This window comes from Cervus canadensis, chromosome 28 (assembly GCF_019320065.1).
Source record: "Cervus canadensis isolate Bull #8, Minnesota chromosome 28, ASM1932006v1, whole genome shotgun sequence".
NCBI lineage: Eukaryota > Metazoa > Chordata > Mammalia > Artiodactyla > Cervidae > Cervus > Cervus canadensis.
This window is the reverse complement of record NC_057413.1, coordinates 20,968,273-21,111,949: the sequence shown is the minus strand read 5'-3', so window position 1 is coordinate 21,111,949 and position 143,677 is coordinate 20,968,273. Positions and strand designations below refer to the sequence as shown.

General features: G+C 39.9%; 16 protein-coding genes and 4 pseudogenes across 16 annotated transcripts in view; 17 read left to right on the top strand and 3 right to left on the bottom strand.

Moving 5' to 3' along the window:
* Positions 1 to 479, top strand: part of LOC122429237 (olfactory receptor 24-like) — a 930-nt gene extending 451 nt beyond the window's left edge. Inside the window, exon 1 of the mRNA XM_043449476.1 lies at positions 1 to 479. This exon is cut by the window's left edge and continues 451 nt beyond it. Coding sequence (XP_043305411.1) covers positions 1 to 479 — 479 coding nt within the window.
* Positions 480 to 13,305: 12,826 nt separating this feature from the next.
* Positions 13,306 to 14,253, top strand: LOC122430049 (annotated as a pseudogene).
* A 10,633-nt stretch (positions 14,254 to 24,886) lies between these two features.
* On the top strand, positions 24,887 to 25,816 carry LOC122430081 (olfactory receptor 1361-like). Its single transcript, XM_043450868.1, has one exon. It carries the CDS (start codon positions 24,887 to 24,889, stop codon positions 25,814 to 25,816), a length of 930 nt encoding a protein of 309 aa, XP_043306803.1.
* Positions 25,817 to 30,612: 4,796 nt separating this feature from the next.
* LOC122429957 (olfactory receptor 12D2-like) lies at positions 30,613 to 31,560 on the top strand. The gene has a single exon (XM_043450678.1). It carries the CDS (start codon positions 30,634 to 30,636, stop codon positions 31,558 to 31,560), a length of 927 nt encoding a protein of 308 aa, XP_043306613.1. The 5' UTR covers positions 30,613 to 30,633.
* Positions 31,561 to 38,317: 6,757 nt separating this feature from the next.
* LOC122430105 lies at positions 38,318 to 39,246 on the top strand (annotated as a pseudogene).
* A 3,746-nt stretch (positions 39,247 to 42,992) lies between these two features.
* On the top strand, positions 42,993 to 43,928 carry LOC122430043 (olfactory receptor 12D2-like). The gene has a single exon (XM_043450800.1). It carries the CDS (start codon positions 43,014 to 43,016, stop codon positions 43,926 to 43,928), a length of 915 nt encoding a protein of 304 aa, XP_043306735.1. The 5' UTR covers positions 42,993 to 43,013.
* Positions 43,929 to 49,765: 5,837 nt separating this feature from the next.
* LOC122429954 (olfactory receptor 12D2-like) lies at positions 49,766 to 50,710 on the top strand. Its single transcript, XM_043450671.1, has one exon. The coding sequence runs from the start codon at positions 49,784 to 49,786 to the stop codon at positions 50,708 to 50,710; it is 927 nt and encodes a 308-aa protein (XP_043306606.1). The 5' UTR covers positions 49,766 to 49,783.
* Positions 50,711 to 52,502: 1,792 nt separating this feature from the next.
* Positions 52,503 to 54,852, top strand: LOC122429236 (annotated as a pseudogene).
* Positions 54,853 to 57,160: 2,308 nt separating this feature from the next.
* On the top strand, positions 57,161 to 58,102 carry LOC122430044 (olfactory receptor 12D2-like). Its single transcript, XM_043450801.1, has one exon. The coding sequence runs from the start codon at positions 57,161 to 57,163 to the stop codon at positions 58,100 to 58,102; it is 942 nt and encodes a 313-aa protein (XP_043306736.1).
* Positions 58,103 to 64,929: 6,827 nt separating this feature from the next.
* LOC122430046 (olfactory receptor 12D2-like) lies at positions 64,930 to 65,853 on the top strand. Its single transcript, XM_043450804.1, has one exon. It carries the CDS (start codon positions 64,939 to 64,941, stop codon positions 65,851 to 65,853), a length of 915 nt encoding a protein of 304 aa, XP_043306739.1. The 5' UTR covers positions 64,930 to 64,938.
* A 5,873-nt stretch (positions 65,854 to 71,726) lies between these two features.
* LOC122430039 (olfactory receptor 12D2-like) lies at positions 71,727 to 72,662 on the top strand. Its single transcript, XM_043450797.1, has one exon. It carries the CDS (start codon positions 71,736 to 71,738, stop codon positions 72,660 to 72,662), a length of 927 nt encoding a protein of 308 aa, XP_043306732.1. The 5' UTR covers positions 71,727 to 71,735.
* Positions 72,663 to 72,794: 132 nt separating this feature from the next.
* On the top strand, positions 72,795 to 76,360 carry LOC122429235 (annotated as a pseudogene).
* A 2,617-nt stretch (positions 76,361 to 78,977) lies between these two features.
* On the top strand, positions 78,978 to 79,931 carry LOC122430045 (olfactory receptor 12D2-like). Its single transcript, XM_043450802.1, has one exon. It carries the CDS (start codon positions 78,978 to 78,980, stop codon positions 79,929 to 79,931), a length of 954 nt encoding a protein of 317 aa, XP_043306737.1.
* Positions 79,932 to 87,287: 7,356 nt separating this feature from the next.
* LOC122430082 (olfactory receptor 1361-like) lies at positions 87,288 to 88,217 on the top strand. Its single transcript, XM_043450869.1, has one exon. The coding sequence runs from the start codon at positions 87,288 to 87,290 to the stop codon at positions 88,215 to 88,217; it is 930 nt and encodes a 309-aa protein (XP_043306804.1).
* Positions 88,218 to 91,792: 3,575 nt separating this feature from the next.
* Positions 91,793 to 92,740, bottom strand: LOC122429121 (olfactory receptor 11A1-like). The gene has a single exon (XM_043449308.1). The coding sequence runs from the start codon at positions 92,738 to 92,740 to the stop codon at positions 91,793 to 91,795; it is 948 nt and encodes a 315-aa protein (XP_043305243.1).
* Positions 92,741 to 99,684: 6,944 nt separating this feature from the next.
* LOC122429784 (olfactory receptor 11A1-like) lies at positions 99,685 to 124,330 on the bottom strand. The gene is made up of 3 exons (XM_043450430.1): positions 124,229 to 124,330; positions 102,618 to 102,731; positions 99,685 to 100,830 (listed from the first exon to the last, which is right to left on the bottom strand). Exon 3 carries the CDS (start codon positions 100,751 to 100,753, stop codon positions 99,797 to 99,799), a length of 957 nt encoding a protein of 318 aa, XP_043306365.1. The 5' UTR covers positions 100,754 to 100,830; positions 102,618 to 102,731; positions 124,229 to 124,330; the 3' UTR covers positions 99,685 to 99,796.
* LOC122429234 (olfactory receptor 6N2-like) lies at positions 111,984 to 112,943 on the top strand. Its single transcript, XM_043449475.1, has one exon. The coding sequence runs from the start codon at positions 111,984 to 111,986 to the stop codon at positions 112,941 to 112,943; it is 960 nt and encodes a 319-aa protein (XP_043305410.1).
* Positions 117,152 to 118,173, top strand: LOC122429785 (olfactory receptor 10C1). The gene has a single exon (XM_043450431.1). The coding sequence runs from the start codon at positions 117,235 to 117,237 to the stop codon at positions 118,171 to 118,173; it is 939 nt and encodes a 312-aa protein (XP_043306366.1). The 5' UTR covers positions 117,152 to 117,234.
* A 3,423-nt stretch (positions 124,331 to 127,753) lies between the features above and the next one.
* On the top strand, positions 127,754 to 137,662 carry LOC122429232 (putative olfactory receptor 2I1). Its single transcript, XM_043449474.1, has 3 exons — positions 127,754 to 127,848; positions 130,365 to 130,503; positions 135,631 to 137,662. The coding sequence occupies exons 1-3, from the start codon at positions 127,754 to 127,756 to the stop codon at positions 136,573 to 136,575; spliced, it is 1,179 nt and encodes a 392-aa protein (XP_043305409.1). The 3' UTR covers positions 136,576 to 137,662.
* A 98-nt stretch (positions 137,663 to 137,760) lies between these two features.
* Positions 137,761 to 140,200, bottom strand: LOC122429726 (ubiquitin D-like). Its single transcript, XM_043450313.1, has 2 exons — positions 140,041 to 140,200; positions 137,761 to 138,790 (listed from the first exon to the last, which is right to left on the bottom strand). Exons 1-2 carry the CDS (start codon positions 140,056 to 140,058, stop codon positions 138,320 to 138,322), a joined length of 489 nt encoding a protein of 162 aa, XP_043306248.1. The 5' UTR covers positions 140,059 to 140,200; the 3' UTR covers positions 137,761 to 138,319.
* Between the last annotated feature and the right edge of the window lie 3,477 nt (positions 140,201 to 143,677).

The following is a 143,677-nucleotide window of genomic DNA, read 5'->3' as shown; positions in this document are numbered from 1 at the left end:
CTGACTCTTTGATCCAAACCTTGATGCTATCCCAGCTCGCATTCTACACTAATCAAGAAATTCCCCACTTTTTCTGTGATTTTGGACCACTCTTTAGACTTTCCTGCTCTGATACGCACCTCAATGAGGACCTGATGATGGTTCTGACAGGACTCTTAGGAATCAGCCCTCTCCTCTGCATCATAAGCTCTTATGCCCATATTTTCCTTGCTGTAGCTGGGGTCCCGTCAGCACAGGGCAAAAAGAAAGCCCTGGCCACATGCAGCTCCCACCTCTCCATGGTCATCCTCTTCTACAGCTCGGTCTTTGCCACCTACCTGAAGTCCCCGTCAGCTTCCCATGCCTCTGGGGAGCTGGGTGCTGCTGTCATGTACACCCTGGTAACTCCCACTCTCAATCCTTTCATTTATAGTTTAAGAAATAAGGATGTGAAGGGATCCCTGAAAAGGATTCTGGGCATAGAGAGTTCATGGCCTTAGGAATAATTCCCAGAAACAAGTATTGGGAAAAAAATGCACAATTCACCACCACACTGACAAAGTGAGTCAGTTAACACCAAGGCTGTCACATGTCACACAGCATGATATGGTATATTGAAAAGAACACTAAATAGAAATTTGGAGACCTTGCTTCTAGGTTCCACTCTGGGTGCAAGCTTGTATATGTATTCCAGCTATAGGTGTACATATATTATATATTAATCTGTTATTATCTCAAAACATTATACCAGTAATATGTCAAAGGGAATATAATATATATTACATTATAACATATAATTAAGTATATTATATAGATATAATATTCTTAAGATTTGATTGGATGAGCTACTCTTTATATTGCCTTATAAAAATAATACTATTGAAATGTGATCATCTATTCCCATCTTTACCAACATTTTAATCACTATTGCCATTTCTATCACCAGTTTAATAATGAAGATCATCACCATCAGTTTTATTGTAGTCAACATCATCTTTCTGTCATCAGAGTCACCTTACAGTTTACCATCTTCAGTTCTCTCTGCATCAGTAACACCAGTATAATCATCATGAGTAAGAGAATAGAAACTGGTCCTATGCACCTTTTCCCCTTTTAATGCCTCATTTTTTCAGACTGTTCTATTAATTTGTTAAAATGACAATCCCAAGCTACCAATCTATACCTCCCCCTCACTTTTCCTCTCTGATAACCATAAATTCATTGTCTAACTCTGTGAGTTTCTTTCTGTTTTGTAAATAAGTTCATTTATATCTTTTTTTAGACTGTATGAGATATTATATGATATTTGTCTTTTGCTGACTAACTTCACTCAGTATGAAAATCCCCAGCTCCATCCATTTTGCTGCAAATGGCATTATTTCATTCTTTTGAATTGCTGGGTAATATTCCACTGAATATATGTTCCACATCACCTTTATCTATTCATCAGTCAATGGACAGATGGGATTGACATGTACACACTGCTATATTTAAAATAGATAACCAACCATGACCTACAGTAAAAAGATAAAAATAAAGCAAAAAGTTAAAATGAATAAGTGAATTGCATTCAGCTTAAATATTTTTAAAATATCCATATACTTAGACATGGCAATCAAACCACGAAGAATACATTAAAGTAAATTCTGGAAATAAACAATGCTTGTATAGTGAAAGAATGGAATACAACTAAAAATTCCCAGTGACAAAAGAATATTTAAGAACATTATGGTTAGCCGTACTATGAAGCCCAGAAGGATAAAGTATTGAATTGGCCACAAAGTTCACTCAGTTTTTTTAGCCAAACCCCTAACAAATCCATCTACCATGAAGCCAAAGAGCCAGGCTATGCCCACCAGCCCTAAGTACTGCCTGGGAGTAAGTGGCAGAGTGGGTAACAATTATTCAGTAGTGATTATATTCCTTGACAACCTATTGTCCCTGGAGAGCCAAAGATAAAGAACTGGATCAAGGAACCAATTATAGAGATGAATGCCTTTTGCAGAAAGTCCTCTAACACTTTTGGCATCAATTTAAACATGTAGAGATTGTCAAAGAAGGATAAAAATACAAACAGTTAGACTCAGAAACATAACTTACATGTTGGCGATTGCTCCACAGCCTGGACGTCCAGGATCTGGGATCTCTTGTCACTGATATTTATCTCTGTTGCTGGACCATTATCTAAAGGTGAAAATGCCCACATGGCTGGTATTGACTCTGAGGTGCTGAAATTGATTAAGAATATTACTGACAAGAGTTCCTGCAAAGAAGGTCTGCATCTTGAGCACAAATTTTGTTGTCAGTCTTGTCCTTCTGAGATCAAGCTCTGAGCCTTTGGAGTGGGAGCACTGACTCCAAGGCCATAGACTATGAGAGAACTAACCCTAGGGAGTATCAAATAGTGAGAACTCACACATAGGAAACCACTGGAATACAAGACCTGGCATCACCCAATCTCCAGTAGCACCTTGTGCGGACGCCTCATCTAAACAACAAACAAAACAAAAATACAAACCCGATCATCAGCAGACAAGATTACCACCTCACTCAGCCTTGCCCATCAGAGGAAAAAGACAAACAAATGAAAACTCAGCAGAAATCTCACCCTATACAACACAAAAGACCCCGAATAGCCAAAGCAGTCTTGAGAAAGAAGAATGGAGCTGGAGAAATCAACCTTCCTGACTTCAGATTATACTACAAAGCTGCAATCGCCAAGACAGTATGGTACTAGCACAGAAACAGAAACAGACCAATGGAACAAGATAGAAAGCATAGAAATAAACCCATGCACCTATGGATACCTTATTTTCGCCAAAGGAGGCAAGAATATACAATGGGGCAAAGACAGCCTCTTCAATAAATGGTGCTGGGAAAATTGGGCAGCTACATGTAAAAGAATGAAATTAAAACACTTCCTAACACCATACACTAAGATAAACTCAGTATGGATTAAAGACCTAAATGTAAGACCAAAAAATATAAAACTCTTACAGGAAAACATAAGCAGAATACTCGATGACTTAAATTAAAGCCAGACTCTCTATGACCCACCTCTTAGACTAATGGAAATAAAAACAAAAGTAAACAAGTGGGACCCGATTAAACTCAAAAGCTTTTGCACAGCAAAGGAAACTATGAGCAAAGTGAAAAAACAACCCTCAGAATGGGAATAATAGCAGATGAAACAAGTGACAAAGGATTAATTTCCAAAAGATACAAGCAACTCATACAACTCAATACCAGGAAAAAAAAAAAAAAAACCCAATCAAAAAGTGGGGAAAAAACCTAAGCAAACATTTCTCCAAAGAAGACATACAGATGGCTAACAACACATGAAAAGTTGCTCAGTATCACTCCTTATTAGGGAAATGCAAATCAAAACTATAATGAGATATCACCTCACACCAGTCAGAATGGCCATTATCAAAAAGTCTACAAACAATAAATGCTGGAGAGGGTGTGGAGAAAAGGGAACACTCTTGCACTGTTGGTGGGAATGTAAATTGATACAGCCACCGTGGAAGAAGGTATGGAGATGCCTTAAAGAACTAGGAATAAAACTACCATCAGTTCAGTTCAGTCTCTCAGCCACTTCTGACTCTTTGCGACCCCATAGACTGCAGCATGCCAGGCCTCCCTGTCCATCACCAACTCCCAGAGCTTGCTCAAACTCATGTCCGTTGAGTCAGTGATGCCATCCAACCATCTCATCCTCTGTCATCCCCTTCTCCTCCTGTCCTCAATCTTTCCCAGCATCAGGGTCTTTTCAAATGAGTCAGTTCTTTGCATCAGGTGGCCTAAGTATTGGAGTTTCAGCTTCAACATCAGTCCTTCCAATGAACACCCAGGACTGATCTCCTTTAGGATGGACTGGGTAGATCTCCTTGCAGTCCAAGGGACTCTCAAGAGTCTTCTCCAACACCACAGTTCAAAAGTATCAATTATTTGGTGCTCAGCCTTCTTTAGAGTCCAACTCTCACATCCATACATGACTACTGGAAAAACCATAGCCTTGACTAGACGGACCTTTGTTGGCAAAGTAATGTCTCTGCTTTTTAATATGCTGTCTAGGTTGGTCATAACTTTCCTCCCAAGGAGTAAGCGTCTTTTAATTTCATGGCTGTGGTCACCATCTGCAGTGATTTTGGAGCCCCCAAAAATAAAGTCAGCCACTGTTTCCACTGAAAAACTACCATAATACCTAGCAACCCCACTCCTAGCCAAATACCCTGAGGAAACCAAATTGAAAAAGACACATGTATCCCATTATTCATTGCAACACTATTTACAATAGCTAGAACATGGAAGCAACATAGATATCCATCAACAGATGAATGGATAAAGAAGTTGTGATGCATATACACAATGGAATATTACTCAGCCACAAAAAGGAATACCTTTGAGTCAGTTCTAATGAGGTGGATGAACCTAGAACCTATTATACAGAGTGAAGTAAGTCAGAAAGAGAGAGATAAATATCATTTTCTAATGCATATACATGGAATCTGGAAAAATGGTTATGAATAATTTATTTACAGGGCAGCAATGGAGAAACAGGCATAGAGAATAGACGTGTGGACAGAGGGAGAGAGGAGGAGAGGGTGAGATATATGGAAAGAGTAACATGGAAACTTACATTAACATATGTAAAATAGATGGCCAATGGGAATTTGCTGTATGGCTAAGAAACTCAATGGCAGCCCACTCCAGAACTCTTGCCTGGAAAATCCCATGGACAGAGGAGCCTGGTGGGCTGCAGTCCATGGGGTCACTAAGAGTCAGACATGACTGAGCGACTTCACTTTCACTTTTCACTTTCACGCATTGGAGAAGGAAATGGCAACCCACTCCAGTGTTCTTGCCTGGAGAATCCCAGGGACTGCGGAACCTGGTGGGCTGCTGTCTATGGGGTCGCACAGAGTCGGCCAAGACTGCAGCGACTTAGCAGCAACAGCGGCAGCAAAAAACTCAAACAGGGGCTCTGTATCACCCTAGAGAGGTGGGATGGGGACGGAGATGGGAGGGAAGTTCAAAAGGGAGGGGATATAGGTATATCTATGGCTGATTCAGGTTGAGGTTTGACAGAAAATAACAAAATTCTGCAGAGCAATTATCCTTCAATAAAAAAATGAAAAAGAATGACTTCTTGGCTTTTTGTAACCTGCTAACCACCTTCTATTTGTTTTATGAATTGAGATCTTGACTTATATTTTTAAACCCTAAAATGCAAATTCGAATAAATATAATATGCTTTGCAAAAAAGAAACATAACTTACACAATGAGCACACAATAATTGCTATTTATTTGTGTTATAGTCATAGTATACACTAGAATAAGAAATTATTAATGTGATGAACATATAATGAACTTCTAAATAGCAAAAATGTGACTTGCAATAGGAAAATGGACAAAGGGTATGTCATTTATAATTGGAATTAAAAAGCCTGGATAGATGTCAGAACACATATAAATATCCTTTGGAGAAGGCATATAGAATACTTTTACCTAAAGGATATAGCAAGAAGTGAAGATACACATTGGAGAGACCAGCTTCATTCTCCTAGGGGGAAATGTGAGCTTGGGAATTCCAAAATTAAAGGAAATAGCTTAGTGTTAATACCAACAGTCAATCCTAAAGGAAATCAGTCCTGAATATTCATTGGAAGGACGGATGCTGAAGCTGAAGCCCCAATACTTTGGCCATCTGATGAAAAGAACTGACTCATTGGAAAAGACCCTGATGCTGAGAAAGATTGAAGGCAGGAGAAGGGACCAACAGAGAATGAGATGGTTGGATGCCATCACCGACTTGATAGACATGAGTCTGAGCAGGCTCTTGGAGTTGGTGATGAACAGGGAAGCCTGGCATGTTGCATCCATGGGGTTGCAAAGATGCAGACACAACCTAGCAACTGAACTGACAGATAACACACTAGTACTCCAAAATTTACTGGCTTAAAACCACTTGTTTCATTAAATTTTATTATTCTGTGGGTCAGAGATTGGGGCAGGAGGAAAACAGCAATAGTTAACTCTGCTAAAGAAAGTCTGGGGCCTCTCAATTAGGTTAACCTGAACAATTGGACATGGAATAGCTGGGAGCTGATTAAGTCTTTCCCTGTGTTTCTCTCTTTATCTGGTTTCTCCTCATAACAGTTGGACATGGAATAGCTAGGAACTGATAAAATCTTTCCCTTTTTTCCTTTCTTTCTCCACTTTCTCCTTGTGACTACCTTGTGCTTCTTCAGAAGGATAATGCAGGGCAAACCTTCAACATGGGGGGGCCAACAAACCAAGGCAAAAGCTGTTAGTCATTGAAAGAAAAAACCCATAACCAGAATTAACATCACTTCTATCATATTCTATTAGTTTAAGAAGTCACAGGCCAAACTCAGAATTCTTCATAGAGAGAGGAAATAAATCCTATCTCTCAACGGAAAGAGTGTCAAAGCATTGTGGCTCATCAGTCCCACCACTAACTACAAATAACTTTCATTGTCCCCATGTAAAAGGACACTTACTCCCTCCCCTAGTTCTAAAATATATCACATTACAACTTCAGCTCAAAGTCCAGGTCTTTTCATCAAATCAAGGTACAAATGGGGCTTCTTGTGTAGATCCTTCAAGTATGATTTCTTGTATTCTGAAGAACTTAGAACTAAAGAGTCAGATTATCTGCCCATCACAAACTCAAAATAATGATACAATAGGTATAGAATGACCAAAACAGAAAACTTTTATTGCAAAAGGGAAAAATGGGAGGCACGTAACAGCAACAGAGCAGTACTGAACTCTAGCTGGGGGCATTTTTCTAAATTTGCCCCCTAAAGCCCAATATGATGAAATTGAAAATGATGATGCCAATGAAATTCTTTTATTTTAGGGCCTTACAATTATTATTAAGATATACTCAATTAGACAAATGCCATATTCACAAAGCTCTTTGATACAGGCTTTTCTCTGAGTTGGGCTGAGGGTCAGGATACTTTGGAACAATATTGTTAAGATTTCTAGGAACATTTTTGTCTGGTTGAAAAGGTGTATAAGTCATGTCCTTAAGATTCTTAGAGGATTTCAAATCTAGCACAGAGAGTCTAGGAGATCTGACCTTAAGTTTTTTTAGAATCTAAACTAGGTTTCCTCTTTATTTTACTGAAGTCCCAACAAAGGATCTTACAGCCACAACCTTGAGATCTCTAACCAAAGGCCACATTTTACTCCCAGCACCTCAGAATTTGATCTCTGCCCTGAGGCCATTTTTACTTTGATAACCTTCTACCATGTAGAGTATCTAGGACTTACATACAGTTAAACTTTTGAGTCTGGACTGTCCTGGCTTCTTTAATTTTCCTCTAAATTCTGCTTGAAAGCTGAATGGTTTGGTTTTTAGCTCATCTAATTCTTTATGTATTTTATAATTGTCAACTAAAAGAAATTGCTCAGAACTTTCACAATTCTTCCCGGTAGTCTCCTCAGCAATATATACGGGCTCAGGGTGATGTCAGCATCATAGCTGAATGGCTCTCTTTGTCGCTCCCCTTCCATCTAAAACCAGTAAAGCATCCATAACTCAACAAAGTTGCGTCTGCCCAACAACCCACAATGCCAGAGCATTCCACACATCTGTGCATATAAGCATTTGGACTGGAACATATAGAAAAGGCACAACCAGGAGCAGAGGAGGGGTGGGGATAGTAATTTCCAACCTCCAGGGACAGCAGCTGAGCCTACGGCCCCAGAAAACATGATAGCTTCAGGGGAGGCAGCATGCGACTCCAGCCTCTGAGCCTCAGCAGTCCCTGTGGCCACAGGGATCCAAGTGGTAGAGACAGTGAGGCATGGGACCCCATTGCTCTAGTTGTGGAGACACTCCAACTCCAGGCAGCTTCCACCCACAGCAGCAATGCCCATGAACCCGACAACCCCGGACAATACAGGGAACCTCCCAACCCTGGCTCCCCAGACACCCCCACCCTTTTCCTGTGGTGGCTGGAGCCTGCAACCCAGGAGACCCTGGGTGCAGTGGAGGTGCCGGCCTTTCCAGTGCCCTAAGTGGTAATGCCAGTGACACTGGCTGGGCAAGACACCAACAACCCCGGAGGCACAAGCAGTGACAACAGGGGTACTGGTAACACCTTGACAGAGGTGCTCGAGGGCAGAAAGTGCCAATTCTCAAAAGTAACCAGAGGTAGCTTGGGTAAGAGAAACCAAAAACTAGTCCAACAGTGCTACCTGCTAGGAACTGAAAGGTTGTTGCTGAACCACAAAAGACTCGGATTCTTGGCCTCTGGAGGAGAAGAATTCAATCAGAGGCCAGTGACGAGGCTTGACCACTCAGAGCTTTTGTGTAATTAAGTTTTACTAAAGTATAAAAGAGATAGAGAAAGCTTCTGACATAGACATCAGAAGAGGGCAGAAAGAGTGCCCCCCTGCTAGTCTTTAGCTGGATGTGATATAGCTACTAGCAAGCTGTTAATTATAGAAAGGAGATGTCTCAAAACTCAGAGTGGCACCAGGCCCCTCACCCACAACTTGCATCTTGAGATAACATTGGCACCAGGTGAGTCATCCCGGGCCATAAAATGACTGACATGAATCTTGAAGAAAGGCAGGTTTCCAAGTAAATATATAGTTTCATTAACTTAGAAAACAGAGAGAACATAGTATGAGTAAAACATACAGATTTGTCAAGTGGATTCTGAGTCTTAGGCGAATGGACTTGAAGAAAGAGTCTGGGGTAAATACATAGTTCATCAACATAGCTTAAGACAAACATTTCCATAAGAAAAATGCATTGGTTAGCTCAAGGTTTGAGACAAGTTAAGTTCAGGTGGAGCCAGGTGTCATCATGGCAACACAGACTTTTAAGAGAAAACTCCTTTTAGATTTGTATAGAGAATGGGGAAAAGATAAATCTAACACTTGTTTGTTTCCTCCTGAGCTTAAAAGAGGGATAAAAAATGTCTGACACTTGCACCCCATTACCTCCATTTGGAGACCCCTGGCCTACCTGCCTGTTACCCTCTTAGAACCAGAGGAAAGACCTCTACTTTCTTACTGGTTGGGTCCTAAGAATCAAGTTAAAGAAGAAAAAGTTTTACCTACAGAAGAAAGTGAAGGTCATTAAGTAGTGTCCAACTCTGCAACCCCATGGTCTATACAGCCCATGAAATTCTCCAGGCCAGAATACTGGAATGGATAACCTTTCCCTTCTCCAGGGGATCTTCCCAGCAGAGGGATCAAACCTAGGTCTCCTACATTGAGGGCAGATTCTTTACCAGCTGCACCAACAGAGAATCCCAAGAATACTGGAGTGGGTAGCTTACCCCTTCTCCAGGGGATCTTTCTGACCAAGGAATCAAACTGGGGTCTCCTCAGAATTTTTATCAACTGAGTTGTCAGGGAAGCCCACCTACAAAGCCCACCGCTTGAAACTTAGAAGTAAACAAGATGTTCTTCAACAGGTGAGCAGATACACTGGAGCATCCATACACGTGCATGCCTCCTCAGTTTCAGTTGTGTCCAACTCTTTGCGACCCAACGGATTATAGCCCATCATGCTCCTCTGTCCATGGAATTTTCCAGGCAAAAATACTGGAACAGGTTGTCATTTCCTCTTCCAGGGGATCTTTCCAACCCAGAGACTGAATCCACATCTCTTGTCTCTCTTGCATTAGCAGGCAGATGCTTTACTAACTGTGCCACCTGGGAAGCCATAGCCATACAATGGACAGGTTAAAAAAAAAAAAAGCACAGCTATCAAGCCCCAAAAAGACATGAAGGCATCTTAAAGGCATATTACTAAGTGAAAGAAGCCAATCTGAAAGGCTGCATTCTGTATGATTCCAAGTACATGGCATTCTGGAAAAGACCAGTGGTTGCCAGGAGTCTGGGGAGGGAGAGATATAGAGATTTTTAGGGCAGGAAAACTATTCTGTGTGATACTGTAACAGTAGATACCTGACATTATACATTAGTCCAAACCCATAGAATGAACAACATAAAGAATGTAAACGGTGAGCTAGAGAAGCAAATGGCAACCGATTCCAGTATACTTGTCTGGGTAACTCTATGGACAAAGGAGCCTGGAAGGCTACAGTCCATGGGGTCACAAGAGTTGGACATGACTTCACAAATAAACCACGACCACCACATGGGCTTAATAAGTAATGATGTGCCAGTGTTAGTTCATTGATTGTAACAAAGGTATTACTCTGGTACAAATGCTGGTAGTGAGGAGGCTGTGTGGGAATCGAGAAGGGGTTATGTAGAAACTTTGTACTTTCTGCTCAATTCTTCTGTGAACCTAAAAGTGCTCTGAAAGTCTGTTAATTTAAAACAACAACAATAAAATCTATGTAACTAAGAAGCAAATTTAAAATGAATTAGAATCTTAAGTAATTGCTGTCTGATACAAAACGAAAATATACAAATCAGTTACTACCTACAACAATAATGATTTTATAGAAAAGTTAGTAAGATTTAAAATACAACCATAATAGAAATGAATTCACTTTTTAAAAATAAACAAAACTTGCCAAAAAAAAATGTTTAATTCTATCCAAAGAGTTAAATTAAAACTGAATAAAAGTAGCAATATATCACATTTAAATATGAGATAATTAAACTGTAAACAGGTCATTTGCACAAAAAAGTAAAAGCAAAATGAATCCAATATGCTTTAAAGAAAATTCCAGAATGAGTTCAAAGGGAATAATGAGGTAGACCACACAATTAATGAATAATGTTGTCACCTAGACCACTCACTTTAGAGTCTGAGCAGGTCAGGCTTATCAAAGGCATGCAGTCACAGGGAAAGTGGCTAATTTGGTTGGGTCACAGAACTTCAACTGGGCCCATCAGGGCCACAACCAATTCATTTACCATTAAGCCAGATAGACAGGCTATGCCCACCAGCCCCAAGTACCATCTGGGAGTGGCAGAGTGGCTAACAATTACTAGTAGTGATTATATCCTTTGACAACCACCCAGAAGCATCCAGTTATCCAGGGAGAGTCAAAGATAAAGAACTGGATCAAGGAACCAGTCATAGAGATAAATGCCTCCTGCAGGAAGCCCTCTAGCAAATTTGGCATCACTTTAAAGATGTAGGGAAAAAGAAAAAAGATTTGGAGATTGTCAAGGAAGAACAAATACAAATACATGGACTCAGAACAAAAATTTACACAATGAGTATACAATAATTCTTATTGATTTGTATTCTATTCATAACATATCCTACAACAAGAAATTATTAATGTGATGAATATGTAATAAGTTTCAGCAAAGCAAGAAAAATAAACTGCAGTAGAAAGATGGGTAAAGTACATGGCATTCATAACTGTAATTAGAAAACTTTGATAGATGTTAGATCACTTCTTGAATGAATCAGATAAAATATTTTTACCTAAAGGATATAGGAAGAAGTGAAGATACACATTGGAGAGACCAGCCTCATTCTCCCAGAGAGAAATGTGAGCTCAGGGAGCCCAAAATTAAAGAAAATGTTTTAATGTTAATACTAACAGTGAAGAATGAGATTTAGAAGAAACAAAAACAATACTACTTCTCCACATTCCTCTTTTTTTTTTTTTGTTTTTTTAGAACCACAATAATAAATGAGTAAAATATTTAAAAGATATTTAAATACAGATATCTTTCTGTATGGATCAATGGAATATCACTGGCCCTCATTCTTTAACTGTCCTTGCTCAATTTCCTTCCATTTCATACAGAGTTTTTGAAGGAAAGTGCCCAAGATAAGAAAGTGCATCCATACCTCTGGTCCCAGGAAATGAAAGGTAATTTAAGAAAACACAAGGTCATTGTGAATTGTCTCAAATTGTTTGTGTTTCTAAAACTAAGAAAGAAACACAGTAAGCAAAGAAAATAGGAACAACAACAAAAATGGAACTCAAGATAGGAATTCCCTAGGGAGAATTCTCTTACATTGCAAGTAAAGAAAGATAATGTGTTAATTCTTAAAATAATCATCACAAACCCAGGGGACACCTTCTCTCAGGGTTTATATATCTAAAGCTCTGTGGATCATAAAAGACAGGCAGAATTTCAGAAAGAAGAGGTTTCAGAAGATGAAGAGCTTATTCTATAATTCCAATATAAGCTATCACATCAAATATTTTTCTACTCTTTATTTATCAATAATTTTTCTACTATTTACTTTTCAGGAGTGTCAACCTGATAAGCCTTCTTAGCTGTGAATTTGAATACTCAACCAGGTAGGAGAATGCACCAGGAGACAGGGTAGGGAGTTGCCCATATTCTCTGTCTTCTTGCCTGTATTAAATTTACAAGCCAAGGATTTAGACCTGCTTCCTATCTTATGATGAACCTTGTGTTTGTGGATTACGAAGGCTCTTTACTGCCTACAATTTTATTGCCATATTGCTATAAATTCTCCAAAGTAAATATGTAATCTCTAAATATTCACAATGCACTGAAATAGATCATTTAATACAGAAGGTCCCGTTGCTTTTTTTTAATGTTAGGAAAAGGTTTTTTCTCCAAATGAATTTTTTATACAATTTTGTTTTGTGAGTAGAGAACCAAAAATTATATTGGGCATATTATTTTTATCTTAAGCAAGAGTGACAGTTTAACAATATACAAAATGTACATGGCTATTAAGAAAAGTTAATCTGAATTCCTTGAAGCAAGCCTTTCACAAAGATATAATAAAAGTTAGATAATGTCTCAAATTTTTCTGGAGCTATGAAGCCTAGAATCCCACAGGACCCCTAGAAACATCCCCTAATTCACTTTTTTATTCTAGTCACATAAGATCTTTTGTCTCTCTTCTCAGGGATTTTCCAAACTTCAAGTGATTTCCTTTTTGTTGGGAGCACTCCAAAGTGTGCATCTCTATTCAGATTTCCTTATAACTCTTATTATTGTGTCATTGTCTATTTTTTATACGTAAAAACCCTTCAGATGGTTTCCTACTAGGTCAAGAGATAGCAGTGATGGAATGTTTAAAAATTCACCCTCTCTTAAAGCTGACTTAGGATGATAAAAGGGAAGTTGTATTAGAATGTAGAAGTTCACAGGCTGGCAACATGCTCTGAATCTCTGGGTGAAAGAAAAATAATAATGATAAATCTGATAAAGAAAAAAAGTGGTTGAGTAACAGTCCAAAACCAACATGTAACTTAATATTTAAGAAGTTAATGGTCCAAATATCATACAACTTCTGGTGCTGCGACTATTTAAAATAGCAATGCTCTCCCTCAAGATATTATTGTCTAGGTAGGAAAATCCTCAGCAGGAGGACTCTGGTTCTCAAAGGAGATAACATTTTGTATATTGCTGTCTTTTAAGTGATGCTGAATCAAACATCAGTTACTGAATTTCTCCTCTTGGGAGTGACAGACATCCAAGTACTGTAGCCTGTTCTCTTTGTGATTTTCCTTGCAATTTACTTTTTCAGTTTGGCTGGGAATGGAGCCATCCTGATGGTTGTCATTTCTGATCCAAGACTCCATTCTCCTATGTATTTTTTTCTGGGAAACCTGTCATGTCTAGATATCTGCTACTCTACAGTGACACTGCCAAAGATGCTGGAGAACCTCCTCTCTACACACAAAGCAATTTCTTTCTTGGGATGCATGAGCCAACTTCATTTCTTCCACTTTCTGGGTAGTACAGAGGCCATGCTGGTGCCCGTAATGGCCTTTGACCGCTTTGTGGCTATCTGCAAACCACTTCGTTACACTCTTATCATGAATCATCAGGTCTGTATCCAGATGGCTGTAACTGTCTGGATCTTTGGTTTTTTCCATGCCCTGCTGCACTCAGTAATGACGTCTCGCTTAAACTTCTGTGGTTCCATCCATATCCATCACTTCTTCTGTGATGTTAAGCCATTGCTCAAGCTGGCCTGTGGGGACACTGAGCTCAACCAGTGGCTGCTCAATAATGTCACAGGGACCTTTGCCATGGGCTCATTCTTTCTAATACTTCTGTCCTATTTCTACATTATTATTTATCTTTTCTTTAAGACCCATTCTTGTAACATGCTTCATAAAGCACTGTCCACTTGTGCCTCTCACTTCATAGTAGTTATTCTTTTATTTGGTCCTATTATTTTCATTTACATTCGTCCTGCCTCAGGTAGCTCCATGAACCAGGACTGGATTGTTGCCATTATGTACAGTGTGGTCACTCCTGTACTAAATCCACTGATATATACTTTAAGGAACAAGGAAGTGAAGGGGGCCTTGAGGAGGGTAATCAGAAGGAGGCTCTGACTTGAAGAAGTCTAGAGAACTCTTCTGAGGCATAAATAAACAGGCAATGAGACAGCTGAGATGTAAAATAATACTGCTTCTCAAATTGTTTATTATATACATATATATGACAGACGGGATGGCTGCTGCTGCTGCTGCTAAGTCGCTTCAGTCGTGTCCGACTCTGTACGACCCCATAGACGGCAGCCCACCAGGCTCCCCCGTCCCTGGGATTCTCCAGGCAAGAACACTGGAGTGGGTTGCCATTTCCTTCTCCAATGCGTGAAAGTGAAAAGTGAAAGTGAAGTCGCTCAGTCGTGTCCAACTCTTAGCGACCCCATGGACTGCAGCCTACCAGGCTCCTCCGTCCATGGAATTTTCTAGGCAAGAGTACTGGAGTGGGTTGCCATTACCTTCTCCAGACGGGATTGTAAAGGAAAAATAACTGGGAGTGTCTTGTCTAGTGTTCAACAATGCATTCTTAGGTAATACAAATCAAGTGTGAACAAATGAAATACCAACCATGGAAGTCTAATGCTGAATTGCTTTTGAGTTACAAATGATAAAGTTGACTTGTTATATATTGTAATAAGCTCTTCCCTGAATTTAGTTATAAGAATATGTCTCTATTGCCCATGTAGTGTGTAGACAGTTTGTAAGCCTATGTATATGATCCCTCCAGGTTAGCATATTTTAATGTGAGAAGTAAAATTATAATGCTTTCAGATGTTGAGGATTTTAATTTAGGACCATAATTACTCAATTATAAATGTAAATATTAACTCACAATTTAACATATGATTTAAGGGGACTTTTTAAGAGGTACATTATGATTTCTTATCTAAGCAGGGAGGCAAAATGATAATTAAAGAAAATGACACTGTAATCATGAAACAGAAAATAACCAATGGTCCATCTAAAGAGTTTTGGAACCACTGTTTTCAGAGATTTTTAAAAGTCAATGGCAAAACTCAAATTTCAGATTACTATGAAATGTTATTAAAAGTTGAGGCGAGTTGAAAAGACATCTCAAGAATATCTTCTATCTTACTTGTGGTTTTTTTCCTGGGTTTCTGGTCATGGAAAATGTTGACTTACAGAAGTTTTTCTTTTTTTGTTTCATTTTCCTATTCTACCCTCATTTCAACAAACTGTAAAACTATGTAAGATGATATAATATAGGAGAGATATTAAGAATAAACAAATTTTTGTTTTCTTTCCATTCTCTGTTCTCAGCCTTACACTTAGTGGCTTTAACTGGTAATATTCTCATTATCATTGCAACTCCCATGAATGACAGTCTCTATTCAACTATGTATTTCTTCTGTAAACATCTCTCTTTCTTAGACCTGTTATTTCTGTCATTGTACCAAGGCTCATTTGCAATTCATTCATGCATACTGGCAATATTTCCCTCTGGGAATGCATATTGCAGTATTTTGCTTTCACTCTCTGTGGTTTTGTGGAGATGGCCATGCTCAGAGTGGTGTCAGGATCGCTATGTGGCCGCCTGCTTTCCATAGTGCTCTGAAATCATCATGAATGTCAACACTTGTATTCATGAAATCTTAGCCTCTGGATCAGTGGAGTCCTCTCTGGAGTCATGCATACATCTGCTACTTTCCCCAACCCCTTCTATGGTGCCAACGTCATTTACCATCTCTTTTGTTATGTCCTCCAGCTCCTGAAATTCACTTGTTCTGAGGAGTATATCAGTGAGCTTGAGGTTACTGGCTTCCTGTCCTTGGTGACATTTCTTTGTTTTGTCCCCGTTCGATTCTCCCACACACACACATATGTGTTGAGGATCCCATCTGCTGAGGGCACAGCCACGGCCTTTTCCATTTGTCCCCCAACCTAGCTGTCATCATATTGCTTATCTCTACCGGTGTCTTGGAGTTTCTAAAGCCACATTCTGATGCTCCAGCAGCATTAGACTCTTTGCTTACTGTTTTCTATACTGTTTTGTCTCCAACACTTAATCCAATGATCTAAAGCCTGAGAAACAAAACCATGAAGCCAGCTCTAACAAAGTTTGCAAAAGAAGAAAAGCCTACCTCTTTTGATGAGTCACATTTATTCATTCCTCACTGAGAAACAAATCAAAATATATTGGGAAAGCATGAGTCAATCAAGAAATTAAAGTTCAAGTATAACTCATTATAAGGAAAGTTATATGACTGGACTATCTCTGAGCAATAAAAACATTTACATAGAGTTATCTAAAAATTATTCTTGTAAATACAGTAGATTTAAATCTCACTGCACAATGCCAAGTATTGTAAAAATGTAAATTTCTTTAACTCAAAAGACTCCAAGTTAATTTTCCTTTCTAACACATTTCTTTTTCTTTTTTTTCCTTTCTTGGTTTTCCTGTTTAATTTTTTTGTTTTCTCTTTGACTCATATTTTATCTTAGGTTATTATTGTCTCTTGTGCTTTCTTTGCTTGGTACATATCTATCTTTTCCTTCACTTTTAATTTTTCCAGGTCCCTTTGCTTTAATCAAGACTCAATAGATAATGTATAGACAGACCTTGGTTTTGTTTCGGTTCAAGGGTCCCTCTTCAATAATAACGCAATTCCTTTAAAATTTCTGTACCACATTTTGTCTGCTTTTTATTCCACTGTTTTTTGTGCTTCTAATGCTTTTGAACTGTGGTGTTGGAGAAGACTCTTGAGAGTCCCTTGAACTGCAAGGAGATCCAACCAGTCTGTCCTAAAGGAGATCAGTCCTGAATGTTCAGTGGAAGGACTGATGTTGAAGCTGAAACTCCAGTACTTTGGCCACCTGATGCGAAGAACTGACTCATTTGAAAAGACCCTGATACTGGGAATGATTGAAGGTGGGAGGAGAAGGGGACGACAGAGTATGAAATGGTTTGATGGCATCACCGACTCAATGGACATGAGTTTGAGTAAACTCCGGGAGTTGCTGATGGACAGAGAGGCCTGGTGTGCTGCAGTCCATGGGTTTGTAAAGAGTTGGACACAACTGAGCAACTAAACTGAACTGAACTGAACTGAATCTCTTGCTTTCTTATTGTTGTCTTTGTCATATGTCTTTCATTTTTGTCATATTTTACCTTTGCTGTATGTTCTTTCTCTTTAATGACAGTGATTGTAAGGGCATCTGTACATTGCTTTCTGGCTCATTTCTATCAATGTAAAGAAAAACCCATTTTTTTTCTCAGTTACAATCAAGTTTGGAATGTTATATCCTAGGTAAGCACGTAAGAGAACCACTTGGACCTCAATGTTTTCTGTCTGTTTAGGAGTCCAACTAATGTTCTATTACTCTTACAGGATTTCAGTTGGTAATACACATGGTCACCATAGAAAAGTCTTATTATGTCATCTGGGTTGCATCCTTGTCTTTCATGTGAGCGAGAAGTTTAAAAAATACAACAATTGGTGACTTATAAAATATATATAGGAATAAATACAAACACAGTTAAATTAATATGTTTTTAAAAGGCACATTTGAAAAATAAGCAAAAAGTATCATGTAAATATAATATACAGTGACTAAAATGTAAAACTTAATGCATGGTATAAGCAGCAGATAAAATGCAAGAAAAAGCAGAATGAATTAGCTGACAGATTCAAGAATTTCCCATAAAAATGAGAATAAAAAAACATGAAAAAGAACTTAGGAGTCATAAAGATAGGAAAAATATTTAATATTTGTGTAATAATAGTTTCAGAAAGATCTACTTTCCATGCAGTGGAGGAAATATGTAACAGGCAGTATTCAGAGAAATAACTTTAAAGGGTTTTATCCCAGAACTCATAGAAATAAATGTAGACCCTCAGGTTTGAGAAGCACTACAAAAATTGGCCAGTATAAGTAAAATGAATACAAATGCAGTTATATCATTCTGAAACTATAAAATAATGAAACTAGAAATTTAAAAAACCTTAAAACAGAAAAACTGATTTAAAAATACCAGTTATATCCTAGAAGTTTCATTATTTTACCTTTTTTATTTAGTTCCATAATCCATTGGGAAACAATTTTTGAGATGGCATAAGGTAGAAGTCATTCTTCATTTTATTCATTGATATCCAATTAACTACAATAATTAATTGAAAAAAAATTTTCCCCCTAAAGAATTGCACTTGGTACTTTTGTAATAAGTTTAATAACTGTATACGTATGGGAGTCTCATATGTATAGAAAGCAGAGACATTTCTTTCCCAATAAACGTCCTTCTAGTCAAAGCCATGGTTTTTCCAGTAGTCATGTATGGATGTGAGACTTGGACTATAAAGGAAACTGAGCACTGAAGAATTGATGCTTTTGAACTGTGGTGTTGGAGAAGACTCTTGAGAGTCCCTTGGACTGCAAGGAGATCCAACCAGTCCATCCTAAAGGAAATCAGTGCTGAATATTCATTGGAAGGACTGATGACTGACACTGAAACTGCAATACTTTGGCCACCTGATGCAAAGAACCGACTCCTTAGAAAAGATCCTGATGCTGGGAAAGATTGAAGGCAGGAGGAGAAGGGGCCGACAGAGGATGAGAGGTTGGATGGCATCACTGATTTAATGGACATGAGTTTGAGCAAGCTCTGGGAGTTGGTGATGGACAGGGAGGTCTGGTGTGCTGCAGTCCATGGGGTTGCAAAGAGTCGGACACAACAGAGTGACTGAACTGAACTGATGGGAGTCTCTCATCTGTTCAATTGTTTTATGTGTTTATGCTTATTCTATCAAGCTCTATTAATTACTGTAGCTATACAGTAGTTTCTTATAATCAGTTATCTAAGTTTTCTAACTCTGCTCCTTCAGATCTTACAGTCTACTCTGAGTCTTTTGCTTACCCATATATTTTAGAAACAGGTTTTTAATTAAAAGAAAAACAACCTTCCAAGATGTTGACTGAAGTACCTTGAATCCATAGATTAAACGGAACAATCTTCTTTACAAGGCTGCATCTTCTAATTTATAAACAGGGTAATTTATGAACAGTGCAATTTTCTGAATTTCTTTAGGTTTTTAAAAATTCTGTCAGAAATAATGTATAATTTTGAATGCAGTGATTTCAGACATCTTTAATTTGATTTACCTCTATGTATTTGATGTTATTTTAAGTTGTAGTTTAAAAATTTAACTGTCTAATTTTTGTGACCAGTATATAGAAATCCAGTAGGTTTTGTACATTAACCTTATATTCGTTGATCTTCTCTATATACATATACTTTCTAATAGATCTTTATAGATTCTTTTCAATTTCTATTATACATTATTATCTGAGAATAAAGAGTTTTACTTCTTAGCTGCTGCTGCTGCTGCTTAGTTGCTTCAGTCGCGACCCCATAGACGGCAGCCCACCAGGCTCCACTGTCCCTGGGATTCTCCAGGCAAGAACACTGGAGTGGGTTGCCATTTCCTTCTCCAATGCATGAAAGTGAAAAGTGAAAGTGAAGCTGCTCAGTTGTGTCCAACTCTTCGCAACCCCATGGACTACAGCCCACCAGGCTCCTCTGCCCATGGGATTTTCCAGGCAAGAGTACTGGAGTGGGTTGCCACTGCCTTCTCCGATTTTTTAGCTACTAAAATTTAAAACTTTCATTTATTTTCCTTGCTATTGGGCTGGCTAGGGTCAGATTGGGATCAAATTATGGTTCAGTTAATCCTAGCAATGTAATCATGTTTAGTAAATGGCTTATTTTTCCTGAAATATTTATTTTCTCTGTAACACATAGATGTGATACCTACCTTGAGAAATGCGATAATGTTTGTGATGTGTTGCACAGATCTTTGCAAATTGTCCCATAAATAGTAGATACTAGTGGAAAAAATACAGTCAAATTCTTAATACTCTAATATTATAATGGTGGTGATTAAGTCACTTTAATATAAGTGATGAAAGATAAAAGTATTTCAAATTACTATAGAAGAGTGATGTCGCCAAACAGCCACATAGATTGTTCCCAACTTCACTTACTCTCACAAGAACAACTAATAAATATTCATGGATAAGACATCACTGAGAAAATTACGGATCACAGAGATGAGGCCAAAGCAACGCCCTGCATCACAGAGACCAAGACAAACTGCCTTAGAGGGTAAGAGGAACGGCTACGTGCTGATGGCACTGACCCTCACCCAGGTCAGTGGAGCATCAAGCTGAGAGCCGAGGTTGGAAGAATCTTGAGAAAGAAGAGCAAAGCTGGACATATCACTCTTATTTCAAACAATATTACAAAACTATAGTAGTCAAAGCAATCTGGTAGTGGCATAAAAATAGATGCATAGATCAGTGAAACAGAATAGAGAGCCAAGAAGTAAGGGATTAAGTTCTAGACAATTAGATGTGGAAAATTTTCTCCTGGAAAACAGCGTGATTAGCAAAAAACTAACGCAGCTCCAGCAGTTGACCTTAAAGATAAAAACCATGTGCTAAGGACAGAGGGAGCTTTAGCCTATGATGACCCACCACATCCTCACCAGACTGCCTACCTCTGGACTTCATTTACATGAGAGAAAAATGAACTTCTACTTGTTTATAACTCCATATTGACAGTCTTTTTTGGCTAAATGTGATTCCTTTATGAATTCAGGAAATGATGTAGCAGATACCATGTTATTAAAATGGTAAATATTAGGCTAGAAACAAGGAAAAGTTAAGAGGTTGGGACAAAAGTTCTCATTTGGATAGAAATAAGTTTGAGGTGCTTGTCAGATATCCAAGGGTTGATGACATATGAACAACCTGAATATTTCAATCTTTTGATCTGTGTTTATACAAAAAAAGGGGGAAAGGACTATTCAAAATGTATGTGTATATATATATGCATATATATATAACTATTAAGTGTTATGCAATGCTATAGTCACATGGTCACCTCTTCAAAATAATCTGACTTAAGGAAGCAGAACAGTAACTGGAGAGACATTGTGAGTTTTAGATAATTTTCTGATTTTACTTTAAAGTTATTCTTAATAGCAGACCTCTGTTAATTATTGATTTTATTCCTCAACACCATTTATAGCCAACTTTTTCTATGGAAAATTCCTCAAGATTTTCAGTTAATGAGTAACTATGGGGAGAGTCTCCAAGGACAAGAAAAAGTCCTAATGCTAGCCAACACTTTCCAATCCCAAGAGACATGAATATTATTAATACTCAGCTCCTGAGCTACATCTTTGTTACCTATGAAAGTCATCTCCACCAATGTAGGCAAAGGATTCTGTGTTCTCTGGACTGTCCCACTTGCTTAATAAGAACACTGGATAGAATACATGTATCAAAGGCCATCACTCATGGGCTGAAGATTAGGAAAGCAAGTAGGTAAGTGTGGAAGGTAGCATTTGACAAATAGAGTTAACAGGCTCAGACTTCAGAGTGGAACATAGTGGATGGAAGTTTTGTGCTTGAGGGCTACACTGTATCTGTTTCTAAATCCATAAGTAAATCAGTCAAGCTGTAAGGAATATCTTTGATGGTAAAACTTCTAACAGACATTCAAAAGGACATATCTAATTTGAAATTAAATTTATGAGTCAAGAGTTTAAAAAAGAAGATGAAATGGAACATATAACTTAAAAGTTGCCTAGTTATTGCAGAAATAGTCTCACAAACTTAGAGAACAAACTTAAGGTTGCCAGAGGGGAGGGACAGTTAGAGAGTTTGGGATGGACATGTACACACTGCTACATTTAAAATGGATAATCAACAAGGACCACATGCTTTATAGCATGTGCTACAACATTGAACTCTGCTCAATGTTGTTATGTGGCAGCCTAGATAGGAGGGGAGTTTGGGGGAGAATGGATATATTTATATGTATGACCCTCTTCGGTAAAGCTTTTGCTCTTAACATTCCGTTGAAATCACTCTCATCAACGTCAAATTTCAATTTTCAGTCCTTAATTTACTTGACCTCTCAGCAAGACTTATCACAGTTAACTCCCCTTTTCTTACTTCAAATTCTCTTTTTTGCTGTCTTTCAAGACATCCTCACAGTCTCCTAGGTATGCAGTGATCTCACTGATGACTCCTTAGTCTCCTTAGCTAGCTCCTCCTCTTTCTTATTATTCATTTTTGGATCTCTTCTTTAGTTTCAGACTTCAAATACCTATAAACAGATAACTTTTTAACTTTTAATTTTGTTTTGGGGTATAGCCAATTAACAGTGTTGTGATAGTTTCAGGAGAACAGCTTGACTGAAGAGGGTTTTTAAAAAACATGGAAGGTAAAATAACAAATTTGGAGAGTAGTGGACAATGCGTGATGGAGACAAGTAGCTTTTTGAAGGATCTGTCATAAAGCACCGAGAAATGGAGGAATAGCTGAAGAAGGAGGGGAAACAGTAGGATATTAGGGTATTGTCCATCTGAGGCTGAGATCTTAGACAGTTAAGACCTCACAATTTTAGATAGTTAGGATCTCGTATATGTTCGATGCTGAAATATGATTCTGTTAGTTTTCAACCACACCTGATCTGAGATCCAAAATCAGTAATTATTTTTCAGGTGAATTATCAGGAGGTGGATATAATAGCAGAAAGGTTATTCAAGCAAAAGTATCAGGAAGATTCAACCTGGGAAAGGATGTAAAAATGTGAGAGTTATGGTTGGAGGGAACATGTGCTCAACTTCTTGGCTGTTGGCTTAAAGAACTTTTTTTAAAAAATATGATTCTACTCTCAGTGTATTTATAATATAATTGATACAAGATATGTCATAAACATTAGAAAACATCTTAAGATAATAGTCAATTAAGGACTAGATTATCCTGTGTATATATCAGTGTGCAAAAGCATAAATGAGAATATTCATGGAGTTATGACATGATCAGCTCAAGGAGAAAGGAGACTAAATAGTGATAAAAAGTAGAAAATCATGTTTATTGGTAAGTGGGTACAAAGACAGGAGTTGTCGATAACCAGGCACAGATAGATATAAGTGATGCATTTTGTGTGCATGCTCAGTCGCTCAGTCTTGTCCTACTCTTTGTGACCCCATAGACTGTAGCCTGCCAGGCTCCTCCATCCATGGAATTTTCCAGGCAAGAATACCAGAGCAGGTTGTCATTTCCTTCTCCAGGGGATCTTCCCAACCCAGGGATGGAACCAGCATCTCTTATGTCTCCTGCATTGACAGGTGGGTTCTTTACCATTAGCACCACCTGGGAAGTGATGCATTAGAAAATAGATATCAGAGATATTTGAGCAAGGGAGAGTTGGGCCAAAACCAGAAAGCTGTACATTTTCTGGAATCAATAAAGCTGCTTAAGCTGCTGATGAAGAAACTGGGAGTGAGCTGAAGAAAGAAAGTCCAAAGACAATAACTGTGAAAAAGTTGAGAAAAAGACAAAAATGAGGATCATTTTGTAGTTAAAAAAATGTGTTATAACACTAATATGGATTTTAGGGATGAAATAAAAAGATGAATCAGTGATTCCAGTCTTACTAGGAGAATATTTGGAGGAAAAAACTTCTATTCATAAAATGTTGAGATGGAAGAGGACATTTCAGCACTTGGAGAGGACATCATATAACCATCTCCAGTCCTTACTATCAATTAGTTAATTTATTTATTCATCTTGTGACAAATACTTCTTATGCGTGCCGACAATGAGGACACAAGGGAGAAGAAAGCCAGGTACAATATTTGCCCTAATGCACTTTATGGTTCCGTGAGGGAGTCCAACACTAAATATCTTAAATAAATATTTTAACAAAATAAATATCAATAACATTGTCCATATGACACCTGTAGTAAATATATGAAGGTGCTATGTGTGGTAGCATATGAAAAGTAGGTTTGACTTAATCAAAGAGGCAAGGGAAAGCTTTCCTAAGAAAGTCACTAATTGATCAAGACTATGAAAGGATGAGCAGGAGTTGACTCAGGATGAAGCAAAGGAACACAGTGCCCAAGAGGAAATGCAAGACAGCCAGAGTGACAAGGGAACAGAATGAGTGGACTGTAGCGTAAGATGAAGCTGCTGAGACATCACGAGGTCAAGATAGATTGAGCTTTGTTAGATATGGTGGGGATTTTTGTTCCTTCACAAGCCCAATGGTTCTCCAGACACCTCTTTTTAAGCAAGTAACAGACATGATCAGAGTTTCTTTTTTGAAAAGGTCACTCTGGTGGCAGTGTGGAGAATATATTGAATGAGACAAGAGTGGGACTATTAAAGCAGTTCAGAGGTCAGCAGGACTCTTGTCATTAACAATAGCTTAAATTAGAGTAGTCACTGGATAATTGGGTGGGAGCATTCACCAAGCTCCTATGATGTGCCAAGCACTAAGCTAAGAACTGAGATGCAGTCCTTGCCTTAATAGACTCATGGTCTTGTAATAAAAACTGATTCATAAACAAGTACTTATGCCATCCGATAATACAAAGACTAAGAGAACTTTGTTACCCTTAAAGAACTCTAAGAAGCTCCTGGTGTTCCCTTCATTCCCTCATTTTTGACCCCTCCTCTTTTAGATTGTCCTTCAGAAAGTCCAAATCCTGTCCCTCCCTTTGCTTATTAAATTTCTTTTCTTCATTCCTCATATTTGTGGTATAAGGAAACCAACTGAAAAGAGAACCTTTGAGGTTAGCTACAATACACTTCAGTAGCTAACAGTGAGTGAACCCTCTTTTTAAGGTGATTCTTTTCTAGTAACCCATCAAAACCTGAAATGAACTGCAGCAAGAACCCTGACTTTGTCCTCTCAGGGCTCTCCGGTGACCCAGACAAACCACAGCTCCTCTTTGGTCTCCTCCTGGCCCTCTACTTGCTGAGTGTCTCAGGAAACGCGCTACTGCTGCTGGCTATCGGAGCTGACCTCCACCTCCACACCCCCATGTACTTCTTCCTCAGCCAGCTCTCCCTGGTCGACCTCTGCTTCACTACCACCACAGCCCCCAAAATGCTGGAGACTTTGTGGACCAGCAATGGATCTATCTCCTTCTCTGAGTGTCTGGCCCAGTTATATTTCTTTGCAGTTTTTGCTAATATGGACAACCTGCTTTTGACTGCCATGGCTATCGACCGCTATGCTGCCATCTGCCATCCTCTGCACTATCCGCTCCTGATGACTCCTTGCAGATGTGGGCTGCTGGTGGGTGGGTCATGGGGGGTGGCCCATTCTATCTCTCTTGTCCATGCCCTGTTGCTATCCCAGCTCTCATTCTACACTAATCAAGAAATTCCCAACTTTTTCTGTGATTTCGGACCTCTCTTAAGGTTTTCCTGCTCTGATACCCACCTCAATGAGGACCTGGTGATGGTTCTGACAGGACTCTTAGGAATCAGCCCTCTTCTCTGCATCATAAGCGCCTATGTTCATATTTTCCTTGCTGTAGCTCGGGTCTCATCAGCACAGGGCAAAAAGAAAGCCCTGGCCACATGCGGCTCCCACCTCTCCATGGTCATCCTCTTCTACAGCTCGGTCTTTGCCACCTACCTGAAGTCCCCGTCAGCTTCCCATGCCTCTGGGGAGCTGGGTGCTGCTGTCATGTATGCCCTGGTAACCCCCACTCTCAATCCTTTCATTTATAGTCTAAGAAATAAGGATGTGAAGAGATCCCTGAAAAGGATTCTGGGCATAGAGAATTCATGGCATTAGGAATAATTCCAAGAAACAAGTGTTTTGGCGGAAAAAAAAATTATAATCTTCACCACCACACTGACAAAGTGAGTCAGTTAACACCAAAGCTTTCACATGTCACACAGTATGATACAGTATATTGGATATAACACTACATAGAAATTTGGAGAACTAGCTTCTAGGTCCCACTCTAGGTGCAAGCTTGTATATGTATTCCAGCTATAGGTATATATATTATTTATTATCTATATTATTATCTCAAAACATTATATCAGTGATATGTCAAAGGGAGTATAATATACATTACATTATAATATATAATTAAGTATATTATATATATAATATTCTTAAGAGTTGATTGGATGAGCTGCTCTTTAAATTACCTTGTAAAGATAATGCTATTGAGACATGATCATCTATTCCCATCATTAAAAACATTTTGATCACTATTGCCATTTCTATCACCAGTTTAATAATGAAGATCATCACCATCAGCTTTAGTCAATATCATCTTTTTGTCATCAGAGTCACCTTACAAATTACCATCTTCAGTTCTCTCCCCATCAGTAACACCAGTATCATCATCATAAGTAAGAGAATAGAAACTGGTCCTATGCACCTTTTCCCCTTTTAATGCCTTATTTTTCAGAATGTTCTATTAATTTGTGTTTTTGTGCTACCTTGATAATTGTGGGAAATATCATCATGGCATGGTGGACAAAAATGTCTTCATAAATTTGAAAGCATAATAAATATTTGCCCTGGGAATACAAGATTACATAATTTATACAGCACAATATATATGGGCTCCCTAGGTGGCACAGTAGTAAAGAATCTGCCTGTACAATATACACACAATGCCTAAATTTTTTTTTTTTAATTTTCCAGGAAAAAAAAAAAGGAATGGTAGATAGTAGGTACAATATTAGCAAAACATTGATGTCAAAGCTGGATAATAGGTACATAAGTGTCTATTATACTACCAACTCTACTTCTCTGAATATTTGACATTTTCTACAATAAAAAGTTAAAATGACAATCCCAAGCTCCCCATCTATTCCTACCCCTTACTTTCCCCCTCTGATAACCATAAATTCATTCTCTAACTCTGTGAGTTTCTTTCTGTTTTGTAGATAAGTTCATTTGTATCTTTTTTTTAGGCTGTATGAAATATTATATGATATTTGTCTTTGCTGACTTACTTCACTCAGTATGACAATCCCCAGATCCATCCATTTTGCTGCAAATGGCATTATTTCATTCTTTAGAGTGGCTGAGTAATATTCCATTGAATGTATGTTCCGCATCACCTTTATCCATTCATCAGTCAATGGACAGATGGGATTGACATGTACACACTGCTATATTTAAAATAGATAACCAACAAAGACCTACAGTAAAAAGATAAAAATAAAGCAAAAAGTTAAAATGAATAAGTGAAGTGAATTCAGCTTTAAAAAATTTTAACATATCTGTATACTTAGACATTGCAATCAAACCATGAAGAATACATTAAAGTAAATTCTGGAAATAAACAATGCTTGTGAAAGAATGGAATACAACTAATGGAATACAACAATGAAAGAATGAAATACAACTAAAAATTCCCCATGATAAAAGAATATTTAAGGACATCATGTTTAGCCATATTACAAAACCCAAAAGAATAAAACATTGAATTGACCACAAAGTTCATTCAGTTTTTTTCCACCAAACCAGTATGTATTTGTTGATCTTGGAAAAGAATTGTCCTAACAGTTTTCACTGGAAAATCTGATTATAAACTTAATGATCCAGCTTCTGTTATTTATACATTTGCATAGAATGCAATTCTGATGTCATAAAACAATGCTATAAATAAACAGTGTTTCTAGGTTTCTTTTAGTGATACTATTTGTGTTTGTTTTTCTATATAAAATATTCATGACCTATTTGATAGAGAAATAATAGAATTTAAAATAAAAAAATTTAATCTAACACTTAAAAATTGCCATACTTGCCTCACTTTTAGAGGAACCATAGAAAGATTAGAGAGGAACAAGAGAATAGACAAAGATATGCTTTTCCAAATATTCTTGGAAGACTTCTCAGTGGAGAAATCTGCACTCCCAAAAGAAAATGTCAACACCCTTCTTCATTAAGTCAAGTGAGTCAGTTTCCTTATGACAGCTGCCTCCTCAGTGCTTAATGAGCCAACTTGCTCTGAAGAGGGTAGATTAGAGGATTGAAGATGGCGGTGACCATCAAATAGACCAGGGTAATAACTTGAATGGGGACTGAGCAGCGGAGACTGTAATGTAAAAGACCATGAGAATTTCACAGCATGTGAACTTTATAGCTAGTTAGGAGGACCATGTGGGTGAGCCTTTCTCTTGCTGACCACAGCAAGAACTGCCAATATAACCACTACAATCCAGGCATAAGATATCAGAGTCAGTCCAAAAGGAATAGTGAGATAACCACACAATGAATGAATGAATGTTGTTACCTGGACCACTCATTCTAGGATCTGGGCAGGCAAGTCTTAACAAAGGCGTGAAGTCACAGTAAAATTGGCTAATGTGGTTGGGCCACTGAACCTCTGCTGGGCCATCAGGGCCACAACCAATCCATCTATCATGAAGCCAAAGAGCCAGGCTATGCCCACCAGCCCCAAGTACTGTCTGGGAGTGAGTGGCAGTGAGGGTAACAATTATTCAGTAGTGATTATATTCCTTGACCACCAATCAGGAGCATCCAGTTGTCCCTAGAGAGCCAAAGATAAAGAACTGGGTCAAGGAACTAGTCATAGAGATGAATGCCTTCTGCAGGAAGTCCTCCAGCACTTTTGGCATCACTTTAAACATATAGAAGGAAGGATGGAAATACAAATACATAGACTCAGAAACATCACTTACACAATGAGCACAGAGTAATTGCTATTTACTTGTATTTTATTCATAGCATATACTAGAACAAGAAATTATTAATGTGATGAATATACAATGAACTTCTGCATAGCAAAAAAAAAAAAGTTATATGCAATAGAAATATGAACAAAGGACATGGCATTTACAATTGGAATTAAAGCTTGGATGGATGTCCGAACACATATATATATCCTTTGGATAAGCAGATAGAGTATTTTTACCTAAAGGGTATAGCAAGAAGTAAAGATACACAATGAGAGACCAGCTTCCTTCTCCTAGAGCTCTCTCATGTGAGCTTGGGAATTCCAAAATTAAAAGAAATAATTTAGTGTTAATACCAACAGTGAAAAGTCAGATTGAGAAGAAACAAAGCCCTACTACTTCTCCCTATTCCTCTATTTTCCACAGAGCCACAGTAATAAATGAGGGGAATATTTAAAGATAATCATCTTTCTGTATGGATTAAAGAAATATGACTGACCCTCATGCCTTAAATGTCATAGCCCAATTTCCTTCCATTTTATGGTTTTTCCAAGGAAGTTCCCAAGATGAGAAAGTTGTATCCATACCTCTGTCCCAGGAAATGAAAGATAATTTAAGAAAATTTGAGGCCACTGAGAATTATACTGCCTGTGGTTCTGAAATTAAGAAATAAACAGCAAAGAAAAGAGGAAAAATGAAAAGAATGGAACTCACGATAGGAATTCCCCAAGGAGAATTGTCTTATATTGCAGGTATAGAAAGGTATCTTGTTTACTCTTACAATCCTCCTCTCAAACCCAGGGGACACCCTCTCTCAGAGTTTATATATCTAAAGAACCATGGATCATAAACAAAAGGAAGAATTTCAGACAGAAGAAGTTTTGGAATATGAAGAGTTTATAATCCCAATATAAACTATCACTTCAAACATTTTTCTAGTCTTTATTTTTCATAGTTTTCTACTGTTTATTTTTCAGAAGTGTAAACTTGGTCAACTTTCTTAACTATAAATTTGAACACTGAATCAGGTAGGAGAATGAAACAGGCTCAAAGTTGCCCAAATTCTCTGATTTCTTGTTAGTGCTAAATTTACATACCAAGGACTTAGAGTTGGTTTCCTATTTAATGATGGACATTGTATTTATGGATTATGAAGGCTCCCTACTGCCTACATTTTAGTGCCATACCTCTAGATATTCATCAAAATAAATGAGTAAACTCTAAAGATGCAGTGAAATAAATTATTTAGTACAGAAAGTCTGATTGCTGTTTTCTTTAAACGTTGGGAAAAGGTTTTTCCCCCCAAATGAATTTTTGATACAATTTTGTTTTGAGGGTAGAGAACCGAAAATAACATTTGGCATATCATGTGTATCTTAAGCAGGGGTGATAAAGTTTAACAATATACAAAATACACATGGTTATTAAGGAAAGCTACTCCGAATTCCTCAGTGCCAGCCTTCAGTAAAGATATAATAAAGGTTAGATAATTACTCAAAATATTCTCTAGCTATAAATGTGAATGTCCCATGGGATCCCTAGAAGTGTTTCCTAGTTAATTCACTTTTTTATTGAGGTCACATCAAATCTTTTTCTTCTCCACTCACGGGTTTCCCAAACTTTGTGTATGTGCTCAGTTGTGTCCAACTCTTTGCAACCCCATAGACTGTAGCCCTTTAGACTCCCCTGTTCACAGAATTTTCCAGGCAAGAATACTGGAGAGAGTTGCCATTTCCTCCTACAGGGGATCTTCCTGACCCAGGAGTTGAATCCATGTCTCTTGCATTTAGGTTGCTTCTTTACCACTGAGCCACCAGGTAAGCCCCAAAACAACAATGCTCTCCCTCAAAATAGTATTGTCTAGATGGGAAATCCTCAGCTGCAGGACACTGGTTCCCATGAGAGAAATCATTTCATATCTTATTTTGTCTTTTCTTTCCAGTGATGCTGAATCAAACATCAGTCAGTGAATTTCTCCTCCTAGGAGTGACAGACATCCAAGTACTGAAGCCTGTTCTCTTTGTGATTTTCCTTGCAATTTACATTGTCAATGTGGCTGTGAATGGAGTCATCCTGATGGTTGTCATCTCTGATTCAAGACTCCATTCTCCTATGTATTTTTTCCTGGGAAACCTGTCATGTCTAGATATCTGCTTCTCCACGGTGACTCTGCCAAAGATGCTAGAGAACTTCCTGTCTACCCACAAAACAATTTCTTTCTTGGGATGCATAAGTCAGCTTCATTTCTTCCACTTCCTGGGCAGCACAGAGGCCATGTTGTTGGCCGTGATGGCCTTTGACCGCTTTGTGGCTATCTGCAAACCACTTCATTACACTGTTATCATGAATCATCAGGTCTGTACCCAGGTGGCTATCACTGTCTGGATCATTGGTTTTTTCCATTCCCTGCTGCACTCAGTAATGACCTCTCGCATAAACTTCTGTGGTTCCAACCGTATCCATCACTTCTTCTGTGACGTTAAGCCATTGCTGGAGTTGGCCTGTGGGAACACTGACCTCAATGAATGGCTACTTCATTCTGTGACAGGGACCATTGCCATGGGCCCATTCTCTCTAACCCTTCTCTCTTATTTCTATATTATTATCTATCTTTTCTTCAAGACCCATTCTTGCAGCATGCTTCATAAAGCACTGTCCACGTGTGCCTCCCACTTCATGGTAGTTGTTCTTTTCTATGCTCCTGTTATTTTCATTTACATTCGTCCTGCCTCAGGTAGCTCTGTGGACCAGGAACGGATTATCGCCATTATGTACAGCGTGGTCACTCCTGCACTAAATCCACTGATCTATACTTTGAGGAACAAGGAAGTAGAGGGGGCTTTGAGGAGGGTGATCAGAAGGGGACTCTGACCCTAAGAAATCTAGAGAATTCTTCCAAGGCATCAGTAAAAAGACTATGAGAAAGTTGAGATGTGAGATTATACTGCTTTTCTAGTTGTTTACTGTTTGTGAAACAGAAGGCATTATATAAAAAAAAATAAATAAATGGGAAAATCCAGTCTAATTGTGTTAACAGTGTGTGATTAGGTAATATAAGGGGAACTTGAACAAATGGGACATTATCCACAAGATTTTTTTTTTTTTGGCTGTGCTGAGTCTTCATTGCTGTGGCAGCCTTTCCTCTGGTTTCAGTGAGTGGGGGCTTCTCTCTAGTCATGGTGCTCAGGTGTCTCAGTACAGTGGCTTCTCCTGTTGTGGCAAGTGGGCTTAATTGCTCCATGGAATATGGGATCTTCCTGGATCAGGGATCAGACCAGTGTCTCCTGCATTGGCAGGCAGATTCTTTACCACTGATCCACTAGGGAAGCCTCCTTGGAATTTTAATGTTGAATTTGTGTGGGGGATATAAGTTGATAAAACTATTTGTTTACATATTCTTGTGTGTTCTTGAATAAAATCAGATACAGAAATTTGCCTCAAATATGCATATATTGTATAGTTGGATAATACTAAGGCTTGTTAATCTGCATGTTTCCTATAAATTAACATATTACAATATGAACAATCAAGTTATTATGCTGTTTTATTTTAAGAATTTGAGTGTAGGGCTATGGTTACTCAACTGGAAAAATAAATGTTAACTCATATATAAGTTAAGGGAAATTTTTAAGCAGTATATCATGATTTCTTTTTCTCCAAGCAAGGAAGCAAGTAAGTAATTAAAACAAATAATGCTTTGAGTACTAATTAACAGAGATAAATTGTGAACTTTGGCTCCAAAGATGCTTTATAATTCAAATGGACAACCTGTCAAAGATTACCATAAAATATTGCTATAAATGGAGGCAGCATGAAAAAAAATCTCAGGAATATCTTTCTTGCTCATTGATACGTTATTTTCCCTTCAATTTCTGGTCATAGAAAATTGAGTTTCAAAGTTCTTTCTTATTATTTATTTTGTTTTTGATTTCCATACTTATTTTCACAGATTGTAATGTGATATAATATGATATAATGCCAGTGGAATATGGAGAATTCATCAAGTTTGTTTTTCTTACCTATCACCAAATTTATATTAAGTGAAAGCTATCAAATAGTAATTCAGTTCAGTTCAGTCGCTCAGTCGTATCCAACTCTTTGCGACCCCATGGACTGCAGCACACCAGGCTTCCCTGTCCATCACCAACTACCGAAGCTTGCTCAAACTCATGTACATGGCTTCAGTGATGCCATCCAACTATCTCACCCTCTGTCGTCCCATTCTCCTGCCTTCAATCTTTCCCAGCATCAGGATCTTTTCCAATGAGTCAGTTCTTTGCATCAGGTGGCCAAAGTATCAGACTTTCAGCTTTAGCATCATTCCTTCCAATGAATATTCAGGACTGATCTCCTTTAGGATGGACTGGTTGGATCTCCTTGCATTCCAAGGGACTCTCAAGAGTCTTCTCCAACACCACAGTTCAAAAGCATCAGTTCTTCGGCACTCAGCTTTCTTTGCTGAAGTATTTTTGGAGCTAATAGACAAGAATCACTATGTTCCTCACTTTCTATGTTCCATGAAGTATCACTGGATTTGAAACCATAGTGGATACCAGCATTTCCAACTATTTAGAGATATAGGTTTCCCTGGTGTCCAGTGGTTAGCATTCTGCATTTTCACTGCCAAGGGCCTAGGTTCAACCCTGGTTGGGGAACTAAGATCCCACAAGCCAGACAGTGCAACCAATAAATAAATAAATAAGACTACTAAATAAATAATAGAGATATAGACTGAAAAGTTATAAAAGGATATTTTGAGTTCATGAACAGATTATTCAAATTGTTTACATCCACTTTTGTAAAGCAAAGAATTTGGTTCTAACCTAGCTCATGTAGTTCTTTCATTTTCCTACTTTACTTTCTTTGGTCTCTTAATTCCAGTTTTGTTTATAAAAGAATCTGTGGGGAGAAGGTATTTTATATCCTGAACTATCTCAGACTAGAATTTCTATTGATCAGAATTTTTTATGTAATCCAACATACATAGATATTGTCACCCTACTTATTCAACTTATATGCAGAGAACATCATGCGAAATGCTGGGCTGGATGAAACACAAGCTGGAATCAAGGTTTCCGGGAGAAATATCAATAACCTCAGATGCGTATATGACACCACCCTTATAGCAGAAAGTGAAGAAGAACTAAAGAGCCTCTTGATGAAAGTGAAAGCGGAGAGTGAGAAACTTGGCTTAAAACTCAACATTCAGAAAACTAAGATCGTGGCATCCAGTCCTGTCGCTTCATGGCAAATAGATGGGGAAACAATGGAAATAGTAAAAGATTTTATTTTGAGGGCCTCCAAAATCACTGCAGATGGTGACTGCAGCCATGAAATTAAAAGACACTTGCTTCTTGGAAGAAAAGCTATTACCAACCTAAGCAGCATATTAAAAATCAGAGACATTACTTTGCCAACAAAGGTCCATCTAGTCAAAGCTATGGTTTTTCCAGTAGTCATGTATGGATGTGAGAGTTGGACTATAAAGAAAGCTGAGAGCCGAAGAATTGATGCTTTTGAACTGTTGTGTTGGAGAAGACCCTTGAGAGTCCCTGTGACTGCAGGGAGATCAAACCTGTCAATCCTAAAGGAAATCAGTCCTGAATATTCATTGGAAGGACTGATGCTGAAGCTGAAACTGCAATACTTTGGCCACCTGATGTGAAGAACTGACTCATTGGAAAAGATCCTGATGCTGGGAAAGATTGAAGGCAGAAGGAGAAGGGGACGACAGAGGATGAAATGGTTGGATGGCATCATCGACTGGATAGACATGAGTTTGAGTAAGCTTTGGGAGTTGGTGATGGACAGGGAAGCCTGGTGTGCTGCAGTGCATGGGGTTGCAAACAGTTGGACATGATGGAGCAACTGAACTGACTGACTGAACATATATGGAGGCTGTAAATTATAGAAGAGCACACGGTCACCTATTGCTGCATGACACACTAAAGCACAGATGGTTAAACACTTATTTAATTAAATTGCATTATTCAGAATGTGATATAGTGATTCAGAAATTGGTAAGAGTACAGCAGAGAAGCACTGACTCTGTTTAATGTTTCAAGTCTCAACTGAGATGACTTTATCAACAGATGTATGAAACAATTTGTTAAATTTCAGTATATTTGTATGACAAAAGTTCTCAGAAAAATAAAAACAAAAGGACACATATAACATGTTATGGCTGTATGTTAGTCTTTTCAAACTATTCTTATAAAAGGAGATAGGGCAGTGACTAGACAAAATTGTGAGTTTTAAGTCATCTTTCTAATTCCACGTCCAAATCAAGGTTAGACTTCTGTTTAATTGTTGATTTCATTCCCTATTTATAGGAAATGTTCTCAACTGAAAATTCCTCCAGGTTTTTTTCTAATGAGTAACTTTGGGAACTGTCTCTAAGACCAAAATGATTTCTTCTGCTGCCAAAATCTTTCCAATCCCCAAAGAGATAAATATTGATAATGCTCAGCATCTGTACTACAGTATCTTTACGTGGTCTCATCAATGTATGCCAAGGCCCTGGATTCTTTGTTCTTTCCCATCTACTCACCAATATCATTGGATAGAATGAATAATTCTAAGGTCACCATTTATAGAGATTAGGGAAGCCAGAGACTGGAGATGAAGATGTCATTTGGCAAATGGAGTAATGGGATCAGCCTTCCAAGTGGACCATAGAGAGTTCAAGTTCTGCACCTGATGGACTGCATAACGTTTAGTGTGTCTGTTTCCAATGCAGTACATAAATCTAGCCATCTGTAAGAAAATATATTAAATCATTATATTGCTAGTGTAGAACTGTCTAGTTGGAGGTTAAATATGTAAGTCTAGAGTTAGGAAAATAAGTTGAAATTAAAGGTATAATTGGAGAGTTATATGTTTATATATAGGAAGCCTAGAACTAGAAGACAGAGAAGAGGAGAGGGCCAGAAGTGCATAATAAGGAGGAAGAGCGGTAATCAGCCAAGGAGACTGGAAAGGAGTCTACCTGGTGGGTCTCCTGAATGCATATTTTTTTAATTATAGTATAATTGCTTTACAATGTTATGTTTTAATTAGAATATAATTGCTTTGCAATGGACTTCCCTGGTGGCTCAGAGGGTCAAGCATCTGCCTGTAATGCAGGAGACCCACTTTGATCCCTGTGTGAGGGAGATCCCCTGGAGAGGGAAATGGCAACCCACTCCAATATTCTTGCTTGGAGAATCCCATGGAGGGAGGAGCCTGGTAGGCTACAGTCCACTGGGTCATAAAGAGTCGGACACGACTGAGCGACTTCACTTTCACTTTCTTTCACAATGTTGTGTTAGTTTCTGCTGTATAGACATGTGAATAAACTATATGTATGCACATGTCTCCTCAAAGTTTGTTTCAGATGCTGATGGCATCGATGCCAATGGCATGGATTTTAGTTACTAGAGAGTAGAAACAGTGAAGCATGTTAAGCTGCTGATGAAACGTGAAACTAACTGGAAGTGAGTTGATTAGAGATAGCTCAAAAAGGATAACAATTTAAAAGGTGAGAAAGGTCTGAAATGAAGGACATTTTATAGGAAATGAAATTTCTAGCCGTTGGTCTAAACTTGATGGATGAAGGAATTAGATGGATCAATGTTCCCACCCATGTTGCTAGGACAATATTTTGTTAGTCAGAAGTTTTTTTCTTAAAATGGAAGAGGACTTTTGGGGGAAGACAATGTATCGTCCTCTCCTGCCTTCACTTTTCATTAACCAATTTATTCATTTTCTGACAAATACCGTATTTAGCATTCCAAGTACTCGAGATACACAAGAGAGGAAAACCTTGTTAAGGAGACCAACACTAACTAAATAACTTAAATATTTAGACAAAATAAATGTGATTACATCCTCCATATTACAACTTCAGCAATTGACCAAAAGCCTAGAAAGGAAGGGTTGTCTTTGTCAAAGAGGCCATGGAAGGCTTTCCTAAGAAAGTTACCAATAGAGCAAAGGTTAGAAAGATGAGCAAGAGCTGACTCAGAGCAATGAGAAGGAACATGGTCCATACAAGGCAATGCAGTGCAGACAGTGTTGCTGGGAGCAGATGTTAATGGACTGTGGTGCAAGATGAAGCTGGTGACATGAAGCTCAAAACCAAATGAGCTTTGTCAGACATGGTGGGGTTTTTCATATATAAGTGATATCATATGGTATTTATCTCTTTCAGATTTACTTCATTTTTATTGCTGTTTAGTCACTCAGTCATGCCTGACTCTTTGCAACCCCATGAACTGCAGCGTGCCAAGCTGTCCTTCACTATCTCCCAGAGTCCACTCATACTTATGTCCACTGAGTCAGTGAGTCCATCCAACCATTTCATCCTTACTTCACCTAGTATGATAATATATATGTTTATATAACACATCTTCTTTATCCATTCATCTGTCCATGGACCTTTAGGTTGTGTCTATGTTTTGGGTATTGTAAATAGCGCTGCTGCTATGAACATACGGGTGTATATATCTTTTTGAATCATAGTTTTGTCTGAGTATATGCCACGGAGTAGAAATGCTAAATCAAACATGATACAGAAACTCTTAGTTTTTTGAGAAACCTTCATATGGTTTTCCATAGTGGTTATACCAGCTTACGTTCCCATCTACAAATCCCTCAGAATTTGTTATTTGTAGACTTTTTAATGATGGCCATTCTGACCAGTGTGCGGTGATACCTCATTATAGCTTTGATTTGCATTCCTCTAATAATTATAGTGGTTTCAGGTGTATAGCATAGTAATTCAGTATTTTTACAGATTATGCCTCCTTAAAAGTTATTACACGATAATGGCTGTAATTCTTTGTGCTACATAATATATCCTTGTTGCTTATTTATTTTATTTTCTTCATTTTCTTTTTTAAACTTTTTTATTATATCAGACTATAGCCAATTAACAATGTTGTAATAGTTTTAGGTGAACAGTAAATAGACTCAGTCATACATACACTTGTGTCCATTCTCCCCCAAACTCTCATCCCATCCAGGCTGCCACATATTATTGAGCAGAATTCCATGGGTAGAGACCAATTTTTAAACAAAGAAGTGACATGATGAGATTTTTTTTTTTTTTAAAGTGGTCTCCATACGCTGACCACAGTATGGAGAATGTATTGGATAGGGCAAGATCCATGTTACAATAGTTACGAGATAACATTTCTCCAGCCAATCATAAACCTTGAACTAGAATAGTCACTGAGAGGGTTGGTGGGAGTATTTATTGAGCCCCTTCTATGTGCCAGGCACTGAGCTAAGTGCTGAAATGTCACCTCTGCCTTGAAAGACTCATAGTCTTGAGAAGAAAACAGATTCACAAGCAAGTAGTTAAATACCAATCACACAAAATTTTATTAAAACTCGTTTATGCTTTCATAACTCCAGGAAGTCTCTGTTGTTTCTTTCATTCTCTTACCTTGATGTCTCCTTAATTTGACCATCTTTTGTGAGGTACAACCCTTGTCCTCCCCATTGTTATTTTAGTTGTTTATCCATTCCTCACATTGGTGGTATAAGTAAAACCCATTGCCAGGAGAAAGGATCCAAGGCTCTAGCTAACTGTAGTGAATCCTCTTCATGCTGATTCTTTTCTTGTAACCCATCAAGACCTGAAATGAACTGCACCAAGAACCCTGACTTTGTCCTCTCAGGGCTCTCCAGTGACCCAGACAAACCGCAGCTCCTCTTTGGTCTCTTCCTGGCCCTCTACTTGCTGAGTCTCTCAGGAAACGCGCTACTGCTGCTGGCTATCGGAGCTGACCTCCACCTCCACACCCCCATGTACTTCTTCCTCAGCCAGCTCTCCCTGGTCGACCTCTGCTCCACTATCACCACAGCCCCCAGAATGCTGGAGCCTCTGTGGACCAGCAATGGATCGATCTCCTTCTCTGAGTGTCTGGCCCAGTTATATTTCTTTGCAATTTTTGCTGATATGGACAACCTGCTTTTGACTGCCATGGCTATCGACTGCTATGCTGCCATCTGCCATCCTCTGCCCTATTCACTCCTGATGACTCCTTGCAGATGTGGGCTGCTGGTGGGTGGGTCATGGGGCGTGGCCCATTCTGAGTCTTTGACCCAAACCTTGATGCTAACCCAACTATCATTCTATACTAATCTCAAAATTCTCCATTTTGGGGTGATTTCAGCCCACTCTTTAGACTTTCCTGCTCTGATACCCACCTCAATGAGGAGCTGGTGATGGTTCTGACAGGACTCTTAGGAATCAGCCCTCTCTTCTGCATCATAAGCTCGTATGCCCATATTTTCCTTGCTGTAGCTCAGGTCCCATCAGCACAGGGCAAAAAGAAAGCCCTGGCCACATGCAGCTCCCACCTCTCCATGGTCATCCTCTTCTACAGCTCAGTCTTTGCCACCTACCTGAAGTCCCCGTCAGCTTCTCATGCCTCTGGGGAGCTGGGTGCTGCTGTCATATACACCATGGTAATTCCTACTCTCAATTCTTTCATTTATTGTCTAAGAAATAAGGACATGAAGAGTTCCCTGAAAAGGGTTCTGGGCATAGAGAGTTCATGGCATTAGGAATAATTCCAAGAAACAAGTGATTTGGGAAAAAAATTACACTCTTCAGCACCACACTGATAAAGTGAGTCAATTAACACCAAGGCCATTGCACAGTATGATATGCTATAGTGTAAAGAACACTAAATAGAAATTAGAACTAGTTTATAGAACCCACTTAAACTGCTAGCTCTAGGTTTATATATTATCTATATTATTATATCAAAATATATCAGTAATATGTCAAAGTGAAATTGTTAGTCACTCAGTTGTGTCTGACTGTGACCCCATGGACTGTAGCCCATCAGGCTCCTCTTGTCCATGGAATTCTCCAGGCAAGAATAATGGAATGAGTTGCCATTCCCTTCTCCAGAGAATCTTTCTGACCCAAGGATCAAATCTGGGTTTCCTGCATTTGCAGGCAGATTCTTTGCAGTCTGAGCCACTAGGGAAGCACATTTCAGGTTGTGGTGGTTTAGTTGCTAAGTCATGTGGGACTGTTGCAACTCCATGGACTGTAGCCCTCCAGGCTCCTCTGTCTATGGTATTCTCCAGGCAAGAATACTGGAATTGGTTGCCATTTCCTTCTCTTATATATATTTTTATATATATATTGGAATACCATATATATTATAATATATATAATTAAGTATATTAGCCAAAAATAGTTTACTTAAGAGTGGATTGGATGAGCTGTTCTTTAAAGTTGACTTATAACACTAATAGTATTGAAACTTAGTCATCTGTTCTCATCATTACCACCATTTTGACCATCATTTCCATGGCTATCACTGGTTTAATAATGAAGATCCTCACCATCAGCTTTACTATAGTCTGTATCATCTTTTTGTCATTAGCATCACCTTACAAATTACAATCTTCAGTTCTTTCCCCATCAATACTGCCAGTGCCATCACCATGAATAAGAGAGTGGAAACTGGTTCTATGCATTTTTTTCATTTTAAATGCCTCATTTTTCAGAATCTTGTATTTCTTTGTGTTTCCGTGCTATGTCGATAATTGTGGGAAGTATCATAATGGCATGGTGGATACATTTTATAAAAATGTCTTCATAAATTTGAGAATATAATAAATATTTACATTTGGAATACATGATTACATAGTTTATATAACATAATAGATACACAATGTCTAACACTTTCTTTAAATTATTCCAGAAAAAAAGAAATGCTAGATATTTGGCACAATATTGGCAAAATGTTGATGTCAAAGCAGGATGATAGCTACAGGAGAGTTTTTACACCACTGTGTATTTTTCTGAATGTTTAAAATTTTCTACATTAAACATTAAAATGAAAAAGTAAAGTGCATTCAGCTTTAAATATTTTTTAAAATATCAATGTCTTTAGACACAGCAATCAATCCATAAAGAATGTATCAAGGTAAATTCTGAATATAAATATACTTTTATAGGAAAATAATTGAATATAACTAAAAATTCCCAATGATAAATGTTTATTTATTTGGAATACTCCATACCAGAATACTGGAGTGGGTAGCCTTTCCCTTCTCCAGGGTATCTCTCCAATCCAGGGACCAAACCCAGGTCTCTTGCATTGCAGGAGGATTCTTTACCAGCTGAGGACACTGATTTAAGAAAGCATTACCATATCAAACAACAATGCAAAAACCGCAATTACTTTTGCACCAAAGATACAGCAGGGCGTCCCCAAAGGCCAGCAGGTAAAGAACCTGCCTGCAATGCAGGAAATGCAGGTCTGAGCCCTAGGTCGGGAAGACCCCTGGAGGAGGGCATGACAACCCACTCCAGTATTCTTGCTGGGAAAATTCCATGGACAGAGGAGACTGCTGGGTCCAATGGGGCCTGAAGGGTCAGATGTGACTTGAGCAACTGAACACAAAGGAAATAGCAAGAAGTGAAGATACTTTGGAGATACCAGCCTCATTCTCAGAGAGAAATATGAACTTTGGGGATCCCAAAATTAAAGAAAATATTTTAATATTATTACTGTGAAGAGTCAGATTTAGAAAAAAACAAAAGCAATACTACTTCTCCCTCTTCCTTTTTTTTTTGTTTTTCATAGACACAGTAATAAATTAGTAGAATATTTAAAAGATAATCGTCTTTCTGTATGGATCCATGGGATATGACTAGCCCTCAAACTTTAAATATCATTGCCCAATTTCCTAGCAATTTATACAGTTTTTCCAGGGAAGTCCCCAAGACCAGAAAGTATATCCCTCTGTCCCAGGAAATGAAAGGTAATTTAAGAATTCCTGAGGCTCTTGAAACTGTACTGTCTGTGGTTCTGAAACTGAGAAAGAAACTTAATAAGGAAAGAAAATAAGACCAATGAAAAAAATGGAACTCAAGATGGGAATTCTCCAAGGAGAATTTCCTTATATTAGAGGTATAGAAAGGTAACTTGTTTATTCTTTCATTAATCCTCCCAAACCCCAGGGACACTCACAGGGTTTGTATATCTAAAGATCTGTGGATCATAAAAGACAGGCAAAATTTTAGAAAAAAGAGGTTTCAGAAGATGAAGATCTTACACTGTAATTCCAATATAAACTATCACATCAAATATTTTTTCAATATTTTTTCTACTATTTACTTTTTAGGAATGTCAACCTGAGAAACCTTCTTAGCTGTGAATTTGAACAGTCAATCAGGTAGGAGAATAAACCAGGAGACAGGCTGGAGAGTTACCAATATTCTCCGTCTTCCTACCTATATTAAATTTACATGCCAAGGATTTAAAGTTGAATTCCTATCTTATGATGGATATTGTGTTTGGGGATTTTGAAGACTTTTTACTAGCTACATTTTTATTGCCATATTTCTAGGTATTTTTCAAAATAAATATATAGTTGATAAATATTCAGGATGCAGTGAAATAAATATTTAGTACAGAAAGTCTGATTACTATTTTCTTTAAACGTTAGGAAAAAGTTTTTTACCCTAAGTGAATTTTTGATACAATTTTCTTTTGCGAATAGAGAACCAAAAACAATGCTTGGCATGTGTGTATCACAAGCAGGAATGAAAAGGTTTAACCATATACAATATATATATGGCTATTGAGGAAAGTTACTCTTAATTCCATAAAGCCAGCCTTCAACAAACATGTATTAACATTAAATAATTTCTCAAAATTCTCACTACATTTAAGGTGATAATCTCATGGGATTTCTAGAAATGTTCCCTACTAAATTCACTTTTTTATTCTAGTCACATCATGTCTTTGTCTTCTCCTTTCATGGGTTTCCCAAATATTGAATGATTCCTTTTAATAGCTAGCACGCTACTGTTTGCATCTCCTTTCAGAGTTCTTTATAGCTGTTATTATTCTCTCACTGTCAATTTTTCTTAGGCTAAAAACCCTTCAAATGACTTTGTACTAAATCAAGAGACAGTAGTATGATGGAGGGCTTAATAATTTACCCTCTGTTAGATTGTAGGATGATAAAAGACAAGTCTTTATCAGAAAAGATGGTAGGCTGACAATTTGCTCTGAATCCTGGGGGAAAGAATAAAAAGAATTTTCTTTTGAAAAGATTTGAAAAGATATATCAAATAAAAAGCAAAAGTGTTTGAATAACAGTTCATAAATGGCATGTAATGTTAATATTTAATCATTTAGTGGTCCAAATATTGTACAATCTGTGATGCTGAGACTATTAAAAACACCACTGCTCTCCCTCAAAATATTATTCTCTAGATAGGAAAATCCTCAACTACGGGACACTGGTTCCCATCACAGATAGCATTCCATGTGTTATTTTGACTTTTCTTTCAAGTGATGCTGAATCAAACCTCAGTCACTGAATTTCTCCTCCTGGAAGTGACAGACATCCAAATACTGCAACCTGTTTTCTTTGTGGTTTTCCTTGCCATTTACATTGTCACCTTGGCTGGGAATGCAGCCATCCTGATGGTTGTCATCTCTGATCCAAGACTCCATTCTCCTATGTATTTTTTCCTGGGAAACCTGTCATGTCTAGATATCTGCTACTCCACGGTGACTCTGCCAAAGATGCTGGAGAACTTCCTCTCTACACACAAAGCAATTTCTTTCTTGGGATGCATAAGTCAGCTTCATTTCTTCCACTTCCTGGGCAGCACAGAGTCCATGTTGCTGGCTGTGATGGGCTTTGATCGCTTTGTGGCTATCTGCAAACCACTTCATTATACTCTTATAATGAATCATCAGGTCTGTTTGCAGATGGCTGTCACTGTCTGGATCTTTGGTTTTTTCCATGCCCTGCTGCACTCAGTAATGACCTCTCGCTTAAACTTCTGTGGTTCCAACCATATTAATCACTTCTTCTGTGATGTTAAGCCATTGCTGGAGTTGGCCTGTGGGAACACTGAGCTCAACCAGTGGCTGCTCAATACTGTCACAGGCACCATTGCCATGGGCTCATTCTTTCTAACATTCCTGTCCTATTTCTATATTATTATCTATCTTTTCTTCAAGACCCGTTCTTGCAACATGCTTCATAAAGCACTGTCTACTTGTGTCTCCCACTTCATGGTAGTTGTTCTTTTCTTCGTCCCTGTTGTTTTTGTTTACATTCATCCTGCCTCAAGTAGCTCCATGGACCAGGATCAGATCATTGCCATTATGTACAGTGTGATCACTCCCATACTAAATCCACTGATCTATACTTTGAGGAACAAGGAAGTAAAGGGGGCCTTGAGGAGGATGATGTGAAGGAGGCTCTGACTTGAAGATATCTGAAGAACTCTTCTGAGGCATAAATGAACAGGTAATGAGAGACTGGAGATAGTGGGTTTATACTGCCTCTCAAATTGTTTACTCTTTGTAAAACACAGTACTTGTGTGCTAAGCTGCCTCAGTCGTGTCTGACTCTCTGCGACCCTTGGACTGTAGCTTATCCGGCTTCTTTGTCCATGGGATTCTCCAGGCAAGAATACTGGAGTCAGTTGCCACTTCCTCCTCCAGGAATCGAAGCCATGTCGTTTATGTCTCCTGCATTGGCAGGCGGGTTCTTTACCACTAGTCCCACCTGAGAAGCCTATAAAATGGAGGGAATAGTATAAAGAAAAACTAAGTGAGAAAGCCCAGTAAGTTGTGTTAAACAGTGCATTCCTAGGTAATACAAGGGAAATTTGAATAAATGTACACTATTCCTGGAATCTTAAGTTGAATTTGTTTGGGAGATATTTGTTGATACAACTGATCCGTCGTGTTTGTGCTCTTAAATAAAATCAGGTACAGAAATTTGCCTCAGTTACTCATACATTGTACAACTGGAAAGTACTTAAGTCAGTTTATCTGTGTGCTTCTGGCAACATATTATAATGTTATATATATATAGCATTACATATATATTATATACAACATTATAATATATATATATAACATAATGTGAGCAATAAAGTTATTATGCTGTTATATTTTCAGGATTTGAATTTAGGATCATGGGCTCAAATGGAAAAGTAAATGTTAACTCACACATGAGTGAAAGGATATTTTTAATCAGTATGTCATGATTTCTTTTTCTCTAAGCAGGGAAGTAAGTAATTAAAACAAATATTGCTGTTAGTTCTAGTTAACAGAGGTAAAGTAACCAATGGTTCATCTAAAGAGTTTTGTGACCTCTGACTGCAAAGATGTTTTATAAGTCAACTGACAACCTGTCAAAGATTACTGTAAAATATTGTTAAAAGTATAGTCAGTTTGAAAAAAATCTCAGGAATACATTCCTAGCTCTTAGAATGCTGTTTTCCCCTCGATTTTTGGTCAAGAATATTGAGTTTCAAAACTTTCCCTATCATTTGTTTTGTTTTTTGATTTCTATACTTATTTTCACAGATTGTAATGTGATATAATATGATGTAATTCCAGTGAAATATAAAGAATTCATCAACAATTTGTCTTGCTTTCCTTACCTGTCACCAAGCTATACTGAGTGAAAGGTATTAAATAGTAATTGCTGAAGTATGTTTGGAGGCTAATAGACAAGAATTACTATATTCCTCACTTTTTAAGTTCCTAGATATGCCACTGAATCTGAAACCATGGTGAGTGCCAGTACTTACAACTATTTAGAGATACAGAATTCCATCCTGTCCAGTGTTTAGGACTCCATATTTTTCCTGCCAAAGACACGGGTTCAATTCCTGGTTGGGGAACTAAGATCCCACAGAACAGGTAATACAGTCAATAAGTTAAAAAATAAGAATAATAAATAAATAAAATAGAGATATAGACAGATAAGACTATAAAAGGATATTTTGAGGTCATGGACGGACTACTCAAATTTTTTACATTCACTTTTGTAAATCCAAGAAATTTGGTTCTAACCTTACTCACATGGTTCTTCCATCTTCCAACTCTACCTTGTTTGGTCTCTTGATTCCAATTTTGTTTATAAAAGAATGTGTGTGGGAGAAGGCATCTTACATCCTGCACTATCTCAGACAGAATTTCTATTGAACAGAATTTTTGACATAATCCAAGCTTCATAGAGGCTGTAGACTGTAGAGGAGAACATGGTTACCTATTGCTTTATGACACGTTGTCACCCTAAACACAGATGGTTAAATACCTATTTAATTAAACTGCATTATTCAGTGATTCAGAAATTGGGGAAAGTACAACAGAAAAGCACTGACTCTATTTAATGTTTCAGGTCTCAACTGAGATGACTTTACCAACAGATGAATGAAATGATTTGTTAAACTTCAATGTATTTGTATGACAAATGTTCTCAGAACAATAAAAATAAAAGACACATATAATGTGCTATGCCTGTATGTCAATCTCTTCGAGCTATTCTTATATAAGGAGACAGGGTGGTGACTAGACATAAATTGTGAGTTTTAAGTAATCTTTCTGATTTTGTGCCCAAATCAGTGTTAGACTTCTCTTTATTGATTTTATTCCTCAGCCCTATCTATAAGAAATTTTCTCAAGAAAAAATTCCTCCAGGTTTTTCTCTACTGAGTGACTCTGGGAACTGATCTCTAAGGCCAAAATGATTTCTTCCTCAAAATCATTCTTGTCACAAGAGAGATAAAGATTGATAATGCTCAGCTTCTAAACTATATTATATTTACCTGGTCTCATCAGTGTATTCCAAGGCCCTGGTTTCTTTGTTCTTTCCCATCTACTCACCAATATCATTGGATAGAATGGATAGTTCTAAGGTCATTGTTTGTAGAGATTGGGGGAGCCAGAGGCAAGTGCTGAAGATGTCGTTTGGCAAATGGAGTAATGGGATCAGCTTTCAAAGTGGACTACAGAGAGTCCAAGTTCTGCACTCGGTGGACCGCGTAAGGTCGGCAGTCTATTTGATTTGTGGGTCTGTTTCCAATGCAGTATGTAAATCAAGCCAGCTGAAAGAAAATATCTTAATGACTAAGACAGCTACTGTAGAACTGTCTAAATGGAAGTCAAATATATAAGACAGAGTTAGGAAAATAAGTTGAAATTAAAAGTAGAGGAGATGCACAAAAGTGGATAATAGGAGGAAGAGCAGTAACCACCAAAGAGACTATAAAGCAGTGAACATGGCGGCTCTCCTGATGCAGCTTTTTTAATTGGAGTATAATTGCTTTACCATGCTGTGATAGTTTCTACTGTACAACAACATGACTCAGCTCTCTGTATACACTTCTCTTTGCAAAATTTGTTTCAGATGCCGATGGCATGGATGCTGACGGCATGGACATTAGTAATAGAGGGTAGGGATAGTGAACCTGATAAGCTGCTGATGAAATTAATAATTAAGAAATTATGAATGTGATGAATATAGTATGAACTTCAGCAAAGCAACAAAAATGAAACACAATTGAAAGGTGGACCAAGTACATTGCATTTGTCATGGTAACTAGAAAGCTTGGATAGATGTTGGATTCCATATAAATATTCCTTGGATGAAGCAGATAGAATACTACTACTAAGGCAGAGAGCAAGAAGTGAACACACATTGGAGATATCAGCCTCATTCTCCTAGGGAGAAGTATGAGGTCTGGGACACCAAAATAAAAGAAAATATTTGAGTGTTAATACCAACAGTAGGAGAGTCCTGGTGGTCCAGTGGTTAAGAATCTGCCTGCCAATGCAGGGGACACAGGTTTCATACTGGTCCGGGAAGATTTTATATGCTGCTGAGCAGCTAATCCCATGCGCCACAACTCTTGATCCCAAACTCTAGAGCCTGCGAACCACAACTACTGAAGCCCCCACCCTCTAAAGTCCATGCTCTGCAATCCGAGAAACCACCACAATGAGAAGCCCGTGCATCACAACTAGGGAGTAGCCTGGGCTCACCACAGCTAGAGAAAGGCCATGCACAGCAGTGAAGACTCGGTGCAGCCAAAAATAAACAAATATAATTTTTAAAAAACCACCAACAGTGAAGTGTCAGACTCAGAAGGAACAAAAGGAATACTACTTCTCCTCATTCCTCTCTTTTATATTCCATAGAACCACAGTAACAAATGAGTAGAATACCTAAACGATAATCATCTTTCTGTACAGAGCAATAGGATGTGACTGGCGCTCATTCCTTAACTGTCACTGCCCAATTTCCCTCCATTTTATATAGCATTCTCCCAGAGCAGTCCCCAGGATGAGAAAGTGTATCCATACCTCTGTCCCAGGAAGTGAAAGATAATTTTAGAGAGTGCAATACTATGTGAAGTAAGTCAGAGAAGGAGAAATATCATATGGCATCCTTTGTATGTGGATTCTGAAAGGAAATGATACAAATGAACTTACTTGTGGGACAGAAAAAGACTCACAAACTTAGAAAATGAACTTACAGGTGCCAGGGGAAGGGATAGTTAGGGACTTTGGCATGGTTGTGTACACACTGCTATATTTAAAATGGATAACCAACAAGAACCTATTGTATAGCACATGGAACTCTCTCAGTGTTATGTGCTGGCCAGGATGCAAGGGGAATTTGGAAGGGAAGAATGGATACATTTACATGCATGACCTGAGCCCCTTCTCTCTTCATGTGAAACTACCACAACATTGTTAATTGGCTATACTCCAACTAAAAATAGAAAGTTTAAAGTTTGGGGAAAAAAAAGAAAAAGTAGGCCATTGAGACCTGTACTGTCTGTGACTCTTAAACTAAGAAAGAAGTACAGTAAGGAAAGAAAATTGGAACGACAGGAAAAAACAAAAATGGAACTCAAGATAGGAGTTCCCCAAGGAGAATTCTCTCATACTGCAGGTATAGAAATATCCTCCCAAACCCCAGGGACATTCTCTCTCAGGGTTTGTCGGAAGACCTGCGGAACATAAAAGACAGGCAGAATTTCAGAAAGAAAAGCTTTTGGAAAATGAAGAATATATACTTAATCCCAATATAAGCTGTCACTTCAAATATATTTTTTATCTTTATTTTTCATAATGTTTTTCTATTATTTACTTTACAGGGGTGTCAACCTGGTAAACTTTCTTAGTGGTGAACTTGAACACTCAAACAGGTATGAGAATGAACCAGGAGACAAGCTGAGGAGTTGCACTTATTGTCTATCTTCTTGCTAGTATTAAAGTTGAATGCCCAGGATTTAGGCTAGTTTCCTATCTTATGATGGACTCCCCATTGTGTTTGTGGATTATAAAGGCTCATTACTTCATATATTTTTATTGCCATGCTCTAAGTGTTCTCCAGAGTAAATATGTGGTCTTTAAATATTCAGGATGCAGAGAAATAAATCATTTGGTACATAAAGTCTGATTACTATTGTCTTTAGATGTTACGAAACAGTTCTCTTCCCCAAGGATTTTTGAAACAATTTTGAGGTTAGAGAACCAAACATGATGTTTGGCATATCTGTGTCTCTTAAGCAGGAGTGATAAAGTTTAATAATGAAAAAAACATACATGGTTATCAAGGACAGCTACTCTGAATACCTGGAAGCCAGCCTTCAATAAAGGTGAAATAAAGGTTAGATAATTACTCCAAATTTTTTCTAGCTATAAGGGTGAGAATCCCATGGGATTGCTAGAAATGTTCCCTACTGAATTCACTTTTTAATTCTAGTCACATCAAATTTTTTTCTTCTCCTTTCAAGGATTTCCCAAGCTTAAAATGTTTCCTTTTTATAGAAAGCATTCCATGGTTTCCATCTCTATTTCGACTTCCTTAGAGCTCTTACTGTTCTCTCGTTATTGATTTCTCTTAAGTAAATCAAATGAGTTCTTACTTTGTTAAGAAAAAGCAGTGTAGTGGAGTATTTCAAAATCTACTCTCTGTTTGATCATAGGATGATAAAACACAAGTGTTATTAGAGAAGACGGTAGGTTGGCAACATGCTCTGAATCCCTGGAAGAAAGAAAAATATTGATAAAACTAATTTTTTAAAAGTGTTTGAGTAACGGTCCACAAACACCATGTAACTTTAATATTTAATAATCTAGTGGCCCAAATATTGTACAACCTGCGATGCTGGGACTATTTCAATAGCAATGCTGTCTCTCAAAATATTATTGCCTGGGTGAGAAAATTCTCAGCAGGAGGAATCCAGTTCCCATCAGAGATAGCATTCCATACCTTACTTGGTCTTTTCTTTCAAGTGATGCTGAATCGAACATCAGTCACTGAATCTCTCCTCCTGCCAGTGACAGACATCCAAGTACTGCAGCCTGTTCTCTTTGTGGTTTTCCTTGCAATTTACATTGTCAATGTGGCTGGGAATGCAGCCATCCTGATGGTTGTCATCTCTGATCCAAGACTCCATTCTCCTATGTATTTTTTCCTGGGAAACCTGTCATGTCTAGATATCTGCTTCTCCACAGTGACTCTGCCAAAGATGCTGGAGAACTTCCTCTCTACACACAAAGCAATTTCTTTCTTGGGATGCATAAGCCAGCTTCATTTCTTCCACTTCATGGGCAGCACTGAGTCCATGTTGTTGACCGTGATGGGCTTTGACCGCTTTGTGGCTATCTGCAAACCACTTCATTATACTCTTATAATGAATCATCAGGTCTGTATCCAGATGGCTGTCACTGTCTGGATCTTTGGTTTTTCCCATGCCCTGCTGCACTCAGTAATGACCTCTCGCTTAAACTTCTGTGGTTCCAACCATATCCATCACTTCTTCTGTGATGTTAAGCCATTGCTGGAGTTGGCCTGTGGGAACATTGAGCTCAATGAGTGGCTGCTCAATACTGTCACAGGCACCATTGCCATGAGTTCATGCTTTCTAACATTCCTGTCCTATTTCTATATTATTATCTATCTTTGCTTCAAGACCCATTCTTGCAGCATGCTTCATAAAGCACTGTCTACTTGTGCCTCACACTTCTTGGTAGTTGTTCTTTTCTACGTCCCTGGTGTTTTTGTTTACATTCATCCTGCCTCAAGTAGCTCCATGGACCAGGATCAGATCAATGCTATTATGTACAATGTGGTCACCCCTGTGCTAAATCCACTGATCTATACTTTGAGGAACAAGGAAGTAAAGGGGGCCTTGAAGAGGATGATTTCAAGGAGTCAATGACTTGAAGAAGTCTAGAGAACTCTTCTCAGGCATAAATCAACAGGCAATGAGAAACTGGAGATATGGAATTATACTGCTTGTCAGAGTGTTTACTATCTGTGAAACAAAAGGAACTGTATAAAAGAATAATAAATGGAGAAGTCCAGTAAGTCACGTTAAACAATGCATTCCTACATAATATAAGGAAAACTTGAATAAATGGGACACTGTCCATTGAATTTTATTGTTGAATTTGTTTTGGAGATATCAGTTGATAAAAATGATTTGTTATCTATTTTTTGTGTTCTTGAATAAAATCAGATACAGAAATTTGCCTCAATTACCCATACATTGCATAGTTGAATAGTACTTCAGTATGTTTACCTATGTGTTCCCTGCAAGTTAACATATCATAATGTGAATAATGAAATTATACTGTTTCAGGGACTTCTCTGGTGGCCCAGTGGTTAAGACCCCAAGCTTCCAGTGCGGAAGATACAGGTTCAGTCCCTAGTCAAAAAACTAAGATCCCACATGTTGCATGGCACTGCCACAAAATAAAATAATTTTTTAAAATTATTACACTTTAAATTAGGAGAAATGTCTGTTTAGTTCTTTGGCCCATTTTTTGATTGGGTCATTTATTTTTCTGGAATTGAGCTTCAGGAGTTGCTTGTATATTTTTGAGATTAATCCTTTGTCTGTTTCTTCATTTGCTATTATTTTCTCCCAATGTGACGGCTGTCTTTTCACCTTACTTATAGTTTCCTTTGTAGTGCAAAAGCTTTTAAGTTTCATTAGATCCCATTTGTTTAGTTTTGCTTTTATTTCCAATATTCTGGGAGGTGGGTCATAGAGGATCTTGCTGTGATTTATTAAACTGTTTTCTTAAACTGCTACACTTGAAGGATTTTAATTTAGGGTCATGGACTCCACAAGAAAGTCCATGAGTTAAAGGACATTTTTAAACAGTATGTCATGATTTCTTTTTCTCTAAGCAGAGAGGCAAGTAATTAAAATAAGCAGTAGTCTGAGCTCTAATTAATACAGATAGTGTAACTAATGGTTTATCTAAAGAGTTTTGTGAACTCTGACTCCATAGATATTTAATAAGTCAGTTGAATAACCTGTCAAAGATTACTGTAAAATATTGTTCAAATTGGGGTCAGCTTGGAAAAAATCTCAGGAATATCTCTCTAGTTCATGATTATGTTATTTTCCCTTCAATTTCTGGTCATGGAAAATTGAGTTTCAAAATTCTTCCTTTTTATTTAGTTTTATGATTTCTATACTTATGTTCACAGACTGTAACATAATATATTATGATGTAATACCAATGAAGTATGCTGCTGCTGCTGCTGCTGCTGCTTAGTCACTTCAGTCGTGTCCGACTCTGTGTGACCCCAGAGACAGTAGCCTACCAGGCTCTTCCATCCCTAGGATTCTCCAGGCAAGAACACTTGAGTGGGTTGCCATTTCCTTCTCCAGATCATGAAAGTCAAAAGGGAAAGTGAAGCCACTCAGTCGTGTCCAACACTTAGTGACCCCAAGGACTGCAGCCCACCAGGCTCCCCCATCCATGGGATTTGCCGCCTCTGATGAAATATGAAGAATTCATAAAAAGTTTTTGTCTTGTTTTTCTATCTGTCACCAAACTTATACCAAGTGAAAACTATTAAATAGTAATTCCAGAAGTATTTTTGGAGCTAATTGACAAGAATTATTGTGTTCCTCACTTTCTAAGTTCCTAGAAATGCCACTGGGCCTGAAACCATGGTGGGGGACAGCACTTAAAACTATTCAGAGATACAGAATGCTGCGGCAGTTCAGTGGTGAGGAGTCTGCCCTTTCACTCTCGAGGGTCCGGGTTCAATCCCTGGTTGGGAAACTAAGATACCACAAGCCAGGCAGCACAGCAATAAATAAATACACTAAATAGAGATACAGAAATATAAGACTGTAAAAGAATATTTTGAGCTGATAGACAAACTATTCAAATTGTTTACATTCACTTTTGTAAATCCAAAGAATTTGGTTCTGACCTTACTCACATGTTTCTTCTGTCTTCCAACTCTACCTTCTTTGGCCTCATAATTTCAGTTTTATTTATAAAAGAATATATGTGGGAGAAGATATCTTATACTCTGAACTGTCTCAGAATTTCTGTGGAACAAAATTGTTGACATAATCCAACCTACACAGAGGCTGTAAACTATAGAGGAACACATGATTACCTATAGCTGCATGATACGCTGTCACCCTGAACACAGAAGGTTAAACACTTATTTAATTAAGCTGCGTTATTTTGTGATCCCGAAATTGGGAAGAGTACAGCAGGGAAGCACTGACTCTGTTTAATGATGTTACAGGTCTCAACTGAGATGACTTGATTTAGAGATGTATGAAAATAATTTGATCAACTGTGATATATTTTCATGACAGAAATTCTCAGAACAATAAAAATAAAAGGATGTTTCAAGAGAACAGCATCGAAACATGTATATTATCTATGGTAAAACAGATCACCAGCCCAGGTTGGATGCATGAGACAAGTGCTCAGGCCTGGTGCACTGGGAAGACCCAGAGGGATCGGTAGAGAGGGAGGTGGGAGGAGGGATCGGGATGGGGAATACATGTAAATTCATGGCTGATTTATGTCAATGTATGACAAAATCCACTACAATATTGTAAAGTAATTAGCTTCCAACTAATAAAAATAAATGAAAAAAAAAGGACATATATAACAGTTTATGCCTGTATGTCAGTCTCTTCCAACTATTCTTACTTAAGGAGACAGGGCAGTAATGAGGCAGAAATTGTGACGTTTTAAGTAATCTTTCTAATTTTATTTCCAAATCAATATTCGGTATCTGCTTAATTGTTGATTTTATTCCTCAACCCTATCTATAGGAAATTTTCTCAAGAAAAAATTTCTCAAGGTTTTTCTCTAATGAGTAACTGTGGGAACAACTGAGATCTAGTTTCTTAGCAAGTTTGATAACTTTTATCTTTTTTAAATTGAAGTATAGTTTATTAACAATATTATCCTACTATCAAGTGTACAGCATAGTCATTCATTATTTTTACAGATCATGCACCATTAAGAGTTATTACAGGATAATGGCTATAATTCTCTGTGCTACACAATGTATCCTTGTTGCTTATCTCTTTTCTTTTTTAATGGATAAGCAACAAGGATACATTGTGTAGCACAGAGAATTATATTTTATATTACCATACCTCTTTCTATTTATTTATTTATTTTCTTTAGGCTTCGCTCACAGCTCAGTTGGTAAAGAATGAGCCTGCAATGCAGGAGACCCGGGTTCTATCCCTGGGTTGGGAAGATCTGCTGGAGAAGGGAAAGGCTACCCACTCCAGTATGCTGGCCTGGAGAATTCCATGGACTGTATAGTATATGGGGTCGCAAAGAGTTGGACACAACTGAGCAAATTTCACTTTTATTTTTTTTAAGTTTTATATTTATTGGAGTATAGCCAATTAACAATATTACATAGGTTTCAGGTAGATAGCAAAAGGACTCAACCACACATATATCTGTATTCATTCTCCCCCAAACTCTCCTCCCATTCAGGCTACCACATAATACTGACCAGAGATCCATGTGGTAGACATCAATCTCTCTCTCTCTCTGGCCCAATTATATTTCTTTGCAGTTTTTGCTAATATGGACAACCCACTATTGACTATCATGGCTATCAACAGCTACACTGCCATCTGCCATCCTTTGCACTATCCACTCCTGATGACTCCTTGCAGATGTGGGCTGCTGGTGGGTGGGTCATGGGGGGTGGCCCACTCTGACTCTCTGATCCAAACCTTGATGCTAAGCTATCATTCAATACTAATCTAGAGATGCCTCACTTTTTTTTGTTTTAAACCTCTCTTAAGACTTTCCTACTCTGATGCCCGCCTCAATGAGGACCTGATGATGGTTCTGACAGGACTCAGGAATCAGCCCTCTCTTCTGCATCATAAGCTCTTATGCCAATATATTCCTTGCTATAGCTTGAGTTCCATCAGCACAGGGGAAAAAGAAAGCCCTGGCCACATGCAGCTCCCACCTCTTCTACAGCTCAGTCTTTGACACCTACCTGAAGTCCCTGTCAACTTTTCATGCCACTGGGGAGTGGAAGAAATGAAGCTGGCTTATGCATCTGAAGAAAGAAATTGCTTTGTGAGTAGACAGGGAATCTTCCAGCAATTTTGGCAACCCTTTAAAGATGTAGAGAGTGTCAAGGAAGGACAGAAATACAAACATGTGGAATCAGAACAATAACGTAAACAATGAGCCCCCAATAATTATTTATTTATATTATATTCATGGCATACTATAACAAGCAATTATTGGGATGAATATATAATGAACTTCATTGCAACAAAAATGAATGGTGATAGATGGAGAAAGTATATGGTGTTTACAACAATAATTAGAATGCTTGGATCCATGTCAGATTGCATGTAGGTATTCCTTGGATGAAGCAGAAAGAATATTGTTACCTAAAGGGTACAGCAATAAGTGAAGATACACATTGGAGAGACCAGCCTCATTCTCCTAGAGATAAATGTGAGCTTTTGGGATCCCAAAATTAAAGAAAATATTTAAATGTTACTACCAACGGTGAAGAGTCAGATTTAGAAGGCACAGAAGCAATACTACTTCTCCTTCTTCCTCTTTTGTGTTTTCCATAGAATCACAGTAATGAATGAGTATAATAATTTAATGATAATCAATTTTCTGTATGGATCAATGGGATATGACTGGCCCTCATTCCTTAACTGTCATTGCCCAATTTCCTAGCATTTTATACAAAGGTTTTCCAGGGAAGTCCCCAAGATGAGAAAGTATATCCCTCTGTCCCAGGAAATGAAAGGTAATTTAAGAATTCCTGAGGCACTTGAAACTGTACTGTCTGTGGTTCTGAAACTGAGAAGGAAACATAATACGGAAAGAAAATAGGACTAATGAAAAAAATGGAACTCAAGATAGGAATTCTCCAAGGAGAATTTTCTTATGTTGCAGGTATAGAAAGGTAACTTGTTTATTCTTTCAATAATCCTCCCAAACCCCAGGGACACTCTCTCACAGGGTTTGTATATCTAAAGATCTGTGGATCATAAAAGACAGGCAAATTTTTAGAAAAAAAGAGGTTTCAGAAGATGAACATCTTATATTTTAATTCCAGTATAAACTATCACGTCAAATACTCTTCTACTCTATTTTTTCAAAATTTTTCTGCTATTTACTTTTCAGGAATGTCAACCTGAGAAGCCTTCTAAGCTGTGAATTTGAACAATCAGGTAGGAGAATAAACCAGGAGACAGGCTGGAGAGTGACCCATATTCTCCGTCTTCCTACCTGTATTAAATTTACATGCCAAGGATTTAGAGTTGAATTCCTATCTTATGATGGATATTGTGTTTGTGGATTTTGAGAACTTTTTATTAGCTATATTTTTATTGCCATATTTCTAGGTACTTTTCAAAATACCTATATAACTATATATATAACAAATATATAGTTGATATTCAGGATGCAGTGAAATAAATATTTAGTACAGAAAGTCTGATTACTATTTTCTTTAAACGTTAGGAAAAAGTTTTTTACCCTAAGTGAATTTTTGATACAATTTTGTTTTGTGAATAGAGAACCAAAAACAATGCTTGGCATGTGTGTATCACAAGCAGGAATGAAAAGGTTTAACCATATACAATATATATATGGCTATTGAGGAAAGTTGCTCTTAATTCCATAAAGCCAGCCTTCAACAAACGTGTATTAACATTAAATGATTTCTCAAAATTCTCACTACATTTAAGGTGATAATCTCATGGGATTTCTAGAAATGTTCCCTACTAAATTCACTTTTTTATTCTAGTCACATCATATCTTTGCCTTCTCCTTTCATGGGTTTCCCAAATATTGAATGATTCCTTTTAACAGCAAGCACTCTAATGTTTGCATCTTCATTCAGAGTTCTTTACAGCTCTTATTATTCCCTCACTGTCAATTTTTTCTTAGGCTAAAAACCCTTCAAATGACTTCGTACTAAATCAAGAGACAGTAGTATGATGGAGGGCTTAAAAATTTACCCTCTGTTAGATTGTAGGATGATAAAAGTCAAGTCTTTATCAGAAAAGATGGTAGGCTGACAATTTGCTCTGAATCCTGGGGGAAAAAATAAGATGTTCTTTTGAAAAGATGTATATATATATAGATATATAGATATATATATTTGAAAAGATATCAAATAAAAAGCAAAAGTGTTTGAATAACAGTCCATAAATGGCATGTAATGTTAATATTTAATAATCTAGTAGTCCAAATATTGTACAATCTGTGATGCTGAGACTATTTAAAACACCAATGCTCTCCCTCAAAATATTATTATCTAGATAGGAAAATCCTCAGCTGCAGGACACTGGTTCCCATCAGAGATCACATTTCATATGTTATTTTGTCTTTTCTTTCAAGTGATGCTGAATCAAACCTCAGTCACTGAATTTCTCCTCCTGGGAGTGACAGACATCCAAGTACTGCAACCTGTTCTCTTTGTGGTTTTCCTTGCCATTTACATTGTCAGCTTGGCTGGAAATGGAGCCATCCTGATGGTTGTCATCTCTGATCCAAGACTCCATTCTCCTATGTATTTTTTCCTGGGAAACCTGTCATGTCTAGATATCTGCTACTCCACGGTGACTCTGCCAAAGATGCTGGAGAACTTCCTCTCTACACACAAAGCAATTTCTTTCTTGGGATGCATTAGCCAGCTTCATTTCTTCCACTTCCTGGGTAGCACAGAGTCCATGTTGCTGGCCCTGATGGGCTTTGACCGCTTTGTGGCTATCTGCAAACCACTTCGGTACCCTCTTATCATGAGTCATCACGTCTGTTTGCAGATGGCTGTCACTGTCTGGATCATTGGTTTTTTCCATGCCCTGCTGCACTCAGTAATGACCTCTCGCTTAAACTTCTGTGGTTCCAACCATATTAATCACTTCTTCTGTGATGTTAAGCCATTGCTGGAGTTGGCCTGTGGGAACATTGAGCTCAATGAGTGGCTGCTCAATACTGTCAGAGGCACCATTGCCATGAGTTCATGCTTTCTAACATTCCTGTCCTATTTCTATATTATTATCTATCTTTTCTTCAAGACCCCTTCTTGCAGCATGCTTCATAAAGCACTGTCTACTTGTGTCTCCCACTTCTTAGTAGTTATCCTTTTCTACATCCCTGGAGTTTTTGTTTACATTCATCCTGCCACAAGTAGCTCCATGGACCAGGATCAGATCATTGCCATTATGTACAGTGTGATCACTCCCATACTAAATCCACTGATCTATACTTTGAGGAACAAGGAAGTAAAGGGGGCCTTGAGGGGGATGATGTGAAGGAGGCTGACTTGAAGATATCTGAAGAACTCTTCTGAGGCATAAATGAACAGGTAATGAGAGACTGGAGATAGTGGGTTTATACTGCCTCTCAAATTATTTACTCTTTGTAAAACAGAGTACTTGTGTGCTAAGCTGCCTCAGTCGTGTCTGACTCTCTGCGACCCTTGGACTGTAGCTTATCAGACTCCTTTGTCCATGGGATTCTCCAGGCAAGAATACTGGAGTCGGGTGAAACTTTCTCCTCCAGGGATTGAATCCATGTCTTTTATGTCTCCTGCATTGGCAGGCGGGTTCTTTACCACTAGTCCCACCTGAGAACCCTATAAAATGGAGGGAATCGTATAAAGAAAAAATAAGTGAGAAAGCCCAGTAATTTGTGTTAAACAGTACATTCCTAGGTAATATAAGGGAAATTTGAACAAATGTACACTATTCATGGAATCTTATGTTGAATTTGTTTGGGAGACATTTGTTGATACAACTGATCCGTCGTGTTTGTGCTCTTAAATAAAATCAGGTACAGAAATTTGCCTCAGTTACTCATACATTGTACAACTGGAAAGTACTTAAGTCAGTTTATCTGTGTGCTTCTGGCAACATATTATAATGTTATATATATATGGCATTATATATATATTATATATAACATTATTATATATATATGGCATTATATATACATTATATATAACACTATAATATATATATAACATAATGTGAGCAATAAAGTTATTATGCTGTTATATTTTCAGGATTTGAATTTAGGATCATGGGCTCAAATGGAAAAGTAAATGTTAACTCACACATGAGTGAAAGGATATTTTTAATCAGTATGTCATGATTTCTTTTTCTCTAAGCAGGGAAGTAAGTAATTAAAACAAATATTGCTGTTAGTTCTAGTTAACAGAGGTAAAGTAACCAATGGTTTATCTAAAGAGTTTTGTGACCTCTGACTGCAAAGATGTTTTATAGGTCAACTGACAACCTGTCAAAGATTACTGTAAAATATTGTTAAAAGTATAGTCAGTTTGAAAAAAATCTCAGGAATACATTCCTAGCTCTTAGCATGCTGTTTTCCCCTCGATTTTTGGTCAAGAATATTGAGTTTCAAAACTTTCCCTATCATTTGTTTTGTTTTTTGATTTCTATACTTATTTTCACAGATTGTAATGTGATATAATATGATGTAATTCCAGTGAAATATAAAGAATTCATCAACAATTTGTCTTGCTTTTCTTACCTGTCACCAAGTATACTGAGTGAAAGGTATTAAATAGTAATTGCTGATGTATGTTTGAAGGCTAATAGACAAGAATTACTATGTCCCTCACTTTCTAAGTTCCTAGATATGCCACTGAATCTGAAACCATGGTGAGTGCCAGTACTTATAACTATTTAGAGATACAGAATTCCATGGTGTCCAGTGTTTAGGAGTCCATATTTTTCCTGCCAAAGACACGGGTTCAATTCCTGGTTGGGGAGCTAAGATCCCACAAAACAGGTAACACAGTCAATAAGTTAAAAAATAAGAATAACAAATAAATAAAATAGAGATATAGACAGATAAGACTATAAAAGGATATTTTGAGGTCATGGACGGACTACTCAAATTTTTTACATTCACTTATGTAAATCCAAGAAATTTGGTTCTAACCTTACTCACATGGTTCTTCCATCTTCCAACTCTACCTTGTTTGGTCTCTTGATTCCAATTTTGTTTATAAAAGAATGTGTGTGGGAGAAGGCATCTTACATCCTGCACTATCTCAGACAGAATTTCTATTGAACAGAATTTTTGACATAATCCAAGCTTCATAGAGGCTGTAGACTGTAGAGGAGCACATGGTTACCTATTGCTTTCTGACATGTTGTCACCCTAAACACAGATGGTTAAACACCTATTTAATTAAACTGCATTATTCAGTGATTCAGAAATTGGGGAAAGTACAACAGAAAAGCACTGACTCTATTTAATGTTTCAGGTCTCAACTGAGATGATTTTATCAACAGATGAATGCAATGACTTGTTAAACTTCAATGTATTCGTATGACAAATGTTCTCAGAACAATCAAAAAAAAAAAAAAAGACACATATAATGTGTTATGACTGTATGGCAGTCTCTTCAAGCTATTCTTATACAAGGAGACAGGGCGGTGACTAGACAGACATTGTGAGTTTTAAGTAATCTTTCTGATTTTATGTCAAAATCAGTGTTAGACTTCTGTTTACTGATTTTATTCCTCAGCCCTATCTATAAGAAATTTTCTCAAGAAAAAATTCCTCCAGGTTTTTGTCTCATGAGTAACTCTGGGAACTGATCTCTAAGGCCAAAATGATTTCTTCCTCAAAATCATTCTTGTCACAAGAGAGATAAAGATTGATAATGCTCAGCTTCTAAACTATATTATATTTACCTGGTCTCATCAGTGTATTCCAAGGCCTTGGTTTCTTTGTTCTTTCCCATCTACTCACCAATATCATTGGATAGAATGGATAGTTCTAAGGTCATTGTTTGTAGAGATTGGGGGAGCCAGAGGCAAGTGCTGAAGACGTCATTTGGCAAATGGAGTAATGGGATCAGCTTTCAAAGTGGACTACAGAGAGTCCAAGTTCTGCACTCGGTGGACCGCGTAAGGTCGGCAGTCTATTTGATTTGTGGGTCTGTTTCCAATGCAGTATGTAAATCAAGCCAGCTGAAAGAAAATATCTTAATGATTAAGACAGCTACTGTAGAACTGTCTAAATGGAAGTCAAATATATAAGCCAGAGTTAGGAAAATAAGTTGAAATTAAAAGTGTAACTTGAGAGTTATCTGTTTATAGATATATAAAGCACAGAACTAGAAGACAGAGAAGAGGAGATGCACAAAAGTGTATAATAGGAGGAAGAACAGTAACCACCAAGGAGACTGTGAAGCAGTGAACATGTTGGCTCTCCTGATGCAGTTTTTTTAATTGGAGTATAATTGCTTTACCATGCTGTGTTAGTTTCTACTATACAACATGACTCAGCTCTCTGTATATACTTCTGTTTGCAAAATTTGTTTCAGATGCCGATGGCATGGATGCTGATGGCATGGGCATTAGTAATAGGGGCTAGGGACAGTGAGCCTGGTAAGCTGCTGATGAAATTAATAATTAGGAAATTATGAATGTGATGAATATAGTATGAACTTTGGCAAAGCAACAAAAATGAAACACAATTGAAAGGTGGACCAAGTACATTGCATTTGTAATGGTAATTAGAAAGCTTGGATAGATGTCGGATTGCATATAGATATTCCTTGGATGAAGCAGATAGAAAGCTACTACTAGAGAAAGCAAGAAGTGAAGACACACTTTGGAGATATCAGCCTCGTTCTCCTAGAGAGAAGTATGAGGTCTCGGATCCCAAAATAAAAGAAAATATTTGAGTTAAAACCAACTGTAGGAGAGTCCTGGTGGTCCAGTGGTTAAGAATCTGCCTGCCAATGCAGGGGACACAGGTTTCATTACTGGTCCGGGAAGAGCTTACATGCTGCTGATCAGCTAATCCCATGCGCCACAACTCTTGATCCCAAACTCTAGAGCCTGCGATCCACAACTACTGAAGCCCCCACCCTCTAGAGTCCATGCTCTGCAACCTGAGAAGCCACCACAATGAGAAGCCCGTGCACCCCAACTGGAGAGTAGCCTGGGCTCACCACAGCGGGAGAAAGGCCATGCACAGCAGTGAAGACTCGGTGCTGCCAAAAATAAACAAATATAATTTTTTAAAAAAAACCACCAACAGTGAAGTGTCAGACTCAGAAAGAACAAAAGGAATATGCTTCTCCTCATTCCTCTCTTTTGTATTCCATAGAACCACAGTAATAAATGAGTAGAATACCTAAACGATAATCAGCTTTCTGTACAGAGCAATAGGATGTGAGTGGCGCTCATTCCTTAACTGTCATTGCCCAATTTCCCTCCATTTTATATAGAATTCTCCCAGAGCAGTCCCCAAGATGAGAAAGTGTATCCATACCTCTGTCCCAGGAAGTGAAAGATAATTTTAGAGAGTGCAATACTATGTGAAGTAAGTCAGAGAAGGAGAAATATCATGTGACATCCTTTATATGTGGATTCTCAAAGAAAATGATACAAATGAACCTATTTGTGGGACAGAAAAAGACTCACAAACTTAGAAAATGAACTTACAGGTGCCAGGGGAAGGGATAGTTAGGGACTTTGGCATGGTTGTGTACACACTGCTATATTTAAAATGGATAACCAACAAGAACCTATTATATAGCACATGGAACTCTCTCAGTGTTATGTGCTGGCCAGGATACGAGGGGAATTTGGAAGGGAAGAATGGATACATTTACATGTATGACCTGAGTCCCTTCACTCTTCATGTGAAACTACCACAACATTGTTAATTGGCTATGCTCCATTTAAAAATAGAAAATTTAAAGTTTGCGGGAAAAAAGGAAAATGTAGGCCATTGAGACCTATACTGTCTGTGATTCTTAAACTAAGAAAGAAGTACAGTAAGGAAAGAAAATAGGAATGATGGGAAAAAAAAATGCAGTTTTTTAAGAAATCTCCACATTGTTTTCCATAGTGACTGTACTAGTTTGCATTCCCACCAACACTGTAAGAAGGTTCCCTTTTCTCCACAGACAAAGGATTAATCTCAAAAATATACAAGCAACTCCTGAAGCTCAATTCCAGAAAAATAAATGACCCAATCAAAAAATGGGCCAAAGAACTAAACAGACATTTCTCCAAAGAAGACATACAGATGTCTAACAAACACATGAAAAGGTGCTCAACATCACTCATTATTAGAGAAATGCAAATCAAAACCACAATGAGGTACCATTACACACCAGTCAGGATGGCTGCTATCCAAAAGTCTACAAGCAATAAATGCTGGAGAGGGTGTGGAGAAAAGGGAACCCTCTTACACTGTTGGTGGGAATGCAAACTAGTACAGCCACTATGGAAAACAGTGTGGAGATTTCTTAAAAAACTGCATTTTTGTTTTATACAGAGTGAAGTAAGCCAGAAAGATAAAGAACATTACAGCATACTAAAGCATATATATGGAATTTAGAAAGATGGTAATGATAACCCTATATGCAAAACAGAAAAAGAGACACAGAAGTACAGAACAGACTTTTGAACTCTGTGGGAGAAGGTGAGGGTGGGATGTTTCGAAAGAACAGCATGTATATTATCTATGGTGAAACAGATCACCAGCCCAGGTGGGATGCATGAGACAAGTGCTCAGGCCTGGTGCACTGGGAAGACCCAGAGGAGTCGGGTGGAGAGGGAGGTGGGAGGGGGAATCGGGATGGGGAATACATGTAACTCTATGGCTGATTCATGTCAATGTATGACAAAACCCACTGAAATGTTGTGAAGTAATTAGCCTCCAATAAAAAAAATTTTAAAAAAAAATGCAACTCAAGATAGGAGCTCCCCAAGGAGAATTCTCTCATACTGCAGGTATAGAAAGATCCTCCCAAACCCCAGGGACATTCTCTCTCAGGGTTTGTCTGAAGATCTGTGGAACATAAAAGACAGGCAGAATTTCAGAAAGAAGAGGTTTTGGAAGATAAAGAGCTTATATACTTAGTCCCAATATAAGAAGTCACTTCAAATACATTTTTACTCTTTATTTTTCTTAATGTTTTTCTATTACTTACTTTACAGGAGTGTCAACCTGGTAAACTTTCTTAGCGGTGAATTTAAACACTCAAACAGGTAGGAGAATGAACCAGGAGACAAGCTGAGGAGTTGCACTTATTGTCTATCTTCTTGCGAGTATTAAAGTTGAATGCCCAGGATTTAGGGCTAGTTTCCTATCTTATGATGGACTCCCCATTGCGTTTGTGGATTATGAAGGATCATTACTGCCTACATTGTTATTGCCTTTTTCTAAGTGTTCTCTAGACTAAATATGTGATCCTTAAATATTCAGGATGCAGTGAATTAAGCCATTTGGTACATAAAGTCTGATTACTATTATCTTCAGATGTTACGAAATGGTTCTCTTCCCCAAGGATTTTTGCAACAATTTTGTCTTGAGGGTAGAGAACCAAAAATGATGTTTGGCATGTCATGTGTCTCTTAAGCAGGAGTGATAAAGTTTAATAATATGCAAAACATACATGGTTATCAAGGAAAGCTACTCTGAATACCTGGAAGCCAGCCTTCAATAAAGGTGATATAAAGGTTAGATAATTACTCCAAATTTTCTCTAGCTATAAGGGTGAGAATCCCATGGAATTGCTAGAAATTTTCCCTACTGAATTCACTTTTTAATTCTAGTCACATCAAATCTTTTTCTTCTCCTTTCAAGGAGTTCCCAAGCTTAAAATGTTTCCTTTTTATAGAAAGCATTCCATGGTTTGCATCTCTATTTTGATTTCCTTAGAGCTCTTACTGTTCTCTCATTGTTGATTTTTCTTAAGTAAATCAAATGAGTTCTTACTTTGTTAAGAAAAAGCAGTGTAGTGGAGTATTTCAAAATCTACTCTCTGTTAGATCTTAAGATGATAAAACACAAATGTTATTAGAGAAGATGGTAGGCTGGCAACATGCTCTGAATCCCTGGAAGAAAGAAAAGTATTGATAAATCTAATTTTTTAAAAGTGTTTGAGTAACAGTCCACAAACACCAAGTAACTTTAATATTTAATAATCTAGTGGCCCAAATATTGTACAATCTGCGATGCTGGGACTATTTCAATAGCAATGCTCTCTCAAAATATTATTGTCTGGGCGAGAAAATTCTCAGCAGGAGGAATCCAGTTCCCATCAGAGATAGCATTCCATACCTTACTTGGTCTTTTCTTTCAAGTGATGCTGAATCGAACATCAGTCACCGAATTTCTCCTCCTGCCAGTGACAGACATCCAAGTACTGCAGCCTGTTCTCTTTGTAGTTTTCCTTGCCGTTTACATTATCAATGTGTCTGGAAATGCAGCGATCCTGATGGTTGTCATCTCTGATCCAAGACTCCATTCTGCTATGTATTTTTTCCTGGGAAACCTGTCATGTCTAGATATCTGCTTCTCCACAGTGACTCTGCCAAAGATGCTGGAGAACTTCCTGTCTACACGCAAAGCAATTTCTTTCTTGGGATGCATAAGCCAGCTTCATTTCTTCCACTTCATGGGCAGCACAGAGTCCATGTTACTGACCGTGATGGGCTTTGACCGCTTTGTGGCTATCTGCAAACCACTTCATTATACTCTTATAATGAATCATCAGGTCTGTTTGCAGATGGCTGTCACTGTCTGGATCATTGGTTTTTCCCATGCCCTGCTGCACTCAGTGATGACCTCTCGCTTAAACTTCTGTGGTTCCAACCATATTAATCACTTCTTCTGTGATGTTAAGCCATTGCTGGAGTTGGCCTGTGGGAACACTGAGCTCAACCAGTGGCTGCTCAATACTGTCACAGGCACCATTGCCATGGGCTCATTCTTTCTAACATTCCTGTCCTATTTCTATATTATTATCTATCTTTTCTTCAAGACCCGTTCTTTCAGCATGCTTCATAAAGCACTGTCTACTTGTGTCTCCCACTTCATGGTAGTTGTTCTTTTCTTCGTCCCTGTTGTTTTTGTTTACATTCATCCTGCCTCAAGTAGCTCCATGGACCAGGATCAGATCATTGCCATTATGTACAGTGTGGTCACTCCCATACTAAATCCACTGATCTATACTTTAAGGAACAAGGAAGTAAAGGGGGCCTTGAGGAGGAGGATGTGAAGGAGGCTGACTTGAAGATATCTGAAGAACTCTTCTGAGGCATAAATGAACAGGTAATGAGAGACTGGAGATAGTGGGTTTATACTGCCTCTCAAATTGTTTACTCTTTGTAAAACACAGTACTTGTGTGCTAAGTTGCTTCAGTCGTGTCTGACTCTCTGCGACCCTTGGACTGTAGTTTATCCGGCTTCTTTGTCCATGGGATTCTCCAGGCAAGAATACTGGAGTCAGTTACCACTTCCTCCTCCAGGGATTGAATCCATGTCTTTTATGTCTCCTGCATTGGCAGGCGGGTTCTTTACCACTAGTCCCACCTGAGAAGCCTATAAAATGGAGGGAATAGTATAAAGAAAAAATAAGTAAGAAAGCCCAGTAAGTTGTGTTAAACAGTGCATTCCTAGGTAATACAAGGGAAATTTGAACAAATGTACGCTATTCATGGAATCTTAAGTTGAATTTGTTTGGGAGATATTTGTTGATACAACTGATCCGTCGTGTTTGTGCTCTTAAATAAAATCAGGTACAGAAATTTGCCTCAGTTACTCATACATTGTACAACTGGAAAGTACTTAAGTCAGTTTATCTGTGTGCTTCTGGCAACATATTATAATGTTATATATAAACATTATAATATATATATATAACATAATGTGAGCAATAAAGTTATTATGCTGTTGTATTTTCAGGATTTGAATTTAGGATCATGGGCTCAAATTGAAAAGTAAATGTTAACTCACACATGAGTGAAAGGATATTTTTAATCAGTATGTCATGATTTCTTTTTCTCTAAGCAGGGAAGCAAGTAATTAAAACAAATATTGCTGTTAGTTCTAATTAACAGAGGTAAAGTAACCAATGGTTTATCTAAAGAGTTTTGTGACCTCTGACTGCAAAGATGTTTTATAGGTCAACTGACAACCTGTCAAAGATTACTGTAAAATATTGTTAAAAGTATAGTCAGTTTGAAAAAAATCTCAGGAATACATTCTTAGCTCTTAGCATGCTGTTTTCCCCTCGATTTTTGGTCAAGAATATTGAGTTTCAAAACTTTCCCTATCATTTGTTTTGTTTTTTGATTTCTATACTTATTTTCACAGATTGTAATGTGATATAATATGATGTAATTCCACTGAAATATAAAGAATTCATCAACAATTTGTCTTGCTTTCCTTACCTGTCACCAAGCTATACTGAGTGAAAGGTATTAAATAGTAACTGCTGAAGTACGTTTGGAGGCTAATAGACAAGAATTACTATGTTCCTCACTTTTTAAGTTCCTAGATATGCCACTGAATCTGAAACCATGGTGAGTGCCAGTACTTACAACTATTTAGAGATACAGAATTCCATGGTGTCCAGTGTTTAGGACTCCAGATATTCCCTGCCAAAGACACGGGTTCAATTCCTGGTTGGGGAGCTAAGATCCCACAGAACAGGTAACATAGTCAATAAGTTAAAAAATAAGAATAATAAATAAATAAAATAGAGATATAGACAGATAAGACTATAAAAGGATATTTTGAGGTCATGGACGGACTACTCAAATTTTTTACATTCACTTATGTAAATCCAAGAAATTTGGTTCTAACCTTACTCACATGGTTCTTCCATCTTCCAACTCTACCTTGTTTGGTCTCTTGATTCCAATTTTGTTTATAAAAGAATGTGTGTGGGAGAAGGCATCTTACATCCTGCACTATCTCAGACAGAATTTCTATTGAACAGAATTTTTGACATAATCCAAGCTTCATAGAGGCTGTAGACTGTAGAGGAGCACATGGTTACCTATTGCTTTCTGACATGTTGTCACCCTAAACACAGATGGTTAAACACCTATTTAATTAAACTGCATTATTCAGTGATTCAGAAATTGGGGAAAGTACAACAGAAAAGCACTGACTCTATTTAATGTTTCAGGTCTCAACTGAGATGACTTTATCAACAGATGAATGAAATGATTTGTTAAACTTCAATGTATTTGTATGACAAATGTTCTCAGAACAATAAAAATAAAAGACACATATAATGTGCTATGCCTGTATGTCAATCTCTTCGAGCTATTCTTATATAAGGAGACAGGGTGGTGACTAGACATAAATTGTGAGTTTTAAGTAATCTTTCTGATTTTGTGCCCAAATCAGTGTTAGACTTCTCTTTATTGATTTTATTCCTCAGCCCTATCTATAAGAAATTTTCTCAAGAAAAAATTCCTCCAGGTTTTTGTCTAATGAGTAACTCTGGGAACTGATCTCTGAGGCCAAAATGATTTCTTCCTCAAAATCCTTCTTGTCACAAGAGAGATAAAGATTGATAATGCTCAGCTTCTAAACTATATTATATTTACCTGGTCTCATCAGTGTATTCCAAGGCCTTGGTTTCTTTGTTCTTTCCCATCTACTCACCAATATCATTGGATAGAATGGATAGTTCTAAGGTCATTGTTTGTAGAGATTGGGGTAGCCAGAGGCAAGTGTTGAAGATGTCGTTTGGCAAATGGAGTAAAGGGATCAGCTTTCAAAGTGAACTACAGAGAGTCCAAGTTCTGCACTCGGTGGACCGCGTAAGGTCGGCAGTCTATTTGATTTGTGGGTCTGTTTCCAATGCAGTATGTAAATCAAGCCAGCTGAAAGAAAATATCTTAATGATTAAGACAGCTACTGTAGAACTGTCTAAATGGAAGTCAAATAAATAAGCCAGAGTTAGGAAAATAAGTTGAAATTAAAAGTGTAACTTGAGAGTTATCTGTTTATAGATATATAAAGCACAGAACTAGAAGACAGAGAAGAGGAGATGCACAAAAGTGTATAATAGGAGGAAGAACAGTAACCACCAAGGAGACTGTAAAGCAGTGAACATGTTGGCTCTCCTGATGCAGTTTTTTTAATTGGAGTATAATTGCTTTACCATGCTGTGTTAGTTTCTACTATACAACATGACTCAGCTCTCTGTATATACTTCTGTTTGCAAAATTTGTTTCAGATGCTGATGGCATGGATGCTGATGGCATGGGCATTAGTAATAGGGGCTAGGGACAGTGAGCCTGGTAAGCTGCTGATGAAATTAATAATTAGGAAATTATGAATGTGATGAATATAGTATGAACTTTGGCAAAGCAACAAAAATGAAACACAATTGAAAGGTGGACCAAGTACATTGCATTTGTAATGGTAATTAGAAAGCTTGGATAGATGTTGGATTGCATATAGATATTCCTTGGATGAAGCAGATAGAAAGCTACTACTAGAGAAAGCAAGAAGTGAAGACACACTTTGGAGATATCAGCCTCGTTCTCCTAGAGAGAAGTATGAGGTCTCGGATCCCAAAAAACAGAAAATATTTGAGTTAAAACCAACTGTAGGAGAGTCCTGGTGGTCCAGTGGTTAAGAATCTGCCTGCCAATGCAGGGGACACAGGTTTCATTACTGGTCCGGGAAGATCTTACATGCTGCTGAGCAGCTAATCCCATGAGCCACAACTCTTGATCCCAAACTCTAGAGCCTGCAAACCAAAGCCACTGAAGCCCCCACCCTCTAGAGTCCATGCTCTGCAACCTGAGAAGCCACCACAATGAGAAGCCCGTGCACCACAACCAGGGAGTAGCCTGGGCTCACCACAGCGGGAGAAAGGCCATGCACAGCAGTGAAGACTCAGTGCTGCCAAAAATAAACAAATAAAATTTTTTAAAAAACCACCAACAGTGAAGTGTCAGACTCAGAAGGAACAAAAGGAATATGCTTCTCCTCATTCGTCTCTTTTGTATTCCATAGAACCACAGTAACAAATGAGTAGAATACCTAAACGATAATCATCTTTCTGTACAGAGCAATAGGATGTGACTGGCGCTCATTCCTTAACTGTCACTGCCCAATTTCCCTCCATTTTATATAGCATTCTCCCAGAGCAGTCCCCAGGATGAGAAAGTGTATCCATACCTCTGTCCCAGGAAGTGAAAGATAATTTTAGAGAGTGCAATACTATGTGAAGTAAGTCAGAGAAGGAGAAATATCATATGACATCCTTTGTATGTGGATTCTGAAAGGAAATGATACAAATGAGCTTACTTGTGGGACAGAAAAAGACTCACAAACTTAGAAAATGAACTTACAGGTGCCAGGGGAAGGGATAGTTAGGGACTTTGGTATGGTCGTGTACACACTGCTATATTTAAAATGGATAACCAACAAGAACCTACTGTATAGCACATGGAACTCTCTCAGTGTTATGTGCTGGCCAGGAGGCAAGGGGAATTTGGAAGGGAAGAATGGATACATTTACATGCATGACCTGAGCCCCTTCTCTCTTCATGTGAAACTACCACAACATTGTTAATTGGCTATACTCCAATTAAAAATAGAAAGTTTAAAGTTTGGGGAAAAAAAAGAAAAAGTAGGCCATTGAGACCTGTACTGTCTGTGACTCTTAAACTAAGAAAGAAGTACAGTAAGGAAAGAAAATTGGAACGATGGGAAAAAACAAAAATGGAACTCAAGATAGGAGCTCCCCAAGGAGAATTCTCTCATACTGCAGGTATAGAAAGATCCTCCCAAACCCCAGGGACATTCTCTCTCAGGGTTTGTCTGAAGACCTGCGGAACATAAAAGACAGGCAGAATTTCAGAAAGAAAAGCTTTTGGAAAATGAAGAGTATATACTTAATCCCAATATAAGCTGTCACTTCAAATATATTTTTTATCTTTATTTTTCATAATGTTTTTCTATTATTTACTTTACAGGGATGTCAACCTGGTAAACTTTCTTGGTGGTGAACTTGAACACTCAAACAGGTATGAGAATGAACCAGGAGACAAGCTGAGGAGTTGCACTTATTGTCTATCTTCTTGCTAGTATTAAAGTTGAATGCCCAGGATTTAGGCTAGTTTCCTATCTTATGATGGACTCCCCATTGCATTTGTGGATTATAAAGGCTCATTACTTCATATATTTTTATTGCCATGCTCTAAGTGTTCTCCAGAGTAAATATGTGGTCTTTAAATATTCAGGATGCAGAGAAATAAATCATTTGGTACATAAAGTGTGATTACTATTATCTTTAGATGTTACGAAATGGTTCTCTTCCCCAAGGATTTTTGAAACAATTTTGTCTTGAGGGTAGAGAACCAAACATGATGTTTGGCATATCATGTGTCTCTTAAGCAGGAGTGATAAAGTTTAATAATATGCAAAACATACATGGTTATCAAGGAAAGCTACTCTGAATACCTGGAAGCCAGCCTTCAATAAAGGTGATATAAAGGTTAGATAATTACTCCAAATTTTCTCTAGCTATAAGGGTGAGAATCCCATGGGATTGCTAGAAATTTTCCCTACTGAATTCACTTTTTAATTCTAGTCACATCAAATCTTTTTCTTCTCCTTTCAAGGATTTCCCAAGCTTAAAATGTTTCCTTTTTATAGAAGGCATTCCATGGTTTGCATCTCTATTTTGATTTCCTTAGAGCTCTTACTGTTCTCTCATTGTTGATTTTTCTTAAGTAAATCAAATGAGTTCTTACTTTGTTAAGAAAAAGCAGTGTAGTGGAGTATTTCAAAATCTACTCTCTGTTAGATCTTAAGATGATAAAACACAAAGGTTATTAGAGAAGACGGTAGGTTGGCAACATGCTCTGAATCCCTGGAAGAAAGAAAAATATTGATAAATCTAATTTTTTCAAAGTGTTTGAGTAACGGTCCACAAACACCAAGTAACTTTAATATTTAATAATCTAGTGGCCCAAATATTGTACAATCTGCGATGCTGGGACTATTTAAATAGCAATGCTCTCTCAAAATATTATTGTCTGGGCGAGAAAATTCTCAGCAGGAGGAATCCAGTTCCCATCAGAGATAGCATTCCATACTTTACTTGGTCTTTTCTTTCAAGTGATGCTGAATCGAACATCAGTCACTGAATTTCTCCTCCTGCCAGTGACAGACATCCAAGTACTGCAGCCTGTTCTGTTTGTGGTTTTCCTTGCCATTTACATTATCAATGTGTCTGGAAATGCAGCGATCCTGATGGTTGTCATCTCTGATCCAAGACTCCATTCTACTATGTATTTTTTCCTGGGAAACCTGTCATGTCTAGATATCTGCTTCTCCACAGTGACTCTGCCAAAGATGCTGGAGAACTTCCTGTCTACACGCAAAGCAATTTCTTTCTTGGGATGCATAAGCCAGCTTCATTTCTTCCACTTCCTGGGCAGCACAGAGTCCATGTTGCTGACCGTGATGGGCTTTGACCGCTTTGTGGCTATCTGCAAACCACTTCATTATACTCTTATAATGAATCATCAGGTCTGTTTGCAGATGGCTGTCACTGTCTGGATCATTGGTTTTTTCCATGCCCTGCTGCACTCAGTAATGACCTCTCGCTTAAACTTCTGTGGTTCCAACCATATTAATCACTTCTTCTGTGATGTTAAGCCATTGCTGGAGTTGGCCTGTGGGAACATTGAGCTCAATGAGTGGCTGCTCAATACTGTCACAGGCACCATTGCCATGAGTTCATGCTTTCTAACATTCCTGTCCTATTTCTATATTATTATCTATCTTTTCTTCAAGACCCATTCTTGCAGCATGCTTCATAAAGCACTGTCTACTTGTGCCTCACACTTCTTGGTAGTTGTTCTTTTCTACATCCCTGGTGTTTTTGTTTACATTCATCCTGCCTCAAGTAGCTCCATGGACCAGGATCAGATCAATGCCATTATGTACAGTGTGGTCACCCCTGTGCTAAATCCACTGATCTATACTTTGAGAAACAAGGAAGTAAAGGGGGCCTTGAAGAGGATGATTTCAAGGAGTCAATGACTTGAAGAAGTCTAGAGAACTCTTCTCAGGCATAAATCAACAGGCAATGAGAAACTGGAGATATGGAATTATACTGCTTGTCAGAGTGTTTACTATCTGTGAAACAAAAGGAACTGTATAAAAGAATAATAAATGGAGAAGTCCAGTAAGTCACGTTAAACAATGCATTCCTACATAATATAAGGAAAACTTGAATAAATGGGACACTGTCCATTGAATTTTATTGTTGAATTTGTTTTGGAGATATCAGTTGATAAAAATGATTTGTTATCTATTTTTTGTGTTCTTGAATAAAATCAGATACAGAAATTTGCCTCAATTACCCGTACATTGCATAGTTGGATAGTACTTCAGTATGTTTACCTAATGTGTTCCCTGCAAGTTAGCATATCATAATGTGAATAATAAAATTATACTGTTTCAGGGATTTCTCTGGTGGCCCAGTGGTTAAGACCCCAAGCTTCCAGTGCAGAAGATACAGGTTCAGTCCCTAGTCAAGAAACTAAGATCCCACATGTTGCATGGCACAGCCACAAAATAAAATAATTTTTAAAAATTATTACACTTTAAATTAAACTGTTTTCTTAAACTGCTACACTTGAAGGATTTTAATTTAGGGTCATGGACTCCACAAGAAAGTCCATGAGTTAAAGGACATTTTTAAACAGTATGTCATGATTTCTTTTTCTCTAAGCAGAGAGGCAAGTAATTAAAATAAACAGTAGTCTGAGTTCTAATTAATACAGATAGTGTAACTAATGGTTTATCTAAAGAGTTTTGTGAACGCTGACTCCAAAGATATTTAATAATTCAATTGAATAACCTGTCATAGATTACTGTAAAATATTGTTCGAAGTGGAGTCAGCTTGAAAAAAATCTCAGGAATATCTTTCTAGTTCATTATGTTATTTTCCCCTCAGTTTCTGGTCATGGAAAATTGAGTTTCAAAATTCTTCCTTTTTATTTACTTTTTGATTTCTATACTTCTTTTCACAGACTGTAACATGATATACTATGATGTAATACCAATGAAATATGCTGCTGCTGCTAAGTCGCTTCAGTCGTGTCCGACTCTGTGCGACCGCAGACAGCAGCCCACCAGGCTCCGCCGTCCCTGGGATTCTCCAGGCAAGAACACTTGAGTGGGTTGCCATGTCCTTCTCCAATGCATGAAAGTGAAAAGGGAAAGTGAAGCCGCTCAGTCGTGTCCAACACTTAGCGACCCCAAGGACTGCAACCTACCAGGCTCCTCCATCCATGTGATTTTCCAGGCAAGAGTTCTGGAGTGGGGTGCATTTGCCTCCTCCGATGAAATATGAAGAATTCATAAAAAGTTTTTGTCTTGTTTTTCTTATCTGTCACCAAACTTACACCAAGTGAAAACTATTAAATAGTAATTCCAGAAGTATTTTTGGAGCTAATTGACAAGAATTACTATGTTCCTCACTTTCTAAGTTCCTAGAAATGCCACTGGGCCTGAAACCATGGTGGGGGACAGCACTTAAAACTATTTAGAGATACAGAATGCTGCGGCAGTTCAGTGGTGAAGAGTCTGCCCTTTCACTCTCGAGGGTCCGGGTTCAATCCCTGGTTGGGAAACTAAGATACCACAAGCCAGGCAGCACAGCCAATAAATAAATACACTAAATAGAGATACAGACAAATAAGACTGTAAAAGAATATTTTGAGCTGATAGACAGACTGTTCAAATTGTTTACATTCACTTTTGTAAATCCAAAGAATTTGGTTCTGACCTTACTCACATGTTTCTTCTGTCTTCCAACTCTACCTTCTTTGGCCTCTTAATTTCAGTTTTGTTTATAAAAGAATGTATGTGGGGAGAAGATGTCTTACACTCTGAACTGTCTCAGAATCTGTGGAACAAAATTGTTGACATAATCCAACCTACACGGAGGCTGTAAACTATTGAGGAACACGTGATTACCTATAGCTGCATGGTACGCTGTCACCCTGAACACAGAAGGTTAAACACTTATTTAATTAAACTGCATTATTTTGTGATCCAGAAATTGGGAAGAGTACAGCAGGGAAGCACTGACTCTGTTTAATGATGTTACAGGTCTCAGCTGAGATGACTTGATTTAGAGATGTATGAAAATAATTTGATCAACTGTGATATATTTTCATGATAGAAATTCTCAAAACAATAAAAATAAAAGGACATATACAACAGTTTATGCCTGTATGTCAGTCTCTTCCAACTATTCTTACTTAAGGAGACAGGGCAGTAACAAGGCAGAAATTGTGACGTTTTAAGTAACCTTTCTAATTTTATTTCCAAATCAATATTTAGCTTCTGTTTAATTGTTGATTTTATTCCTCAACCCTATCTATAGGAAATTTTCTCAAGAAAAAATTTCTCCAGGTTTTTCTCTAATGAGTAACTGTGGGAACAATTGAGATCTAGTTTCTTAGCAAGTTTGATAACTTTTATCTTTTTTAAAATGAATTATAGTTTATTTACAATATTATCCTACTATCAAGTGTACAGCATAGTCATTCATTATTTTTACAGATCACGCTCCATAAAAGTTATTACAGGATAATGGCTATAATTCTCTGTGCTACACAATTGTGTACCACAGAGAATTATATTATTATATTACCATACCTCTATTTATTTCTATTTATTTATTTATTTTCTTTAGGCTTTGCTCATAGCTCAGTTGGTAAAGAATGAACCTGCAATGCAGGAGACCTGGGTTCTATCCCTGGGTTGGGAAGATCTGCTGGAGAAGGGATAGGCTACCCACTCCAGTATTCTCAGGTTTCACTTGTGGTTCAGCTGGTAAACAATCTGCCTACAATGCAGGAGACCAGGGTTCAATCTCTGGGTTGGGAAGATGTCCTGGAGAAGGGAAAGGCTACCCACTCCCGTATGCTGGCCTGGAGAATTCCATAGACTGTATAGTACATGGGGTCGCAAAGAGTTGGACATAACTGAGTAGCTTTCACTTTTATTATTTTTTTAAGTTTTATTTTTATTGGAGAATAGCCAATTAATAATGTTATGTAGGTTTCAGGTAGACAGCAAAGGGACTCAGCCACACATATATCTGTATTCATTCTCCCCCAAACTCTCCTCCCATTCAGGCTACCACATAACACTGAGCAGAGACCCAGGTGGTAGACATCAGTCTCTCTCTCTGTCTGGCCCAATTATATTTCTTTGCAGTTTTTGCTAACATGGACAACCTGCTTTTGACTGCCATGGCTATCAACAGCTACACTGCCATCTGCCATCCTCTGCACTATCCATTGCTAATGACTCCTTGCAGATGTGGACTGCTGGTGGGTGAGTCATGGGGAGTGGCCCACTCTGACTCTGATCCCAACCTTGATGCTAACCTATCATTCAATACTAATCCAGAGATGCCTCACTTTTTTGTGTGATTTTAAACCTCTCTTAAGACTTTCCTGCTCTGATGCCCGCCTCAATGAGGACCTGATGATAGTTCTGACAGGACTCAGGAATCAGCCCTCTCTTCTGTGTCATAGCTCCTATGCCCATATAATTCCTTGCTGTAGCTTGAGTTCCATCAGCACAGGGCAAAAAGAAAGCCCTGGCCACATGCAGCTCCCACCTCTCCATGGTCATCCTCTTCTACAGCTCAGTCTTTGACACCTACCTGAAGTCCCTGTCAACTTTTCATGCCACTGGGGAGTGGAAGAAATGAAGCTGGCTTATGCATCTGAAAAAAGAAATTGTTTTGTGAGTGGAGAGGGAGTCTTCCAGCAATTTTGGCTCCCTTTAAAGATGTAGAGATTGTCAAGGAAGGACAGAAATACAAACGTGGAATCAGAACAATAAGCAATGAGCACACAATAATTATTTATTTATATTATATTCATGGCATACTGTAACAAGCAATTGTTGTGATGAATATATAATGAATTGCATTGCAACAAAAATGAACTGTGATAGATGGACAAAGTACATGGCATTTGCAACAATAATTAGAATGCTTGGATCCATGTCAGATTGCATGTAGGTATTCCTTGGATGAAGCAGAAAGAATATTGTTACCTAAAGGGTACAGCAATAAGTGAAGATACACATTGGAGAGACCAGCCTCATTCTCCTAGAGATAAATGTGAGCTTTTGGGACCCCAAAATTAAATAAAATATTTAAATGTTACTACCAACGGTGAATAGTCAGATTTAGAAGGCACAAAAGCAATACTATTTCTTCGTATTCCTCTTTTGTGTTTTCCATAGAATCACAGTAATGAATGAGTATAATATTTTAACGATAATCAATTTTCTGTATGGATCAACGGGATATGACTGACTGGCCCTCATTCCTTAACTGTCATTGCCCAATTTCCTTCCATTTTTCCATGGAAGTCCTCAACATGAAGAAGTGTATCCAAATCTCTGTCCCAGGAAATGAAATGTAATTTAAGAATTCCTGAGGCCCTTGAGAACTGTACTATCTGTGGTTATGAAACTAAGAAAGAAACAGAGTAAGGAAGGAAAATAAAACAAAGAAAAAATGGAACTCAAGGTAGAAATTCCCCAAGGAGAATTATCTTATATTGCAGGTATAGAAAGGTATCTTGTTTATTCTTTCAATAATCCTCCCAAACCCCAGGGACACTCTCTCTCAGGCTCTGTATATCTAAAGATCTGTAGATCATAAAAGACAGGCAGAATTTCAGAAACAAGAGGTTTCAGAAGATGAAGAGCTTATGCTATAATTCCAATATAAACTATCACATCAAATATTTTTCTACTCTTTATTTTTCAAAAAATTTTCTATTTACTTTTCACAAGTGTCAATCTGAGAAGCCTTCTTAGCTGTGAATTTGAACACTCAATCAGGTAGGAGAATGAACCAGGAGACAGGCTGGGGAGTTGCCAATATCCTCCGTCTTCTTGCCTGTATTAAATTTACAAGTAAAGGATTTAGATCCGTTTCCTATCTTACCATGAACCTTGTCTTTGTGGATTATGAAGACTCTTTATTGCCTATATTTTTATTGCCATGTCTCTAGATAGTCTCCAAAGTAAATGTGTAATCGATAAATATTCAAGATGCAGTGAAATAAATATTTGGTACAGAAAACCTCATTGTTATTTTCTTTAAATGTTAGGGAAAGATTTTTCCCCCAAGTGAATTTTTTTATATAATTTTGTTTTGCAAGTAGAGAACCAAAAATATTTGACATATGTGTATCTTGATCAGGAGTGATAAAGTTTAACAGTGTACAAAATATACATGGCTATCATGGAAGGCTACTCTAAATTCCTGAAGCCATCATTACAAAAAAGGTCTGCAGCGTCCAGCACAGCGGGTAAGAAAGACCTGAAATGCGTGTGTGTTTGCGGGGGGTGGGGGGGTGCGGCGTAATGAAAAGACAGACACGTATAACTTGGCAAGCAGGGAGTCAGGGGGCCCTCCTGCTCTCCATAGCAGGAAGAGAAAATGGCTCCTTTCAGCCCGCACTTTTATTGGCAGAAGTCACATGAGATCATTAGGAAATAGCTATACCGGGGAGTTTGATCAGCGCACCATACAGAGGGAGTAAAATGAAGGCTCTGCTGTTAATCAGGAACATCTTGTTTTGTTTCCGTGATGAGGGACGCAGGGGCAGCCAGTGGAGCAGAGCAGAGAGCACGTCCAGCTCCACACATGTCCGCTGGGCATGCTTACTAGGACAATCTCCCGGGAAGCGGTTTGCCGCACCCTCCTGTCACGGGGCAGGCTCTGGTCTCTGCTCTGCCAGGCTGCAACAAGAATGTTATAAAGGTTAGATAATTTCTCAAAATTTTCTCTAGCTACAAAAGTGATAATCCCATGGGATCTCTGGAAATGTTCCCTAATTTATTCACTTTTTTATTCTAGTCAAATCAAATCTTTTTCCTTTCATAGATTTCCCAAACTTTGAATGAGTCCTTTTTATAGGAAGTGCTCCAATGTCTGCACTTCTATTCAGATTTCCTTATAGTCCTTATTATTCTCTCATTGTCTATTTTTCTTAAGTAGAAACTTCAGATGGTTTCTTCCTAGGTCAAGAGACAGCACTGTGGTGGAGTGCTTAAAAATTTACCTGCTTTTAGAGTTAATTTAGGATGATAAAAGGCAAGTTTTATCAGAGAAGATGATAGTCTGGCTAAATCCTGGAAGAAAGAAAAATATTAATGATAAATCTAATTTTAAAAATATTTGAGTAACAGTCCATAACCAACATGTGACCTTATTTAAATGGCAATGTTCCTCAAAATATTATTGTCTAGATGGGAAAATCCTCAGCTGTGGGACTCTGTTTCCCTCAGAGATCGCATTCCATATGTTATTTTGTCTTTTCTTTCAAGTGATGCTGAATCAAACCTCAGTCACTGAATTTCTCCTCCTGGGAGTGACAGACAACCAAGTACTGCTGCCTATTCTCTTTGTGATTTTCCTTGCAACTTACATTGTCAATGTGTCTGGGAATGCAGCCATCCTGATGGTTGTCATCTCTGATCCAAGACTCCATTCTCCTATGTATTTTTTCCTGGGAAACCTGTCATGTCTAGATATCTGCTACTCCACGGTGACTCTGCCAAAGATGCTGGAGAACTTCCTTTCTACACACAAAGCAATTTCTTTCTCAGGATGCATAAGCCAGCTTCATTTCTTCCACTTCCTGGGTAGCACAGAGTCCATGTTGCTGGCCCTGATGGGCTTTGACCGCTTTGTGGCTATCTGCAAACCACTTCGGTACCCTCTTATCATGAGTCATCAGGTCTGTATCCAGATGGCTGTCACTGTCTGGATCATTGGTTTTTTCCATGCTCTGCTGCACTCAGTGATGACCTCTCGCTTAAACTTCTGTGGTTCCAACCATATCCATCACTTCTTCTGTGATGTTAAGCCATTGCTGGAGTTGGCCTGTGGGAACACTGAGCTCAATGAGTGGCTGCTCAATGCTGTCACAGGGACCTTTGCCATTGGCCCATTTTTTCTAACACTTCTATCCTATTCCTACATTATTACCTATCTTTTCTTCAAGACCCATTCTTGCCTTATGCTCCATAAAGCACTGTCTACTTGTGTCTCCCACTTCATGGTAGTTGTTCTTTTCTATGCTCCCGCAGTTTTCACTTACATTCGTCCTGCCACAGGTAGCTCTGTGGAGCAGGAACGGATTATCGCCATTATGTACAGCGTGGTCACTCCTGTACTAAATCCACTGATCTATACTTTGAGGAACAAGGAAGTGAAGGGGGCCTTGAGGAGAGTGATCAGTAGAAAACTCTGACCTGAAAAGTCTAGAGAATTCTTCTGAGGCATAAATATAAAGGGGCAATGAGAAAATTGACATGTGAAGTTATATTGGTTTTCTAATTGCTTACCATTTGTAAAAACAGAAGAAAGTATATAAAGGAAATGTAAATGGGTAAGTCCAGTATATTTTGTTAAATAATGCATTCCTAGATAATAAAATGGAAACTTAAACAAACGGAGATGGAATCTTAATGCTGAATCTGTTTGGGGGATATCAATTGATGAAACTGATTTGTTATGTATTCTTTTGTGTTCTTGAATAAAATTAGATACAGAAATTTGTGTTAGTTACCCATGCACTCTGTAGTTGAATAGTATTTAGGTCTGTTTACCTGTGTATTCCCTGTAAGTTTATATATCATAATGTGAACAATAAAATTCTTATGCTGTAATATTTTAAGGTATTGAATTAATGGCCCTGATTACTCAACCAGAAAAATAAATTGTAACTCACATATGAGCCAAAGGATATTTTTAAGTGATAAATCATGTATGTCATGATTTGTTTTTCTCCAATCTGGAAGCAAGTAAGTAATTAAAGCAAAAACTATTTTGAGTATTAATTAACAGAGATAAAATAGCCAATGGTTTATCTAAAGAATTTTGTGAACTCTGACTCCAAATATGTTTTATAAGTCAATTGAACCACCTGTCAAACATAACTGTAAAATATTGTTATAAGTGGAGGCAACTTAAAAAAAATCTCAGGGATACCTTTCTTGCCCATTGGTATATTTTCCCCTCAATTTTTGGTCTCTTGAAAATTGAGTTTCAAGACTTTTCCTTTTAATATAGTTTCTTTTTTATTTCTCTATTTACTTTCACAGATTACAGTGTGATATAATATGATGTAATATTAGTGAAATATGAAGAACTCATCAAAAATTTCTTATTTTCCTTACCTGTCATCAAGCTTATACTAAGTGAAAACTATTAAATAGTAATTGCTGAAGTATTTTTGGAGTTAATAGACAAGAATTACTATGTTCCTCACTTTCTAAGTTCTTAGACGTGTCACTGGACCTGAAACCATGGGGAGTGCCAGCACTTACAACTATTAGAGATACAGGATTCCCTGGTGTCCCTGGAGTGGTTAGGACTATGCAGTTCCACTGCCAAGGGGGTTCAATCTCTGGTTAGGGAACTAAGATTCCACAGGCTAGGCAGCACAACCACAGATAAAAAAATAATAATAATAAATAAGTAAAATAGAGATATATACATGTAAGAATATAGGAGGATATTTTGAGGTTATGTATGGATCGTTCACATTGTTTACATTCACTTTTGTAGGTCCAAAGAATTTGGTTCTAATCTTACTCACATGGTTCTCCAACTCTACCTTCTTCGGTCCAGTTTTGTTCTAGTGACAAAACAGTGACAATTCCAGTTTTGTTTATAAAAAAACGTGTATGGGGAGAAGGCATCTTAACCCTGAACTATCTCAGACCAGAATTTCTATGGATCAGAATTTTTTACATAATTTAACCTTCATAGAGACTAAACTATAGAGGAGCACATTGTTACCTACTGCTGCATGACACACTGTTACCCAAAACACAGAAATTTAAACACATTTAATTAACCTGGATTATTCTGTGGTTCAGAAATTGGGAAGAGTACAGGGAGGCACTAACTCTGTTTAATATATTTCGGGTCTCAACTGAGATGACTTTATCAATAGATGTATGAAAATAATTTTATAAACTTCAATATATTTTATGACAAAAGTTCATAGCACTAAAAATAAAAGGACACATATGAAATATTGTAGCTGTGTATAAGTCTTTTCAAGTTATTCTTACATAAGAAGACAGAGCAGTGAATAGTAGAAGTTTTGTGTTTTAAGTAGTTTTTCTAAGTTATTTCCAAATTAATGTTAGGCTTCTGTTTAATTGTTTGTTTGTTTGTTTTTAATACGAAAAGAAGGGAGTTTAGAGGTTTTTTTTTCCATTTATTTTTATTAGTAGGAGGCTAATTACTTTACAATATTGTAGTGGGTTTTGCCATACATTGACATGAATCAGCCATGGATTTACATGTGTTCCCCATCCCGATCCCCCCTCCCGCCTCCCTCCCCATTCCATCCCTCTGGGTCTTCCCAGTGCACCAGCCCTGAGCACTTGTCTCATGCATCCAACCTGGGCTGGTGATCTGTTTCACCCTTGATAGTATACTTGTTTCAGTGCTATTCTCTCAGAACATCCCACCCTCACCTTCTCCCACTGTTTAACTGTTAATTTTCATCCTCAACCCTATCTATAGGAAACTTTCTTAACAGAAAATTCCTCTAGGTTTTTCACTAATGAGTAACTTTGGGAACTGAGTCTCTAAGGCCAGAAAGATTTCTTTTGCAGTCAAACTCTTTCTGGTCCCAAGAGAAATGAAGATTGATAATGCTCAGCTCCTAAATGCATTATCTTTAGCTGGTACATCTGAGTATTCCAAGGCCCTAAAATTCTTTGTTCTTTCCCATCCACCCATCAATAACACTGGATAGAATGAATATTCCTAAGGTCATCATTTACGGAGTAAAGATTAGAGAAACCAGAGGCAAGGGTTGAAGATGTCATGTGGCAAATGGAGTAACAGAATCAGCTTTCAAAGTGGACCATAAAGTCTTCAAGTTCTGCACCTGCTGGGCTCCATAACATAGAAAGTCTCTTTTGATTTGTGTATCTGTTTCCAAGGCAGTATATAAATCAAACCAGCTGAAAGAAAATACCTTAAATGGTAAAACTGCTATTGTAAAAATGGCTAGTTGGAAATTAAATATATATGTCTAGAGTTAGAAAAATAAGTTAAAATTAAAGGTATAATTTGAGAGCTGTGTGTTTATACATATATGAAGCATAGAAGACAGAAAAGAGAAGAGGTATAAAAGTGAATAATAAGAAGGAAGAGCAGCAAGCAGCCAAGGAGACTGAAATCAAGTCTGCACTGGAAAGTGAGAGCTTGGTGGGTATTCTGAAAGCAAGATTTTTTGTTTTTGTTTTTGTTTTTAAGTGTTTGGTAAGAAAAGAAGGATCAAGTCTGTTAAGTGTTACTGACAGGTCAAGTAATTTAAAGACTGAGAATTGAACTTTGACATTGACAAGAGTGAATTCAGTGGAATGGTAAGAGCAAAAGTTTGATTGAAGTCAGTTCAAGAGAAGATTAAAGGCAAACAGTTTGAAAAGTAATTGGCAATGAGTAGTGGAGACACTGAGTTTTTTGAAGACTTTGCTCTAAAATCAGAAAAGTGGGCCATCATTGGGAGAAGGCTATGGGAACTCACCAGTTTAGGGTATGCTCTATCTGAGGCCAAAATTTTAAAAATGGATTTAAAAAACCCTCATTACTTTGAGATGTTAAAACAGGACTTAGGTAATTTCAGTATTGAGCCACACTTGTCTTGAGACCTAAGGTAAACCATATATTCTCTAGAGTTTTAAATATATATACATATATATGATAGTATAATTCTCTCATTTATACTATAACTGAGAGATGTATATAATATAAACCTAGAAGTGGATATAATAACAATGAGACTATTCAGTAACAGTCAAGAAGGCACAACCTGAGAGATTTGAAATGTGAGAAGTACGGCCCTGTCTGAGCTGAAGAAGTAATATTCTAACGCGATAAGTGGAGAAGGAAATGGCAACCCACTCCAGTGTTCTTGCCTGGAAAATCCCATGGACAGAGGAGCCTGGCGGGCTAGAGTCCATGGGGTCCCAAAGAGTGGGACACGACTGAGTGACTGAACTGAAAGAGATAAAGGAGTACAGGAAGACTTAATCTTGTAAAAAGTGGGAAATCTTTCAGTTCTCAGTTAAAAAGGATAGAGAAAATGAAAGCAAAAAAGAGCAATTCAGATGATAAAAGAATGTATTTTGCTATATTTGAATTACACAGCACATTAGTGACATCCGCATCATCTGATATTGGAGAATGATAGAAAAGCAAATTCTCATGTTCCACCTCAGACCTCTTAAATCAGAACCTCTGGGTGGATCCCAGGAATCTGGGACTTCACTGACTCAGCAAATGATCCTAAGGTTTCAGAGTCTCTGTTCTCATGTATTTTAAAATGCTTGGCTTGAAGAAGGAAAGCGTTATGTCTCTTTATCCCGAGTCAGTTAATATTAGAACATTTAAAGTTTGTCAGAAACAAGGGAGAAATGAGACTATCAGTGGAAAAGAAAATGTAACTGTGCCTATCACAAGATTCCTTATAAGACTTTTATTATAGATGCCACAGACTGCAAAAATGTTGAAGGTCATCTACCTTACACAACTCATTATTAGCAGACACTAATAAAAATAAAACTTTTATTCAGGTGTAATTGATTATTTCCAAGAAGCAGAGTATAGCTCATCTCTTCACGGTAGTTGACACAAAGGGCATTTTCTCCTCTACTAACACATGAAAAATACATAGATGTCTTCATGTTTTGAAAGCAACTACTGAACAATAATCTTTGGAAACAACCACATACTCATGTCCCAGGTAGTGCTTAAAATATTTTAAAGAACCGTCATCCCTACTGGGCTTCCCAGGGGGCACTAGTAGTAAAGAACCTACCTGAAAATGCAGAAGATATAATGTATCTTCAATCCCTAGGTCAGGAAGACCTCCTGGAGGAGGGCATGGCAACCCACTCCGGTAATTCTTGCCTAGAGAATCCCATGGACAGAGGAGCTTGGCAGGCTACAATCAATAGGATTGCAAAGAGTCAGATATGACTGAGCAACCTAGCATGCATGCACGCATGCATGGTCTCTACTCCCAGAAATTTATACTACAATTGAGAAAAGGAGAATGAATGCTGCTGAGTAATGGAAAATCCTATCTTATTGATAGGAGGATCAGATGCAGAAGTTCTTGATAAAGAGGCACCAGTGGATATGTGATGCAACAGGAAACAAAATATTAGAAAAACGTAAACCAGGGAGAATCAGGCCCAAAGAAGAAAGCCCTAAAATTTATGGCAGATGCTGACAGCTTGGATCTTAGCAACTAGATGTAGAGATAGTGAAGCCTGTTAACTGCTGATGAAACTAACTGGGAATGAGTTGACTAGAGAAAACTAAAAAAGGATAACAATTTAAAAGGTGAGAAAGAGTCTGAAATGAAGGACATTTCATAGGAAATAAAACTTATCATATTTGGTCTCAATTTGATGAAGCAATTAGATGAATCAATGTTTCCAACCCATGTTACTAGGACAGCTTTTGTAGGAAAGAAATTTTATTCTTGAAATGGAAAAATACTTTTGGGGGGAGACAACCCATCATCCTCTCCTACCTTCACTGACATTTATTTCATTTTCTAACATATACTGTACTTTGTATTCCAAGCACTGGAGAGGAAAATCTGATTCAATCTCAGCCATAATGATCCTATTGCTTTGTTAGGGAGACCAACGTTAACTAAATAACTTAAATAGTTAAATAAATATGACTACCCCGTCCATATTACAATTGCAGTAAACTACCAAGGTGCCGTGAGAACACAGAAAAGGAAGCATTGTCTTAGACAAAGAGGCAATGGAGGACTTTCCTAAGAAAGTTAGAGGTTAGAAGGATGAGCAAGAACTGACTTAAAGCAGAGAATGAACGTGGTGTTTGTAAGGTGATGCAGTGCAGCCAGTGTTGCTGGGGAACAGACGATGAGTGGACAGTGAGACACCTCAAGGTCAAAACCAAATGAGTTTTTTAAGACGTGGCAGGGTATTTTTTATTACAGCAATGGTTCTCTGGAGGCTCATTTTTTAAAATTTAATTGAAGTATGGTTGATTTACAATGTTGTTTTAATTTCTGATGTACAGCATAGTGACTCAGTTATACATATTTTGTTTTTCATCTTCTTTTCCATTATGGTTTGTCAGAGAATATTGAATATGTTCCATGTGCCATATAGTAGGATCTTGGTGTTTATCCATCCTATACATAATACTTTGCTTTGCTAATCCTAAATGCCCAATACTTACCTCCTCCACTGTTTCCTCCTCTTCCCTCTCCCCCTTGGCAACCACAAGTCTGCTCTTTTTGTCCGTGCAGTTGGGGGATTTTAGTTCCCTGACCAGGGATTGATCCGCAGCCATGGCAGGCAGTGAGAGCAGCGCGTCCTAACTACCGGCCTGCCAGGGAACTCCCACAAGACTGTTCTCTAGTTCTGTGAGTCTGTTTCTGTTTCATAGATATGTTCATTTGTGCCATTTTTTAGATTCCACACATAACTGATATCATATGGTATTTGTCTTTCCCTTTCTGATTTACTTCACTTAGTATGATCATCTCTAGGTCAGTCTATGTTGCTGCAAATAGTATTATTTCATTTTTTTAATGACTGAGTAATATTCCATTGTGTTCCATGTATACAACATCTTCTTTATCCATTCATCTGTCAATAGGTATTTAGGTTTTTCCATGTCTTTGTTATTGTAGTGTTTCTATGAACATAGGGGTACATGTGACTTTTTTAATCATAGTTTTGTCTGGGTATTCCCCAAAGTGAAACTGCTAGGTCATATGGCAACTCTACTTTTAGTTTTTGGAGGAACCTCTATACTGTTTTCCACAATGGATGCAACAATTTACATTCCCACCAACAGTGTAAGAGGGTTGCTTTTGCTCCATGCTCTCCCCAGCATTTTTTATTTTGTAGACTTTTTAATGGTGGGCATTCTTACTCATGTAAGGTGGTAGCTCATTGTTGTTTTGATTTGCATTTCTCTAATAATTAGCAATGATGAGCATCTTTTCATGCACCTACTGGCCATTTGTATGTAGAGACCCATTTTTTAAACAATGAAGTGACATGATGAGATTTTCTTTTTTGAAAAGACACACTGACCATAGTATGGCGAATGTATTGGATGGGGGCATGATCCTTGTGAAAATAGTTAGGAGGATACTGACTGTGTAGGTGGGTAGGTATTTATTGAGCTCCTTCTATGCGCCGGGCACTAAGCTAAGTACTGAAATGCAGCCTCTGCCTTGAAAGACTCATGGTCTTGTGAAGAAAACAGATTCACAAGCAAGTAGTTAAACCATCAATTATACGAAGTATCATTAAGAAAACTCTTTACACTTTGATACCTCCAGAAAATCTCTGTTGTTTCTCTCATTCTCTTACCTTGATGTTTCCTTAATTTGACCATCTTTTGTGAGGTACAACCCTTGTCTTTCCCATCGTTACTTTGTTTATCCATTCTTCCCATTGGTGGTATAAGTAAAACCCATTGCCAAGAGAAAGGATCCAAGGTTTTATCCATCTGTAGCTAACTGAGTGAATCCTCTTCATGCTGATTGTTTTCTTGTAGCCCATCAAGACCTGAAATGAACTGCAGCAAGAACCCTGACTTTGTCCTCTCAGGGCTCTCCAGTGACCCAGACAAACCGCAGCTCCTCTTTGGGCTCCTCCTGGCCCTCTACTTGCTGAGTGTCTCAGGAAACGCGCTACTGCTGCTGGCTATCGGAGCTGACCTCCACCTCCACACCCCCATGTACTTCTTCCTCAGCCAGCTCTCCCTGGTCGACCTCTGCTGCACTACCACCACAGCCCCCAAAATGCTGGAGACTTTGTGGACCAGTAATGGATCTATCTCCTTCTCTGTGTGTCTGGCCCAGTTATATTTCTTCGCAGTTTTTGCTAATATGGACAACCTGCTTTTGACGGCCATGGCTATTGACCGCTACGCTGCCATCTGCCATCCTCTGCACTATCCACTCCTGATGACTCCTTGCAGATGTGGGCTGCTGGTGGGTGGGTCATGGGGAGTGGCCCACTCTGACTCTTTGATCCAAACCTTGATGCTAACCCGACTGTCATTCTATACTAATCTAGAGATTCCTCACTTTTTTTGTGATTTCAAACCTCTCTTAAAGTTTTCCTGCTCTGATACCCACCTCAATGAGGACCTGATGATGGTTCTGACAGGACTGCTAGGAATCAGCCCTCTCCTCTGCATCATAAGCTCCTATGCTCATATTTTCCTTGCTGTAGCTCAGATCCCATCAGCACAGGGGAAAAAGAAAGCCCTGGCCACATGCAGCTCCCACCTCTCCATGGTCATCCTCTTCTACAGCTCAGTCTTTGCCACCTACCTGAAATCCCCGTCAGCTTCTCATGCCTCTGGGGAGCTGGGTGCTGCTCTCATGTATGCCCTGGTAACCCCCACTCTCAATCCTTTCATTTATAGTTTAAGAAATAAGGAAGTGAAGAGATCCCTGAAAAGGATTCTGAGTATAAAGAGTTCTTGGGATTAAGGATAATCTCCATAAAAAAGCATTTGGAAAAAAATCTCTTCCCACTTCACCACCACATTTACCAAGTACATCAGTTAATATCAAGATTCTCCCAGAGCATTACATAGACAACTGGAAATAAAACTGATATAGAAACCAGGACAACTAGATTCTAGGTCTCTCCTTGCCTTCCATATTTAGGGATCAGTTATAAATTTCACCCAGGGAATTCCCAAGGTGTGAATCAATACATGGGCAATCCCACTCACCAAGAAAGCAAAAATCAGGGTTTGAAACATGGGGTACCTCAAGCAACTGAAAGTTGTAGGATAAGGCACAAGAGAAGAGGGATCTTTGCAGAAGATATCCAAAAATAGTTTGGGGGAAACAGATGTTGTGGTTGTGGCTGACTTCAAGATATGAATGGAAAGACCATTTGAGACTTATCAGAAAGAAGCTGCTATAGGATTGAAATAAAACACACTAGAAGTGGAGCAGGGTTTGGAAAACAGCAGTATCAAGAAAGTGGGCTGTTCTGCACAACTTATTAGTACTCTTATTATCAAACTAACACTCTTTTTTTTTTTTAAACTAACACTCTTAAAGTCCAAGTCTTAAGAGTAAAACCACATCCTTGGGTAAGGCCTACACTAGACCTACACAAACATAGGCTAAATCCAAAACCCTGACCATGCCCCCCAGGAGGAGAGAAGTTGGAGGCTGAGTCATATCACACAAGAGAGTGACACCCTGGGTTTTCCACAAATCCATACTCCCAGAGCATAAAACCAAGCCTACTTGATTCAAGATGATCATCAAGGTCAAGATGACCTTCCTTGACTTGAAATGTCTGCTAAAACAAAAACCAATCTTCTTCTGAAGAAGATAAGAGAATCCAGAGTTTCCTCAACAACCTATATTCAGTAAAAAAAAAAAATTATTAGTCATACAAATAGTTGGTAAAATCTGATCAATATTCAAGAGAAAAGAAAGTGAATAAAAACTAAACTTGATTTGTCCCAGATATAAGAATCCACAGACTAAGGTTTTACAACAGTTACAAATGCATTCAAAACATTAAAAGAAAATACAATATGTTCACATAATTAAATCACTTGGTCATTAATTAGCAACTTTTATCGATGAGAGTAAAGATATTAGGTGAAAATTTTGATTGAAAACTGAATAATACACAGACCAGACAGATGCCACCTGAACCCTCTGGTCAATAATATAAATAGCATCACTAAAAATGGGACAACCAATTGTTGTGCACATGGTATATGGTACAGTAGAAATGATACAGTAGATATGGTACAGTAGAAATCACAGGAGCTCTGTGATATTCTGCTAAAAAGCTAACTCAGATCCAATCAAACTTCTATCTTAATATTAGTTTTGTAGTTTAAGTGCCTGATAATTACCCTTTTTATTGTAATGTGAGCATTTGACATTAAGCTTCTGATTGCCAGGTATTTATTTCAAACACATTTATCTCAAATAAACGTATAGTCAACTACACATCTAGATAAAGAGCTGGGCCACCCAACCCATAAAGTTCCTCTTTTAGAAAACCCTGGATTACCTCCCTTAACTGACCACTTGAGTGACTCTGCTTTTCCTGCCCATGCTTTAATTCCTGCTCTTGTGTTTTATATTCACCTATAAAGAATAAACCTATGAAACCCTAGGCACCCCCCACCTTTGACCCTAGTAACAGCAAAGCCTCTGTCTCTCTTTCTCTCTCTCCCCCTAAATTCTCTTTGTGTGGCCCCAAGTGTGCCGTGTAACCTCCAGGACCTATGAATAACAAACCTTATTTTTTCAGGGCTTTCCTGGCAGCTCAAATAGTAAAGAATCTGCCTACAATGTGGGAGACCTGGTTTTGTTCCCTGAGTTGGGAAGATCCCCTGGAGAAGGGAACAGCTACCTACTCCAGTATTCTGGCTTGGAGAATTCCATGGACAGAGGAGCCTGGCAGTCTACAGTGAGCCTGGCAGTCTACAGAACTTTGGAAAAACAAACCTTGTATTTTCAAAGTTCTATCATGATTGTTGCTGAGGTGCATCCTGCAATCATAATAAGAACCACAAGGGTCAGCCCAGCCACATCATTGGCCTTGGTCAGAGAAATGTCTGTGGGGTCTGCCCAGGTGAGTGCCTGAGGCATTCTTAGCAGATGGCATCACAACACAATAGGCTGAGACCAACACAAAACAATTTTATATAAAATACAAGATATAGGGGTAGACACCAGACAAAACCATAAGTCAGCAGAAAGTCTAATGTAGAATATAAACTGTTCTACAGATAAAGAGATTTCTCCAACAAGTCAAAGGCATAGGAAAAAAAAAGGAGGGAAGAAGGACTGCTATGAAATAAGGGACTAAGAAATACAAGATACATTGTGTGAACTTTGTTTGCATCTTAACTTTAAGAATTTACTTAAAGATAATTAGAGAAATTTTAACACGGTCTGTGTATTAGATGCCACTGGAGTAGTATTTTTAAATATTGTAGCATCAGGTTTGGCACTTTTTTTCCCTTAAATGCCTTTATCAGTCAGTGAGCATACCAAACACAGTAGACTCTTGAACAACACCAAGGTTAGGGGCAATGAACCACCAAGAAGGTGAAAATCCACGATAACTTTGAGTTGGCCCTCCATACACATGGTTCTTCTGTACATATGAAGTTCCCTATCCACGGATTCAACCAGCCACAAATTCTGTACTGTTGTAGTTTTTACTACTGCAAATGTCTGCCTTTAAGTGGACCTGTGCAGTTCAAACCCATATTATTCAAGGGTCAAATGTACTTGCACACAGAATACAATTTATACAACACACACAATACTTATACATCTGAAATTTGCTCTAAAATTTTCCAGAAAAAAAAAAAAGAAGTTTTAGGCAGTAGAAATAGGATTGCCAAATGTTGATATTGATGCTAGATGATGGCTATATGGGGTTCATTATAATGTTCTATCTACTTTTGTGTATATTTGAAATTGTCTACAATAAAATAGCTAAACAATTAAAATGCATTCAGCTTTAAATTTATTTTAATATGCTTTTCCTTAAACTTGGCAATTCAACTCCTAAGAATTTATTGTAGGAAAATCTAAATGTGAGCTATATTTGTATGGTGAACTAAGAGCTTTCACAATAGAAGATTACTTAAATCATGTTTAGCTATGCTAAAAATCTCACAAGAATAAATAAGTACATATTGGTCAAAATAAAAAGAGGTTCAAGACATAGTCATCAATGAAAACTAGATTACAAACTTCCATGATTCAACTTGTTTTATATATATAATACAGGTAGCCAAGATCTCTAGATTTGTTTTGTGTTCCTATTTTTGTATAGCTATTTACTATAGGAAATATTGACAGCCTATTTAATAAAGAAATAATAAAATATTAAATTAAAATGTTTTAAGTACGCACTTTAAAATTATTGTTCTACAATACCCATTTTTAGTGTAAGTATGATAACTATTAAACTTATCACAGAGGGAAATGTCAAAACGTGACAGTTATTCCTATCCAACCAATCCTGGAAGACATCCCAACATCTTTACCACCATCCTCCTTCAATCATTTGTTTCAGTTTGCTTAACATACAGAAGCCTCCACAGTGCCTGCTGAACTTCCTTATTCCTCAGGGTATAAATCACAGGATTGAACAGAGGAGTGACCACAGTGTAGAGCAGGGCAAAGACCTTGGTGAGGAGCTGGGAGTGGACAGCAGACGGTGCAATGTACAAAACCATGAGAGAGCCATAGAATGTGGACACTACAGCTAGGTGGGAGGAACACGTGGAGAAAGCCTTTCTTCTGCTGGCCCCAGCAGGAACTCTCAACACAGCCACCGCGATCCGGCCATAAGATGTCAGAATCAGTCCAAAGGGAACAGTGAGGCAGACCACAGAGAGAATGAATGTTGTCATCTGGGCTACACTGGGATCTGAGCAGGCCAGGTTCATCAAAGGCATGAAGTCACAGTAAAAGTGATCAATGTGGTTGGGGCCACAGAATCTCAGTTGGGCCATGAGGGCTACAACCAATCCATCTACCATGAAGCCAGAGAGCCACGCTATGACCACCAGCCCCAAACACCATCTGGGTCCCATCAGGAGAGGGTAGCGGAGGGGGTAGCAGATGGCCAGGTAGCGATCATATGCCATGACAGCCAGTAGGAAGCATTCAGCAGTGGCTAAAGAACCAAAGATAAAGAACTGGAGCAAGCAACCAGACACAGAGATGGCTGCCTCCTGCAAGAAGCCCTCCAACATTTTGGGCACCACTGAGGAAGTATAGAGGATCTCCAGGAAGGACAGATTAGCCAGGAAGAAATACATGGGTGTGTGGAGCCTCTGCAAGCTAACCACCGCCACAATGATTAGCATGTTCCCTAGGATGATGGAAGCGTAGATGACAGTGAACACAATAAAGAGAAGGAGATGCAGCTCAGCTCTGACACAGAAACCAAGAAGGACAAATTCAGTAATAGTTTGGTTTCCTACGAAGACGATTTCCATGAAGGTCATCCAAGTTTCTGCAGTGATTAAGTGACAGATTCTAGTGCATCTTTGCATCCTCTACACCAAGCCTAAGATAAGTAGAGCTAAAATGAAAAAGATAAAGGTGAGTCTCCAAAACAAGAATCTTTAACACACATCCTCATCTGTCCCCTTTTTAGTTGCTTACTGCCTTTCCAACTCCTGTCCTCCCCTGCATTCTTTAACTGTGCACATATGCAAGACTCAAGAAAATTGATCCAAACACACAATTTCCAGTCTTCAGAGACCTTAATCTATTAGTTCAATCTAATATTTTTGTGATATAATACATTCTACCTTCCCAATCACTATAACCAGTCATAGAGTGTTCTGCATGAGCAATAGTATAATGCCATTCAAATGCCTGCTTTGTGTCCTATCACAGCTTACAATTAGCGTGATCAAAAAAAAAAAAAAAAAACCTCTTTTATTTTCCCTGATCACAACCAGCTTCATTGTGAGTCGTTTGGAAATTCTGCCTGATACCCAAGTTTGCTATATTGTAGTCCTCTTAAAGCTTAACATTCAGAAAACTGAGATCATGGCATCTGGTCCCATCACCTCATGGGAAATAGATGGGGAGACAGTGGAAACAGTGTCAGACTTCATTTTTTTGGGCTCCAAAATCACTGCAGATGGTGATTGCAGCCATGAAATTAAAAGACGCTTACTCCTTGGAAGGAAAGTTATGACCAACCTAGACAGCATATTAAAAAGCAGAGACATTACTTTGCCAACAAAGGTCCGTCTAGTCAAGGCATGGTTTTTCCAGCGGTCATGTATGGATGTGAGAGTGGGACTGTGAAGAAAGCTGAGCACCGAAAAATTGATGCTTTTGAACTGTGGTGTTGGAGAAGACTCTTGAGCGTCCCTTGGACTGCAAAGAGATCCAACCAGTCCATCCTAAAGGAGATGAGTCCTGGGTGTTCATTGGAAGAACTGATGCTGAAGCTGAAACTCCAGTACTTTGGCCACCTCATGCGAAGAGTTGACTCATTGGAAAAGAGCCTGATGCTGGGAGGGATTGGGGGCAGGAGGAGGAGGGGACGACAGAGGATGAGATGGTTGGATGGCATCACCGACTCGATGGGCATGAGTTTGGGTGAACTCCGGGAGTTGGAGATGGACAGGGAGGCCTGGCGTGCTGCAGTTCATGGGGTCGCAAAGAGTCGGACACAACTGAGTGACTGAACTGAACTGAACTGAACTGAACTGAATCATCATTATCTTAACACTGTTTCTTCATTCCTCTGGCACCTTATCAATCGTTGCTTGGGAAATTCTTATATATTCCCTCTTCCCTATCCCACCATTAGTGTCACAACCTCTTTAAGACTTTCTTAGCACAATTTTGGCCTCACAGTCTCTAAGATTTTATACTACAAACATGACAAATAATAAGGTTGAGGAATGTATGGGTGCCATGTAGAGAGAAAGGTGCCAATAGAGAGAAACTCAACCAAGACTAGGAGATGAGGGAGTATGAGAATCAAGGTCAGAGAGGTTCCCTGAGGAAGTAATTGTAGGTAAAGTCTTGAAGAACAAGAGTCGGCCAGGCAAAGGGTAGGAGAGTGAATACAGCATTCTAGGCAGGAGAGACATAATGAAAGCAAAGGTACGTAACTGAATGAAGAGCTGAAAATGCAGCTGAGTACCTGCAAGGAAGACCTCATATGCTATCCAAAGGGCTGTATGTGTGTGTTTATTAAAAATGAGAATACATCAAATGATTGAAAGCAGAGGGGAAAAGTATAGGGGAAATGTAGCTGTTCCTCTGTGTGTGTGTGTGTTATCAGAGAATCAGCTAGCAGAGTTTGTGAAAATATAGTTGTCATCTCTACAACAAGACTGTTCTTGGGAGTGTTTTAAAAATTTGCTCAGGTACTTCCATAGAGGTCCAGTGGTTAAGACTGTGCACTTCCATCACAGGGGCATGGGTTTGATCCCTGGTCGGGGAACTAAGATCCTGCCTGCTATGCAGCCAAAAATTATTAATGAAATAATTTTTTTTAATTCACTCACATGAAAACTATTTTCAAGTCATAGCATAATCCTGGCTTTTCAGATTACCACATTTTCACTCTATTTTTCAAGGGGTTGGGGAAGTGGGGAGAAAGAAGGAGGAAAAGAGAAGATAAAAGGATGTGAGGATTATAGACAAATGGAAAAGTTTCAGTGGAAGACGTTGCAACACTAGGATTCCAGAGGAAGACTGTGGGATTTCTTCAAATGACTTTGAAAAACAGACTTTTTGACTCTCTAGGTTAAATGAAATGTATTACTGATCAGAGGAAAAAACTCCATAAATACCAATTCTTTACCTTTTTTAAAAAAGAATCTGTGAACTAAGCTGTGAACAATTATACAAAAATAGGAAACTCACCTGCAAGCACTTCCAAAAGAAAAAAATTGTGAAAAGCAGAATATGTGCTAAGATCTTCCAAAAGTTCAGATTATTGAAGTTTCCCAACTTCAGCTCCTTCCTTCTTGAGCTCAATCTGAAATAATGTCGGACATTGATTAGAAATATCACACCTGTCACCCTCCACTCCCCAGCGCCATTCTCTCTTCCACTCTCCATCTCCTTTTCTAGCTCCCTGATTCCTTTGACTTTTCATTGTAGGTCCTTCCCTTTATCACAAAAGAGGGCTGACAATTGCCTAGAGGGGAAGGGCCCCTGAGAACCAATTATAGATTGACTGGAGAGCAACCTTAAATGAAAAAGAAATATCAGCCTCATGAGATACTTGTCTTCCTCCAGAGGAGCTTCCTGAACTGTTGGCTTGACCAAAAGTAGAGCAGAAACCAAGGGTTATATGGAAATCCACCTTTCCATCTCCATGGGGGCTAATGCTCTCCACTAAGCTCTCAACCCCCTTCCACCCCACACCCAGCTTTCAGACCTTTCACCATCCCAGAAAAGTATTTCAATTGAGACAGCCCTTGAGGAGTATTTTATGTGGATTATCAAGGCCTTGCCAATGCTGGGCCTGATTCAAGGGGAGGGAAGCTGGCATATTATTACAAAGTGCCATCTACATGATTATATGACCTTTTGGTGTCCTCTGTGCCCAAATGCCTGCCTGACAGCTCATCTTCCACTATTCCCTTCTGTGAATTCTCCACAGATACCAGGCTGATCTACTGACTTCTCATCCTCAGCAGTGTGTTCAGTCACTTCATCTATCTGAGTCAAACCTTTACTTCATTCCCAACAGGGGAATGCCCCAACAGGGAAAAGCCCCCTTCTCTGAACTCCTGTAAGGTCCACTGTCTACAGCTTAGCAGTAAATGCCACCTACATTTTTTTAAAAATTCTATAGCTTAAATCATAACTATAATACACCCTAACTGGAACAATTCAAATAAAATAGTAACCTCTAAAAAAATGAAGATCTCTCTTTCTTCCCCCCAAACACTGCACACAACTGATGAAACCATTGTGTAAATGTTGGTGTCTGTCTTTACATACCTTTCCCTTTAGTTGTGAAAACATATGCAAGCATAATGTGGGTGCTCAGTTGCTTGGTCATGTCTGACCCTTTGTGACCCCATGGCCTATAGCCCACCTGCTTCCTCTGCCCATGAAATTTTCCAGGCAAGAATACTAGATCAGGTTGCCATTTCCTACTCTAGGGGATCTTCCCAACCCAGGGCTTGAACCGGCGTCTGTCATGTCTCCTGCACTGACAGGTGGATTCTTCACCATAGCACCATGTGGTTAGCCGTAATATCCAATGATTATTTCCAATGGTGTTAAAGAATTCCATGATATTTGTTAAACAGAAAAAATAAAGTATAAAATAGTATGCTTAGTATGTTCCCATCTATGTAAAAAGCATAAAATAAACCACTCACATCTGTTTGTATGGACATAGTCAAGAAACTGAGACAGGCCTACTACCTGGGACCTTTTGCTATAGTACTGCAAAGCTTGCACCTGGACACACCTCTCCTCCAGCTACAAAATGCAAAGAAACTATATAAGACTAAAAATAACTGTGGGCATGGGCAAATTCTGGACCAAAAGATACAAAAGACAAAAGACCCAACTGTCATTTCTGAAGAACTAAGAGCAAAAACTGGGTGTTGGGAGCAAGAGCAGGGTACTGAGGATGCCCCCCTGCATTCAACAATACAAAACAGTAGGCAAACCGTCTAAGCCACCCCTTTGGCCCCATCCCTCTTCCCACCCCCAGCCTCACCTCATGTAAGGAAGGAGCTCGCCATTCCTCTGGAGCAAACAATCGAATCTGTTACTTGTTTTCTCCTTCATGCAGCGAGTGAAGGAGCCCCAATAAAGTCTTGGCCTGAATTCTTGTCTGGCTTCTAGTCAATTTCTATTGATTGGGGAAATCCAAGAACCCTGGTGGTGGGTGCCAAAACTACTCTCTCTATCTGTACCTGGATTCTAGGTAATGATATCAGTGGTTTCGGGTGATAGATGTAAATTTCATTGTGTACATTTTTAAAAATTTACTGTGTAAAATCTTTATCATGTTTAAATTTTTATGTTTACCAGTTATCATGTAAACTGCTCTTTAAATTTATTTATTTATTTATTTATTTTACAAGCATGATCTTTTATTTTTTCCATTTATTTTTATTAGTTGGAGGCTAATTGCTTTACAATATTGTAGTGGTTTTTGCCATACATTGACACAAATCAGCCATGGGTGTACATGTGTTCCCCATCCTGAGCCCCTCTTCCACCTCCCTCCCCATCCCATCGCTCAGCGTCATCCCAGTGCATCAGCCCCGAGCACCCTGTCTCATACATCGAACCTGGACTGGCAATCTGTTTCACATATGATAATATACATGTTTTAATGCTATTCTCTCAAATCATCCCACCCTCACCTTCTCCCACAGAGTCCAAAAGACTGTTCTATACATCTGTGCCTCTTTTGCTGTCTCACCTATAGGGTTATCATTACCATCTTTCTAAATTCCATATATATGCGTTAGTATACTGTATTGGTGTTTTTCTTTCTGGCTTACTTCACTCTGTATAATAGGCTCCAGTTTCATCCACCTCATTAGAACTGATGCAAATGTATTCTTTTTAATGGCTGAGTAATAAAAAAAAGAAAAAAAAATTTTTAAATATTAGTTTTGTAGCGCTAAGTGTCTGACAATTACCCTTTTTATTGTAATGCAAGTGCCTAACATTAAGTTTTTGATTGACGGGCATTTATTTCAAACACATTTACCTCAAATAAACATATAGTCAACTACACATCTTGGATGACCTCCATTAACTGACCACTTGAGTGGCCCTGCTTTTCCCTCCCACACTTTAATTTCTCCTCTTGTGTTTTATTTTCATTGATAAAGAGTGGACCCATGACACCCTAGACACCCCACCCTCAATCCCGATAATGGCAGAGTCCCAGATCCATGCTCTCTCTCTCCCTAAATTTTCTTTGTGTGGTCCCAGGTGTTCATATAACCTCCAGGACCTATAAGTAATAAACCTGTTTTTTCAAATTTCCATAATGATTGTTGCTGAGATGCACCCTGCAATCATAATAAGAACCACAAGGGTCGACCCAGCCACAGCATTAGCCTTGGTCAGAGAAATGTCTGTAGGGAGAGCCCAGGTGAGTGCCTCAGGCATTCTTAGCTGATGGCATCACGACACCATCAATAGGCTGAGACCGACACAAAACAAGTTCATATAAAATACAAGATATAGGGGTAGACATCAAACTAAACCATAAGTCAGCAGAAAGTCTAATGTAAAATATAAACCATTCTACAGAGAGCTTAATTTCCCCAATAAGTCAAAAGTATGAAAAAAAGAAAAGAGAGAAGGACTGCTGTGAAATAAGGGACTAAGAAACATAATAACACACATTGTGTGAACCTTGTTTACGTCCTAATTTTAAGAATTATTTAAAGATAATTGGGGAAATTTGAACATAGCCTGGGTATTCGATGCCATTGGGGAAGTACTTTTAAACATCATAACATCAGGGTTGGCATGTTTCTTTCTATAAATGCCTTCATCAGTCAGCAAGCATACTGAATACACTTGATCCTTGAACAACACCAAGGTCAGGGTGACAACCCACTGAGAAATTGAAAATCCACCTATAACTTTGAGTTGGCTCTCTGTACACGTTTCCCCTGTACATATGAGGTTCCCTATCTGCAGATTCAACCAGCCATAAATCCCATACTTCTGTATTTACTACTAAAAAAAATGTCTGCCTTTAAGTGAAACTGTGCAGTTCAAATCCATGTTGTTTAAGGATCAAATGTATTTGCACATGGAATACATAGCTACACTACTCACATAACACAATACTTAAACATCTGAAATTTGCTCTAAAATGTTCCAGGGAAAAAAAAGGAGCTATAGGCAGTAGAAATAGGATTGGCAAATGTTGATATTGATGCTAGATGATGGCTGTAAGGGATTCATTATAATGTTCTATCTATTTTTGTGTATATTTGAAATTTTCTACAATAAAATAGTTAAAATAAACAAATGCATTCAGCTTTAATTTTTTAATATGCTTTCCCTTTACCCTGACAATTCAACTCCTAAGAATTTATTGTAGGAAAATATGTGAACTAAATGTGAACTATATTTGTATGGTGAAAAAATAAAAAACAACTACGAGCTTTCACAAACAGAGATCACCTAAATCATGTTTAGCTATGCTGAAAATCTCTGAGGAAAAAATACATACGTATTGGTTAAAATAAAAAGAGGTTCAAGACTTAGTCACCAATGAAAAACCACATTACAAACTTCCATGATTCAACTTATCTCTAGGTTTGTTTTGTATTGCTGTTTTCATATATTTATTTCCTATAAGAAACATTCATAGCCCATTTAGTAAAGAAATTATCAAATATTAAAGCAAAAAGTTTAAAGCACTTTAAAATTATTGCTCTACAATATTCATTTTCAGTATGAGTACAGTAACTATAAAACTTTTCACAGAAATGTCAAAACAGGACAAAGTTATTTCTACCCAACCAATCCCAAAGTCCAATTAACATCTTTACCACCATCCTCCTTCAATCATTTGTTTCAGTTTGCTTAACATACAGAAGCCTCCATAGTGCCTGTTGAACTTCCTTATTCCTTAGGGTATAAATCACAGGATTGAAGAAAGGGGTGACCACAGTGTAGAGCAGGGCAAAGACCTTGGTGAGGAGCTGGGAGTGGACAGCAGAGGGTGCGATGTACAAGACCATGAGAGTACCATAGTATGTGGACACTACAGCTAGGTGGGAGGAACACGTGGAGAAAGCCTTTCTTCTGCTGGCCCCAGCAGGAACTCTCAGCACAGCCACCACGATCCGGCCATAAGATGTCAGAATCAGTCCAAAGGGAACAGTGAGGCAGACCACAGAGAGAATGAATGTTGTCACCTGGGCTACACTGGGATCTGAGCAGGCCAGGTTCATCAAAGGCATGAAGTCACAGTAAAAGTGATCAATGTGGTTGGGGCCACAGAATCTCAGTTGAGCCATGAGGGCTATAATCACTACACCTACCATGAAGCCAGAGAGCCATGCTATGACCACCAGCCCCAAACACTGTCTGGATCCCATCAGGAGAGGGTAATGGAGGGGGTAGCAGATGGCCAGGTAGCGATCATATGCCATGACAGCCAGTAGGAAGCATTCAGCAGTGGCTAAAGAACCAAAGATAAAGAACTGGAGCAAGCAACCAGCCACAGAGATAGCTGCCTCCTGCAAGAAGCCCTCCAACATTCTGGGCACCACTGAGGAAGTATAGAGGATCTCCAGGAAGGACAAATTAGCCAGGAAGAAATACATGGGTGTGTGGAGCCTCTGCGAGCTAACCACCGCCACAATGATTAGCATGTTCCCTAGGATGATGGAAGCGTAGATGACACTGAACACAGTAAAGAGAAGGAGATGCAGCTCAGCTCTGACACAGAAACCAAGAAGGACAAATTCAGTAATAGTTTGGTTTCCTATGGAGATGATTTCCATGAAGATCATCCAAGTTTCTGCAGTGATTAAGGGAGAAATTCTAGTACATCTTCATATCTTCTACACTGAGCCCAAGATAAGTAGAGCTAAAATGAAAAAGATAAAGGTGAGTCTCCAAAACAAAAATCATTTAGACACATCCTCATCTGTCCCCTTTTTAGTTGCTTTTCCAACTCCTGTCCTCTGCTGTATTCCTTAATTGTGCACATATTCAAGATTCAACAAGTTTGATCAATGATTCAAATTCACAATTTCCAGTCTTCAGAGACTTTAACCTATTAGTTCAATCTAACATTTTTATTAGAGAAGGAAATGTCAAGCCACTCCAGTATTCTTGTCTGGAGAATCCCATGGACAGAGGAACCTGGCAGCTACAGTCCATGGGGTCACAAGAGTCGAAAACAACTTAGTGACTAAACCACCACCAATATTTTTATGATTTAATAAATTCTACCTTCTCCATCTCTGTAACCAGTCATAGAGCCTTCCTCATGAGCAACAGTGTAATGCCCTTCAAATGCCTGCTTTGTGTTCTATCAGAGCTTACAATCAGCTTATTATAGAAAAAAAAAACTGTTTTATCTTCCCTGATGACAATTAGCTTCACTGTGAGTGGTTTGGAAATTCTGCCTGATATCCAAGCTTGCTATATAAGATAAAGATGACTATCTTTATCTTAACACTGTCTCTTCGTTCCTCAAGCACCTAATCAATTGTTACTTGGAAAATTCCTATGTATTCTCTCTCCATTCGTCTCACAACCTCTTTATCTTAGCACAATTATAACCTTATAGTCTCTCAATTGCCCTCTACCTTAAAAATAATGTTCTTTAAATTCTAATTTCATACAAGATTTTATAATACAAATGTGATAAATAATATTATTGAGGAAAGTATAGGTGCTGTGTGAGTAGAGAGAAAGCCAACTCAGATTAGGAGCTGAGAGAGTGTGAGAATCAAGGTCAGAGAGGCTCCCTGAGGAAGTAATTGTAGGTAAAAAGTCTTGAAGAACAAGAATCGGCCAGGCAAAGGATAGGACAGTGAGCATAGCATTCTAGGCAGGAGAGACATAATAGAAAGCAAAGATGTATAATTGAGTGAAGAGCTGGAAATGCACCTGAGTACCTGCAAGGAAGATCTTATATGCTATCCAAAGGGATGTGTGTGTTTTTATTAAAAAATGAGAATACATCAAATGATTGGAAGCAGAGGGGAATGGTACAGCAAAAATGCAGATATTTGTTCATGCATGTGTGTGTGTGTCACAGAGTCTGCTAGCAGCAGGTATGAAAAATATGGTTGTCAACTCCACAATAAGACTGTTCTTGGGAGTGTTTTAAAAGTTCAGTCAGGATCTTCCCTGGTGGTCCAGTGATTAAGACTCTAAGTTTCCACTGCTTGGAGGACAGTAGACACTGGGAACACAGGTTGAATCCCTGGTCGGAGAACTGAGATCCCACATGCTGTGTGGGGAAAATAATAATAATAAAATTAAGTTTAAAAAAAATTCACTCACATGAAAACTATTTTCAGGTCATAGCATAATCCTGGCTTTTCAGATCACCACATTCCCACTCTATTTTTCAAGGGATTGGGGAAGTGGGGAGAAAGAAGAAGGAAAAGAGATAGAAGGATGTGAGGATTATAGACAAATGGGAAAGTTTTAGTGGAAGACGTTGCAACACTAGGATTCCAGAGGAAGACTGTGGGATTTCTTCAAATGACTTTGAAAAACAGACTTTTTGACTCTCTGGGTTAAACAAACTGTGTTACTGATCAGAGGAAAAAACTCCATAAATACCAATTCTTCACCTTTTTATAAAAAAGTCTGTGAACTAAGCTGTGAACAATTATACAAAAATAGGAAACTCACCTGCAATAGCCCTTCTAAAGGTAAAAATTGTGAAAAGCAGAATATGTGCTAAGATCTTCCGAAGAGTTCAGATTATTGAAGTTTCCCAATTTCATCTCCTCCCTTGAACTCAACCTGAAATAATGTAGGACGTTGATTAGAAATGTCATACTTTTCACCCTCCACTCCCCAGATTCATTCTCTCTTCCACTCTCCATCTCCTTTTCTAGTTCCCCGATTCCTTTGGCTTTTCATTGTAGGTCCTTCCCTCTATCACAAAAGAGGGCTGACAATTGCCAAGAGGGGAGGGGCCCCTGAGAACCAATTACAGATTGACTGGAGAACAGCCTTAAATGAAAAGAAAATATCAGCCCCCTGAGATACTTGTCTTTCTCCAGAGGAGGTTCCTGAACTGTTGGCTTGACCAAAAGTAGAGCAGAAACCAGGGGTTATATGGGAACCCACCTTTCCATCTCCACGGGGGCTAATGCACTCCACTAAGCATCCCATCCCCCATTCCCAGGCTCTTTCCCTAGAACGCATCACAAAACTCTCCTAAGTTCTCTACAGCATCCCTAAACCACCATGCCCAAGAGTGGTCCTCCCAGAAGACTGCTCTCAACCCTTCCACCCCACACCCAGCTTTCAGACCTTTCACCATTCCAGAAAAGTATTTCAATTGAGACAAGCCCTTGAGGAGTATTTTATGTGGATTATCAAAGCCTTGCCAATACTGGGCCTGATTTAAGGGGAAGGAAGCTGGCATATTTTTACAAAGTAACATCTACATGATTAAGTGGCCTTTCAGTGTCCTCCATGCCCAAATGCCTACCTGACAGCTCCTCTCCCATTGTTCCCTTCTGTGAATTCTCCACAGATACCAGGCCGATCTATTGACTTCTCATCCCCAGCAGTATGTTCAGTCACTTCATTGTCATCTATCTGAGTCAAACCCTTACTTCATTCCTATTTTTTTTCCTAACAGACCAACAGAGAAAGCCCCTTTCTCTGAACTACTGTAAGGTCCACTATCTACAGCCAACAGTAAATGCCACTACTTTTTTTTAATTCAATAGCTTAAATCATAGATATAATGCACCCTAACTATAACAATTCAAATAAAATAGCAATCTCTAAAGAAAATGAATATTCTCTCTTTCTTCCCCCAGAACACTCCACCTACCTTGATGAAACCATTGTTTAAATATTGGCATCTGTCTTTACATACTTTTCCATTTACTTATAAAAACATTTGCAAATATAATGCCTCTGCAGGCAGATTCTTTACCATTGCATCACCTGGGAAGCCCTAATATCCTATGATTATTTCCAGTGGTGCCAAAGAGCTCTACAATATTTGTTAAACAGAAAAGAATAAAGTACAAAATAGTATGCTTAGTGTGTTCCATTCCTGCTTGTATAAAAAAGTAAAATAAACCACTCACATCTGTTTCTGTGGACAAAATCAAGAAATTGAGACAACGCTGAGACCTGGGATCCTTTGCGGCAATACTGCAAAGCTTACACCTGGACACACCTCTCTTCCAGCTACAAAATACAAAGAAATTATACGAGACTAAAAATAACTGTGTGCATACGCAGTTGGGGCAAATTCTAGACCAAAAGGTACAAAAGTTCCAACTGCCATTTCTGAAGAGCTGGAAGCAAAAACTAGGTATCGGGAGCAAAAACAGGGTACTGCACATGCCCTCCTGCTCTCAACACCACAAAAGGGTGGGCAAACCACCTAAGCCACACCTCCAACCCAAGCTCTGGACACACTTCTTGTTGTTCAGTCACTATATAGTGTCCAACTCTTTGTGGCCCCATGCACTGTAGCACACCAGGCTCCTCTGTCCTACACTATCTTCTAAAGTTTTCTCAAATTCATGTCCATTGAGTTCATCCATTAGTTAATTAGCATCAACTAACTAAGATGATTAGATGAGATCTAACCATCTCATCCTCTGCTGCTCCCTCTCCTTTTGCCTTCAATCTTTCCCAGCATCAGGATATTTTCCAATGAGCAGGCTCTTCGCATCAGGTGGCCAAAGCACTGGAGCTTCAGCTTCAGCAACAGTCTTTCCAAAGAATAATCAGGGCTAATTTCCTTTAGGATTGACTGGTTTGATCTCCTGGCAGTACAAGGGACTCTCAAGAGTTTCTCCAGCAACACTATTTGAAACCATCAATTCTTTGGTGCTTAGCCTTCCTTATGGACCAACTTTTACATCCGTACATGACTATTGGTAAAACACTCCTACCCTCACCCATGCAAGGAATGAGCTCGCCCCTCCCCTGGAACAAGCAAGGGAATGTGTTACTTGCTTTCTCTTCCTCCTGCAGCTGATGCAGGAGCCCCAATGAAGCCATGCCTGAATTTCTTGTCTGGTCTGTAGTCAGTTTCTATTGACTGTGGAAGGCCAAGAACCTGGTTGGCATCAAAATTACTAATTCTTGCTATTGGGGATTTGGGGTGATTGACATGATTTTCATTTCATACATTTTTTTGTTTTTTCCCATATAAAAACTTTACCATGTTTAAATATTTTATGTGTTTGCCAATTACCATACAAATTGCTCTTTAAATTTATTTTCTATTTATCACATTCAACAACCAAGATCAAAACCCTGGCCTGTTCACTGCTCTCTCTGCTGTATGCTTACTTCCTAGGACACAATAGGAAAAGAAAAAACACACAAGGGAAACGAGGAGGAGGACAAGGCATCAGACAAGCTTCGGGGGATTTTCCAATATCAAAATTTTTTTACCCTAATGCAGCAGTGAATTGAAAATGTTATAGAATGAAAAAACAGCATATTCATTGTAGTGATTATTCAAGCTTGATGGGACTTTTCCTGTCCTGTCACAAACTGTACTTGGGAGAAATTTCCTCAAGCCCTCATTAATGAATTCAGGCAAGTTGCTGTTACCTTTCCCCTCCTTAACTCTCTTTACTCCCACAGAGGAAGGTCTTCCCTAAAGCCTGAAAAGAAATGTTTGTGTTCAACAAAACCATAAAAAGTGGGCATTGGGGTCTTCCCTGGTGATCCAATGACTAAGACTCCACGCTCCCAGTGCAGAGGGTCCGGGTTCTATTCCTGGTCAGGGAACAAGACCCCACATGCTGCAACTAAGACCCAGTGAAGCCAAATAAATAAACATATTGTTGCTGTTAGTTGGTCACTCAGTCGTGTCCAACTCTTTGAGGTCCCATAGACTGTGGCTCACCAGGCTCCTCTGTCCATGAGATTTCCCAGTCAAGAATACTGGAGTGGGTTGCCATTCCTTCTCCAGGGGATCTTCCTGACCCAGTGCTCAAAACTGCATCTCCTGCATTGCAGGAAGATTCTTTACCGTTGAGCCACCAGGGAAGCCCAAATAAATAAACAAACATTAAAAAAATTATAACCTTAAAAAAAAAGAGGTGGGCATTGGACACACTCCCAATTACTAACAGTCATTGCTGACTGTACAGGACTCTGTGTGGGGAGTGATCGTCTTCAGTGACTCTAGATCGAACAATATGACATCAAGAAATCCTGGAACCAATAGCCTCAGAGTTGACACTCCAGAGAACAGAAGAGGAAACCTGGTCCCCATCAGCCTGCTCCATACACAGAGAGGCAGATGTGGTCCTTCTACAGGGAATTGTCTGCACTGGCAGGGCTTTCTGACTCTAAGGGAACAGTGTGGCCGCTGGGCTCCTGACACCAGTCATCTCTGTGAGTCACCCTGGGGTGCATGGGTCTCAGCGAGTATAGTTCCCCTGAGGAAAGGAGACACACACCAACAACACTTCCCTTCACAGGGCAATCACCTCAGAGCATGGAGGCTCAAAAACTGGAAAATACACTGAAGGTGTTTCTGAAGATTCCATGGTTTTCCAGAGAACCTGACCCTCTAAGGAAGACATGCTTCTGAAAAGGGAGATGGGAGAAGAGGACACAGGGGACTCCTCTCCAACACCACCTCCCTCAGTTGAACTTTGTTACTGATTTTCCTAAGACAAAAGCTGCATCCTACCTCTTTGTCCCGCAAACCAACTGATGCATCTTTCTGGTCTTCTTTCCCATCATTGGTGAGTGCTATCTCCTCCTGCCCTGATGCCTAAGGTAGTGAGGGTCAGTGTCTTTATTCATGTAAAAAGAATTAGGAATGGAAAGTTAGAGTGTAATTAATGATAGTGAGCCAGATCTGCTCTGTTAGTCAGAGTTCGGTTGCATTATCCCTATTTTAAAGTCTTCCACAGTGGCTGACAGAATCTGCCTGCAATGCAGAAGCCGCAGGAGACTGGAGTTCGATCCCTGGGTGGGGAAGATCCCCTGGAGGAGGGCATGGTGACCCACTCCAGTATTCTTGCCTGGAGAATCCCATGGACAGAGGAGCCTGGAGGGCTACAGTCCATAGGGTCACAAAGAGTCAGACACGACTGAAGTGACTTAGCATGGGTCTCTATTTTAAAAAGAAAGAAAGGGGGTAGGGGAAGGAAGGAAGGAAAATCTAAATTCAAAAAGACCATGATAGGACACTCCAAAAGTAACCTGGAGCCTCATTGAACAGCAGAATGGAATAGAGTATTTCTCCCCCTCTTTAGAATTAGAGAATAAATGTCCAGAGTGATGGATGAGAGAAAAGTATTATCAGCTGCTGAAGTAGGGAGAGCGATGGAGAAGGTGCAGCACCTAGAGTTGTTCATTTCTGAATCATACTCGGCTTCTCGGAGACAACTGAACACCAACTCGCTGTTTGACCTCTACCTGATATTTTTAAAGACTGGCCATTTTCATGTATATCCCTCTGACTCAACTTTGTCCATAACATCACAAAGAGCAGTGACGCAGTCAATGGCTCTCGCTCAATGATATCTGAAAATTTATTTTCAATAAAATTATATATTTGCCTGTTTTTGAAATTAAATAATAAATGAAGGTAAGAAAAGGAACATATTTATAATGGTTTTCAAGAGTTTTCAATGACATTTTGAAAATGGTTTTCAAGACATTTTCCAAGAGTCTTTATAGTTAGGATTAGAGATGATTTGTCCAAAGTTTCAGAGGAACATTTGACTCAGAAAATTAAATGAATTCTTTAAGATGACCCAATGAGAAATGATAAATGCCATTTCTTAATTCCTGGCCCAAATTCTAGGCATAAATATTGTGATACCAGCAACTACAAGCACAGCCTCTTGGTGGTGGGAGGAAGGGGATCACTACTTATTTGACCACAAAATTTATGGGAGCATAGAGTCTGTTTTACTCCCCCATACCTTCTCACTCATTCCCATCCTGGAAAATAAAATATGGTAAGGAATATCAGATTTATACAGGGAAAAACAATAGTATTGTGAACACCGGTTCCAGGGTACAAAGATAAAATTTAAATATGCTGCCGTCAGTTCTGTTGTTCAGAATCCAGCATGGATGAAAAGAGATGAGATTGTTCCAAGCCCCTTCCTCTCTGGGCTGCAGAGCATTTATTGTAGGTGAAGTTTATTGCATCAGAATTTCCAGGTCCAGTTGCCATTCTTCTGAACTGTATAGCTCTCTGAACAGTAAGAATTCAGCACTGTTTCACTAGTCCCTGGACTAGAACATTTGGTTGAGACTTCATAAATGAATCAAAAAGAATGGTTGCTGGGAGGATGGGGAGGATGCCAAGCATGAGCAAAGGCACTGTGGCAGGAAGGAATCTAGGGTTTGGGGCAAAATAAGGAAAGCTGCCCAAAATGGCCCCCAACCTCTAGATTCTCCAAATGTTAAATGTGCATCAGTGATTGCTGATAAATGTATATAGTATACTAAGAAGACTCAATGTATGGATTGCAAATGTACAGCAGTTGTATTTTTATGGTTACTGCCATACACTGTTTACCCCCTCCCTTTCCACTGGGTCACCAACTGCCTAATGACCCTGAGTCAGATTCCCTAATTTGTCGGTCATCTTTATTTTTCAAAGTGTTCTCTGGCTATTAAGACATTTACTTTTCCTTTGCTTCTATTAGGGTAAAATTTTTCACACAAATCCCTGTTAGTTTTTGTTCCAATCACATTTTCATATCAATGTTCCATTTTAATAACCCCAGCCAGCCAGTCCTAGATTTGCTCTATTAGCTCTATTAGGAGAAAAAGGGAGAGAACCTTGCCTCCTCACATGAACCCCACTCTCCCCCCATACCTACTTTATCTGGTTGGGCAGATAAGGAAGAGGAACAATATGCTGGTAAGTTTGCATCCTCTTCTTAGTGGGAACTTTGGCTCAAGCCAAAGTTAGTTAATTTAAACAGAAGTCGAGCAGCTCCCTTAAGCCTTGGCCATCCACTCAGTTTCATCTTGCCAGTTGACTCCCAACTGAGAGCCTCATATGAAATTCCTGATGCCTCAAACTCTTTGCCTGATGATCCAGTATGGCCCCAAATGCATCAGCTCTCTATAGCCCTGACTCTGGAGCCTGTACCTACACATGGATTCATCTTCATTCCACTAAGAAATCAATAATTCAAGGAAGCAAGATCTGTTTCTTCTCTACCTGGAGGTCTCACCACATCACCTCTCCCAAAGTTCCTCCCCTAGCCCCATCAGTATCTGCTGGTGGGTGAACATCCAGTGAAGAAATCAGAAGTCAGTGTGCTATCTCTGCAGGTCTCCCTTTTCCTTTGAGGAAAGAAAGAAGTTGACTTAGGGAAGAAGATTTTTGGAAGGTCAGAGATGGAGACAGCCTGTCCCTGCAGGCAAGCCCTGCCTTCCTCACAAAAATGACCCACCCCTTCCTCCCAGCCCTCACCTTAAGCAAAGCCTTAGGGAACTCCTCAGTGTTCAGTTCTTGCCTCCATGCATTTGCAAACACCCTACTCTTTGATACCTAAAAACTCCTTTGTATTCATAAAGACTGATGTTGAATTTGACCTCCTCTGTGAAACCTTTCTCTGCTTCTAAAAAGTCAGATCCTTCAACTGCGATGGTTTCCTTAAGGTTCTTTGACTAGCCCATGTTTTTAACACTTACCAAAATGCTTCATGATACATCTGTCTATATCTAGATTTCTACTATTAGGCATGAGCTTCTTGAAGTCAGAAGCTCAATGTTATTCATAGATAAGTAAAAAACTTGGGACTGGAGAGAGTGGAGAGGAAGAGTTCTTTCTTCTGACATAAATCTCTCAGCAGCTCTTACTGGCAGAAAACAGACTCAGAAAGTTTGTATTTAGAAAGAGTTCTGGGGAAATAGGAAAAATCCCACCAGCAAACTTAAAACCACACTTTCTTAGACAGGCGGTATATGAACACATTTTGCAGGATCTGCAAAAGAATGCCAAGCAAAGGAATTGGAACCAGATATAATGTATCATAGGAATCACTGTGCCATAGGCAAAAGAATGATGGAATGAACTGTGTCCAGGAAAATCCATCTGGCAGGGAATTCTGGACACTTTGGAAGAGAAAGAAGCTGGGTAACAACTAGCAAGCAGCTTTGATGCTGTATTTATTCATTCCTCCACTTGACAGTTTTTACTGCTCGGTCTTCCATGCTGTATCCTAGGTTTTGAGAATAAAACTGTGAATAATGTAGAGCTCCCAACCTCAAGGAGCTGAAGTTTAATAGTAGAAAAATAGACATAAACAGATATATCACAAAGCACTTTAGTAAGTATTAACATGGGGGCAGAGAAAGAGAGAAGGGAACAAGGGAGTCATTGAACATGAATCCATATTTGCAGTAAGGGAAACCTGACAGGTGGTAGCGTCATGAACAAAGGAGATGGTACCAAGCCTGAATCAGGATGGCAGTAGAAGAATGGAAAGTAAAGGATGAACAGTTCAGAAATTTCTTTTTATGGTTTCAAGTGTGCATTTGTCTTTGCATGTGTGTGTGTATATATGTGTGTATAAATACATAAGTCAAAATAAAATATTTCAAAAGTTAACATCCCAATATAAATAATGTTTCTCACATTGAATGGAAAATATTTAGATGATTCTTAATTTCTTTTTACTACTTGTCAACTTTTTCTAGTTTTTCTCAACTAACTCAATGCATTTCTTTCTTAATATTAATTTACTTAGTTGGCTATGCCAGGACTTGGTTGCAGCCCAAAGAATCTTTATCAACTAACTTATTTCTGACATCAAAATAAAATAAATATTTTAATAGCAAAATAAAATATCTCTCATGATATTAAAAGTGTATTTATTATAAAGTGTTTGATGACACAAAAATTTACGTTTAAGAAGTCACTGGTAATCTGATATCTTGGGCATGTATACCAGATCATATTGAATATTAGATTTTGCATCATACCTTTACATTGTGTCAAAACAATTTCTCATGTATTTTATTTATTTCATGTATTTTAATGTATAGCATAATTAATCTTACTTCTAATGATGAATATATTTGATATTTCCATTTTTAGAGTACTTCAAATGAAGAAACCTGCAAGATTTGGAAAATACGTAAAACTCACGTCTCAATAACGTCAGGGCTATCATCTTCATCCATCCCAATGAACTTCAACTATGCAAACCTGACTATCCTCTGAGCCTTGCTTTTGTGATCAGTTTGGATTTAAGCACATATCTATAACAGTTGCTTCCTTTAAGAATCTTAACCCATTCCCAAATTCCCATCTGGGAATCCAAGCCTACATTTTCTCTTCACGTTAAACTATATTCCACTCCTTACCCTCCACTGAGCAAGAAGATCTCTCCTACTCTGCCTTTGATTCTCAGAATCAAAGAGTCTCCATGAAAGGCCTCTGTCCAGTCTTGTCCTAGAATCTGTACAAAGGATAGCACACTCACTACTCCCCACCTTCTGAGATCTGATGGCAAAAGACAGAGCTACTGTCCAGAGCAGGCAGATAGAAGATCAGTAAAATCCCATATCTTCTGCAAGCTTGAAGTTTAAAGATTCTTGGGATCAAAGAGCTCAAGGATACACACTAACCAACCCTCAGAAACATTAAGCTAAATAATATGAAATTCCTGGTCTGAGGTCCAAAAAAGTTGATATCTACACTAATATGCAATTCAACCTATGCTTGGGGACAGCGTGGCTCCATGTTCACCCTACTTAGAGCCACCGAAGCTGAATCCTCCCCTCTAATCATTCTAAAGAGAATCCCTGGGAACTGTTGCATTTTAGGACTTATTTCAATGAGGAGAAAGAGAGAGCGTCTTGAATATTTAGTAACCCTACTTTTCAAGAAGTAGAGTACTCTCTGCTTTGGAGAAGCTCTGAGGCAGTCAAAGAGTGAATTAAAAGGAATACTGGGAGTGTGTGGAGTCCAGATGGTGGGATAAAGCTGGAGAGGAAACCATGTAACTGAAGACATCTCAAGATCTTCATATGTCTTCTCCATGCCCAGTTGACCCACCAGGCTGAATGGAGAGAGCCAACCGCACCTTGGTCACTCAGTTTGTCTTCGTGAGGTTTTCCAACTCTCCACATCTGCAGCTGCTCTTCTTCTCCCTCTTCCTCCTGGTCTACCTCTTATCCCTGGTGGGCAATGGGCTCATTGTGCTCATTGTGGCCCTGGATGGGCGCCTCCACACCCCCATGTACTTCTTTATCTGCAACCTCTCCTTGGTAGAGCTCTGGTACACCACAGTTACCGTGCCCAAAATGCTGGCCAATTTTCTCAGTTCCCAAGGGGTCATCTCAGTTCCCAGCTGCATCACCCAATACTACTTCTTCTTCTCTTTGGCTGCCACAGAACTCTTCTTTCTCACCACCATGGCCTATGACCGCTATGCGGCCATCTGCCGACCACTCCACTACCCGCTGCTGCTCAGCCCTCAAACATGTGGTACCCTGGCTGGCGTCTGCTGGTGTGTGGGATTCCTCTGCCCCATGTTCCCCTCATTCCTCCTTACACAGATCTCCTTCTGCACCCCCAACCAGATCAACCACTTCTTCTGTGATGCTGACCAGATTTTCCGCCTTTCTTGCACAGACACATATGCCATCCAAGCTGTGGGCTATGCTTTTAGCACTGTCATTATCCTAGGGGCCCTGGTCTTTACCATGGCTTCCTATGCCCACATCCTGGCCACAATTCTAGCCATGGCCTCAGCTGCTGCTCAGCGTAAGGCCTTTTCCACATGCACAGCTCATCTTTCCGTGGTCACCATCTACTTTGGCACTCTCATATTCATGTATGTCCGCCCCGCAGTTAAGTATGAGTCAAGTATCAACAAGATTGTGGCTATTTTCTACTCAGTCATCACTCCCCTTCTCAATCCTCTCATCTATACACTCCGTAACAAGGATGTCAAGGAAGCTCTGAAAGTCTTGGTGTCCCGGATGAAAAAGGTCTACCACTCAAGCAGGGAGACAAAGTGATGGAGCCACAGGAGAAGCAGAGAAAGCAAAGCTGGTGGGATATCCAGCAGAAAATAACTCCTAGTCATTGCGTTTTACCAGTGCAAGGTAACTTTTTTAATCATTAACTTAGCTTTTTATTTTTTTTAATTTTTGGTTGCACTGTTTTCATTGCTTTGTGCAGCCTTTCTCTAGTTGCAACAATTAGGGGTTACTCTTGCCACTGCACTGGCTTCTCATGGCAGTGGCTTCTCTTGCTCTGGAGCACAAGCTCTAGGCACAGGAGCTTCAGTGGTTGCAATGTGTGAGCTCAGTAGTTGTGGCACACCCACTTTAGTTGCCCCAAGCATGAGGAATCTTCCCAGACCAGGGACTGAACAAGTGTCCCTGCATTGGTAGGCAGATTCCCATCCACCGTATGACCAGGGAAGTCTAATCATTAAGTCTATATATTTGCTCTGGGGAGTTATCCATGGCACATTTTAAGTGAAACAGTTGCACCTCCTTCCACCCAGCGTGCGCATTTGCTGCCTGTTCCTTCCATTGCTCAGCTTCTCCAGAAGAGTGAATATTCTTGTGTTCATATAAGTGCTGGGAAATTGCACAGGGTGTATAGTCTGTGCATCTGGGTTGGACATTCAGCTCCCTCACTTGCTATCGGGCAGGTAACCAAAGGACATCAAATCCTTTTTAGTTCTCTCAGAGAGTAGTTCTAATCTTCAGTTGACTTAATAACATGCAAAGCAGTGAACGTGCAAAGCCAAAGAATTGATGCTTTTGAACTGTGGTGTTGGAGAAGACTCTTGAGAGTCCCTTGGACAGCAAGGAGATCCAACCAGTCAATCCTAAAAGAAATCAGTCCTGAATATTCACTGGAAGGCCTGATGCTGAAGCTGAAACTCCAATACTTTGGCCACCTGATGGGAAGAACCAACTCATTGGAAAAGATCCTGATGCTGGGAAAGACTGAAGGCAAGAGGAGAAGGGGCCAACAGAGGATGAGCTGGTTGGACGGCATCCCCAACACGATGGACATGAGTTTGAGTAGGTTCCGGGAGTTGGTGATGAACAGGGAAGCCTGGTGTGCTGCAGTCCATGGGGTCTCAAAGAGTCGGACATGGGTGAGCAACTAAACTGAAAGCAGTGAACAAGTGCTGGTTTATTAGATTACGTTGGTATGTGGTTTTCTTTCCTTGCAGTGCTATTATGAGCTGGACTGTGTGTGACCACATCCTCCGACCCAGAAAAATTCGTATGTTGAAGCCCTAATGATCCATGCCTCAGAATGAGGCTGTATCTGGAGACAGCATCTTTAAAGAGATGATTAAGGATAAATGAGGTACCTGGGATGGGGCCTAATCCAATGACTACTAGTATCCTTTTAAGAAGAGGCAACTAGGACACAGATACACAGAGGGAAAACCAGTGTCTTAATACATAGGAGAAAACAGACTTCTATAAGCAATGGGAGTAGACTCAGTAGAAATTAACCTTGCCAACACTTGGATCTCCAGACTCCAGAACTGTGAGTTAATGAATCTCTTTATTTAATCCATCCCATCTGTGATACTTTGTTATAGCAGCCCAAATAAACTTTGCCTGTTCTTTTCTTTTTATTGAAGTTTAATTGATTTACAATGTTATGTTAGTTTCAGGTACACAGTAAAATTATTCATATATATATACCTTCTTTTTCAGATTCTTTTCCCTTAAAGGTTATTACAAAATACTGAGTACAGTTCCTTGTGCTATACAATAGATTCTTTGTAGGTTATCTGTTTTACATACAATAGTGTGTATATGTTAATAGCAAACTCCTAATTTTCCCTCCCCTCCTTTCCCCTTTGGTAACCATAAATCTGTTTTCTATGTCTGTGGGTGTATTTCTGTTTTGTATAGAGGTTCATTTGTATCATTTTTTAAATTCCACATATAAGCAATATTATATAATATTTGTCTTTGTCTGGCTTACTTTACTTAGTATGATAATCTCTAGGTCCCTCCATGTTGCTGCAAATGGCATTATTTCATCCCTTTTTTGGCTGAGTAATATTCCTTTCTGTGTGTGTGTGTGTGTGTGTGTGTGTGTAATACATCTCCCATATCCATTCACCTGTTGATGGACACTTAGGTTTCCTCCATTTTTTGACAATTGTAAATAACGCTGCTACAATCACGGGTGCATGTATTTTTTTAGTGTTTTGATTCAGTTTGGTTTGGTTTGGTTTGGATATATACCCAGGAGTGGAACTGCTGGGTCATAGTTCTATTTGTAGTTTTTTCAGAAACCTCTGTACTGTTTTCCATAGCGGCTGAACCAGTTACATTCTCACCAACAGTGTACAAGGGTTCTCTTTCTCCATATCCTCACCAACATTTGCTGTTTGTGTTCTTTTTGATTATAGCCATTCCAATAAATGTGAGGTGATATGTCATTGTGTTTCAGGTTTGCATTTCCCTGATAATTAGCAATATTAAGCATCTTTTCATGTGCCTGATGGCCATCTGTATTTCTTCTTTGGAAAAAATGTCTGTTCATCTGCCCATTTTTTTAATTGGGTTAGTTTTTTTATGTTATGGGAGAGCTAAGAAAAACAATAGCCCTGGACATTTTCTCTGATATGCTCCTGACAAGTCACCCTACAATTTCTGCAACCTAAGAAACAGACTTTAAAATAACACATTAATTGGTTTTGTGAAGAGTTCTTCCCTTTGGAAAGTCAAATATGCTTGGAGACTCAGGTCCTCAGAGACATGAAAGAGACACCAAATTGAACAGTACCTTCCTCGGGAGGGATCCACTGTGTAGGGAAAGGAGAAAATAAGCAAGTCATCAAAGACCATCTGCCTTTATCACTGGCTGTTTCTTCAAATAAAAAGACAGAATTCTGATAACATCTCCTGAAAAACACTGAAAGAGCCACTAAGGTGGAATGAACCAAGGACTTTCAAACTGCGAAAGGAAACCAGTGTGTGAGCTTGTATTTTTAATTGATGTTCTTGAATACGGTTTTATTTTTGCAAAGAATTTAGATTTATGCTTCTATTATATATCTGGGTGCATTTATATTTCTAGGTTAAATGTATTTTCACATTCATTGTTATTTGTAATGATATTTGTGTGTATATACAGTACATGATTTATTTGTGACCTTAGCTGATTCTAGCATCTGAGGCTATTGGGCTATTTTTCTGTGCTTGTGTTTAGAAATGTAATATGTTAGTGTGTGGATCTGTGAAGTTTACATATGTGGTTTGGATTTTTACATACATATTAAGATAAATAGAGATGAAGTTTGAGGGCTGTAAAATGCAGAAATAAGCAACCAGGAAGGATTTTGTCGCCTCCTTCCTGCGTATCTTTAAAAACTAGAGCAATTCTCACTCCTTTGGACAATTAACAGTTTAACTGCCTATAGGAGAGAGAATCTTTCTAATTTCTTCTCTCCCCTTTGAAAACCATGAAACTTATCTAATGGCAAACTGATGGGGAAAAAGAGAGAGAGAGAGAGGTTGAGTGGATCTGGTAACTGAAGAAAGAGCTGAAAGCGGGGGGAAACTATGTGAAAATCGTGTGAGAGGGGAGACAAATTGAGGGAATGGAAAAAGGAAACATGTGAAAGAAGGAAAGTAAAAGACAGACAGAAGGACTCAAAAAGGAAAAAACACAGAGGAAAATTCCGACTAAATCGGAATTTTTCATGCCCTCCCTGAACATGGAACACATCTGACTTTGAGGAGGGAAATATTTGCTAGGAGGGAAAATTCTGTCCCCAGCACTGTGGGAAGGATGGGCAAGGGAGAAAAGAGCAAAAAGGAGGCTAGGACGATCCAGCCTTCATCCCTGGAGTAACTGAAAACAGAGTTCAGTGTGTTGTTATGAAAGGTGGGCACCACCAGGGAGAAGTCCGGTGAGGGAGTTAGGCACAGGGAGCACTATTCACCCAGGGTTCCAAGAGCCAGCAAGAGTCTAATAAGGACTCAAGACTGTGCTGCCTAAAAGGCCATGAAATTGTAAAAGACGGGAAGTTCCAATGCTTAGCTCAGATACAAGAGGTCATCTTTTTTAAAATTTCAAATTTTGAAACAAGGTTTATTTATTTTTAATTGTTGGCCACACCCTGTGCCACCTGAGATCTTAGTTCCCCTACCAGGCGTGGAACCCGCATCCCCTGCACTGGAAGAGGAGTCTTAGCCACCTGACGGACAGAGAAGTCCCAACAAAACGCCATCTTTGCCCACCTCACGACTCCATAATTGCAACTTTCCCTCGCCATTTCTTTCGTCCTTCATCAGAAGGGATTTGAGCAGGATGCCTACAAACACCTCCGTGGTGACTGAATTCATTCTTGTCGGCTTCTCCCGCCTGGCCAACCTCCAGGGCTTCCTCTTCTCCTTCTTTCTCACCGTCTACCTGCTCACCGTGGCCGGCAACCTCCTCATCGTGGTGCTGGTCTCCGCTGACGCTGCCCTCCGGACCCCCATGTACTTCTTCCTTCGAAACCTCTCAACCCTGGAGATCGGCTACACGTCTGTCACGGTCCCCCTGCTGCTTCACCACCTCCTCACCGGTCAGCGCCGCATCCCTCGCTCTGGTTGTGCTCTCCAAATGTTCTTCTTTCTCCTTTTCGGTGCCACAGAGTGTTGCCTCCTGGCAGCCATGGCCTATGACCGCTACGCCGCCATATGCCAACCCCTTCGCTACCCACTGCTACTGAGCCAACGGACGTGCCTGTGTCTAGCTGGGTCAGCGTGGGCCTGCGGGGCACTGGTGGGCCTGGGCCACACCTCCTTTATCTTCTCCTTGCCCTTCTGCGGCCCCAATGCCATCCCACACTTCCTCTGTGAGATCCAGGCTGTCCTGCAGCTGGTATGCGGGAACACCTCTCTCAACGAACTACAGATTATCCTGGCCGCTGCTCTCCTCATCCTCTGTCCCTTTGGCCTCATCCTGGGTTCCTACGGGCGTATCCTGGCTACTATCTTCCGGATCCCCTCTGCTGCTGGCCGCCTCAAAGCCTTCTCCACCTGCTCTTCCCACCTGGTGGTGGTGTGCCTTTTCTATGGCACCGCCATCTTTATCTACATCCGGCGGAAGGCCAGCTATGATCCTGCCAGTGACCCTCTTGTCTCCCTCTTCTATGCTGTAGTCACCCCCATCCTCAATCCCATCATCTACAGCCTCCGGAACGCTGATGTCAAGGCTGCCCTAAAGAGAACCATCCAGAAAATGGGGCCGGCAAAAATTTGACAAAGCGTCGTTGATGATGACCCCCATTCCCAGTCAGCCCCAAATCACCAAAGATCAAAGGGCGAGGAGGTGTGGTTCTTGGGAGAGGGCAGCTTGTCAAGATGAAAATGTTATCTTAGAGAACTACTGGACTCAAAACCCCTCCTCCGACTTCAGCAACCCATGCACGCACACGCATTCAAACACTATTCTGCCTTCTCCTAAGAAACAGGAAAAATTTAGGATGGAGGATTAACTTTATAAGCCGAGCAAGTTGACAGTTGGGAAAACGTTGCAAATTGTCGTCCTCATCAATGAAGGTAATAAAATTTCCAACCAGAGTAATGATCCTTGAAGTTATTTGACATTTGTAAATTCTGAAGTAAGGCATTTATTCTCTGGGTGGTCCTGCTGGTTAGTACTTAGCACACATAATTATACCTAAGTAAATCCATCACCAGGTAGAAAAAAAGCCCTTAAGAAGTGAGAGCAATGAAAAAAGTTTCAATAAAGATAATATTCTTATGAGAATCAGACTTCCCTGGTGGCTCAGCTGATAAAGAATCCATCTGCAATGCAGAAGACCTGATCCATTCCTGGGTTGGGACGACCACCTGGAGAAGGGAATAGTATTCAAGCCCTTCAAAAGTTTTCTCATGTCCTGTTTCAATTTCTCCCTTCTACCCCTCCACACATTGCTCATTCCCAAGCAACCTCTGATCAGCTTTCTGTGGCTATAGATTATTTTACCTTTTCTAGAGTTTTATATAAATGGAATCACAAAGTATGTACTCTTTTGTGACTTCTTTCATTCAGCACAATTAATTTGAAAGTCATCTATGTTGTGTGAATCAACAGCTCATTTCTTTTTATTGCTGTTATTCCATTATACAAACATATGACAAAATATTTATCCATTAACCTATTGGTGGAATTTTGGGTTGTTTTCAGTTTCTGGTTATTACAAATAAAGCTGCTCTGAACATTATGTACAAGTCTTTGTCTGCTTTTATTTCTCTTCAGTTAATATTTAGGTGTGGCCGAGGAAACCAGAATTGAAAAAGACACGTGCACCCCAATGTTCATCACAGCACTGTTTATAATAGCCAGGAAATGGAAGCAACCTAGATGTCCCTCAGCAGATGAATAGCTAAGAAAGCTATTCATATACACATATGAATGGTACATATACACATATGTACATATGTACATATACACAATGGAATATTACTCAGCCATTAAAAAGAATACATTTGAATCAGTTCTAATGAGGTGGATGAAACTGGAGTCCATTATACAGAGTGAAGTAAGCAAGAAAGAAAAACACCAATAGAGTATACTGACGCATATATATGAACTTTAGAAAGATAGTAACAATAACCCTGTATGCAAGACAGAAAAAGAGACATAGATGCATTGAACAGTCTTTTGGACTCTGTGGGAGAGGGCAAGGGTAGGATGATATGGGAGAATGGCATTGAAACATATATATTATCATATGTGAAATGAATCGCCAGTCCAGGTTCAATGCATGATACAGGGTGCTCGGGGCTGGTGCCCTGGGATGACCCAGAGGGATGGGATGGGGAGGGAGGTGGGAGGGGGATTCAGGATGGGGAACACATGTACACCCATGGCGGATTCATGTCAATGTATGGCAAAACCACTACAATAGTGTAAAGTAATTAGCCTCCAAGTAAAATAAGTAAATTTATATTTTAAAATTTTTTAAATTAAAAAAAATATTTAGGTGTGGAATAGCTGGATCATACGGAAAGTGTTTAACTTTTTAAGAAACTAATTAATCACTTTGCCCTGCTTGCATGACAACTAGTAAACTTAAAGCCAAATTTGTAAGTCATCTCCAGGAATGTACATTCCCTCACAGTACACTTTTGAAATATTCACCTGATATCTGACATCACCTTATTTTTTCTATTCTGCTGTTTTCTTTGTTCAGTCTACCTCATCCTTACTTTGTGGATAATAGGTAAGGCTTGTTAAAGTTTTTCTAGAACAAGATCTAGGGTCATGAGCGTAGAAAAGACAGCAGAGAGGAGGGCTGAAAGGAAAAGGGCTGAATCAAACGAGCTCTATGTCAGGTTCAAGCTCCACTATTCCATGCCAATTTCCCTGAGGACTTCCTGCTTCTTGTGGCTGATTCTTGGATAAAGAACCAAAAAAAAGATCTGGTAAATGCTCCCTCCCCACCATTGCTAGCAAGGGACCTTGAACTACATTGTGTATGTGTGTTAGTTGCTCAGTTGTGTCCAACTCTTTGCGACTCCATGGCTCCTCACCAGGTTCCTCTATCCATGGAATTCTCCAGGCAAGAATACTGGAGTGGGTAGTCATTACTTTCTCTGGGAGATCTTCCTGACTCAGTGATTGAACCTGAGTCCCCTGCATTGCAGGCAGACTCTAACCATCTGAGCCACCAGGGAAGCTTGAATCTTGGCCAACACAAGCTGTCCCCTTGCCGCCATGGCAAATACCACTCAAAATAGACAGCAAGTTTCTAAATTCTGAACTATGACCCTGGATATAAAAGAATTCACATTTCTGTTTATTCACGTGGAGATTTCTAGCAGAGAGCAGACAAGCATATGTTCATCAGGAAAGAAGGAAAAGATACAGGGAGGAGCCAGTTATCAGAGAGATTTCTGGGTGGCCAGTGTCCATCATCACCCAAGGTTAAGGAATCTGACACACCTGAATCTGCTTCCCAAATCCAATGTGGCTTCTGTCCCATCTTTCTGATGGATACTCGTCATATCTGGGAGCTGTGTCGAGGCAGCCAGTATCTCACCCACCTAGAAAATGTCATCTGAGGTTACTGTGTCTCACACAGGCCATCAGCCCTGTGTCTGGATGAGATCTCCCAAAGAGGGGAAGTCTCCTCAGCATCTACGGGGTTATTAGGAGGCAGTCCCAACATCGTGGTGGATTTGCACACCAGACACATGCAAAAAACAGTAACACAACTGCCTGACCAGGTGCCTGAAGCGCACTTTTAAAGACTCATAAAAGCCCTTCCCTTTGAATCACAGGCAATTTTTACTTCAGGAATTTCTGAAAAAGTAATCATTTCTCATTCACAGGTTAAGGTAGAGTTCTAAGAGCAAGACACTTCATAACATGAAACCTAGACAGATGGAGAGGCCAAATAAAAATGAAGGGTCCGAGAACTTCCCTGGTGGTCCAGTGGTTAAGACTCTGCACTTCCACTGCAAGGGGGTACAGATTCCATTCCTGGTCAGGGAACTAAGATCCCACCTGTCATCCAGCCAAAATGTTAAGTAAATAAAAGGAAGGGTCTGGAAAGGTGGCCAAGTTCGACCTTGTTCACATCCCAGTGTGCCCTGATCAACCGTAGGGCTTCTCCTGGGTAAGCCAGACTTCATCTGGGTTCTCTCATTTCCGTGCACTTTCTGAGCTTTTCCTGATGAACTAATGAAACAGACAATTTTATAACACGCCCCCTTGTGGTCAGGGACTGGTACAGATTACAATCTCCATCTCTTCAATACAGACTGAACAGACTGGAACACCCTAATCACCTTTGGTTTGGATATGGGTGGGAAAGTGCAGTGATGGAGCTGAGGGCTCTATACTACTGGCTTCTCACTAAACTAGGACAGTGGTTCTTAAAATGCAGTCTCCTAACCAGCAGGAACGACATCTGTCAGGAACGTAGGAATGTAAAATTCTCAGGTGCCTCCCAGACCTACTGAATCAGGAATTCTATGGGTAAAATCCAGCTTAGAGACTAAAATTAGTAGTCTAGACCTTAGCTCAAGGGATACTTGCCACAGAATTTCAGGATCGGGTCTTGCTCGCCAGAATTCTGGAGATGATGCAGTTCTCTATTACGACCACAGGGTGGCAGACCAATCCTGACATCCTGATGTTCAATCTCTCAGTCCGCCTCTCCCTGAGTCCCCTTGGACGGCAGCACACCGGACTTCTGTGTCTTCCACTATTTGCCGGAGTTTGCTCAACTCACATCCATTGAGTAGATGATGTCATCCAACCATCTCATCCTCTGTCGTCCCCTTCTCGTCCTGCCTTCAATCTTTCCCAGCATCAGGGTCTTTTCCAATGAGTCAGCTCTTCGCATCAGGTGGCCAAAGTATTGGGAGTTTCAGCTTCAGCATCAGCCCTTCCAATGAATATTCAGGATTGATTTCCTTTAGGATGGACTGGTTGGATCTCCTTGCAATCCAAGGGACTCTCAAGAGTCTTCTCCAACACCACAGTTCAAAAGCATCAATTCTTCAGTGCTCAGTATTTTTTATTGTCCAGTTCTCACATCTATGCTGCTGCTAAGTCACTTCAGTCGTGTCCAACCTCTGTGCGACCCCATGGACTGCAGCCTACCAGGCTCCTCCGTCCATGGGATTTTCTAGGCAAAAGTACTGGAGTGGGGTGCCATTGCCTTCTCCATCTATACATGACTACTAAAAAACCATAGCTTTGACTATATGGACCTTTGTTGGCAAAGTACTCTCTGATTTTTAATATGCTATCTAGGTTTGTCACAGCTTTTCTTCCAAGGAGCAAGTGTCTTTTATTTCTTGCCTGCAGCCACTGTCTGTAGTGATTTGAAGCCCAAGAAAATAGTCTGTCACTGTTTCCATTGTTTCCCCATCTATTTGCCATGAAGTGATGGGACCGGATGCCATGATCTTCGTTTTTTGAATGTTGAGTTTTAAGCCAGCTTTTTCACTCTCCTCTTTCACTTTCATCAAAAGGCTCCTTAATTCCTCTTCCCTTTTTGCCATTAGGGTGGTGTCATCTGCATATCTGAGGTTATTGATATTTCTCCCAGCAATATTGATTCCAGCTTGTGCTTCATCCAGTCTGGCATTTCCCATGATGTACTCTGCATATAAGTTAAATAAGCAGGGTGACAATATACAGCCTTGATGTACTCCTTTCCCAATTTTGAACCAGTCTATTGTTCTACATGCATTTCTAAAAGTTGCTTCTTGACCTGCATACAGTTTTCACACGAGGCAGGTTAAGATGGTCTGGTAACCCCATATCTTTAAGAATTTTCCACAATTTGTTGTGATCCATACAGCCAAAGGCTTTGTCATAGTCAAAAATGAAGCAGAAGCAGATTTTTCTGGAATTCTTTTGCTTTTCCTATGATCCAGTGGATGTTGACAATTTGATCTCTGGCTCCTCTGTCTTTTCTAAATCCAGCTTGTACCTCTAGAAGTTCTTGCTTCACATACTGTTGAAGTCTAGCTTGAAGGATTTTGAGCATGACCTTGCTAGGACGTGAAATGAGTGTAATTGTGTGGTAGTTAGAGTATTCTTTGGCATTGCCTTTCTTTGGGATTGGAGTGAAAACACCTTTTCCAGTCCTGTGGCCACTACCTAGTTTTCTAAATTTGTTGGCATATTGAGTGCAGCACTTTCATAGCATCATCTTTTAGGATTTGAAATAGCTCAGCTGGAATTCCATCACTTCCACTAGCTTTATTCATACTGATGCTTCCTAAGGCCCACTTGACTTCGCATTCCAGGATGTCTGGCTCTGGGTGAGTGATCACACCATTGTGGTTATTTGGGTCGTGAAGATCTTTTTTGTATAGTTCTGTGTATTGTTGCCACCTCTTCTTAAAATCTTCTGCTTCTGTTAGATCCATACCATTTCTGTCCTTTATTGTGCCCATCTTTGCATGAAATGTTCCCTTGGTATCTCTAGGTTTTTTTAAGAGAGCTCTAGTCTTTCCCCTTCTATTGTTTTCCTCTATTTCTTTGTATTGTTCACTTAAAAAGGCTTTCTTATCTCTACTCGCTATCCTTTGGAACTCCTGATATTTTTACCTAAATGTAACGACAGAGGGAAAGGCCTCTGCCCAGAACTTGGTAGGTTCCTGGCAAGTTCAGAATTAGAAAGTCAAAATGAAAGTATTTTTAAACCAGTGGTCAAATAATTCATCTAGAAAGAGAAGTGCTGGCTTCCACCAACCACAAGCTTTAAAATAATTTTCTTCCAGCGAAAAGACAGCTAATTGAAGGGAAAAGTCAGTGCACAAAGAAACATATAGGAAGTACCAACCTCTAGGAGGTGCATCCAGTGGAATTTGGTGATAACTTTCACCTCCAGAAAGTCTGATTTTCAGTTGGAGGACTGAGCAAAGAATGGTATTGCTACTCTTACCATATCACCTCTGACACCTCTTCAACCAGAAAACATCAGGTGCTGAGAGGAAACTGGGCCGCTAACTCTCCACCACCAGTTCCCCTGTGTTTGACTTCTATCCCCTGTTTTGAGTTCTGTTTAAACACAAAAAGTGCTGTTTGGTTGGCTTTTTTAATTGCTAGTCACACAGACTCCCACCACATCCTGCCCTAATGCAGCACTTAGGCAGGAAGTTGCACCAGTGAAGCAGAATACAATTCTAAAGAAAACAACACAACCCCGTAACACCAAAATTCAGAACTCTGAAAATCAAAGATTCGGGTGAGGGAGGAGGAGCAAGTGGACCATGGGCTGGTGCAAATGAGAACACTTGGACTGCAGGGCTCAGGTCATTTGGGAGGTGAAAATATTTCAAGGAACCTCTTCAAAAGGGGGCCACCTTCTTCTCCCTCTTTATCTTCTCCCATGAGATAGACCAGGGGCTCCAACAAGTGAGAATAAAAACCTTAGAAAATAAGATAATGTAAGTTAGATGAGAAAACTCTACAAACAGATTTAATCTGAGCACATACCACCTGCCCCGTACCTTCTGCTCCCGGATCATTCCCTAAGGACCCAGGGATTTGCTCTCTGATGCTCTCTAGGATTTCTTACACTTTTGGGATGGGGCTTGGAAGACACTGAATAGGCAGGAAGGACCTAGGCCTGCTTAGAAACTCTACTTAGTAACCATCAACCCCAGAGATTTGCCTGAAGGCCACTCAGTTCAATTTAGTTACTCAGTCATGTCGGACTCTTTGTGACCCCATGGACTGCAGCATGCCAGTCTTCCCTGTCCATCATCAACTCCCAGAGCTTACTCAAACTCATGTACATCAAGTCAGTGATGCCATCCAACCATCTCATCCCCTGTCATTCCCTTCTCCTCCCGCCTTTAATCTTTCCCAGCATCAGGGTCTTTTCCAATGAGTCGGTTCTTCACAACAGGTGACCAAAGTATTGGAGTTTCAGCTTCAGCATCAGGCCTTCCAATGAATATTCAGGACTGATTTCCTTTAGGATGGACTAGTTAGATCTCCTTCAGTCTAAGGGACTCTCAAGAATCTTCTCCAACACCACAGTTCAAAAGCATCAGTTCTTTGGTGCTCAGCTTTCTTTATAGTTCAACTCTCACATCCATACATGACTACTGGAAAAACCATAGCTTTGACTAGATGGATATTTGTTAGCAAAATAATGTCTCTGCTTTTTTTTTTTTAATGTCTCTGCTTTTTAATATGCTGTCTAGGTTGGTCATAGCTTTTCATCCAAGGAGCAAGCATCTTTTAATTTCATGGGTGCAGTCACCATCTGCAGTGATTTTGGAGCCCAAACAAACAAACAAACAAACAAAAAAAAACTCTCTCACTGTTTCCATTGTTTTCACATCTATTTGCCATAAAGTCAAGGAGGAAAACAAAACAGGCTCTATCTTGAAAGCAGGACTCCATCTTGAGCCGGACTGTGGACTTTGAGCTATATACCCAGTATCTATGGAAACGACATACCAACTGGAAAACCAGGCCCCCAGAAGGAAGAGCCCCAGGGCTCTCTGTAACCTAAAAGAATACCCTAATTATCTGGGTAACCAAATAGAATCATACATTCTATAATGCTTATTGGAGTATGACCACAGGCCTATTGCTAATTGTCCACTGTTAACTTCCTAGGCTTAAGGCATATGAATCACCGGTAAACTTTGATTGTATCTTTCTTTTTCCTTTGTTCAGACTAGTTTCAGGGAATTTGGGGAGGCGGGTTTGTGCATGTACACTTAGGGTATATAAAGTTTTCACAAAAACTGGTGGGGGTCCTTGGCTAAGAGGAGACTCTGTCTTGGGCCCGCCGGTGTAATAAACTGCACTCCACTATCTGCATTGTCCTTCTGAGAGAGTTTGTTTCCTGGAACTCGTGGCTACAACAAAGTGATGGGACCTGATACCATGATTTTAGTTTTCTGAATGCTGAGTTTTAAGCCAACATTTTCACTCTCTTCTTTCACTTTCCTCAAGAGGCTCTTTAGTTCTTCCTCACCCTGAGAAAAGGCAAAACCCTGGTTGTTGTTGTTCAGTAGTTCAGACGTGTCTGACTCCTTGCGACCCCATCACCGCAGCACGCCAGGCTTCCCTGTCCTTCACCATCTCCCAGAGCGTGCTCAAACTCATGTCTGTTGGGTCAGTGCTGCCATCCAAGCATCACATCCTCTATCATCCCTTCTCCTCCTGCCTTCAATCTTTCCCCAGCATCAGAGTCTTTTCCAGTGAGTCCATTGTTCGCATCAGGTGGCCAAAGGCTTGCAGCTTCTGGACGTGATGAGTTTGGATTTAGGACTGAAGCTCCTGCCGCCCCCACCCCAGCTCCCCACACCCCTGTCGCGCAGCCTTAGGGCTTCTCGCGCATATGGACCCTGCGGTGCGCGACCATCTGCTGAAGCCCTGGTCGTAGCCATCCCCAGCCACAGGTGCGGGATGAGGTGCGAGCTCCGTGCCATCCCGCCACTTGTCTTGCCGGGCTTCTTGCCAGTGGGGACGCGCCTGGGCGGAACGAGGTTGGCGCGGTGGCTGAAACACTTGGTACAATCCGCGCAATTGTGGGGCCTCTTTCCACCGTGGGTGAGCTGGTGCCAGATCTTGGCCAAGGCAGAAATGTTAGGGGAAGCACACTGACTGAAACCGCCCACCCTGGCCAGGCACCATAGTAACCATTTGCATGAGTTGTTTTATGACAGGAGATCCTGATAAGGAATACGGAACTAATAAGCCACCACCAGCCGGAAGAGTTCGGGAAAGGTCGAGAGAAGACACTACCTGTCTGTCCACTTCCCAGAATCCCTCTTGCTAGCATCCATCTTGGCTGAGCGATGCCTGCACCACCAGGAAAGACTCTGAATTAGAATGATTGGCCAAAGACCACCCGGAAACTAATCCCATCACCATAAAACCCAAGACTGAGCCACGCGGCAGAGCAGTTCTTCTGGGTTCCCTTACCCTCCTGCTCTCCACCCGGGTGCCCTTTCCCAATAAAATCTCTTGCTTTGTCAGCACATGTGTCTCCTCGGACAATTCATTTCCGAGTGTTAGACAAGAGCCCAGTTTTGGGCCCTGGAAGGGGTCCCCCTTCCTGCAACAGAAACACTTGTCGAAACTCACTGCTGCGGTAGGGCTGCTGGCCCCTGTGGATGCGCCGGTGCGCGAGCATGATGAGATGCGGCCAAAGCTGTGGGTGCACTGCGGGCAGGGCAGCTCAGCGGCGTGCATGCACTGCCGATGTCCCGTGTCCTCGGCAACTCAAGAGCTTTGAGGCCAAAGCGCTCCGCGGACTGCGCGCAGCAGAAAGGAGCCTCCCGTGCTGCCTGCAGCAGTGACACGTCGGATCTGAGCTCCAGCTCAGGCTCTGATTGAGATGTGGACCCTGGAAAAGCTTCTCCTCCCTGGGGCTGCGCTGTTGGCGGTTCGTTTGGAGGGGCGGCTGACGCCCTTGCCCCGCCGCGGGCATCAGTAAGGTTTGCGCGGGTCTGGAGCAGAAAAGGGTCATCAGCGAGAGTCGATGGCAGTGCAAAGGGTCAGTTCCTTGCCCTCTAATGGGCACCAGTAGAGAACCTTATCAGAAGGCTCCTCGGAGACCTCATCCCCACTGACAGAGCTGGGGAAAGGAGTCCCTGCCTCACAGACCTCCTGGGCTCGGTAGGGATTTCACGATGTCGCCTATAGGGGAAAGCAGAGGCCAGGGTTCTAGATGGGTGGAAATGAAGTGCAGCGCAAATTGGCAGATTGGAGCCTTAGTACTGAGGCTAATATTGACCCATGGAGCAAATCACTCAGGATCTCTAACTAAGCCTTCTTCCTCATCTGTAAAATGGGGGAAATCAGACATACTTAACAGGTCTGTATGATTATAAAGCTGTTTAATAAATACGTGCTGAATGGAGCACTTGGAAAGGGGAAGGTGTCCAGGGTTACTTCAGACTCCATGGTCTGGATTCTCGCATGAAACTCAGACATTTCAAAAAGAAAGCAAATAAAAGGTTGTTTCTACTTGGTCTTAGTAGATTTAATTTCCTGATTCTACCTGACTTACCATTATATAGGGGTTAGGGAGGTTAAGGTGGAGGGGAAATTTTTAAATATCTGAGTGAGGCAAGCACTCAGCAAATACTCTCACCACCACCACCAACAACAAAAAAACTGTACAGATTTGTCAAAAACAATAATGGGAGGGCTCTAGAAATTGACCAAATGCACCTATCGACTTAAAAAATATTCACAACCTAAAACTTGAGCTTTGTTTTACTCAGTGGGAATTTTTGGGACTTAAGCCCAGGAGAGATCATCTCAAGTGACCCTGAGAGAACTGCTCTGAGGAGCTGATGGGAAGAAGCCAGGTTTTATAGAAGTCTTGCAACAAAGAGCAGATAGTCTAAATATCAAAAGATTATTGTTAATTAAAGAAAATGAGATATCTCAAGTTAAGGAATTTAGCACTTTTCTATGTATGGGAGGATGCAAGAAAGAATCTGGGCTAACTGAGATCATTCCTTTCATATCCGTCTCAGCTATCCAGGGCCAGCATCTTGTGTTTTTCACATCCTGAGCTCCCTTGGGCTCACTGTAGGGAGTGGCTGCAACCTGATGGCTATTAGATCTCAGGTATTCTTCTCCTTCCTGGATGCCTTTAGGCTCACACTGGAGGTCTGGAATCACTGACGACTGTGGACTGTGACATCATTGTTCATTAATATGGCAGGAAATATTCCATTTCTCACATCCAACAATTTGAGAAATCTTTATTCAAGAATATTTTCCTAAACTTTAGCAAGAACCCTTTTAGGCTGGAGTTTCTCCTTTCACCCACCCAATCCAGCAAGGCAAGGATTAAAATACAATGAGATCTGGGTGTTAGGGCTATGAAGTACTGACAGCTGAAACTCTCTTAAAGGACTCAGAGAGAGCTGTAAGCTGCATATAAACCCAGCAGATGAGAAGCCGTATGGGTAGGGAGTGGGGGGCAGGGGGAGGACATGCAGAATAACCATTCCATGATGAGGAGGTCTACAAGGAAAACAGAGTCCAGACACCCTCACTCTTCCCAGAAGAAACTCACAGCCACCTCCTCAAATGTCAGCAACCCTGGAATAGCATGAGAGCCCAAGGATGAGATACACAAGGGCTGAAGGACAAGAAAGGACATTCAAATATGAAGAGGAAGCAGGATTCAAAGACACAGAGAGGAGGATGACATAAGGAGCAGATAAAGGCAGAGTGACCTGAACCAATAAGACCAAATGAATTAGGTGGCCAGCACTGCTTAATAAACATAACTCCAGCATCAAGGAGTCAATAGGGCATCTGAGCAGAAAAATGGGCTTATCTGGTCTAATCCCATCATTTGGAAGATGAGAAAACAAAGGCATAGAGAGACTTAAATGTGTCCATGGTCACAAACCTACCTAGTGCAGAATCAGAATCCTAGGTCTCCTTTGGCCCTACCAAGTTCTCTGGCCATTGTGATCTTGCCTCTACATACAAGCTGAATGAACAAATGAATGCATCCTGCCCACCTGGTTTCATCATAAGACAAGTCAGAGCTTTGGGTTCAGAGAAAATTGAAACAGTCAGGCTTGTGAGATGGAGTAAAAGGAAAGAGATGGCTGAGTACCAGCCCAAAGAGCAAAAAGGAAAAGGAACACAGAGTCGCCACAAAAGTAGAAAAGAGGAAGAGGTAGAAGAAAAGACAAGGGGGAAGTCAAGAGGCCACATTCTCCCCTGAACCCCACTTGCAAAGTGTACAGATGTCACAGTTAGTCTGTGGAGGATGAAGATAGGGGAAAGTTAAGCTGGGGAGGCCATTAGAGATCCCATTCTTGAGGGTATCACCCCCCACTCCATTCTGCCTCCCTGAACCTGACACCTAGGAGCTATCACCCCTATCCACATCCTGCTCTATTCTCGGATCCTGCCCTCGCCCACAACAACCCCTGGCCCTCCTCTTCCCCTCCCACTGCCCTTTCCCTCAGGCTTCCTCTTCCCGGCCTCTCTCCCCTGACTTTCCCTCCCTTAACTTCTTCATCCCCAGAGGACCCACCCTCTAAGGTGCCTCCCGCTCACAGGCATCCGCTCAGGAAGTGGCCTCCGCCCCTCACTCTGCAGAACAAGGTGGGTGGTGACTGGGATAGGAAAAGGAGGGCTGCAGGCAGGGTGACCCGCTGGTGGAGAAGAGAAGGACCACCACAACAGCCCAGAGGAAAACCCACTAGCTCACAGGGAAATTGGTGTCTGGGCTCCCTAGGCCAGCCTCTTTTAGGAGCCATGGAGCAGCGCGCTCATGCATGGATCTCACCTCCCCAGCCTGCATTCCCGGATCCCCCTGCTTCTCCTCCTCCCCAGGCTCTCTGGGATTCACAGATCAGGGTTGCAGGGAAGGACTGGAGAGCCTGGCAGTAGAGGATCTCCTTTGGGGGCCAGGAAAGAGATGTAGGAAGCAGGAGTGGGTGAGGAATAGAGACAAAGGCTTCAGCTCAGTTCAGAAAACAGGAGTGGGTGCTCACTCTGTTCACTGGCAGCCTCTCTATCTCTCTAGGGTGTGTGCTTTCACTGTCAGGGTCAACTGGGGAAGAGGAGAGGAAAGTGGGAGAAACTCAGGTGCCACGGGGCTGAGAAACAGGAGCGCTGGGTCCTCCAGAGATGTTGGACCAGGGATTCAACCCAAGTCCCCTAAATTGGCAGGCAGATTCTTAACCACTGGACCACAGGGGAAGCCCTATAATGAAATGAAATGCAGAAGGTGAAAAAGATTGTTTGTTTTTGCAAATTCTAAAGGCTGTGGGAAGTGGAAAGAGGCTTGGAAAGGCTTCCTGGAGGAGGTGATGCTTGTTTTGAAGCTGGAGGGGTGGGGAGGAATGAAGTCAGTGCAAGGGGACAAGGAGGGCATTCCTTCAAGCGAAGATAGAGAGGTGGGGATGCACAGAGAGTCACCCAACCCCACCAATGCAGCAAGTTTATGTGAGAAAAAGCAGAACACATGCTGGGCTTGGAAACTTGAGGCAGGATTCTTGAAGCCTTGAATGCCAGACCTCAGACTACTGGCTCTATCTGGGAAGGGGGCACTGGAGAAAGTCACGTACTTCTCTAACCTTCCAACACTCTTATGGAGGCAGGAATCATTTAAGTTAAATTCAAGATGAATAAAAGGACTCTGAAAGATCCTGAGAGACATGGAGAGAAGATCAAAGGGACCCTGGTGAAGGTTTCTGTCTTCAAGTGTTTTCACTAGGTCCCCAAAAGAGGCAGCTTACAGAATGGGAGGAAACATTTGTAAGCCATATTATCTGATAAGGGGTTAATATTCAAAACAAAAACATATACAACTCATTAGCAAAATAAATTCAATTAAATAATTGTCAAAGGACTCCAATAGATATTTTTCAGGAAAAAAAAATATCTGATTAAAAAATGGACAAAGGATCTGAGTAGATGTTTTTTCCAAAGATATAAAAAAGGCTACCAGGAACATGAAAAGGTGCTTGACGTCACTAGTCATCAGGGAAATGCAACTCAGAACCACAATGAGAGGGGACTGGACTTCCCTGGTGGTCCAGTGGTTAAGAATCTGCCTTTCAATGCAGGAAACACGGGTTCAATCCTTGGTCTGGGAAATAAGATCCCACATGCCTTGGAGAAATTAAGCTCGAGTGCCACAAATAAAGAACCAGCACACCACAACTAAGACCCATCACAGACCCCCCCAAAAAAACATAATGAGATATCACCGTACACTCATTACAACAGCTATCATCAAAAAGACAAGAGAGAGAACTAGTGTCGGTGAGGATGTGGGGAAGAGAACCCTGGTGTGCTGTTGGTGGAGATGTAAAGTGGTACATACATATGTGTGTGTTTCAAAGGAAAACAAAGTGGGTGAGGTGGGAAATGACAGCAACGAAGAATGTTGGGGGTAGAGCTGATGAAGTGAGAGCCGAATCTGCGTTCAAAACTGAGGATGAAAAAAAAAAAACTGACGATGACGTCATCAAATATCCAACATCTCCCACAGGTCAGGGTTGCTATCTATGTTTTACAGATGGTGACATCAGAATCACTGAGGTCGAACAGCTGACTGAAGGTCACCCAGCAGAGAATGAAATCCTAAACCAGTTAAAAATTAAGAGTAGCAACGATGTGAGAAGGAATCATGCTGCCTCTGGCTTCCACACACTGCCAGGGACACTCTACCCAAAAGGACTGTTCCCTCTAGTATTTTCCCTTGCCTACCCTGGGAGAGCTCTATCTCCAGACACCTCCATACAAAGGACTAATTATGGGAGAGGGTCATAGAGTCCCCCGAGCTCCACCTTCTCTCTAAATAACAGGAACCCGTTAATTCCTGGGCTCCTTCCTCATTCTCTGCAACTGCTCTGCCCTTAAGAATCGGGACGGACATTTTTTTTCTATATTTTAAAAACATTTTAATGTTTTTTGTTTCTTTGTTTGTTTTAAATACATAAAGAATCAAATCTAATAAAGTGGGATATGGACTTTTTCTATTTTTAAAAAAATATTTTTATGCTTCTTTTTTTTGTTTCTAACACATAAGAATCAAATCTAATAAAATGAGATGTGGGCTTTTTTTCATTTTTTAAAAAGCATTTTTAAGGAAAGACATCTTTGCTACCACCACCAGCTAATACTGATTTGCCATCACCACAAGGGCCAGGTCCTCACCTTGTCTAAACCTCATTACAGGGTTCTCCGGGAACCTGCATCACCACCTCTACCTGGATCTCAGTGTATCCCAGGACTTAGGGGGCTTCTTGCCCCAGGACATTCTATTCATTCCTCTGCTGACCAGCAAGAATCACACACCCTAAGTCTTCTTCCCTAAGGTAACTGCTCTGATCTCAGGCACCCATTCCAGAAATCAATAGTCATGTGACTTGGCCTTTCTTTCATCCCTCCCCGGGCCACTTCAAACCCAGAGAATCCAGAGGAGGAGCAAGAGACCAGCCTCTCATCTGTTAGCTGAAGGCCTAAACATCAGTGCCAAAGAATAAGACATGAAGGTAGGCTTATTACCGCATCCCATTTTTTAAAAATGGTCTTATGGATGAGGGGTGCATTCTAGAACACCAAATGATGTGTGAGGACACGTTAGAATATTTTTTATGACATATTTGTGTTCTGGATGCTTGAGGGGGGTTATGTGGTGTTTGTGTGTGTGTACAAACATCTCTGAGCTATGTGTTTGGGAATTTGTGTGTACCTGCAGTAAAGATGTCTGTGCAATTTTACCACTGTGTGCCTGTTTTCAGAGTTTGGTGGGTTTGCAAAAGAATGTCTTAAGGCTTGCCTAGGTGAACTGTTGTGTGTCTATGTAGCCACAGAATTAGAAAATTTGACTTTTTATAACTCAATGTCCCTAACGCCATTGAACCATAAGCCTGCTTTTCACACTTTTTTCATCTCTGATATGACTATAATATTATCCAGAAATAAAGGTAAATCTTTGTATGGAATTTTATCCATCACAGTCCTTAGCATATTAGAGCCTGGTTCATTTATAAAAGCAAGGATCCCCAAATTAATCAGGTTTGGGTTGAAATCCTGAGAGGCATTTACAAACTATGACTTTTAGCAAGTTATTTAACCTCAATTGCCCTCCTCTCTTACTGTATAAAATGAGGGTATTATCTAATTTTTCACATAAGGTCAGAGTGAATATATGAAAAGGGATATAAATTCACACACCCGTTTTGTCCTTACCTAGTATAGGAACCCTCTAAAAACCTATTTCCTGATATGAAATAGGGTTCAATAGTTAACATTTATTCACCATTACTACGTTGTCAGAAACTGATCTAAGAGCTTTACATGTTTGACCTACTTAACCAATTCTACTTTCATATGAGGAAACTGAGGCACAGAGAGGTTAAACAACATTGGCCAAGGTTGCTCAGGTAAGAAATGAGAGAAGCAAGAATGGAACAGGGGCAGTCTGACTCCCAAATCCTTGTGTTTTTTTTATTATATTTATTTATTTATCAATATTTGGCTGTGCCAGGTCTTAGTTACAACATAAAGTATCTTCATTGCGGCATGCAGGACTCTTTTGTTGTGTCACGTGAACTGTTAGTTGTGGCATGTGGGATCTGGTTCCCTGACAAGGGATTGAACAAAGGGTCTTTGCATTGGGAGTGCCGAGTCTTAGCCCCTGGACCACCAGGGAAGTCCCCCAAACCCTTATTGTTAATCAAAACATTAATACTTGTTCTGCTTAAGATAAATGAGAAAACCATACAAATACAATGTTGTATTAGGGGGAAGAAGGTTCTTTTCTGAACAATAAAAAATACAGGATTATAATTTATGAACAGTGAATATGATTTTTAAAATAAGTTATCCTTATAATGATAACTGTCGGGACCATGCAGTAGGAAGATTTCTATGCAACTTTTACCCATCACATCAACCATGATGGTTTCTGTACTGTTAGAATTTGATTCAGCATTACCTCAAAAGTTAAGACTTTTGCATCCACTTTTACTTTGTTTGAAAAATAGTTATTAAAATGAAAAAAAAATGTATTAAAATGAGAGCCAGGAAGGTAGTACAGGAACCTCAGAGGTCATTTAGTTCAAACTCAATGGTTCACACATGAAAAAAAATTGAGGTGGGAGGAAATGAGGTGACATCCCCATATCAAATCATTAGCCAAAGCGAGTTCTACTAGGTGAAACCCATGTCTACTGATTAGTGGTCTTTCTCTACCCAGATGACTCTGGATTTAAAGGCTAGTACACGTGTGTCCATCTGTGTTGTTCACGCTCATCACAGTAGCTGGTAAGCAGGAGTGGCGTGGGCATTGGACACAGCCTAGAAGAGAGATTCACCACAAATTAAAATTTCCCCTTCTGGCAGGAACGCCACTGATAAAACACTGATTTTGGAAATCAAACAGTCCTGAGTACACGTCCACAGGGCCACTCACTTATTTATGCCCTTGGGATGCTTTACCTTACTGAGCCCAAGTCTGTTCATCTCTAGGAGGGAGATTCTATTTCCTCATAGAATTTTCTGGTAAATACATAACTAGAGTATACTAACATATATGGCCGCCTTCCTAAACTAAGGGTTCAGATCTGTAAATGCGCTCCAATGGACACCTAAGCATGTGTGTGCTGCCGTCTGTTCCCCCTTCCCACTCCCACGGTCCGGGTTTTCCATTGCTTGTAAGGGACACATCGCCCTGTGTGTGTCGTCCTTCCAAACCTGCGCGTTTCCCTTTAGGGCAACCTCAGCACAGAGGAGCGCTTCCTCCTGCTGGGCTTCTCCGACTGGCCCTCCCTGCAGCCTGTCCTCTTCGTCCTGGTCCTCCTCTGCTACCTCCTGACTCTGATGGGCAACTCGGCGCTGGTGCTGCTGGCGGTGCGCGAGCCGCGACTACACACGCCCATGTACTACTTCCTCTGCCACCTGGCCCTGGTGGATACGGGCTTCACCACGAGCGTGGTGCCATCCCTGCTGGCCAACCTGCGCGGCCGGGCGCTGAGGCTGGAGCGCGGCGGCTGCCTGGCGCAGCTGTGCGCATCGCTGGCGCTGGGCTCGGCCGAGTGCGTCCTCCTGGCGGTGATGGCTCTGGACCGCGCAGCCGCCGTGTGTCGCCCGCTGCGCTACGCCGGCCTCACCTCCCCGCGCCTCTGCCACGCGCTGGCCGGCGCCGCCTGGCTCGGTGGCCTCACCAACTCTGCCGCGCAAACCGCGCTCCTGGCCGCTCGGCCGCTGTGCGCGCCCCGACGGGTGGACCACTTCATCTGCGAGCTGCCCGCGCTGCTCCAGCTGGCCTGCGACGGCGGCGGCCAGGACTCCACCGAGCGCCAGATGTTTGCTGCCCGCGTCTTCATCCTGCTGGTGCCTTCCGCCGTCATCCTGGCCTCTTATGGCGGCGTGGCCCGCGCTGTATGGGGCATGAGGACCAGAGGCAGCCGCAGGAAAGCGGTGGGCACCTGTGGGTCTCACCTGACAGCCGTCTGCCTGTTCTATGGCTCAGCCATCTACACCTACCTGCAACCCGCGCACAACTACAACCAACGGCGAGGCAAGTTCATTTCTCTTTTCTACACTGTAGTCACACCCGCCCTCAACCCACTCATCTACACCCTCAGGAATAAGGAAGTGAAGGGGGCAGCGAAGAGGCTCCTGGGGGGTGTGGGGGGAGGGCAAGATGCACAGTGAGTCAGGCGGGGAGGGAAGGAGGGGAGTGTTACCCCGGGGCCCAAGGATGGGAATGCCCAGTGGAAAGGGTTTAGCCTTCAGGCTGTTCATTTCTCTACAAGAATCCATAAGATTTGTCCTTAAGAAGCCCATGGTTAATGGGGAGGTCCCTTCCTCCCATCAGGAAAGGTTCTTGTGCTGTAGGGAAACACCCCCCCACCCCCCACCCCCACCCCCGGCCATGTCCTTTAACTGTGCAGGTTTAGTGAGCCGAAGATGGCCCTGGGGCTTTCTCCTAAACTGATGAAAATAAGAAAGTGAGATTTGGGGAGGACCTTTCACATTTTCAGGCTTACCATATCCCCAAGACAAGAGTCCGTAAGAGATGGTAAGAGATGTATGAAGATCCCAGTCTAGTGGAAGAGGCCATGGAAGACCCCGTGGTGTCTGTCATCAGACATATCCCTAAGTGACAATAAAATCATAGACTCAGCCCTGCGGGAGATTCCATCCAAAAAAAAAGAAGACAGTCTCTCATTGCAGGGCATTAGTGCAAACAAATGCCCTGCTACCCAGTTAAATAGCGCCCACCCCAGAGAACTTGACCCATAATTATAGTGAGCAACACCTGTAAGTGCGGTTTGTGCTGAGTGGGGTTAAGTTCAGAAAGTCTTCTGCAGGAAGTGGTTCTTGAGACAGTTAGAAAGAAGAGAAGAGACTCGCGGGGAAGAGGGTAGACATGTTTCAGGCCTCAAGAAAAACATTTAGGTGATTGGGAAGGAGACCCAAGGTGGTGAGACAGAGGAGTAAAGGAAGGGAGAGAGATGGAGGAAGCAGAGAGGGGAACGCTCCACCAGCCAGACTGCGGGTAAAGTGTTGGGGTCAACCCAGAAACCAACCCTCAGCCCCCATCCAACCCAGAGAAGACCTGCTAGAGCCTAAGGCAGTCAGACCAGAGACCGCTCCACAGTCACTCAATTTTCTAAAAATCTGTTCCCACCTAAAGTACATCTACTCCCAAGGAGCCCCCACTAGAGGCATAAAATCTCTAGATTCCCACCGTGAATACCTTGCCATGACCACCATCATCCCCAGAAATAAGAATGGTTTAATAAGAGTATGAGAAATAGAGAGTAAAAAGGGGCATGGTGCCAAGTTTCACTTCATAACAAATAGCTTTAAATAAGGTGAGGGGAAGTCATTTGATTGAATTTCTAAATTATTTATTAATAAGATTGGAATCATCACAGTAAATAACTCACTTCATGATAAAGCATTTCACTATTCTCTATAAGTAGAAAGTAAGTGTAGCTCAACAATTTTTGAGTGATATGATAGAAGAAGCACTGCACTAAACATAGATGCAAACACAGTAATTAGAAGAACATGGATCACAACCTCAAATATACTCTTTTTGATTGCGAAAGGAAATAGTTTTTCTATGAGTCAGACAGAACCAATTCAGGATCAAACCGCAAGCTGGCTTTGAATATTACCTCTAATAGGTGTTCAAATTCCAATATATTCTAACATATCAACATATAATGTATTATATGCAATTTTGCAATTATTCAATCATGTGAGAATGAAAGAATCAATGAATTAGAAATGTTCTATAACATTCTTCACCAGCCCAACCTAAATCTTCTCTTTCTATTTATCGTTCACATTAACGTTGGGAGATTTTCAGAGGGTGTGGTTAGTGAGTAAGAAGTAAGAGGAAATGAGCTCTTTCGTTTCTGCTATCACTCCATCTGCAGGATGGTCACCCGCCAATGCAGTGGTATGTCAGGAAGAGTAAATGGCCCTTTTTGATGCCATAATCTCCCATGATCTTCCCATCTTCCAGTTTTTTTCCATTGCAGTTCACAATCTGCTTCTTAGGGGGTATAGCGGTCTTCATCTTGATCATCTCCTTCACCTGGGTCACTGAGCTGGACCTTCGCACCTGGAGCTCATGCCTCTGCCCCTCATCACCCGGCTCCACCAAAACCAAGGGCAGCTCCTCATCACTGGGCTTCACCACCTTCAGGGTGAGGTGGATGGTCGTCTCCTTGTCGATGCCATACGATGACAGAGTTCTCTGGGACTTCAGGGTCTTCGAGCCCAGCTGGAGGACCTGTTCCTGAACGGGAACCTTGGTCCTAGACCGGACATGTTCATTGATCTTATTCACTCTGTCTCCCGCATGGGCAGTGAAGGTCATTGGTCTCCATTGCTCAGAGTAGACAGTCACCTGGACAAAAGTGGCCAAGAGACAGTTGCCTAGAATGCCTGTCCTCTTCTACACCCTTTGTACCCCCTCCTCCATTGCTCCCACCCCTCTCTGTCTATCTGGTCCTCCAGATCCTTTACAACAAGCTGTGCCCCTCCCTTGTTTGAAACTTGTCTTTGAAATTTCCAGGTCGTAATGCAAGAAAACCAATCTTATCCCTTTGTCCTCTTATCCACTGCAAAATGTTATTGATAATTTCCTATCTTATTTATCTGTCTCCTCTCCAGATAAATGTTGTCAAATGTCAAAAACTAAATACAACTAGAAAGCATCCAAAGAGGTACACCAGATTTGAAAAACAGCTCTCAAACAGAATTCCCAAGACTTGACAGCCTAATGGAATACTCACATGGCTATCCTCCATGACTATGACTTCTTTAGAAGGAAATTCTGTTTACAACACATCTTTTCTGTACTGTTAGTTTCTTTCTTAATGCTTTAAATAATAACCCACACACTGTAGTGAAGCTATGTTCAATATCACCTGTTCATCTGTTTCCTCTGTTCTTATATACACCTGTTGTAGAATATGATCCCTCCTTTAATTGGATCAGGGTCTGGCTCACAGAAAGTAGGGACTACATCTGAGTCTCATTTCAATAATATGAACACAGGGAATCTCACTCCTGTGCTATCACCTGAAAGTCTTGGAGGACCTCTTTCAGGCTTCATTCAAAATATCTTCCCAAACTAGATGTCACAGACATTTCTTCACTAAACTCTCACTTTTCTATGCTAAGCATTAGCCTCATTCCAAGTTCTTTTTGTAGAGCATATAGTCTTACACAGGCATTAACAACCTAGAATAAATGTATTCTGTGGACCTCTCTTTTGGGACAAGGAGAAAGCTCAAGTTTAAGAGCCCTGGAGGCCTAAACAGGATAAGAAAGAAAAGGATCAAGAAAATATGCCCATAGTTTCAAGTCTTGCCAGCCATGCTGAGCACAAAGCCCATGTCCTACCACATACCCCTAAGTGTGACCAGTGCAAGGTCTCAATGCAAGAGAACTCAGGAGCCAAGCGACCTGGTTCTCTTCATGGAAACTTTCTTCACACTCAGTAAGTAACAATGCCCATCTCCTCCCCTTCCAGATGCCTTTCCAGCAACCCCCGCTTCACCTCCCAGCACTGTCTCTCATCCATTCCAATTCTCTCCCATGCCTCAGAGGTCCTCTCCCTTTCCCCACCCTCAGTATCAAATCCCAACTCACATCGACGACAGTGGCCATGTCTGCAATCAGAGGAGCAGAATCAGGAGGCAGAGCAAAGGACCTAGCCTCCAGTTTATATAAGCAGCTAAATTGGAAATCCCCTGCCTGCCTGCTGTGGTTTTCAAATTTTTCTCTACCCTTTGTTGTCAGACCTCCTCGAGTTACTTTCACTTTTGCTACTGGGGAGTCAGTAAACAAAAATACCTTATGATTAAGCACTTGGCCCCACAGTCAACCCATTTGTCCTCCCTGTTCCAAACAAGGGATGGTCTTTCTCTGTTGAGAATTTTCCCCTGATTTATAACCCACCACTCCCAATCCTGACTTGTGACTTCCTAGCCTGCAGCTCTGACCATCACTAGTTTGAAAACCTTTAACACTTGTGGTCCTCCCCTTAGCTTTTAAGAGCACCCCGCCCCCCACCGCCATTAGTCAGAGAACTTCCTGAGAACAGAGGTGCCCGGGAGAGGACAGTGAGAGTTGCCATGGGTCATGTGACCAGGAGCAGCCTGTTAACCCTAACCTAGCAGAATGTGTGAAGCTGACCTGGAGAAAACACATAAATAACCCTGGACTGAGAAGAGCCATAAGTTCCAGTCCCAGGGCTGACACTCAATTAACCTGGGTAAGTCTGTTCACCTCCCTGGATGTTGGCTTTCTGGTCTATAAAATGATATGATTGGAGAGAATTCCTAAGTGTCTTCCAGACTCAGAAAAAAAATTTTTATAAATGTCCTTTACAAAGAACTTTAGATTCCTGGGTCTTGAGTTTTCTAACATTCTTCTCACGCTATCTGAGAACCTGGAAACCAAATCCACTACTTGAGAACAATCTGAAGCCAACAAACAGTGACTCCCACCTTCCACATGCAAAACAACCACATATCCTTGTCGCACCACAGTGCCTCTATTTCCTCACCCTTACCCCTGGACCCTCACTAGTGTGACCTCAGAAATGCCTAAGGAGCTGTTTACCCCTGAATCTTCAGATTTGGATTGGGGACAAAAAGAGAGGGGACCTTCCTGGTGGTCCAGTGACTAGGACTCCAAGCTCCCAATCCAGGGGACCCAGGTTCAACCTGGTCAGGGAAATGTATCCCACATGCCTCCTCGAAGGATTCCCATGCCATCCCACCCGCTGCAGCTATGACCTGGCACTGCCAAGTAAATGAATAATTTTTTTAAAAAGAGAGAGAATACAAAAACTGTGCATGCTCAGAGGATTTTCTTGATCACTCTGATCTCCTAACATTTCAAGTTAATCCCTGCTCTCTCTGAAAGTCTCAGGACATCTCCATAAAACCCATTTTTTAAAATACAATATGTATTTAAAGTGCTCCAAATAAAGTACTTCAAAGTAAAAAGTCTGTAAAAAAATCAAGTTAATTTCTCTACTGGTTTTCAGTGAACATTTACTGTCCCTTCATTCACTGATAAATTTCACATGATCCCATTTTATTCCAGGAGTTTCCAGCCTAGAGAACTTGGCTTTGCAGAAGTGTCTACACAAGTAATGGGATCCAGGAACTCATTCCAATGTTTCAACAAGCTTAACATAAATCATGTTCTTTTAACTGAAGCTCTTAATAGATAGTTAATAAAGTTGGTAAAACTAATTATTGTTTAAATATACTTTGTGGGGTAGACAAACTTTTCTATAAACAGAATGAATATGAAGAGGGAAGAATGCAACCTGATGGAATAGACTAAAAGCCCTGACCTTCTCTTCTCCCTTCAGATATTTCTGCAGGTTCCAAGAGTCTCTCTGTTTAGAAAACATGATTGTGACCTCTGGCTACCCCACAGTAGAAAAGGGCTACCCCTCACCCACTGTCCAATAAGATCTGGGAACTCTGAAACATCATCAGTGGCCAGGCAAAAAACATCAGATCAAGTTGAGAGTGAAAGAAGAAGTGAAACTCCTCTAGCAGGACAAGGATGGGTGTTGGGTCTGGAGAGAGAAAGAAAAAGCTGTACAAAGCAGACTTGAGGAAACGGCTTTCAGTTTTCACATTTTATTTGCACGCCTCAATTTCTTAGGTCTCCACATCATTATTGGAAAGAGAAGAGGGAGAATAGATGGTTAAAGCTGCTTTAAATTAAATCATTCTTTTTTCATACCCTTTCTGCTTTGCCTTTCTGGCCTGGGAATAAATATTAGCACCTATACCACCTTGGTGCCAATGTTTACATTCTCAGAGGGAGGAGGATCCCAGGAATATTTCCCAGGGGTGATATTTGTCTGCTGATACGCTTCACATCTGTATCCACAGCCCCATCCTGAACTGCAGATCTGTAGGTCTAGCCACTTCTTTCCATGCATGGGGTCCTGAATTCCCTGTGTATTTTTTAACATGCCAGGCTCTCCACCACCAGATCATTGAACATGGCTTTCCCTTTAACTCTACCCCCAACACCATGGATTTATAAGAATATACAACAGAAGTAGCGTCTTCTCCAGGAAGACTTCCCTGACTCTCTTCCATCCTATGCTGGGTTACATGCCCATTTTCTGTCCTTCTATACTCCTTCAGCAAACTTCCCAGAGCATGTTTCTCTAGAAATGTCATCAGCATACTTGTCCTTCACCCTCAGTAAACAGTGAGACTCTTGAGGGTCATGGCTAAGTCTTAACTTGTATCTTCAACACTTCCCAGGCTGTCTGACACTCCATTCTTACTAAATATTTACCAAATGTATGAGTAAATCAATAAATGAATGAATAAGTAAGTGAATAATAATAGGAAAATAACAGTGAGTACCAATTATATTACAGGAACTGCACAAGGTTTTATTAAATGGTACCTCATTAAGTAATTTAGGATTCTGACAAGTAAGTATTAGTACCCTTATGGATAAACAGGATGCTAACTTACCCACAGTCATATTAGTGCTTGCTAGTAAGTAACGGTTCCACAGGCGTCCCTGGTGGCTCAGCAGTAAAGAATTCACCTGCCAGTGAAGGAGAAATGGGCTCAATCCATGGATCCACAAAATCCCCTGGAGAAGGGAATGGCACCCCACTCCAGTATTCTTGCCTGGGAAATCCCTTGGACAGAGGAGCCTGGCGGGCTACAGTCCATAGGGTCGCAAAGAGTTGAACCCAATTGAGAGACTAAATAACAGGTAAGGGTTCAAATGCAAACCTCTATTTCTACAGTCCTCATCTTCTCACATTGTACTTCAGTGGAAAGAAGGGTGGGGAGTATATGCTCTTGCATACCTTTTTATTACCGGAAAAGTACGAGTCGAGGGAATAAATAGATAAAGGAAAGCAGAGGATGCAAGGAGCCTTTGGATGCATGTGGCAGACCCTGCCTGGGCAGAGGTAAGCAAAGAGCGGTGGCGAGTGCAGGACTCAGAGCCTGGAGGAAGACTGCGCCCTGGGAGAGAACTGCTCTCCCAGGACTGTAAGTAATAAAAGACAACGCTGCGAGGCAGTTCCACAGAGCGGTAGAAAAACCACCTGCTGGAGCTGGGGATTTTACAGCCTTAAGTTACTCTAGGGCAAGCCACAGATTTTCCCAGGAAAAGCTAGTTCATGTGATTCCCTCCCCAGATAAGATCTGGATTCCGAGAAACTCAGTCCTTTCAAGGAACGAGAATAACACATCTGGACTCTGATCGCTCTTTGCCC

Bases quoted from the DNA above. Each gene is read 5' to 3' on its own strand.
- LOC122430081 (XM_043450868.1), top strand. From the start codon at position 24,887: ATGAACTGCAGCAAGAACCCTGACTTTGTCCTCTCAGGGCTCTCCGGT.
- LOC122429957 (XM_043450678.1), top strand. From the start codon at position 30,634: ATGCTGAATCAAACATCAGTCAGTGAATTTCTCCTCCTAGGAGTGACA.
- LOC122430043 (XM_043450800.1), top strand. From the start codon at position 43,014: ATGCTGAATCAAACCTCAGTCACTGAATTTCTCCTCCTGGAAGTGACA.
- LOC122429954 (XM_043450671.1), top strand. From the start codon at position 49,784: ATGCTGAATCGAACATCAGTCACTGAATCTCTCCTCCTGCCAGTGACA.
- LOC122430044 (XM_043450801.1), top strand. From the start codon at position 57,161: ATGTTATTTTGTCTTTTCTTTCAAGTGATGCTGAATCAAACCTCAGTC.
- LOC122430046 (XM_043450804.1), top strand. From the start codon at position 64,939: ATGCTGAATCGAACATCAGTCACCGAATTTCTCCTCCTGCCAGTGACA.
- LOC122430039 (XM_043450797.1), top strand. From the start codon at position 71,736: ATGCTGAATCGAACATCAGTCACTGAATTTCTCCTCCTGCCAGTGACA.
- LOC122430045 (XM_043450802.1), top strand. From the start codon at position 78,978: ATGTTATTTTGTCTTTTCTTTCAAGTGATGCTGAATCAAACCTCAGTC.
- LOC122430082 (XM_043450869.1), top strand. From the start codon at position 87,288: ATGAACTGCAGCAAGAACCCTGACTTTGTCCTCTCAGGGCTCTCCAGT.
- LOC122429121 (XM_043449308.1), bottom strand. From the start codon at position 92,740: ATGGAAATCGTCTTCGTAGGAAACCAAACTATTACTGAATTTGTCCTT.
- LOC122429784 (XM_043450430.1), bottom strand. From the start codon at position 100,753: ATGATCTTCATGGAAATCATCTCCATAGGAAACCAAACTATTACTGAA.
- LOC122429234 (XM_043449475.1), top strand. From the start codon at position 111,984: ATGGAGAGAGCCAACCGCACCTTGGTCACTCAGTTTGTCTTCGTGAGG.
- LOC122429785 (XM_043450431.1), top strand. From the start codon at position 117,235: ATGCCTACAAACACCTCCGTGGTGACTGAATTCATTCTTGTCGGCTTC.
- LOC122429232 (XM_043449474.1), top strand. From the start codon at position 127,754: ATGTGGACCCTGGAAAAGCTTCTCCTCCCTGGGGCTGCGCTGTTGGCG. The intron at 127,849-130,364 runs GTAAGGTTTGCG...CCTTTCCCTCAG, and splicing joins TTGCCCCGCCGCGGGCATCA to GCTTCCTCTTCCCGGCCTCT. The intron at 130,504-135,630 runs GTGGGTGGTGAC...GTTTCCCTTTAG, and splicing joins CCCTCACTCTGCAGAACAAG to GGCAACCTCAGCACAGAGGA.